Source organism: Meleagris gallopavo, chromosome 13 (assembly GCF_905368555.1).
Source record: "Meleagris gallopavo chromosome 13, MGAL_WU_HG_1.1, whole genome shotgun sequence".
In the NCBI taxonomy this organism is placed as follows: Eukaryota; Metazoa; Chordata; class Aves; order Galliformes; family Phasianidae; genus Meleagris; species Meleagris gallopavo.
The window spans coordinates 3000406-3144584 of NC_139416.1; the positions used below are offsets into that span (position 1 = coordinate 3000406).

At 39.5% G+C, this 144179-nt stretch overlaps 3 protein-coding genes across 3 annotated transcripts; all 3 read right to left on the reverse strand.

Annotated features, from left to right (window-relative positions):
* Window positions 1-12788: 12788 nt before the first annotated feature.
* SLC6A2 (solute carrier family 6 member 2) lies at window positions 12789-72650 on the reverse strand. The gene is made up of 14 exons (XM_085234873.1): window positions 72027-72650; window positions 53075-53206; window positions 49509-49746; window positions 39052-39190; window positions 38258-38392; window positions 34075-34178; window positions 31915-32039; window positions 31072-31184; window positions 28104-28232; window positions 25486-25585; window positions 20765-20865; window positions 17707-17874; window positions 16224-16295; window positions 12789-14615 (listed from the first exon to the last, which is right to left on the reverse strand). Exons 1-14 carry the CDS (start codon window positions 72331-72333, stop codon window positions 14592-14594), a joined length of 1887 nt encoding a protein of 628 aa, XP_085090999.1. The 5' UTR covers window positions 72334-72650; the 3' UTR covers window positions 12789-14591.
* A 20793-nt stretch (window positions 72651-93443) lies between these two features.
* LPCAT2 (lysophosphatidylcholine acyltransferase 2) lies at window positions 93444-122048 on the reverse strand. Its single transcript, XM_085234850.1, has 14 exons — window positions 121747-122048; window positions 117466-117605; window positions 116252-116469; window positions 114873-114985; window positions 112481-112541; window positions 111700-111758; window positions 110373-110407; window positions 108267-108321; window positions 105042-105124; window positions 104357-104482; window positions 103613-103766; window positions 97162-97260; window positions 95319-95460; window positions 93444-95065 (listed from the first exon to the last, which is right to left on the reverse strand). The coding sequence occupies exons 1-14, from the start codon at window positions 121897-121899 to the stop codon at window positions 94815-94817; spliced, it is 1689 nt and encodes a 562-aa protein (XP_085090976.1). The 5' UTR covers window positions 121900-122048; the 3' UTR covers window positions 93444-94814.
* Window positions 100667-102490, reverse strand: CAPNS2 (calpain small subunit 2). The gene has a single exon (XM_010717810.4). The coding sequence runs from the start codon at window positions 101829-101831 to the stop codon at window positions 101085-101087; it is 747 nt and encodes a 248-aa protein (XP_010716112.1). The 5' UTR covers window positions 101832-102490; the 3' UTR covers window positions 100667-101084.
* Window positions 122049-144179: the final 22131 nt, after the last annotated feature.

Genomic DNA, 144179 nt, shown 5'->3' on the forward strand with positions numbered 1-144179 from the left:
GTGTTCTGGAAAGAAGTCAGGAAATTGTTTGGATACGCGTGTATATTAGGTTGCTAGCAAATTGCCTGTACTTACTTTAAGCTCTGATTTAAGGCAAACTTATTTTATTGGGAAGGTGAGAATTAGTTGTAGTTAAGTGCTGAAGAGAGATCCTTATTTCACTGCTTATTGTGCACTTTAAGAAAGAACATGAGCTTTCTGTGTAGTTCAACCACACATATTCAGAATCACCTTTGATCCAGGCGTTCCTAGAGATCTACCTCCAGACTTGCTCTCTTTCCTGACCCCGTAAAACAATGAGAACTTTTGTACTGGGATGAACGCACACTCAGTGGTTAATAGTCATGATGAGATCTTTCATCATTTTAAGGTAAATTCATCACTATCATTTTAAGATAAATATAAGAATGAAGCATTGCTATTTTGAAGCAGTGTTTGGAAATCTTGATCTTTGCTACTAGATAAACCTGCTGGGCTGTTAGTGTTTTGTGACCCTTATTGCCTGCCTTTGAGGTAACAGCAGCATTGGGGAGTGAAGCTTGCTCTACTGTGGGCTGAGTTAGTTACATGCCCACTTTAGAAGGAAGCTGATATTCTTTCTCACTGCTGTATTCTAGTTTGTAGGCTTCAGCGCTTACCCATGTGTAGCAGCTTTGCCAATGCTGTGGTTTTATTTCCATGTCAGTTGTCTGCTCTTGGGGTGAGATGATGAGATGAATGTTTCTGTTGAACTCCTTAGTTAACAGTTGATTTAAGTGATTAACAGTCCTAAGGTCATTCCAGAACCTCTTGACCTTGCAAAGGTTTTCTAACATTTCATTCTTTCTGTACACGTCTTTCTCCCTATGTTTCTATATGATGGACAATGGATGTAGTTGACTGGATAGACACTTCCAGTATTTCTCACTGTATCTTTGACTTGAAACATCTTTTGCAAAACACGCTTTCTTGTCTCTTTTTCCATCTTTCTATTAAAAAAAAAAATGCCACATTATAGCAAAAAGTATTGATTTTTTAGAAAGAAAAAAATATCCTTAAACTCTACTACTTTTATACCTAGGCATCTGCTATTTGAACTTCAATTGTAAAAGGTCAGAAGTAAAATAGCTAAGGAGTTATTGCCAGGCTTAGAATAGTGTGTAGGGAAGCTTCCTTAGTTGTGAAGTTTTACTGATGTGGAGCTGGATGTGTTCATGTTTTTAAGATGGCCTTTTGTTCATAAACAGTTACTCAGCTGCAAGAACTAAATGGTTATAAGATGTTTGGCAATGGCAAAACTGTTGACACATTATATGATATCTGTGAATTAGGAGCTTCAGCTGTTCTTGCATAGATTTAATATGCAGATAATTGCATGATATATTTCTGTGATTTTTACCATCTATAGTGGCTTTATGTCTAATGTAGATGTCTAGAAAGATTTTCGTAAAATAAAAATTAAAAACCAAATTCAATAAAAACCAATAAACAAATACCAAACCAACAACGAATAAAGGAAAAAAAACAAACACAAAAACACACACAACTTGGTGGAATTAATGTAGGTGAAGCTTTCTAAGGAATTGAATTTCCACTCCAAGTTCCAGGCAAATTATTGATAACCTAAACTGCATAGCCACTCTTCCAGCTTTGTAACAGTATCAGGAACAGATCCTGGTAATATTTGGGTGGAAAGCTAACCTGTGGTGCTGAAAAACAGTCATGCTCTGTAGCTAGATGGACAAACAAGTTCATCAAGAGATAAAAACGTGTCTGCTTAAATTAGAACAGAACATGAGTCTAGATCGATGCATTCTGCATGGGTATCTATCTAGCTGGATACAGGAAGAAAGCATGCTCTCTTTAAGTGTGGACATGAATGAAAAGCATTTTCTATAAGCAGTAATGACTAACACTAACTTCACAGTCCTGTCTCAGTGTTTACTTAATATATTGTTTTCATGTCCCCTGATCTCCTAAACTTTATTTTAATGTACTTGGAAATGTCCGTGGGAAGCAGCTTATTAACTTTTGTAGCTAACAGTTCTGCTCTCAAAATGTTTCTAACAGCGCTGCCTTAATGTTCTTTTTAAGTAGCTGCTACAAGGTTATTGTAGTACAGAGACAACAGTAATGCTCTTATCTCCTAGCCTGTTGTTTTCAGAGATCAAAACAATATCTTTCCAGTCAACTAACCACTGTGGACAGATTGACAGAACACTGTGGTTTTGAGAAATACTTACTAAATCACTGTGTATACCTGAATATGAACTGTCATTTGTGTCAGTGTCTAACTTCTCACTTCCATATAGAGATTGCTCTTACAGTTGTCTAACCATAGATACACTAATGAATGCTACTCTAATTGTAGGCACACAAGCAAATATTTCCTGTTTCCCTGTTTTTTCATCATCTCTTGATATTATCCTGTGGATTTTACTTAAATTTTTCAGTTACCATTTCTTTCCCATGTTGGATACTACTGTTATTGTTTAGACTATACCAAAATGCATTCTTCCACTTAGATGCTAACCTTATTCCATAGATTGCATTATGGTCGTGTCTTGTGCGCATGGCAGGTCTTTCAGCAAATCACCAGATGCTCTCCAGTAAATAGAATGTGAGCAGTTCCGGGATGTGTTTATAACAGTCTCTGCTTGTCAAACTTACCTTGAGCAAGCTATTCCTTTGGAAATCAAATTTATGGAACAGTAAGGATCGCAATCATGTTGGATCAAATATCTGACTCCTAGAAATGTAAAGTTACCGTTGAGCTTCTAACACAACAGCATCACTGAATTCTGATTGCAGAGTTCAGAATTTTTCCATCTCATTGACTCAGAAAAGACAGAAGCTGATTTCCCCTGTCCTGTCTCCTTTGGGCTAAGATGAGTTGTCAGTAAGATAAGTAGCCTCGCACTTTAACAAAGTGGTCACTAAATAGCTTAGTGCTGCCTTTAGACTGTACTTTTTGATTTTTGTCTTCAAATGAATTTGGTAAACAAAATCTTGAAGATGGGAAGTAAGATGTTTTCCTTCAAAACTTATTTCATATTTCATGTTCTTTCCTCTTGTTCAGTGTATCTGCACTTTACTATGAAGGACAAAGTGTAATGAGGAAACAACAAGTCAGACTCTGAAAAGTGGAGGTATGAGATGCCTGTTTATTTCCTCTGTTCAGAATTCAGGATTCCATATTCAGTGCAAGAGGAAGAGAACTTTTGAGGTCCAGAAGAGCTGCTATCCAGGTGGAAATGCTTGGCAGAGTTCTATGTCCAAATGGTAGCTCTTCAAACTTGGAAGTCCAGACACATCTTGTGGTTCATTGTTCAAAGTCAGTCTCTTTCCTATAGAAAAGTGAATAGGGCTCAAATATCAGTAATAAGTGAGAGGTACTACTTGTACCAACAATACGTAATGATTAGAGCGTCATCTGGGATATAAGACTTGAGTTCCTGCCCCTCTGCATCTCAAAATTTTTCTTTTTCAAGAGATTTGTCTACTTTACAGGAAATAATTTTTGGATAAAAACAAAAATATTAGTGATGGTGGTTTTATGTATTAACGGAGAAATGAAATCGCTGGTCTGAAACCTCATTGATATTTGGCAGGAAGAATTGCTGCTTTTTTAGATTCTGGTGCTTTTCCTGAACATCTGCTGCAGCATAATACAGCTATTAGCTTTGTAAGCAATCTGTTGCCATCAGATTATTGCACATGGTTTATATCCACCGAGATCTCAAAATTGGCTATTGCAGCTTCAGAGGATTGCTTGATGAAAAGCTACTTATTGCTGGCATCTGTATGATGAACTGTTGCTAGTGGCTGAGAAATTGTATGATTTTCTTATGCTTAACGATGGCACCGTAGTGAATATGCTGATGTTGTGCATCTTTCATGATCTGCACAAGTATCTCCTTACTGAATATCTGAATAATCATCTTCTGAAAGCAGAAGCAAGCAGTTACAAACATCTCTTTAGATGTGCTCTTTCTAATTTGTGTAGTTCACACAATATACAGAGCAGTAACGTTAATTGGATTTATTCTCTGGAGTTGAGCAGCCAGGTTCTTTTTCAAGCCTATTTTTCTATGCAAATCCATCTTTTAAAGTACAAATATTACCAAAGCAAATACTTGCATGAACTTGTCTGGAATTGCTGAGTAGAAGCATTTATCATATGAATGTTTCTTCCTTTTGACTTAAACTCAGCCATAGATCGTTTCTTCTCATTGGTGAAATAATTACACTAAGAAGGCAACAATTTAAACAGGTTATCGCTGTCCTTAAATTTTCAAGCTGAAAAATTGGAAGCTAGTAGGCCAAATGGTGCCTTAATTTCTACCCACCTTATGTTCACTGAAACTGAACACAGTAGAAACAAAGGAGGTGTAAGCAGTCTCCAAGGACTCTAATGAATGATGTATGGGAATTTTCACAGGAATTAGGCTCACTATAACAAGCCTAGAGAATACATGAAGAGTAATGAGGTGTCACTAGCAGTATTACTGGGGAAATCTTAGTCCTTGTTGGATTTCATGAAACTAAGACTCTGTGTGAACATAGACTTGAAGAAGAGTTCTTCCATGTTGCTCAGTTACCCAGAATCACTGGATCTCAGAAGTGGCTTTACAGCTGAAGAGGTTTAGCTCTGCATATTTGGTTTGTCAGGAGTAGGATACCAATCATTAAGTCTCTTAATAAAAAGTATTATGTATGTTAGAATAAAGAACATATTGAACTTGATTTCAGGAGTGTTTTTATGCGCTAATGTATGAAATGTAGAATCTCTTGAGGGACTACAGAAACCCCTACAGCACTGGCAAATGCAGTACCAAGAGTGCATGCAGTCATGAGAACCAAAAACCAAAGTTGGAAATGGAGTAGTCTAGTGCCATATTCCAAGTTATGTGAATTACAGGGGCACAGCTGAGCAAATATTTCTCCAAACTGTTTGTGAATAATAACTGCTTGGACCAAAATGTCAATTTTAGTTTTGCTTTGTTTGCAAACTGTTATTTCACATTTGTTTATATTATAGCAAGCAATGCTTGCAGAAATATCTGTAGAAGCAATATATTTCATGTTAGTGTTTGTGGAAAGCAAATGCTTCATCTAAAATAGCTGAGAATGCTATTCTGAGCATTAATCTTATGAATTTTTAAGAACTGGAGTTCTGTGTCAATTTGCTGAGAACTGGAAAACCAAGTGTTTTATAGGCCAATCTGTGGGCAGTTTGATTAGGAATTTAGGATGGAAAAAAAGTACCGGCCAACAGTAATTCCTTACTTGATTTTCTGATGGTAGCAAACAGGAGGAAAACCACATAAGATGAATTTTCATTCTTAAAATGCTTTGCTATTTATATCTGTATCTAAAATTGTTTTGCTTTTTTTCAGTCTCAGTGACCACAAATAATAAAACACCAACACTGTTAGCTTCTGAAAATGTATGCAGGGTTATATTTTTGTTAAAATTGATGTTATCTCTATGTAGTCTGAGAACTAAATAATTTCTGCAAAGGGTTCAATGGCTTGACCATATGTTTTTGCCTGAAAAGAAGGACTTTATAATTTGATTCATTCTGAAGCAAAATTGGGAAAGAAAACTAGTACTTTGTAAGTGAGCAGTATCAGTGTATAGCTAGTATTTGCATCAAAGACTTACATGCTCATTCAAATGAATTAAGAGCAAGTTCTAATGTCAAAAAGATGAGCAGAGATTTGTCCTTGACCTTAACTCATATTTGAATCGAGGACTGTAGAAAATGCTGTATGGATGAAATAATACAAAATATAAAACCGAGAAGGAAATTCCAGTGTAAAAACTCCTTTTCTCATCTTGGAATCCAGATGTTCCTTTTTGCTAGCCTTTGTATTTTGTAGGCTTCTTCCAGATAGGTTTATGCTTGCAACGAAGATTCAGATCTTCCATCAACAGATGTGTGAAACAGTCCAGACTTTTGCCATTTGAAAAAAGATACATGCAAATACTTTCCAAACTAGAAATTCCCTGAAGAAGGTATGCAAAATTCTTATTTTCCCAAGGATATCTGCATGTAATTCATCTTCCTTAATTTGAACAGCAGACATTATGCATTAAAATGTGTGAATATTGCCATAGGATATCTGTCAGGAAAATGAGTGAAATTTGAAGCACTGAGCTCTTCTACTCTCAAACGTGAAATGCAATCGGAGATCTGTAAAGGATCACTTTAACTTTTCAAAAATGTTAAGAAACCTGTTGTTTAAAATATTTGTAAGATTCTATAAGAACAACAACAAAAAAAAAAAAGGGGGGGAAAAAAAAGCAGCTAAATCTGCAAGGAAAAAAAAAGCAGGCATTCTTGAAGACTAAAGGGGTATGTAATTTTCTGATCTTCCTCAGTGCAGTTGTCTTTTTTTCCTGTTGGCTGAGTTCTGAATGCCAAGTGCACTTTGGATCTATAGGCCTGAACTCCTGCCCAAATCAGAGTGAATTGGTATTATGTAAGAGTAGTGATCCGATTAAGACCAACCAGTATTATGAAAATCTGAATGCATGCAGTAAGGATGATACTGAATTCATGAGCATTTTTCTTCTACTGGTTTTAAGATACTTCATAAGATTGACCTACCCTAATTGACCATTCTGTTGAAACGTGGATCAGTCAAATATAGTCAGAAGAATTCATTACTTTTGATTCCTTATATTCCTCTGCTGTCTCTTGTTCTCTCAATTCTTTACATGCTTTGAAAACATACCTGCTACTAATGTTTAATTTACAAGATGTAAGCTTCTGATGTGCTGAGATACTTGACAAGAAGCTGTCTTTACTTCTTCCTATTTTCTCTGCATTTTAAAGACACTTAAAACATAATGTTTAAGTCAGAAGAAATTCACTCATTACTGACCAGCAAAAGTAATCTGAAAATAATGAAGCACAGTTTATGTAGTCATGACACGAGCTGTGTATATTTTCTCATCTCATCATATTCTGTCTGCCCACAGCTGATACATTCCAGTGAAAAGCAGCCATGCAAATTCTGCCTGGATTTAGTGTAAATATTTTTTTCTGGGGTAGATATCAACTTCATACAGCTCTAGAATGTGTCAACTTGTTTCGAACCTGCAAGTGAAAGATGTGATGGTCGGTTCCCTTCAGCAGGCTTTTGTGCATATTTTTCTAAATGACGTTGCTCCCTTAACTGGGTCTGTGCTGCTTCAATTGCTGGCTGAGCTGGCTACTTATATCCAGTGATCTCTGTTGGAACTTTGAGAACTGTCCTTTAGAATGCTCATATTATAAACACAGTCAGCCTAGTCAGCTAGAATAACTTTCAGTAGTCAGTATTTGAATATACATGCTAACTTTTTATGCATTTATATATTCTTACAGTATGGACTTAGAGCATGCTGGTACTCATACTCTGAAGGAACATAGTGGGCAGTGACCTACAGTGTTTTTCTTGAAGGCAGCAGAGTTAAATAATCAATTGAAGGCTGTGCCTTAACAACACAGATGCTGAAAGAAAGCAGATCTGTCAGTAAGACTTTCATTTGCCCTCCTATAAATTACGTTCCTGAAAGGAGTTCACGTGGGGAATGTTTCTTGTTCAATAGTCTCCTGGGCACTAAAAGGATGTGAACTACCTCACAGAGGCTGAGGGCTACATTGAGCACAGAGGCTTTTGGGCTTCTAGTTCTAGATTACTGCTGGTCTGTAGTGGCAGCTCAGGGCTGGCTTGTGGAAGCCCTTGGCACAGGGATACTGGGCTCCTGGGAGGGCAGCCTCCCATTGCCAGGGGAGTCACTGCAGAACTGAGGTCCAGCTGCCAGCAGGGAGCTTTGGCTGGAGCAGCACAGCAGGGCCTGCCAGGTATAATGCTGGGAATAGTAGTGACAACGAGCACAGTTTTCATTTCAGCTTTTAATTGACTGCTATAAGTAAATTCTTAGTACATAAGACTTTTCTTTATATTCTTTATGTGCATATTTGTCAGATATTTTTTACTTAATTCTATACACAATATTGGAATAATCTGTTACATTAATGCACAGCTTAAAACAGGTCTTATTTACACTGACCACAGAAAGACAGAAGAATGAGGACAAATATTTAACATTCACCATCTTTGTCAGCATTTTAAGTATAGTTAACCAGCATACAACACGCACATCCATATTCATATTTATAAGAAATGTAGGTATTTCTAGTTACACACAAGGACATGTGTCTCCCTTAAAAAAATAAAGTAGAATGCCATTTCCCCCAAATAATCAAAGATTAAAACAAACAAAAAAACCCACAACAAAGGAGAGGGGGAGGGGTGAGGGGGAAAATGGACCTGCAGATTGCACTGAATCAGACATGGAAACATTATGGCTGTTATGACACTTTTGGTCACTGGGGCACTTTGGAGAATATTTTTACAAGTGGCAAGTTCTGAACTCCGATGAGAATTTATTCCTAAAAACTGCATTGTAATCTCTTGCTTTGGAAGTAGATCTATTTGATACTCGTTTAATGTTACGTCTTCTAACAAAACAAAATTGCAGCTAAAGGTTGCCTTTTTTGTTTTTTAAGAATATAAATTAAAAACTATATAAATCTCTCTTATGAAAGTAAGGCAACAGTGGAGAATATTGTGCTACAATGTGCATTAGCTGTAGATAATTTTTTTTATTCTTTTACCACATGTTAACATTTATACTCAAAGGCCAAGGTGCTGTTAAACTAGACTGCTTAATTACAAAACCTTATAATGGAGAGAGAGGTCCTGTGTGATAACCTCGTCACACTAATGCTGAATTTCTTGCCTTACAATGTATGTTTATATTTTATTAAAATTAAAAAAAAAAACTTGTAAAAATATTAAAATATTTCCTATACAGAGGTACTCTTATCCAAGGTAAAGTCTAGTCACTGCTATAAAAAGGCATTAAAAATTAAGAAAAAACATTGGTGTAAACGAAGTAAATGCTTACTATAAAGCTTTTATCTGTAAGGCAAATCTTCACTAGGCCTATTAGAAGTTATTTTCAAAATATACTTTTTGGAGATACTCCCTTAACAACTAATATTACCCATAGCACATACAAGTTAAGTCCTGCAGATAGGTTCAGAGAGTGCAATGTAACTGATTACAAATACAGGTCACTCTGACAGTGACCAAGAAACAACATGACACCTTTAGGAGAGCCAGCTTAAGGCTTAGTGATTTTCTTAGCTTGCTGAAATTATTCTGCTACCCTCATTAAAGAAATTAAGCAACTGTTGTCCAACATGTCATTAAAAAAAAAAAAAACACAAAAAAACAAAAAAAAACACTTAGAAAGGAGGAAAGCATAACACACAGGTGGCTCAATCTTCCTGTCAGTGCTTAGGCACAGAAACACCCACTGCCCTCAACATACAACTGGCAGTACAAGAATGGTTCCTCTGAATGAAGGCTAGGCTCTGACTTCAGCCTTCCTGCTTGTTCTCCGACTCCATCTGTCTCCAACCATTGCTCAGCACTTACATCAAGGTGTCTAGACATCCTTCAAAGAACAGTTCTGCTGAGTAGTGATTTTTTTGTTACTTCAATTTCTGTGTGCTTTTGCTAGGGGAGCTGTAGAGTGGATGAATATATTCAGGTTTTAGATGGCAAAGGAAAAGTGATCAAATTCTGCCATAAAAAGCAGCTGGTGATATTTATCTGCTGGTTGACACATCTGTCTTGATAGTGGTCAATATCTGATATATGTAGATGTCTAAATTTGTTCTCAGGCAGCGTACAGTACTGCTGCACAAATCACCAGCTCCTGGACTTCTGTAATTTTTGTTATGAGCAATGTGAAAACATGAAATATTTTGTCTAAGTAGCAACATGTGACGTGGCGTACAGGTCTTGTCGTTCCCTGGGTAAACTTAAGCAGTCAAAACCAAGCAATTGTATTTTTAATCACAAATAAAGAACATGTGCATGCTTACTTGGTCATTTTGAGCACCCTTGTCTGATGGCTGGCAAAAATCAAGAACATAGAGTAGAGGGAAGCAAGTGCTTGGTGTTTTCTCCGATTCCAGTCTGTCAGAAGGACTGAAATGGTTGAACAAAAGGAAACCTTTTCCATAGAGCAGAAACATTTGAAATAAATCTTTAAGATGCAACCTTTTCCTTCTCTGAGCCTCTCTGAAACTTGGTGACACATTTTCTTTCTGAAGAAAGCATCTGCAAGTGTTTCTAAAATAACTGTATGCTGATACCTCAGCCAAATGTGTTTTTCATGGTATGAACCTGAAACATCGTGGTTTAATGCAGGGAGATCAAGTTCTGGCACATCAGCTAACCCGTGGACATTGAATATTCTTAGCCCATGAGAAAATAAAATGTATTAGAATAGATATATTTTACTGTTCTGAGGGGTTCAAAATGCAGACATAATTCATTCAGATAGACTATATGCTGTTATTGGAGCTGTGATAGCTGTTTATGTCTGGGTACCTTAACTGGACAAAGCAAATAAGACATTTGTAAGTCTCATCTCTTTTAAAGTCCCTGATTTATGGTTTAAATTTGGATGTTAGGAAAGAGATTGTTTGCCAATGCCTCATGAAACTTAGCAGAATCAATCCAGGACAAGAATAAAAGCTACCAGCTCCAAAAAAAGCAAGCATCTTAATGACTATTGTATTAATCGTAAGAACTGTAAAATAGGCATTAAAAGAAAAATGACTTTCTACGTGCCCTCCTCTTACAACCTAACAGTCCAAAGTAAACTTAATTCATGTCAAAACAATAGACTAGGAGAGTGTGTATATACACAAGATGTTTGAGCTTGACTTATTTAATAATAGCGTTTAAAAGTTATTTTGCTAGGAAGAAATGGCCGATTATAGGGAACTTCCTCTGGGAAAATTACATACAACATATGTTGCACGTGCAGTTAGGGAACATGTACAATAGTAATAGCCAAGTATTTCTCCTCCTATGTTCTATATTTAAAATATTATGTTTGATCCTGGATTTCCTGCAAAACCCCTCAGTATGGTAAGATATCTTTCAAGTGTTGCCAGAGTGTATGCATCAGCACATGAGAGAACACAAAAAAGACTGACTAAAAAAGCTTTGGTTCAAAGACCAAACACAAAATACAACTATTGCTTTATGTTGCCCATGAAGGACCTACCATCTTTCTACTAGAATCTAAAACCCTGGAGTTTTAGTATTTTAACTACAGAAAAGTAACAACTGCATGAGAGATTATCCTGCTGGATGACAGCAGAAGTACAAGGTAAAATGGAGGAACTTCCTTTGGCATTAGTTAACTTTAAGACTTGGTAAAACAATGTGAGTTTCAGGCAGGTCTTTTTCAGTGACAGGGAGGAAAGCAGGGTTGGTCAGAAATGAGATGCTGATGTATGACAGCTGCCGCCTTTATTGGATTAAAACAAAGCTTTCAAGACTATGTTTTTCTAGAACTGTTGAACTATCTATTCATGTGCTTCACTCAATTTTCCCTATGGGCTTGCTACCAAAACAGCCAACTGTTGATGACATTGCATTTTGAATGAGCTTGCAACCAAAACTTTATTTTTTGGAAGTGGGCTGTTTACTTCATCTGTGTAACTTGTCATTGAATGGGGATATTTGGGAGAGAACCAGTCCCCAGAGTGGGTCTGCTCCCACAGTAGATGGGGAAATGGTGAGCTACTGCTTGGCTGGAAATCCAGGACTTCCTTGGTGGAAGACTTGCAGGTGAATAACTACCTGGTTAATAAGAACCCAACTGGGGGATCTTACTGATAGTGGCTGAACTAAATGAAAATGAGTATCTTAGTGGCATTTGATATTTTCAGTATAGAAAATGTATTAGGGAGCTCAAAGCTGGAGTCTGAAAGAAGCTGAGTACCAGAGCTTTGCCTGTTTTTATATACCCAGTCTTCTTAAAGCTTTTTTGTTACTTGAAGAGATATTAGTTTGTTTCTAATGGCATCATTTATCATCAAGGAAGCATGAGGTAGTTGAGCATCTTATTCTATGGGAATCAAGAACGTTGTTCTCCATCTCTAGGACAGAAGCTGTCATTTTGGAGAGACTTTCTCTGGACAAAATCTTGAACTTGATGCCGAGCTGTGCAATGCATCATGAACTATCTTTTTCATTAGTGCTATTCCGGGTAATAGATTTCTTACTCTCTGTGATTTCCCTGTTTTTTGTTTAGATGATAAGCTTTGTCTGTCAAACTTCAGAATGAGGTGGCAATGGTACAATGGAGTCCTCTAAGTGCTCTAAGTATTACAGTAAACTTAAGAAGTTCAACAATAGCAGCAATAAAAATAACGAAGTGGATCATTACCTTGGAAGTTGATATTTAAAATGCAGTCAAACCCTGAAATACTGGATGCAGCTAATTTCACTCTCTGTTAAATAAATTTGACCTATTTCAGAGCTGAGTGGTGATGAAACAACATTTTATGTGTGAGTGACTTACAAGTGAGCATTGGTGCAGGTTGTTAGCATTCACAGACATGAACAAAACCATAAATAATGTGACTAGCTGTTAAAGCTCCACATTAAAGAGTCCTCCAGGAGTTTCAAAACTTGGTAACTTTGTTAGAAGATTTCTGACCCTTGCAGATCTAATAACTGAAGCAGCTGTATTGAAAAGTAAGCTTTATAACAATTAAAAGATCTCCCTGTAGTTTCACAAACAATAAAAAAGGGATTACCTGTAAAGCTGGTGAAGTGGTGGGTTGTATTTTTTTTTTCCTTTTCCCCTGTTTTTTTGGAGCAATCAACACTTTCATTGTATAGACTTTCAGGTAATTACAGAACTAGAACAGCAACCTTTTGAAACTCCTTTATTACTGAAATATATTTAATAACATGGTTTAAGCCACTATTGGCCATCAGCTGGGCCAGAAAATGTCTGCCTTTATACGTAGTAGACAGTATCCTTTGGATTCAAAGCCATATTTAAATAAAACCTCTGCTTTGTCACACAATCTCTTTAAGAAAAAGAGATCATGCTCGATTCTTTCCAAAGTATCGATTCTGTTGGAGGAAAAGGATGAATAAGGAAAGAAGTTTTCTTACTGTTATTTTGAAGAAAAATCAAAGCTAAATAAAAAAAGCTAAAATCGCTTGGGGCTTTTAAATTGGAATATTTTAAAAATAGGTAAGGAAAAAATACACAGAAACCCCCAGCAATTGCTTTATAAATTTAAAAAAAAAAAAAAAAAAAAAGCTCCATCCTTTAAAGCAATCTCTTTAAAATGAAGAACTACATACATTTAAAGAAAAGAAGCTGAACTGAATATACAGAGGGGGGGGAAAAAAAAAAAAAAAAAAAAAGAGAGGTAAGGTCCAGAGGTAAACTCCAGGCTGGATTCAGTTGAGAAGCTACAGCTTCTGAAAAAGCTTATCGAGTAATAAATAACTGCAGGAAGTAACTGAGCAACCACATCTACTGATCACTGGGAAAATGCTACAGTGGTATGTGCCACAGAATGAGAACAGCACCCAAACGCAGAGTTTATTCTGTATCTTTTAGGTTGCATAATGCTACCAGAGAAGAGCAGGAATAGACTTATCCTTCTAAGTTGTTCAGTACAATCTTGCTATGTTTTGGTAGGTGAACACAGTAAGAGTATAACAATAATAATACTTGGCTTACAATAGAAGAATAAAACTGAAGTTTGGTATTTTGGTGCTTCTGGGTAGATTCAAATAATTCTAAAACTCATTATCTCTTTCTATGTATTTTATATGTGGTACTTTATTTGACACAAAGTAAAACAAAAAGTTGAATGTATGACTATTTGTATGAAATGTTTTACAATTAACTGAAAAAGTCAGTAAAGTATGGATCATATGATAAAGCCATTTAATTGTTGTCATAATATATTTTCACTAAGTGTGGTATTAAACTGGATTCTGTACTTAGTAGCTTCAACAAGGGTTCTGTTCCTGCTACTTCTCAGCCTGTAGGATTAAATGGATAGAAAATGGCACAGACATACACAGTAAAGACAACCTTCTTCACCAAGAGAAGAAATTAATAACAAACCACTGAAAATGAAGTACTGAGTCTTCATTTCAGAAGGATGCAAACTCATATCCCAAAGGATAGCATGGCAAGAAAGCTAATGACATTAATACATAGGTAAAGTTGCTCTTTCCTCACAATTGAGATGTACCCTTTCTTAGATCTAAAAACATTCAGTTCTTGGTTTAAATCAGGTCGTGGCATGAGTATCTGAAGTAATTATTACTGTCAGAAAAGTTGAATTTGCTTCTTCATGATAATAGAGCATTTAATGTACGGTGATTGCTTTTTTTCCTCTACTTCCCCCTCCTCCACTTCTGCTAATAGTGAAACTCACAAGTTTTGGTCACGTAGGGATCTCATGGCACCAAAAGATACAAGAAAAAATAAACGGAGTCTTTAAAGATCATTTGAAGCCAAGTAATAGAAGGGAGGCATTGAGAACAGAGAGCAGATGTCTTCCCTCAAAGAGTCAGTAGGTAAGCTCTGAGCCAGCCTGGTCCAAGCATCATTGAGGGAGCTTTGAACTTGACTTTTCTGTATTCCCAGTTTAGCTTTAACATATTGTTTTGGTTTTTTTCCCCTCAACCTGTTGGTTGTCATATTGTTAGCCAGTGTTGAAGCTGCAAGGGAACATAAGTGATTGTTTAATAACATTGATTCAAGTGATGCTAGTCAAAGATATTTTAAGTAAGTTGTTGACAAATATAGAATCACAAAGAAATCTTAAATCTACTGATAGGTTTCTGTGGATTCCTGTCAGCACTAAGAAACGTGCTGAATTTAAGAACTGTTAAATTGGGATAAATGGGATAAGCTTTCAGCTTGCTTTGAAAATTCAGACCTGCTGAATGCTGATGTGAAGAAAACTTTTGTACTTTTTGGTTGGTCGGTGTTATGCAAACGACAAGGCTAACACTTCAGCAACAAAACATATTCCTAGCTGTATAGTGAAGGTGCCAACAAGTTAATATAACATGCCCTGGTCTTTGACATACTTTGAGGGATAACTAAGGATTTGCTTCAAAATATATTTTTCTAATTTAAGCAAAACCTGTTTGCTTCCTTTTTGCCATTACAGACTTAGTAATTAGAGTCAGAAGCATAGTGTAGCAATCACTACCTATATCCCTATTCATATAGGAACATCTGACTGTATAAAAATGATGTTATTACAGCTGAAATGTAAAAAATCTTTGAATAACTGAGGGCAGGAATGGAGGAATGAGAAGGAATGAAGAGGTGCTGTGTTACTGCAAATCTTGGCCACATCATATACACAGTGCTCACAAAACAGGAAATTTAGGGCTTTTTTTTTTTTTTTTTGCTTTTTCTGTACTCTGTGAATCTACACTTGGGTTCTTTTTTTTTTCTGAAATTAAAAAATAGACTTCAAACAGTATTTTTTTTTTTCAATTTTTTTCAGAGCAGGCAAAAAGCAGATTTCTTTTTTCAGTATCAGTGTACAAACCCCACTATAATATCTGGGTCATGTTTTGAGGTAGTGTGCATAATTGTAGTTGCTTTCAACTTTGAAGCCAGAAAGTGGTCCAACGTGAATGCTGGTAACAGTAACAAGTTTCATATTTGCATCCTTTTTATCTTCTATGAAAAGAACTATATTTCAATAAGGTCATTTTATTTACTAAAAGGAAAGCAGTATTTGGAAATATAGGATGTATTTCATGACTGCTTAAGAAGTGTCCAGCAGTGTTTTCAATCAAACGTAGACCTGTGGGCAATCCATTCCATGTAGTTTAGACCATTATTTTGTTGTGGCTGTTAGGTCTGTGTACTGATAGTGGACGTTGATTGCTTTTTTACCCTATTCTCTGATAATCTCTGATGGAGATTAGAAAATCTGATTTTAGATTGCAGGGAAGAGAATGTGACCTATTCAATTATATGTTATAGTCTGATAATATATTCATCTTCTGGTGAGATCTTGCTGTACTCAGATATGACCTAGAATACTGGATTGAAGTGATCTGTAACATTATCAATTCTGCTTAGCTATTTCCTTATGGAGTGGAAGGAGGATGCTAAAAACCTCCAAACAGCAATAGGTGCACAGAGAACTGAGCCTCCTGCATCTCATCATGCTGGCAGAAATAAAAGACCGCAGATCTGAGGACATTTGCTATGAGGAGGCTGATGCAGACCTGTAGTTGCTGCTTAAGGCATGAAGGAGTTGGTATCAGTAGACAAAGCACACTGAAAGGAGTACAAACCTTAAACTGCCTGACATTTCCTTGGGCCACGAGCTGGTGTTCATTTTCAGGTGTGATGCAGTAAGCTAGTCTCTAAACCAGAGAGAAAAGAAGAGAAAAAAGTCAGCCATATGAAGTGGGATTATGTCTGTAAACCCCAACCTATAATGGGAAAGTATGAACTTTATTTAAAGCCGTAACTTAAATGTTTAATATCACTGCATCATGTGTCTTTAACTTAGTCACTGAGAGATCAAGCTTCCTGTAAGCCCCCTGATATTAGCATTTAATATAAGACAGAGTAGAAAGTTTATGCAAATACTGAGTCCAAATATTTAGCAAGTGCATATGGAAAAGAACACCAGGAACAAGCTGGTACCACAGGATTTATGTCCCTGGAACTCACACTATTAAGGCTGCATTTTGTTAAACTTTGTACTGTTAGGAAAAACATTAAAATTAGTATTTCTTTAATTAAGTGTCTTTCTATTATACCACTGCTTTTAATAAGATGGTCACAAATTTTTACTCCTTCAGCTTTTGCTCTATTCAGTTCATGCAGCATAGATGTTATGGCTTAAGTGGGTTTACACAGTGGAAGATCCTGCTGCCGAGTACCCTGGCTCATTTACTGAAGTACAGAAGAGGCTAGATAATGATACAATAAGCAATGCCTTTTAGTATAGGATTTAGAAGTGCTTCTTCATTTCTGGGTCTGTTTCAGCACCTTGGTCTGGATATAGTTTTTTGTTTTTTTTTTTTTCCCCTCCAAGCATTCTGGTATCAACGTTGAAAACAATAAAAAGATCAAGATGAGTTCAATCCCTGGCAAAAGATAGAAGCAACTCCAATAAAGAGAGGATAAGGGAACATATGTGACAGAAATTAGAATACTAAGTGGCTGCTGTTAAAGACAAAATTCTGGGCAAAGTGGAATCTATTGCTCTGATCCAGTAAAGCATTATTACTGTTATTGCTGGATGCTTATTACGTGATCAGTGGCAATCCTGAACGTGCAGCTATTTTGAGGATGCATCTTGCCTTCCCAGCATGTAGATTTGTGTTTAGGGACTGATGTAGAGTCTATGATAGGAGAGGTCCGAGTTAACTATATTTGCATACAATGGTTTATAACACTACCACAGCATAAAGAGATACCTTGGACATGGTTTAGTTTGTAACTATGTGAAGACTATAACTTAGAACAAAAATAGTAGTTTGTACATTTTTTTTGTTAATGAGGAATACTTTTTCTCATCAATCAGGTTAATTACATTATAAAAAATCAGTTTAAAAAAATTATGCTTTCTATAAAGAAAATTTCTATCTAGAAACAGGGAAAAGATGCAGTAATCCTCAAAACCCCCAGTGCATCAGAAACTGAATCCAAAAGGTCACTCGTAACTAATAAGTTTGGGGAACAAGAGAAACAAACTGTCACATTAGATCCAGCCATTTCATTTCAGAGCAACATTTAATGACATTTTATTAGCATTTCACTTACTTCTTTAAAGGTCCCACGCACATTCATAAATTTATAGATAATATAGGCAGGCACAAGTATCATTGAAGATAAAGCTATTCCCCAGCCAATGCGATTTGCCCAGAGAGGGAAGGTGTAGTCATCATAGGTCAGAGGTTTGAAGTTTATTATGCTGACTATTACAACAAACTAGGGGAGAAAAAATAAAATCAACCATTGCTTTGAGACATGAAGAAACTTGGTGGAAAACAGATTTTTGTGTGTTTGATTAGGCAAGCGCCCTAAGGAGTATTTAAACTTGGCTTCAACATTTACCTTCATCCTATTTATTTTGTGCCTCTAACTGCTTACGCTGCTGAAGTTCTCGCTGTGTTTGCTGGGATTAACAGTTCGTTTCAGCTACTTTGGACACTGACTACTGGATCTTTTAGGGGGAGGATCAGGTTGTTGTCTACTATGGCCTCACTTAAACTAGTGTTAAAGGAATAAACCCAAAAATCTTTAATTAAGAAAAACCTCTTCAGGATTTCTCGTTTTTCCTGTTTCCCAGAGGTTTCATTTTCTTAAGAGTTTTTATACCTGTTTTCCAGTGAGAATCATGATGTAAATTCCAGCACAATTCATTTAGTGAGGGAAATGTCGTACAGCCTTAAGGCCTCGAAGGCAAAGCTGTTTGATTTTTATGTTTTTGTTTGTTTGCTTTTTTTTTTTTTTTAATTCTCATTTGTTTTTTGTTTTTTTTTTTTTTCTTTCTTCATGCTGCTACCCCATCCAATACCAGGGCTGGGAAGGAAAGACTAAGATACCACCCTATTTCCTTCATTTTATTTTCTTGTTAAATCCATATGGATTGTGTAATACACAGAGTTCCTTGATTTGGTTTATTGGGCCTGCACGTTCTCTTCCATCTCCAGTTTCAAACTGTAGAATTTTGAACCTAAGATTTAAAAGGCTATGCAAGGAGTATAAGAGTTAAACCACCAGTATAAAGTTATTGGACAAATGCTCATTTCCTTATGAGATTTCCTTGCTATGATGTACGCAGTAGCAGTTTTTATGAAGAAAATGCTTTGAGGAGACGTTTCCACACACCAGTTATCTGGATGACCCCAACTTGCCTTTATTAGGGAGAACTGTATTTATTGTTAGAAACTGTTGTAGCACATTACCTGTCACAAACAAGGACAAGTTGTGGTAGGCAAATGTGGAATTGTTAAAGGAATAATTATACTGCAGTTTTACGATTTTATAGTCTTCTCCAATTTATTATGAACTGTATATATTGTTTTTGGTTTTTTTTTTTTTGTAAACTTGTATAACAGTGCTCTAAGAATACAAAGCTTTTATGCAATTAATAGTCTCCTAAAATCATAGCAAGGTCAAATTTCCATGCTATTCACCCTGAAGTTTTGATTTACAAATACATGTGGCAGATGATCGCAACACAAAACTGGTTATGTTCTGAATCTAAACTTTACACAGAGCAAAGAAATGATATAATGACACTTTAGGATATTTTTTTTCCTAAATGAAAAGCACAACTGTTTCATTACAGATCAAGTGGTTTACAAGGTATAATTAATACATCTGCTCAACATAATTAATGAGTATAATTGCATATAACTTATTCTAAGGTCTTATCCCCCCATGTGGGAATCTTGATGCCCTCCAATAAAATAAATTACCAGTGGAAGATGTGCTCTAATAGATGTATTACAAACGCAGAGATTTTTAATCAGTGTTTCTGAGCATGTTGCTCTGATCTGTCTTAAGAAGTGGTATATGTAATATACACTTGAGAAAAGAGAGAAGTGAAATCTAGTAGTAAAAACTTCTGATATGTTTTCATCTTCCTGAACTGCTATACCTAATCACTAGTAGATGGCTTTAAGCTGTTGGTATGATACTTCATTTCTGGAGGACTGAAAGATTTGCAGTAGCCAGGTGTCAAGATGGGAAAATGAGTATATACAGTCATGTCTATGGTGATTCAACACATGGAGGCAAAGGCTGCGTTATCTGTCTTTAAGAAAAAGATCTGCAATCCTGGTCAACCTGAGTGTCTGGAAAGAAACTTGCTGCCCAGTGCATCTCTTTTTGGAAAGACAGAGAGTTTAATTTAAAAGTTAGATTTGACATATCTAATAAAATCAGAATGAGTGAGCCTTGGCACTGAAGATCAAATGCACAGTAATAAGCAACAGAGCCAGATTATGGAAAAGCAGATTGAACGTGGTTTCAGTAACCACAGAACCCCAGGGAGAGTCTGCAAAACATCTTATTACTGGAATTAAGGAAGGCTGACAATAGTTGCTTTAATTATGTCTGAATTTGTTTTAATATTTTCCTTAACATTTTAAAATTGGTGCCTTCCAAAAAACAGTCTGATTTGATTTGGTGTAAAACAGTGTCACTTCACTAAGGTTTTATTTTTGTATTTCACTAAAAATTTTATACAGTTTTGAGGCCTTCTGCATTGAACTTTCTTGAGATTACCCTATTAATCCTGCTTCAAAGATGAGGTCAGCTACAGGAGGTTGCAGTTTTAAACTGAAATCCATAGTCGCTGAAATGAGAATGGGGTGGGGTGATGAACCTGAACATTCTAATGCACTTTGCTATCATTAGGAAATAAAATTATGCGAAGCTTTAGTAGTAAGGGAAGTTCAACATTGTTGACTTCAGCTACATTGCATATGCTCAGTCTTTTGCCCTAGTAAAATCTCTTATCCCTGGCTAGTTTATTTTTGCAACAGAGAAATATTTTTATTGTCCATAGATGCTGGGAGCACACTGCTTCTACTGTGTTTTTAGTATTCTATAAGAAAACCTGCTTAATCTTGAAGAAGTGAGGGAGCAGATGACCATAGCCACAATTAGCTTCTCCTTAACAAGCAAAGTGTTATGTACAAAATACAACCTATGCCATTGAGGGGAAGAAGTAATTAAATTGGAACAACTTGTATTCACCCTGAGAATGTCAGGCATAAAAGAACCACCTTGGATTGAATAACTATTGGATATTCTAAGAAAGGCATGCTGGCAGTTATTTGATAATGAAATAACGATCAACACTTACCAACAGAAAAGCAGGGCTAACAAACTTCCAGCACAGTCTCCAGTAGAGGCCTGGCTTGAAGCCCATCATTTGTTGGATATCTTCACTGAATCTATCTACACCTAGAAGGAATGTGGACATCAGAGTGACATTAATCTAAACTGATGAGATGCTGGCCTATCCCAAAATACCAATCTTATTTTAGAAAGACTTCCAAATAAAAGAAAAGTACAAGACTAAATTGATCTATTTTCAATGAATAGATGCATCCTTGATATTATTATGAGGACTGCTCTGAAACTAATGCCCCCTAGTTTATTATGTTGGCCCATAACATCACAGCAGATGATGGTGGTATGGCAGAAGAGGTTGAACCTTCCTGCCAGTATTCTGTTACTTCTTGTTGCTGTGTGACAGATGGCAGCAGAGGGACACTCTGACAGAATGGCGTCTGGAAGGAAATGAAAGTGTGTCATTGAATTCTTCTGTGTAGAAAAAATGGTCCCCATTGACATTCATCAACACTTGCTGAAGGTTTATGGAGAACAACCAGTGGATGGTGTGCATTTCAGCAGTGATGACTGCAACATAAAGGATAAGCCATTTTCTGGGTGGCCATGTATAGCTTTACCACCATAAAATGAAGATTGTCTTGATCAGCTCAACCATGCAAACTGGCTACGGTGGTGACTATATTGAAAAATAGTGTTTCTTAGCTGAGAACTTGCTCTATCAAGTAACGCTATTGTGCTTTTTGTATCTGTTGTAGTTTCTATGGAAATAAATAGGAGGCATTACTTTCAGAGCGGCCTACTTTTATCCAAGAATTAAGTACCTGTGAGCACTTAGTCTGCTACAAATAGCATTACCATTGGAAAGATAAGCTTAACAAACATCTGGCCTTGATTTATGGACTTCATATATTTTTTGTAATAGTGGTGGACTGTTGTAACCTAATTATTCAGTATTGTGAGTATACATATTACACAAACTGCTTTCTGATATTGAAGTAGATTTGTATGATTCATAATTTTTCAAAGGAAGTTGTATTAATTCTGGTTAGTGGCATGCTTTACTAACTTTTCAGTGTTTCATTAAATACCACAGAATTTTAATTATGTAATGACAAATGTCATTTCATTTTTATCACCTTTCCAAGGAAGTGGACAGGTGCTTCTTCTATTCAGTGTAAATCTGTACAAAATAAACCAGCAGCTCTTGATATTATCTCTGTGTAGGACTCAGTATATTTAGCATTTATGAAATAGTGTACAAGACTTGCCAGCAAAAATCTGTAATACCTCTCCATTCACAACTGTGTATTTACCTGTAGTGGGATTCACTGCATCACAAATGTAGGGAAACAGAGTCACCAAAATAACATTTTCAGCAACTGTGATGTACTGGCCAGAGGGGAGAAGAGCTGCCAAGTGCAGCTTTTCAGTCTTTATTTTTTCTTGAATCCATATAGTCTGAGAATTCTGATGTCTGCTGGTATATATGTGTGTACTTAGTACTTCTGACAGTCTGAGCATTAACAGCTGTAACAATGGTAAAGGGAAGCCCTTTTTTGAACAAATATGAGTACAATGTACATAGCTGCAGTAGAAAATCTCCTGCAGCCAACACAGAAAGGAAGATCACATGACCTTGTAGAGTCATTCAGAAACACCATCTAGACAGGCAATTCACATTGAAGTAGTTCATTCTACTCAGGACAAAGTAAAAAACAAGTTTGCTACCCTAAGTTACTTACTGTTGTGGAACTGATGTGTCCTCAGGAAGGAAGTAAAGACATTTCACTCAGAGCTTCCTAATTCCTTTACAGATTTACATTAAGTGTTATAAATTATATGTATAAACACTTTAGCACTGTAGAAATAGAACAGGCTTTTTGTGAGTGGCTCTTCATTTGATAATGTGTTGTTTGCTGTAATAATAGTTTCTCTTTGTGTGGACCAGTTTAGTAGTGTTTCTTAAATAATGAGGGCAGCTCAAGTATTCCCTTCACTTGGAGCCAGGGATATTTATTTGTAAGGTCTGGACTCTTGAACTTCTGTCTCATTGTGAACCTCCTCCTCCACTGCCTCCCAGTATTACATACAGGTGAAGCAAAGTAGTCAAATTTAAGAAAGGATCTACAAATGCTTTTTGAACTCAATCTGATTCTATTTGCAGTGCCTTCTGTGAACTTTAAAGTGACTGAATTTCAACTGCTCCAGATACTAAGAGTTGAAATTTATTGTTGAATAGAAGGTCAAGTACTAGGACTAGATAACCTATGAATAATTTTTTTTTAGATTCCAGACAGATGTACTCACAGTTCAAACAGTATTTTCTGTCCAATGTTTACTGAATGTGGGGTATAAGTAGGCCCTATTCTCAGGCTGCTTTTTCAACAGTGTGCTTTTTCAATATCATAGGTCTTCAAATGATTCTAAGAACCAACCTGTGAGGTGGAAAATAGCTTTATCTATCTATAGGGCTTGCTCATTTCCAGTTGTTTTGTGATTTCGTAGGATAACTCAGAAGGATAAACTATGAGTGACTCCTTCAGCCACAAGAGGAAACTGATACTGCAAACAAAACTCCAGATTAGTTGCCAGAGAACTGGTGTGAGGTATGAAAATAATCTCCTTGATTTTTCCAGTGAAAAACAAGAAAGATATACATATAGTCTATGACCAGCCCCATGACTAAATACACTAAATCCAAAGGGAATGTAAGTGTTATTTTTGAACTAATAAACTTTGCAGTTGCTTGGAATGTCTCTACTGCAACCTTCTGTTAAACAGTACAGAAAATTTGACCTGCTCTCTATGTATGTCATATTGTATTGCCAATGGAATCAACATGGAAAAAGAACGATGAGCAAGAAGGTGGGAAACAGATTTGGCTATAAATGCAAATTATCCTCCTAGAATGGGACAGCATTCTTTTTTTCTCATTGATGATGTGGAGATCAGAGTACAGAGAGAATGAAAGTCGACACATTGCCAATGCCTTCTGCAGTGGCCACGACAGACCTCTGTAAGTCATTTTGCTGTACAAGCAAAGGAAGGTGAATTGCACAGAAGCTCTTGAGCAGGTCCTTGGCTCTGAGGTGAAATTTTTCAGTGGCCAGAGCTGAAATATTTTATTGGCATGTTTCCAGAAAGTGGTGAAATACTTTCGACAGCTGATCAGAGCCTTACAAGCATTTATTCTATGTTGCATTTACTGCTTCTGTCTTGTTGTATTCCTATGTAGTTTTCTTTCATAAGCCTGGGTTATTATTTTTCATTTGAAAGGTAAATATTAGTAATAATGCCTTGAACATCATGTATTTGATTTAAATGAATTAAAAAAATCAAGTGAACTTACACTGGAATAAGAAAGTAGTAAGAAAAAAGGAATTTTGAATTAGTTTAGAATCTATTCAGGATCAGGATATCAGGATTGCACAAGAGGAAAAATGGTAACAGTTACAACTAACACATTCATTATATTAAAACAAACTTGCTTTCCCTTCTCACTAATGCATTCAGGTGTATTTTGCAAGAAATTTCACAGGAAGTGAGCATAGTAATAATTTGAACTTAATGTAAGATTTTCCACGTTTTTATCTCTGCCAAAATGTCAGTGCTTGCCTTCAGGCTGGCTTAATGTTCTGCTGGGTCATTAAGGCAACTGGGGTCTATCAGGAAAAAGAGGTGGATGAGGCCATGCCAGATTTAATCAGTCGAAGTCTTTCAAACAGGACCTGGGGCTGCAAAGAGTTCTTTGTTATAAAGCAACAGGTCATATTGTGTCAGTAAAAGTATCTGTCAGCTGCTTAAGACAAAGGAATAGATGCTTTCTTGATTATAGGGGAGGCAGGAGGGAGAAGGGAAAAGATGATGAAGGGCAGAAGTTGCAATGTTTACACAAGCCTGGCTAAGCTTGGTTTAGCCTGGGAATCACATCCAAAGCCTAGCTATTGTAAAACACAATAAATCCTAGTTTGAGAGTGGCAGATAATAACTTGCTTTTACTAATCTAACAATATTGTCATGTGTCTTCTTCCAAGCTAAGTTAACTCTTCTGCATTCAGCTCTTTTTATACGGACAAAAACAGTGGCTTGTGTCCTCGTGTATTTTGAGAGAACAGTATAAGAACTGCTAGCTCCACAGTGATACTGGGTGACAAAGTCAGTACTTTCACTGAAGAAAAAGCTTTTAAGCTTTAGTTGAACAGCTTTAGACATGAATGCTTAATACACACGTCAACAGCTTTTAATTGTAAGACAATGACTAGAAGAATATGGTGGTGTAGTATAGGTGGGATAGATCAGTAGCTGAGGGAGGTAAATGGCAGTAAGGATGATCATGCTGAGATCTGAGTCATATTAACTATAAGCATTGTCTCTGAGTAGAAATAAGTATGACTTTCAGGTCTAGAACAACCTTACTAGGAATCAGGGCAGCTAGTTCAATAGAGACTTCACTGAGTAGAAAAAAGGAGGAAAAATAACAGTTTAGGAAACTCAATCTAGCAGCAAGAAATTTTATCTATAGCTGATAGTTTGGACTGCTGAAATAAGTTGACTTAGGTATGATACAAGATTTTCAGTCTTAGATGGATTATTAAGCTCATGACAAGTCTGTGATTAATACTGCATTACTGAATGTATTTCTCTTACCCGTCCAAAGAAGGAGGGGCTCCTCTACATGACATTTCCAAAATATTTACAGTGCTGCTGACAGTAAAATTAATTTCTTACCATAAAACCAGGAAACTCCAATCGCCTCCATTAAAACAGCAAACAATATTGAAGTCCCAGCTGCAAATGTATCCAGAAGTGTGAGCACATAAATTCCACCCTAGCATGGGGGAGTTAAAAGATGCAATAAACCAAAGTTACAAGTGGAGTCATTTCAGTACTTCAGTAACAAGTTAACAGAAATCTGCTCTACTTAAAATCTCTTAGCCCAAGCATTTGAGTACAGACATGGGTGCATATGTACATACAGCATAGTGAAATCAGACTTGAAACCCTCTTAATGAACTGCCCTTTCGCCTGTGTTCTTGTTGAAAGAGAAGCCTCGTACAGCATGATTACAGCATGAGTGTGTGCTCAACGCTGCATTTCTTGTGGCATTTGAGTGGAATTCGAGGGAATGCTCAGCAGTTTGTAAGACCGGGACTATCTAAGCCCCTAATGAAAAGCTTCCAAAACTATGGGCAGGAATGGAATGCTGCAAGAGTTTCCACAAGGTATTATTGCTCACTTTGTTCCCAAGGGCTGTCGTCCAGTGAATCTACTGTGTTAGATTGATATCTCTTTTCCAGAATACCTGTGAAGGGAGCAGTTGCATGCTAAGCCTGTGGGAGCAGCTTTGAGCCCTGTGATTTCCTTGCAATTCCATTGGCAAGCTTCCTCCCAAGTGGGGAGAGCAGCCTAGCTCATCTTCCTGTATGCAGAATGTTTTGGATCTTCAGTGGCTTGTGGCCAAGAACTGCAATGGCAGTTACTGAACTCTTATTCCATTGATTTTATTTTTAATTTTGAAGCTGCAATTTGACAACTTTTTCTCTTGATCTACAAACTGGTACAAATTTGTGCAAATTACAGCTCATTTTATGGAAGTTGAGCTAAAGAGGAATGGGAAAGCATGGTATGTTTACTTGTTTCAACAGGATTCAGTATTCAACTGAATATACTTTGTCAAATATAAACTACTGAAAATTTTCATTTCACGGTATATTTTTGTTAAAGTCCTTCTTTCACAATCAAATTTAACTTGCCTACACCTGTTCAGAATTGAGAAGAACAAAAGTATAATTCTCTGTTTTTCCCAATGGTATAAATTTTGTACTATGGAGATCTCTGGATCTTTAATCTGTGCTTTCAATCAGTTTTATTTTTTCATGGTTTTCCAGAACAGCTGTGCATATTTGCAATAGAGAAAACAGTACTTAGGCCTTGTCTAGGTTTTTAATTTTGTGGGGATATCGGGAAACTGAACGAACTTTGATTGTTGTATTAGAAAATGTTTATTCAGTGGCATTTCAATTTGACCTCTTGTTTTTGTTCTACGCTTGCTCTAAATGAATGCCTTTGCTATCAAAGCTTAGCAAAGTGAATAATAGTTTTGTTAGAAACCTGTTTTGAAGATACAGCCTCAAATTTTCGGAGGATGAAATCAAACAATGTGATGTTATCACAAGGGTTTTTCTCAGTAGCTTGTACACATCAGAAATAGTCTTCAGTTATGCACACCACTGCATTTGGACAAGCCTGGGCAGCTTAGTGCATTCCATCTGGTGGAGAGATCTTAATTCCAAGTAGATGTCATAATTTGACAGCTAGAGCCAGATTGTCATCTTGAGCTGCTTTAGCCTGCTTGAAGGCAGTGGGATTGCACCTGTTGGCACCTGTCTGTGTTTTCAGCCTCTGAGTTTATACTGAAAAGAAGTTTCTTCTCAGTTGCAATTTAGGATGCAATCAAGTAACAATAATAGCACAATAGTAAAAGGACAGATATAATAAGGTTGGAAATATTGGGGTATTTTTTAGTGTAAATAGATCTTTGTTATGCATTAATGCCATCTCAATAGTTCTAACGATTGATCTGGAGACTGTTTCCAGGAAGGGAGAGAGGTTCAGCATATCTGTTTTCATTGTAGCCCTCACATCTCACTTGTTTTCCGGTAGTCTTGACATCTTGCTTACTGAATGTTTTTCTTTTTTTTTTTTTTTTTTTTGCAAAAATCAGAAGGTTCTCTCACTGAAGGACATCCAACCTAGTACATTATCAAAAGCCTAGTGAAGCAAAGCAATCAAGAGAAATAAAAACTCAGAGTAATGGTGGTGAAAACCATAGCTTATCCTGATCATCCAGTAAACTATCTGTATGATTTGTATGGTGTTAAACAAAAGAGTTTAGATTGAGAAACATTAAGAAACACTTGAGGCTAAGGAGATCATTGCTCCAAACTCGCCTGATGTGAAGTAAATGCTTCTGATTTGCTTAAAAAAAAAAAAAAAAAAAATCCAATAAAATATCTGATGGACTGGTCACTTGAAATCCTTAATTCCTCAGATTGACACTAATTGCTCAATGTAATTCCATTTAAAACCCCACATAACACTAGGAACACAAATGTTTCCCTGGAAGAGAGGCTTGTAGGTCTAGTTGATAGTTAATAATCTTATCTAAAAAGAGCAGAGAATTATCATGTAGGTAAGGCTAATAATAATACTCCGGCCATGAGGTTGTTTAAGAATTAAAATTTGTCTATAACCAGATTACAGTCACCTGAACCTCTCTATTTCCATATGGTGAGGTTAACCCTATTTTTGAGGTAGCTTGTGATGGAAACTGTTGTTGTACTTACATTAGTGATGCAAAAAAGCGCAAGAAGGAAAGTGCCAAATGAAACACCAAAGGTGAAGAGCTTTCTATGCTGCTTCAGAATATGGAAATCATCCGCCAGGCCAGTGATGACAGCCTCCATTCCACCCATCTAGGAAGGGAAGGCAGAAGCTCTAGTTAAACAGTACCAATGAGTTCTATGCACAGATCAAAGACTGTAAATAGCTTGTGTAATGAATTCCCAACCACTGTATGATTTCTGACATTTCAGATGTACATCACTGGTGTTCTGAGGTAGAATCTATTGTCTATAGGTAGAGAACTGAGTGAGGGAATTGAACATCCAGTGCCATGCTTGCTGGCTTGATTTCCCATACTCTCTGTTGACGATTTGCTCTCTTCGCCAGGATAATAAGATAGCAAGATGCTACTTTGCGAAAAATAGTATCCATATAACAGTGTTCAGGAAGAAGTTTTATCTTGAGAAGTTAAATTACTTGAGACTTTTTGTATAGAGAGAAAGATAACAGTTCACAAGCACCCAGGAGAAAGGCACTCAACACAGACTGAGTTTAGCCATTGATTAATCAAATCCAGTTAGACAGAAATGTTTACAGGCCTGGAAGGCTCACTATATAAGAAGCTTGATCTTATTTTTCTGTTGATAATACAAAATTATTTTGTTTCCTAGAAGTCAATTCTGAACATTAGCTTTTTTTTTTTTTTAAATGTTGGAAATATCTTTCCAAGTTTTCATTGCAATTGCTGCGTTATATAGGTAGCTGTGAATTTTCTTTCCACTAAGAAAAGAATTCTGCCCCTTCTATGAAGCTATGGGGAAATTAATTCCTGTTTCCTGTCATGATGCACTTATTTAATACTTCATTTTTTGAGGAGGCTGGATGCTGTGTGTTTTCTGATGTCAAAAGATCATGGCAAACCCTGGAGTGCTTTGTGCAATATAGGAGTTACGATGTATTGACACAATCCGTTGCCTTCCTTAAGATTCTTTTGGTAATAAAGTGGTGAAATCAGCATCTCTGGTTCAAATAGTAACAGAGCTGTCTCTCTAGCATACAGATGATTTCAGTCAGCCAAGTTGCTGGGGACAGTGAAGCTTTTTTTCAAAAATAATTAATGTCCACAAAAAGTGTTGCAAAACTTAGTGTGGGTATGTGCTTCTTAATCTCTGGGGGCATCAGTGAGTGTTTGTGCAGTTAAGAGGAGGTATTATTTGATGTGCTAAGAAATTGTTACTGTGTTGATGCTATAATGACAGTGGAAAAGTTGAAGTGGAAAAAGACTGTTTGTATTATTTTGGCCAAGGACCAATTCTTAATGTGTCACTGTTTATTCCATTTGTTAATCTCCCGTGTCCAAGCTAGATACATACTCCAAAAAGTGTTTGCAAACATTTGTTCCATTTCTTCTCCTTTCATTGTTGCTTGCTAAAACCTGCAAGATCAAATTTCTCTTTGCTTAAACATTTTGACAGTTCCATTTTTGTACAGATGGTTGTATATTTCTGTGCCAGTGCAGGTTTATATGCCTATAAAAGTGTATATAATTATTCAACTACAGCTTTTGGATTCTTTGATTCTTATCTTCCAAATTTTTAATTTTCCCCTGAAGGTACTTGATCAGGGAGGGAGTTCAAAAGACCGTGATAAAGGATACAGCACAATCTGAGTTTTCTTCAGTAATGGTGATTAAAAAAAACTCCTGAACAAATCATTAACAAGTGCATCCTTGGTCCTTGTTTCCTCCTCCAGTTATATATTAGAAAGAAAGAGTAAAATCTGACCACAGTTTAACAGCACATAGTGTTTTATTTAACTTCACAAGAAAGAGCTTTATGTGATTGCAGGAAAAGCGTGTTCTACAATCTAAAGCCTTATCTTTGTCACTCAAATGTTTCCAGATATTGTCTTAAATTTATCACTGTTGCACAATTAACTATTTTAGATCTAAACGTGGATCTTTTTCTTCTCTCAGTTCTGCGCTGGTCATTCATGTCTTTCCATTGACCTGAATTTTTTCTTTCCATCCTTCACGCTTGATTCTACACAAAAAATGACTAAGCTACACAACTAGATATAATCTGGGCTGAAATTTCTGAGTCAGAATATAGATTTCAGGCCTTTGGGGTAATTTTTGTAAGGCTGAAGTTTCTGTGATTGTGAGTATCATGGTACAGTATAAGCCATCATATTGTAGAAAGGTTAAATGTACTCCTTCAGTGTTGAGCAACAGCTGGGAAGTCGAGCTCAATACTGAATTTATCTGCAAAGTGAAGCATACTTTGTCATTCCTAGTTACTGATTCTTATTTCCTCTGTGATTCCTTATTTTTCACTGTGAAAACAGGTGTTTCAGTATTTCTCAGTCTTCATTATATATTAGTTAGAATTTATATAGTAAGATAATAAAATCAAACTGCCACGGAAATATTCTGACACAATTATTCTAATTAAATTTACAGGAAATTCTGTATTACTGCTTTTAGGAAAAAATAAATAAAACAGACCAGCATCAGACACTGCTTTTAGCAGATGAGTGCAATTCAGCACATGTGAAAATCTCTTCTAGAAACTCCTCAGTGCCCTACTGCAACTTGTATCTTACAAGCAGAGTCCAAAATCCCATTGCAGGTTCGTAGTAGTAGTTGTTCATAGCAGTGATGTTGGGTCATACCTTGGAATAGTAATAAATGTTGATGAACAGCCCTTCTCAAAGGTCATAAAGAAATGATGAGTTTTCTGGCTTGTAAGTTACTTATATCTCTTCCTAAACCTTTTCAATATTGTGAGTCTTTAATTAAATATACTGCAAGGAATAATGCCATTGGTATGTTGGCTGTGACTGAAAGCAGATTCAAGGAGGGTACACAGTGATTATTTGAAAAGCAACTAAATGGTTGTTTAAGGTAGATACTTTTCCTGTTATAACTGTAAAGGAGAATGGTCAAGGGTAGAAGGAAAAAATACTCACAGAACTATCAATTCCAAGAGTAAGGAGCATGATGAAGAATACCACAGCCCAAAATGTAGATCCCGAGAGAGTTGAAATTGCCTCTGGATAGAGGATGAAAACTAAACCAGCTCCTGAAATGGAAAGGAAAAAGAGAAGTAATACAAAAATATGCCTCTTAGCTTCATAATAGTGTGCATTTTAATGAGATAAGGTATGACTAAGTTGACTCCTACATCAGTCCACGTCAAATTCTGAGTAGCTGTAAAAACAAAAACTTGAATTATGCAAGAAATATGTCCAAAGAACATTAGTATTTTACTCATCACAGTTTTGTAGATAAAATCCATTACATTCTGTTTGCATTTTTAATGATCTTCTATGGCATTCACAGTCTCACTGGATATTTTTCAGTTATATATTAGAAAAAGATCTTTGTGGATGCAGATTATGCTTTTGACAAGAGAATTCTTGGATGTGTTAAGTGAGATGTAGGAAATGAAACCATGGGTGACCTGTTACAAGTGAAAAGACTACAGCAAACCTCACCAGAACTACTCGAAACATTTACATATAGCATTAAAGAGCAACATTCCTCTGTGATTCTATACAGTGGTAAATCTGTTTGCTGAACTTGTGAGGGGCAAGGTGCTAGGAAACCTCAATGCAGCAGAGCTGAGATGAATCAACACAATTTACAGTTCACATTTCATCAAGGCACCTACATATAGTTTTAGTTCCAAGTAATTTCACACAGATCACTTTCATGAGATTTAACACTGGTTTGAAACAAGTATAAGCATATTTGCAAGGAAATGGTAGGTGAAAAGGAGGATTAAAAGTAGTGTAAAATTCACTTCTTACCTTCAGTGGCTACATCCTCAATTTTAACTTTGTGCTCATGAGCCATGTAGCCCAGTATAGAGAAAATTGCAAATCCTGAGATGAAGCTTGTGACACAGTTAATGGTACTAGTCAGCAAAGCATCCCTAATGATGGAAAGAAAAATAGCCCAGTAGAAATGAAAACAATATTAAGGTGGGGATTGTTACAAAGCAGTTTCACAAGACTCTTCCCAATTATGCAATTGTTATGAACATCAAAAGCTCATATCAGCATACTACGCTACGAAATGACCTACTTCTGGTTCCTAATTTGTTTTAACGCTGACTTCTGCTCAAAAGGAAAATCAGTAAAGCTATATTATGATATCAAGGAGTAAATTCATCATCCTGGTAGCCATACCATAGGAAAAGAATAGCCTGAGAGAGCCTCACTAGGGAATGCTTGAAATAGTCAGAAGCAATTCATGTGAGCAGATATGCAGGAACATTTTCAGATAACTCCAGTGCAGTTTTAGCAAGCTGTGCTACCATTCAGATTAATGATAGTTGTCTGTTGTAATGAGATCCCTTCATCTATGAAGCTGGCTAGGCATTTAAAAAACAAGCCCACAAACCACTTTTTAAATCAATTTGTACAATATTTAACCTTTAAACCAAATTGGCTCTTGTAGCAAAGCTGTCATTTTTTCAATCTGCCACAGTGTTATGATAGACACACGTGTTTTCCTTTGTATTAACAGCCCCTATCTCCAAACACAGCTTGAGGAAAGTCTGGCCATGGTCTCTAATGTAGGTGCCTCCCTAACCTGCAGGATGGCAGTCAAGCAACTGCCTGCTGCACGTGACCTTTAGAATAAAGGGAATATCTCTGTGAACATTAGTGATGCCAAATGGTGCTTCAATAAGCAGAAAGTAAATATTTCCTTTCACCAGTTATGCTACCTGTAAACATAGGTGGCAAATGCCAAACTTTGTTCTCCTCTGGATATTAGTATGCTTTGACAACACTAGACAATTTGTCTTACAGTGAAAGCCAGTCTTATCAAGTAACACTGGACAAATATAGCAAGCTAAGAACTAAATAATATGATTTCACATATAGTCTCTGGTATTTTCATAGTTTCAGGTGTATTTCTTCCATTTCAGAGCAAAATCCCTGAGAACATAAAAGGAAAAAAAACTATTATACAGGAAGCTACTTGTGAGGTTATTGCAAAATCAATTGCAGAATACGATAAATGATATTTGGATGATTGTTGTGGCTAGCCTTCCAGGTGAAGGGTTCTCAAACCTGCTAGTATCACCTACTGTAAACAATAAGGGGATCTAAAGTCACTCCTGGTTTAAGTATATAGTTCTTTGAAGTCAGTGAAAATATTCCATGCTTTTAGGTTTCAATCCATTTATATTTGTTCAAATCTATATGTTCTCTTGTATCCTTGGTCTTATGGTTGGCAAACCTGCCCACAGCAGAGGGGGGGCAGGGGAAACTAGGTGATCTTTAAGGTGCTTTTCAACCCAGACCATTCCATGATTCTATGATCCTTTCACTGAAAAATTTTTGCTATCTGTCAGTTCACAATGTATTTATAATAAGTGTTCTTTCTGCATTTATATTGCACGGGATTTTTTTTTTAAAGATGCTTGTTTTCATTCCAAGATGGAATGTTAACAAAACTAAATGTGGGGAGTTCTCAGGAGGTGCAGAATAGCTTTGGTTGGATTTCTATGGCGGTGATTCAGCAAAACACTTAAAAGCCAACTTGATTTAAAGTACATTCCTAAATTGGAGCACAATATAAAATATCAAAACAATCACACAACACTAAAACAACTCTAGAAATTGGAGTCCTTCTGCTTTTAGTGCTTGGACCAGTAAGCTTTAATCCTCTGTTCGCTGTTGCTCTTAATGGTACGTTTGAAAGGCAAACACAAGCACAGTTTACACAGCTGTCCAAAGTCTTAACTCTAATCCCATTCTGTTTTGCAGTGCTGCAGATATCTTGGCAGGTTTCTGTTGCTAAAATTTCAGTAAGACTGTTTCAAGTTTTGAGTTGGTTGCTACGTCTACACAAGTCCGACCATCATTGATGACTGAAGATTAGCATTTATTCCTGATGCATTTAATGAATAAAAGAATATTACTCTGAAGCAGTAAAGAAAGAATAGCTTGTCTTACCTGTAACAGTTGTTGTCAAACTTATTGTAACTGGCAAATGCAATCAAAACACCAAACCCAGCTCCTAAGGAGTAAAATATCTGAGTAGCTGCATCAATCCATACCTGCATAACGACACCAACATTGTCAGAGCGTCAGTTCAGTCTAAAAGATGCATCAGGCAAATGAAAGGATGATAAAAAGCAACCAGTATTGAACATAAATGATAAATTCTCATGCTCATAGGAATGATAAGCACTGCTGAGCACCATGAACTCAGCCCCAGCGTGTAGCACAGGCAGGGTCTGAAATCCCTTAGCATGAAATGGTAAAGGCTAACGCAGTGGACAAGCCTGCAGAGCATGCATGCTACTGCTTCTGTGGGGAGTCCACTTCGTTCTGTACTTCTGAGCTTTTGATGAGTACTGAACTGATTACATGAATTCTTCTCCTGGCTGGCAGGGATGCATTTCCACTAGTTCTTGTTCCAAGTTAGTTTGGAATGCACAACCAAACACCTAAAATAGTTACTGGGTCAGGAATTACAGGTCATTTTCTTTCCCATAAGAGAGCTTTATTCATGGCATGTAATTATGCCTTAGATGATCCTTGCTTTCTTCAGATGCTGGAGAGTGAAATGCTGTGAACAGAACCATCCAAGTTTTTTTTTCTGCTTTCTTTCCCATCTGTTTGGAGAAGGAGTTCCTCCTGTGATACTCATTAAATGTCAGGTTAGACACAGCTCAGACATTTTAAAAATTGTCCACTAGAGAAAACTTTTTAAAATACTCTAGCATTTTCTGAAATGATTCTCCAGCATGCTATCCACACATGATATGCAGACAGCTGTCTGTTGTCAGGAACAACGCCACAGTGCTGGTCTCCTGGATCAGAAACCTGGAAATAGTCTCCACTGATTAAATGAGGGTTTCATTTATACAGTTGTTGAAGAGAGATATTTATTTAAATAAACACCTTCTAGCTAAATTCCTCAAGGGCAACAGTCAATGGAGTGAATAATTCCCAGCATTTCTAAAAACGAGATCTCTTCATCTTTGGCTAAATCTGCCAAGTGCTTGAGACGACAAAAAAGCATCAGATTTTATTTTCATCCCTCTCTATGAGATCAGACCCAATTCATCTATTTAGTAGGGAGACTAATAAATCTAGGATGCTTATGAACTCCATCCAGTCCATCTGGATGTTAATGCTAACCCTTCATATTTGACCCAAGCTAAAGAAAAGGAGCTTTATCCAATCCCAACATGATGCACGGGGGAGCATTTATGCTAGTGATCTATGTTTTCCCACTGTAGATGCTTTTAACTACTGCTTGCTGATGACTGAAAACTGCTCATTGAACTCTTGGTTTGGAGACAGCTATTGAGAGTTGATGATTACTTTGAAGAGCAATCCATGATGTTTACTGTGAACCAGGGGAAAGGTAGTTGTGGTTGCATTTCATATAGGGATTAAGATCATGGATTTTTTACTAAATAGGAATGTAATCCTGTAAAATGAATTCCTTGCTCATTCCTCTTATACCCAGCTATACCTTAATGTTCTGCCTCCACACAAACATGGCGATCAAATAGGATTGCACTCTTCAAAGAGCGTTTTTGTGGATGAGAAAGCAGAAGAAATGTAAAAATTCCTGTATTTTTTTCTTCTTCTTTTTTTTTTTTCCAGAAAGCACTTTCCATAAATTGTATGCCTGAATTTTTTTAAATATTTTTTTTTCCTAAGTTATATTTATATCTGTGTGCTACCATCACAAGGCATTTGTTACTAGTGGCTCCTCTGTGTCTTGCCAATGAAGTTGTACTCATCTTACTTCCCCTCTCTTACTATTCAAGCACTGTTAAGTCTCTGTGTAAGTCCTGTTGATGCAAGTAAGAGATCAGCAGGTGTCTATCAAAGGAGTTTCACAGTTTAGTTGCCCAGTAAAAGTCTTCGCTCGTAATTTCCTGTTTCCTAATCACCTACTAGGAAGATCAACCTAAATGGAAAAAAGAACAGAAACTAGAAATTCTATTAGGACTAAGACTAAATGCAAAGCATCTTTGTTGTAATGAAGTGAGATAGAAGCTGATCACTGGGACTGGTTCTTCTGCAGTTTATGTCCATAGTCTGTGCTGAATGTCTTCTGATTGATTAATATTAAAACATTTTACAGCAAGATACTGTTCATATATGCTCTGGAAATGAAAATATATATCAAACATTTTACAGTTGACTGTCGTCAGTCTTCCCAGCTTTCTTTGTGTTTATACTAGTCTATATTTAAATGCACATTATTTTCTTGTGTACGTGGATTTAAAGAATTACTGTAGCTAAGAAGCAATTTGTGCACCTCCAGATGCATTATATTCTTCAGAAGACTTGTTAAGGTTTATGAAAGAGAGAGTACTTGCTTCTCAATGTCTGATTTCACTCCATACTTAACCCTGATTCCTTTAGCAGAACAGAAATGTAGCTGCCCTTCTACACAAACGTTTATTGTATCCTTTCATGCACTGCGGATGATTACTGGGATTTTTACAGCTCTCAGAGTTTCAGCCAGGAATGTTATTAAGCATTGGTCTAACAAAGAGGTCCTCAGGGGAATATCTTTTTCTCTTTATAAGAGACCATTTGTGGGTTCAATATCACTGAGAACTCAGGTGTCTTAGGGCATTCTCACTGCTGTTCAGTACGTGGTCTTGGAAAATGAGAGGGCCTTGACATGGATCATTTGCAGGATGCTTTAGTGCCTTGTGCAGGAGCATTGGCAAAGACTGCTGCAGGTCGTCACTATGACTTTTTTTTGGGGGGGGGGGTTTGTCATTTGGTAGAAAGAAATCATAAATGAGAATCAGGGAAATACTGACACGGAACCAAAGCAAGTGCCTGTTCTTTGGGGCTGAGCACAAAGATCAAACATGCAAATCCAGTACTGCAGCAGATGGCTCTGTGGGCCAGCAGGGGAGGCTGACATGATAAGCAGTTTTGGAAACTTCTCTTATAACTGATCTTCAGTCTCTTATTCTAGAGCAATTTTTTTTTTTTTTTTAAGCTATCTGAAAACATCATAGCAACAAATACGTTTCAGGTCAGCCAAACAGCAGCTGCAAAAACGTTAAGACAAGAAACAGCAGTGCACAGAAGTATCCTTCCAAACACAGAAGACAGCTGTAAGTATGGAGGCCTAGATTCAGAGCTGATGCTCCATGGACATTCAGAATGTGTGATGTTTTTCTCAGCAGTACTTAAAATATAAAAAAATCAAGATAGAATGTATAGGAAACATACAGTTAAACTATGCATAGACTACATAGACATCTCTTAAGAGCTTTTCAATTTTCAAGACAGTTCATTTCCTACTAGTAGAACCACATTCTTGTTTTTCAGTTTTGTATCTGTTTGAATGGTCTTATCCACAGAGATATTGAGTTGTTTCTCAGACACAGTGTTATTTTTAGAATAGGACTGTGGGAAGATCTACCTGTACTCACCAGATCATCGTTCTCTGTTAGTCTGAAATGCTGACAATTTCATCTGTTAATGACTATACTTGGGTCTTGCCTTACAATGGATGAAATAATTTGTACTTTCAAGGTACTCCACAAATTGAGTTGGTTTGGGTGGATTTCATGAGAATGACACAGTATTAAGTGATACAGTGAAATGTACAGTACTTTCTATAGAAAGATGAGAACACCATGCTATTGAATGTGTCCTTTATAAGAATGATAATGATTAGGTGAGTTAATACCCTGACTTAGTATATTTATTATAGTGCTTATAGGCCTGGATTTTTGTTTGCCAGGTTAATGTTTTGCAAAGTGATTCAAAAAGCAAATTTTCTTTTTGAAGTAATTCTCAGTCTTTAGAGAGCTGATTTTTTTGTAATTCAATTTTCACGTGCAATACATTTTTGAGTTATTTACAGGGTGCACAGTCAAAGAGTGGACTTCTCAAGGGACAAGTGCAGCTGAAACTGCCCTTGTGCAGGTTCTTAGTGATCATCACAGTTTGAATTCAGGCTAAGGTACTTCTGTCATGGAGGATGCTGTGAATTCAGACTACTGGAAATAGTGGGGATGCTTATTCAAAAGCAGAAATGAAGCTGTATTATTTCCAGAATTTAGATCTAATAATTTCAGTTTAGTAACAGCGGTAACAAGTTTCATAATATAGAATGAGAGCAGAAGAGTACACTTACTGTGGCTTCTTTTAATCTTCTGAAATCTATATGTAGATATGCATTTATTCCATTGTATGCGCCAGGCAGGGTTATTCCATGTATTAACAAGACAAATAATACAACGTAAGGCAAAGTGGCTGTTATCCATACAACCTGCAGACAACAGAGATCCTAAAGGTTAATAAGCTGTTACAGAAGATTTAAGAACGTGTGAAAAATACAGCTGGTGCTTTCTTGGTTTTGTCCATTCAGTTCTATGGAGAAGCTCTTTATAGTATGCCCTGGAGGAAACACGTAAAGAATAATGAAGGGTCTGCCGTCACTGCCTGATGCTATTGGGTGATACTTTAATGAAAATCTAACCCCAGGATTTCTGGTGAGGTGTTTTCTGAAGAGATATCAGAAAAGCTTCAAATTCCTTTTATTAGGCATTTATTTTTCTTCTCATGGCATTTTATGTGACAACAAAGCATGAAAACATCAGCACATCTGGCTAAGAATGGGACGTACATCAGACAATTTAAAGCATCTGTGTCTTTCAAGGTATTTTCTGGATTGAGACCACCAGTGCAGAATTGAAAATATGCTAGTAAAATTTCCAGTCAAAACATCATGCAAGTAGAATCTGTAGATAAAATAAAGGCTGAATCTGGATTGTGTACTTCCACTGCACACATATGAAGGCCTCTTGCACGGTTTAGTCCCTGAGGACCCCTCAGATGCAGTGATTTAGTCTTTTGTTCCTAAAATAAGGACACTTCTTAAAGGAGACAAAGAATGTAGTTGAGATAGAAGGACAATATTATCTCTACCTTTCCTGAAGTCTTCACTCCTTTCCACAGACTAAAGAAAAGAATGATTACCACCACCAAGAGGCAGAGGGAAAGTTGCCAGCGAGGCAAGCCAAGGTCGTGGATTCCACGGCTTTCATGCAGGTGCAGAACTCCTCGCCTGCATACCAGATACACAGAAACAAAGCCAAGTCACTGGGGGAAAAGGGCTTATCTATCCCATCCTGTGGGCAGTGGAAATGGATGCTGCACTGTGCTAGGAGCTGCCCTTCAGATACTGCTAGCAGTTAATGATTTTTTTTGTGAAGCCATACGTTGTGCTGCTTCTCACTTTTTGGAAGTGTCATTCATTATCTTCTAGTTTCCTTGAGCACTGAGCAGATGCCCAGAGAGGCTGTAGAATTTCTGTCCTTGGAAATTTTAAAACTTGGCCAGTAAAGAGCCTGAATAGGCTGATTTACTTTTGAAGTTGTATTAGATATCCCTCAGACATCTCTTTCAACTTAAATTGTTCTGTGACTCTAGATAAGCAAGCAGCTAGCTTACTTGCACCATGGGCAATGAGTTTCTGATGGAATGAGTTTCTGTGAGGCTGCAAATGGGAAAAGTGGTTGGATAGGAAAAGCAACAATTGGTGAATTCAAAATGGATATAGAACTCTTTGTTGTTCGTTGAGATAGTGGGAAAATATCAGAAGAAATTCTGTTGCTTAGCAGAGTAGAGTAATTCTTTTGAGATCAACAAAAAGTTGTGTAGGAAAGAGTATTTCTCCCAAGGACTGGTGACGTCTACCATTAGAATTGTCGAAACACACTGTGTGCACAAGACAGAGGGATGTGGGCGAATGTTGCCATGAATCTCCCTTCCTCCCATCTGTTCTGTGCTGCTGAGGGGTCGTGTTGCTTGTTCAGATCTACATAGAAATATTTCACTTAAGGCTGAAATTTGCGAGGAGGAATGGCATTGTGTTTGGAGTCCTGTACCAGGGAGAAACTGCAAAGCCAACTCCTGGTTCTGGAACAGTTCTATGGGATGTTGGCTTGGGGATGCAATTTCTTAGTCTTTTAGTGTCCATTCAGAACAAATAATTGTGATCTTTCTATCTTTCTCCTCCTCTTTCTCTATTGCCTTTATTTGCTATGTACTGCTTGAATAAAATAGTTGACCTCAATCGACACTGTGATAAAAGACTGAACTTGATGAATCCCCTACCAGTGAAGGAGCTTGATACATACAAGATAAGTGCATTTTGGAGAAACTGAAATACTGAGTGATTTGCCCTGTGTGACTGTAGACATGTGGATAGTAAAGCCTGACGAGTCAATTCCTGCCCCGCTATCAGTGCATACATTCTCTTACTAGCTAGCTGGTACATCAGAGTTATCTTCAGCACTTGTCTTATCAGGCCAGAGATGAGTCAGATAGAACTCTGAGGCAGAGCCAATCTGTGTCAACTTAAGTGAGGGAAAACTGAATAAGTCTATACTAATTTAACTGTAGAAACATGCCGGGAAAATAAAGGCCCACTGATACAACCCATTTAGTAATCTACAAGTGCAGCATATAATTCCATTTTCATACCAAAGGTATCTAGATGTAATCAGCCAAGAACTTAACAGTTTCTGCTTCTGTAGCTCTGTTCTGTAGGAAATACTGTATTCTTGGACTGTTGCTATTCTACATCCTCAATTGAATAAAAGATTCTTTTTAAAAGCATCCTTCTAAAGTAAGCAGCTGCTTGATTCCTGTGGCACTATAAGGATAATTACATGTCAGGCGTTAAAAGGGTAATGACTGTCTGTGACATATATTCAAAGAACCTTCCTATTTAGAAAGAATGTATGAGATGAGTTTAACTCTTATTATATAAACTGAATAGCTAAGTCCTCAGCTGTTATCTGTGGAAACTGCAAAATGATCAGAGCTAGATTTTTTGATATCTCATTAAAAAAAAATCATTAAACGTAAACTGGTAGGTGGATCTAATTCAGCTTTTCCTTAGAGGGAGAATGGAAGCTATTCACATTTCTGCTAGTAGAGTGTGTTTTCATGGGAATCCAGAGGTGTGAATGGATTCTGGATAGAAATGCTTGATTCTGTTCTAAACTTACCAGTTTGAGCAGTGTTAAAAATACAGTTGGGAAGAGCATCACAGATTCAGATAAGAAAATTTGTCCAGAGACTGGGAGAAATTGTGCAGTCTGTGCTGTCACAGTTATACTATTACCATTATTATAGTTGGATGCTATAAAGAAAGTCCTTTGGATTACAAAGTGCAGATGAACCTTTAGAAAACAGAACCTGAACTTGCATTCTTTGTGTCCACTTAACCTTTTATTCTTCCCGCCTAAACATTTTTCTGAATTTTAAAAGAAGACTGCTTCCTTCTATTTGCTTTCCAAGGAGCAGCTAGCAATGTCTTGCTGTTAAGAACACTTGACAGAACTGCCACTTCAACTGTGGGATTCCCAGGATTTTCAGGAGCGTCTCCAAACCAGGAGTTCTGCTCCCTTAATCAGGGTAAGGGATCTTAAAATAGGAAGAGAAAAAATATTATGTAGCCAATTAAAACAGCTGTGTAACTGAGCAGCTAACCAAGGAAATCTTCATAGACTACTGCTGTTTCTGAGATGGAATCCTGGTGGATTTTGCTTCCTCTTCCTTTACATTTTTTTTTTCTTTCTGACCTCTTAAGTCCTACAAACTTTCGGAAAAATGCCATTTCTGAAGGTTGCTGGGAAGCAATTCATGAGTGTTTACCAATTAGAGGCTACATTTGGGTTCCAGCTGCAGCAAAAAGCAAGAGATCTAGTAGCTAGACTGTGATTTGGAATCAGATGTGCTGACATCTGATGGAGAGGAGAAACAGCAGTCAAACTATTAGACTAGACTTTCTTGGCTTGAAGGATAGCTTTGGAATGTACTTTGAAAAACAGTCATTTTTTGAACAAGGGCAAACCTGAAAAGAGTTTAGCATTCATCGTGTTCATAAAGTTACCATACATCAGCAATGCTATCAAAAATCCAGTTAGCAGCTCAATTATGCCTCAATTAATCCTGTTTCCCATTAAGTAGTACTCTATTTCAGGAGCAGCTGAGGCTGCTTTTACTCTGTTTCTCCTAAAGCATGTGGAATGATAGATTCCTGCCTGGCTCCTTTAGATTATACTCAGTCACTTCCCTTTCAATGGCCACAAAGAAGAAAATGGGAAGCAAGCGGTACTGCAAGATTCTCCATTCATAAAGCTTTGAGCTTGAAACATCCAAGTTCAACCTGTTGATATTACAGCAGCATAATGCAAGATGCCACATCCATTCCTATACTGAAGTTGTCGTACTGCAGAATTATCCCATTTCCCTGTGCTGTAAAGATGTGTACATGTCACAGGCAAAGTAGCATAAAGGGATCTCTTAAATCCCTGCATCAGGGAACCAGGAGAGATGCAGCACTTGGTATCAGTTTTCTGTCATTTGCTTTAAATTGTGCTCAAAACTACTGAGAATGATTCTTGTTTTCTAAGTATAGAGATTTTGTCCACATCTAATAAAATAAACTCAAAAGTCATGGCTCTGAGTCAGAGAGAAGGCAACAATTAGAGGCAATAAAATATAGATAATTAATATTTTGTCTGGAGATCTTTATTATTGAAAAAAAAAGTGAAAATAGGTGAGAAAAATATGCAAAAAGGATGACAAAATATTATGAGGAGGGATGGAGAATAGACACTAAGAGATGAACTGATTGAAAGTAGAACAGGAACATATTGTGCTGAGCTAAATAAAAGAGGAGCTAATAAGAAATTAATTTTATCAGCCATTTGTGCACAGGAGCCTGATTTATGCCAAGACTACTTTCCATGTAAGGGACTGTAAATTACATTTGCAATGACTTTGAGACTGTAAATATAGGTCCCAAGAGTCTGTCTGCCTAATTGCAAGAGGAGCAGGAATATAAAGTCATTTCAGTTTGAAGCTGCATTCAGAGATTCCGATTTCTCTCTCCAGAAGATTTATGCTGGTCCTTCCTTTCCCAGTGCTCCCTGCTGGGAAGATTCCGCAAGTCAGTCCATAACTCTGGCACCAGTTCTTGCCCTCCTTCCTTCCCACAATCAGCCAAAGGGAACAAGTTCACCTCTACTGAAATCAGCAAATGACAAATTGTTTGCTGGATCACTGTTTTTCGTTATGTCTCTGTGTAGCACTTGGTTCCTCTTTAATGTGGTGTTAGAGAGCCAACAGGAAGCCCATCTGTTGGGTGCTCACATATAAAAACTACATAAGAGAGGTTATAGGGGAGGCAAGGGCAGCTGCTCAGACTCAGTAACTGGAGGAGTCACAACTCTAGTAACAGCTTGTGACACAAACCTGTGTCCTAGTGTTCCCGTTACTATAGCCCTTTCCTTTGTCTCCACAGTGAGAACTTACTCTTTAGGGATATGGTCAAAGATGTGTATAGGGAAGGAATGACATAAAAGAAAAAGAAATGCTAAGGGTCTTGGTCTGAAAATTCTTCATTTTTTTTCACTTCAAAACATTAACCCATACCCAGAAAAGAGATGGTAAGAGCTCTAGGTGTTGAATTCTCCCAGATTTTGTCAGATTGGTTCTTTCTAAAAATTTTCTAAGGAAACATTTTTGTAACTCATCCCTGGGGAGATTTCAATGGCTGTTTTAGAAATTTAGTACATTTTTATCCAAAAAGGTGAAGTTAAAGATCTTGGAGTAAGCCTTGCTTTTCCAATCTCAAATCAATTATAATTTTATTTTTCCAATACTAATATGACCACACAACTCTATGGGCTCAGACAGTCTTTTTTTAAAAATGTAATGTAAAAGTAATTTACTCAAATTTGATGTGATCTATCGAAGGGTCATTCATCCAAACAATTTCTAGATGGTTTGTATCAGATTTTAGATGGAAAAATGTAATCAATTTATCTAACTAATTATTTAACTAACAGATTTACAATCCAACAAACTGAAATTTTTCCAACAGAAAGCTTTTATTAGAAACAAATCTGTTTGATTTTAGTGTTTGTAAACATCACTTCTGAGTGCAGAGTTGTCTCTGAGAAATGACTGTTAATCCTCAGTTTTGGAGGAGACGGTAAGTGAATGCAAAACAAATGTACTGTGGCTTTCAAAAATAAGATTTAGGGAGTTAGCCAAGTACTTCTTCAAGTTAGTATTCACTTATGGGGGGATCAAGCTCAACTGGTTCTCATAGAATGAATACTGAGGAAATTGATAAAGAAAAATAAATAGATACAGAACTGATCTTCTGAGTTCTGTTCCCTATCTGGGCAGTTAGACTAACTTTTATGATTTAAAATTTAATGCAAATTGTAGACTGAAGATGTTAAAGCACTGACAGTGTATACAGAGAGCAATCTATAGAAATTAAATTACATACTCAATTTAGAAAGCAATTTGAGGCATGATAATTGTACTCATTTAGAAGGCTCTCTTATATGCATTTCTTGCATTTATACATTTGTGCAACCACGGTTCAGTTGTCCTCACTGCTAGTTTCCTTCAGGGTATAAAATACAGTTGTTTCTTTTCCCTGGATAAAGTAGCATTGGATGGGGTATTTTGCACAGTTTGCCAGGCTCCTGGTGCAGATGCAGCATGCTTTTACTGCCATGCTGTTTCCACAGCAGTTGCACACAAGCTGTACGTGCACAGCTGTGTGGGGCAGGGGACTGGAGCTGGTTACCTGTGGGTTGGGATCCCTGTGCTGTACCTGTGGGGCAAAAAGCCATGTGTGGCACTTCTGCTGGCTTTGCCTTGAGCACAAGACGTGTTGCCTTGACTTGCCAGGATTTCAAATGCAAGGTAGCCCAGGAGAGGTGCTGTAGCAGTGCCCCCGGCCTCTGTAATGATTGCTCAGAGCCTGGTAATGCTACCAAACTACAAAGAATTCTGTGTAGAGATAAGCAGTTAAATTATTCCTGCAAGTTAGCACAAAGCAGGCTGTTATGCCTGCAGTGTAATTTGCTGCTCCTGATGTGTGTGCTCATGAAAACTCTGGAAAAGTTAGCTTGGCAAAGTTGTTATTTCTCCAGTCTTCTGAACTTGTTATAAGATGGCTTGTTGTGGGTTAGGAATCATTTCCATAAAGCTGTCCAAAACCTAAGAACATGTGTACCCATGTGGATTTTCACTGCACTCACATTTCATTTCTTTTCTCTTTGTGTAAGTAAATGGCCAGCAAACGTGGAGATGTGAGCATACATGAAAAGCAAATTTCAAAGCTGCACATGTAAATATTTTTGGAATAGCTGAGTGCATAAATACTTTCAACCAAAAATTTCTGTATACTGAGCCAAAAAGAAAAAGATTATTAATTTACTTAGTTGAGTTCAAAAACATTCTGCAGTCAAAAAGTCAATAATACATGATGTGCAGGCATGCACATATGGAAATCTCAAACTATGAAACTGCAAACAAGACATTCAAACATTTCCTAAATATCTCCTCTTATTAAGTCATCTTGTCTGATTCAGTTTTTATTTGCAAACACAATTCCCTATGCTTACAGTTGAGCTGGTGTTTTCTCTCTTTTGGGCAGGTTCACAGTTGTTTGCATGGGGAAGGTTGGTGTCACTCTGTTTGCTATGTCATAGAACCATGTGGAGCTTCAGTCAGTCTGTGGTGGTATTTGCTGTGAAGGCTTGTACCCCACAGCACAAGCCTCTTACAAAAAAGTGGCCTTTACTTTATAAAGTGAGGATTTTTGGAGGGTATTGTTGGTTCATATCCTCCTCATAAATTACTGTGTATAGATATGATAGATGTGGACTGCTGCAACTCAATGCTCTGCTCATTCCTTGTTCACAGATAGCCTTTTTGCAAGTAAACTCTGCTGGGCAGACTTCTGAGTTCTGCTGATTTCCTTTACTGAATCTGGTGGGAAAATGTCCCTATTAAAATGTGTTTTATTTCTTATACAGAAAGAATGGGTTACAGCTCTGGGAAAAGCAGTATCAGAAGGAAATAGCTGTAGCTCAATGGATTTGTTGATAATTTTACTATTTTGTTTAAAAAACTGTCGAGATTCGTTCCTAGAGGTACAAATTTTTTTTTTACAGGCACAGGGCCTTATGAGAAGAGCAGTGCTTTTGTTCCTCCAAACTGGTGTTTTTTGATTTTCAGCATAAATGAAAGCAAGATGGAAACCAACTCTTTCCAGGCACAAAGATGGAGAGAACAAAAATAAAGTATTCCCAAATTCAGATTAAATATTTAAAGGGAGTGCTATGGAATAGATAGAGGAGCTTTTTCCTTTTTTGAGAGATGGACTTCTGTTCTTCCAAATAAATGTTTTTAATGAACCATTTTAACATATGTTGAATGGATAGAATGTCCTCTGCATTGTGTTTAATTCCAAGCCACAAAAGGGAAGTAATCAGCACATCTCCAAAGAAATGTGGAACTGACTTTTTGTTCCTGGACTTATGACTAAATATGAGCAGAAGGGCACTGCCAGATTTTGGAGTGTTTGCTTAGTTAATTTTGCAGTGTGCATGTGCCTTATAATTCACTTTAACCATCACTAATGAGGTATTGTAGAGGTCCCATTCCCTCCTGTATTCCTGCTTTAAGCAAGCGACCCATTGACGTCAATGACAACTTGGCCTGAATTGAGCCTGAATAACTGAAACCAGACAGTGAAATGAAATACTCTCTAGAAAGCATAAGGGTAGGACCACTTCAGCCCAAGTTATTGCCCAACTCCTGAGGCTTGAAAACAAAAATCAAGTTTGCCAGAGTGCCTGTGTCATGCCTTGACATGGGAATTACGATTTGAAGTGATTTCTTCCAAGTCTGCGGCTTAGTGATTTCTTCCTGCTCTCCCTCCCTGCCAAGCACTGGACAGCTGAAAGATTTGGCCTAGATCCTTAGTAAGTTTTCCCTTCTCTGTCTCGGTACAAGCAGTGAGGATTAGCATATTTCTGTGGAGCTTAGTGGCGCCTTTCTAGAAGTACCACAGTAATGTCACAGCACAGCACTCCCACTTCTTCCTACAGTTTTTTCTGTGCAGTGGAGGTAGAGATAGGAGAGTCAGCTCTATCAGCTGGGTGGTTTTAGGAATTTTTTGCCAGCTTTGCACTGTGAAGGACTTATGTCCTGAATAGAGAACAAGTATCTGCTTCTCTCTAAGTGAAACCACATCAGCTGTATGCTTGTGGCTTGTTTTGGAAATACCTCTTTTCAGTCATTCTCCCACCGCAAAAGAGATGTTTGGTGTTTCAGGTCTCCCTGTTTACATAAGTTTGTATATATTCTTGATGTAACCTAAACCTAGAAGGAGAATTAAGAAGTGTCTTATGGCTATCTAGCAAGGAAAACCAGGTGTAATTCCTATGTAAACAATTGGGTCAAGTTCAGAAGCAGTTCAAGCAGTAGTGCAAGAGAGTGTAAGGGCACTTCATATTTTTAAGGGAATATTTGAACTTTACTTAAAGGGGTTTTCAGAGGGAATATAACCAGTCAGACCTCTACTTGAGCTCTACATCCAACAGCAGTGCATTATTTTGTAAATGTGCTAAATTGATGCAAATTTAACATTACATCATTACTCCTATTTCCTAACTCCATTGCATTCAACATGAAACTTTGCAGTCAGAAGATCTGCTCTGGCTGCTGCAAAAGGACTGCAAGGGCAGTTATTGGATATAAGATGAAACACTGTTTTCTGAACTGGGTTGTCTTTTCATAGTTGGATCTGAACACACTGAAGCTGCGCAAGCATGGGTCCACACCTGAGCTTTACAGCTGGACTTAATGAGCTAATCCAAATACTGGATAATAACATAATGCCCCTTGTGATTCCCTGTTTTTACAGATGGGAAAGCAGCTGTCACAGATTGCGTTACATGAATTTTTCATTTTTGCAATATAATCTAGTTACTAAAGAATACAAGGCCTAAGGAATTAAGAACTGTCTCAAAATTCAGGAGCCAAATCACAATGAAATGTCAAATTCCCTTTTTATTCTTACGTTTTAAAAACTGTAACTCGACTCTGCTTCATGGCAAGGAAAGAACCCTAATATGTCAAGTTTCAGTATGCACACAGAACTGCAAACAGCTGTTTCATGGATTGGTAGAACGTAAAGCATGGTGCACAGATTCCATCAGCACCCAGTACAAAGACAAAATCACCCCCAACCATGATGTGATAACTGAAATTGCAGAGATGCTCTTTAAGTCGTGAGAAAAGCAAGAATGTGAGGATTGCATTTTGCTTTAAAAAAGCTTAAGCCCAAGACAACTATAAAGAAAACCTTTCTTTAAATGCTGGTCACGTGAAGTTCTGTAATAATAAGTTCTTGATTTGAAGATGCTGATATAATTTCTCATAGTTATTTTAAAGTCATGTTCTTGGCATTCATATTGCCTTTTGCTGAAAATGATCAATTTATAACAAAGTTCTGAACACACTGCATACTGTCTTTGTAAGGGCAGTAGATTTCCTGGCTGTCAATATTTGTCATTGTAGTGAGTTCCTTTAAACTCAAATCCCCTTACTGTTTTCAAAGCATCAACACCCTTGCCCACAGTGTTTCTCTACTGATTATTGTGCTGTCTTCAATAAAGAACAAGCAGCCACAAATGTTTCAGACCTGCAGACCTACTGTTAGCCAAGTTCTGTAACACACACTAGGTTAATTTTGCTAACAGTGGTGTCCATCTGTTTCAACAGCTCAGCAGATATGTGCCTTGAGATTTGTTCATTTCCAACATAAAAATATTGACTGATTATTGGGATTGATTCAACAGCTGATTCAATCAGCATGATGCTCACCCTCTTTTCTTTCTCCTAATCAGATAACATTTTCCTCTGGGGATCCACAATGTAATTATTTATACACAGATTTACATCATTGTTTTACAGATATATGCATACCTTTTTGATTTCAAGTGTTTGATTTGAGTGTGTCTTTGCCTGTCTTGGCCCATGTTGCAGAACGCCCCTTCACTCAGGGATTAGAAAACGTCCATCTTTTTACAGCTGTGTAAAACTCCCCTCCCTGCTCAGTGCTTTGTCTCACTTCATTGAACTGCTGAGCTCTGCTCTGAGACATTTTGCAAGTGGAGAACCAATGATTGCTTTGAAGGCTTCGAGTCAGTTTGGTTTGGCTTGCAGTGGTCTTTTTCATAACACTGCTCTGTTTCCTTGCTCTGGCATAGTTGATGTGAGCAGAAATGGAATAATAAGAAAGATTTGTAACTTCTGTTGAATTCCATGTTGCTCTGTGGCAAATACTGCATTTGTACTGGAGAAACTGAAGCCTGCAGAGGCAAGGGTTTTAGTCGTACAGGAATATAAATCAAACTTTACCATTGCATTTTAACCTTAGTCTTCTGATGCTTATTTTAGAGGCTGGATCCTAACCTATTTTATCTTCCAGTGGAAACACTCTTAGACATACAATTTTGAATAAATAGTAAAGTTAAGTCAACACTTACTCATAAAATTCAGCAGCAGGAGTGAGCTTATACTTGGAGTATTTGGTGCCATTGCCAAGCACTGACGCGTTGAAGAGTTTGGGATCTGTACAGTTTGGGCTATTCCAACTGTTGTCACAGTTCGTCCAGGGGAGCTCAAATGTGAATGATGAAAATAGATAATACAGAGACCAAGCTATGATAACGTTGTAGTAGAAACCCACGTAAAGAGCTATGAGTATCACTGCATAGCCTACACCTAAAGACAAAGGAAAATGAGATTATACATTGCATTTTATATGCAACAGTATATGCAAACACTGTAGTTTAGTTCTCAGCCATAATTGCAAATTTTTTTTAGATTCTCAGGCATATATATATATATATTTATGTTTACGTGCACGCCATTGATCTTAAAACAAGTAATTACATTAATGAAGTTGGAAAGTGATTGGCCTTTAGGAAATCCAGTTGTCTTGCCAGAGAAAGAAATTAAGCAGCTCAGTGTCAAAATTTGCTTTTGCTCAACTCCACTGGGTTTTTCTTCCAATGCAAAGGACTGCAAGCCCATGTTAGGAGTGAAATTCATTTCATCTTCATATCGGAATCCTTGGCAACTTTTCTTGGAAAAGTAAAGCTGAAGTTTCTCTATGCCTCATGCTGAGCTTGTTTGGATCAGATAGCATTCCCCTCCTGTTTCGTTACCATTGTTCCTCTCTAGATTGCATCTATCAGTTTGTGACTAGATCCAAAACATGCACATAACAGCCTATGCTGTTCCACTGAGTGGAACAGGTGGTTCTGGAGCATACGAGTAAATCTTAGTGTATATCAATCTTGGGGCTAACCTGTGCTAAACTGGAGATATCACTATATCCCCAGGATTACAGAATGGAAGTCACAGAAAATTTAAACCTAAGTCTGGGCAGGGCATTTGGTGAATCCCAGTGTTAAGCATCCTCTAATGCTTCAAACATTTCTTTGGTATTTTTGCATACTGTTGAGGTGTACTTGGAGTGTCTCTTAAGTGGGAGAGCTTTCTCCTCTAAATAATATATGGTTTTTAATAGTTTAGGTGGAAGCTTTGTTACTTAGTGGCAGAGCAGAATAAAAGCTTATTGTCACAATTATTCAGGAAGCTTCTTTTATCTTGGCTAATATTGTTCTTCCGTTAGTCTATGAGCAGGACTGATCTGTGAATCCTATCCCAGGGTTCTCTGTATTTTGTGTGATGGGTAGAGACTTCATCTGCTTTATTACTACCATCACAGCAGTGTCACAAGCACATAAGTGTAAACTTTCATTTTTTATTTTCTCTGGTAAAGTACTGCATTGGAAGCCTAACAGTTGAATATTTTTGAACTATCACATTCCCTGACAAAGCAATGAATTAGCCCACAGCTTTCCTTGGTTCGAAATCTGCATAAGGAACAGATGCAGACTGAAGAAGTTGGCAGCTCAAAGACTGCCGCATACCAAAGTTTCTCTTCCTTGGGAGGTTTTTAGTATATAAACCAGTTTGTTCATCCCTAACACTGGGCATAGATAGCGAAAAGAAAGATGAAACTGTATCCTGAAATCCTTAGTGCTTACATGAACACTCAAACTCCAGTGATACATTACAATAAACACAAAGAAAGAAAAATAAATCACCTAAGAGGGTAATTAATTGTTAATATAAATGGTAAAATACTAAATATGAATAATAAGTTGCACTGAAATTAGATGATCTCTGTTCAGGGGGACAATTACAGACATTTCATATCAAGATTCAGAAATACTCTATCATCTATCATACTATATTATCAATGCCACTTCTTTGCAATTATGAGGATGTTCAGGAATGAATGTGCTCTCCTGTTTCTAGGTCTGACTTTTTAAATGCAGCGCTGTACAACCCACACTCTAAAATAGGCTCTGGAAAATGTACAGATGAAAAGGCTGTGCTGCAAAGGTTACAGGGTATATTTTAAATCACATGCATTATGAGAGCATCACACAAGAAGCAGAGCTCTTGGAGATCATGGCAATAATATTTATAGCTAAAATTAGTACTACAATGCTTTTATTTTAGGAAAGCCATTATAAATTTGGGTTGACTATGTACTTTTCAGTTGAGTTAAATCATAAAAAAAACTCAGAAACGTTATGAATTTAGCAGTAAAATGTGTGCATGCTTTATCAGATTGATCAAAACTTTAACAATTACTACTTTAAACAGTGAGTTTACAGTAGTGCTGAGATGAAATAAAATCCAATATTTATTACAAGAATCATATAACTCAGTTCATCTGCATCCTAGTAATAAGAACATTAAAAAATCACAGTAGTGTATCTTTAGCCCACCTTGAATATGTAAGCAGAAAAAAAAGCAGCTGGAATTTCAACAAGCCTGTACATGAAAAAAGTTCTACTTTCCTTTCTCTTTGTATTTCAGTCCTGAAGTCAACAAACAGACTGCTTCAGAGAACTGTGCTGTTTGGCTCAAACACTCAGATCCTTGCGGTCTAGTTCTTATAGTCAAATTTTCAAAATCCTCTTTGTCATCCAAAGTCATTAACCAAGGCCAGCTGGAATTTTGACTGAGCAAGGGCTGCAGGTTCCTGGGTGCTGGGATGAATTTTGCCTCCATGAAAGAATTACAGAAGGCTTAGGCAAACCTGTGTGACCTCATTTTTAAATTTAGGGACATCTTTTTTATTAGCTCACCTATTTATCTTTTATTACATCTCTAATTTTACTATGAGTTTTGGGTTTGACTGATATGAAAAAATAACCAACCTCTGCAGTTCTCCCATTCTGTGATTCTAGCCTCCTGGAAGGGGAGAGCTTTATTTTGAGAAAGAAGTTTAACATTTACTCAGTGTAACCTATATCCAAGTACCGGATATGCTGAGTTTGGATTGCCAGTGTTAAGCTCTTCAGCTTTTGTCATGGGATGAACACGATCTGAATTTTAAGCTTTTAGGATCAGTCAGGCTTGAGTGGTTTCATTTCAGTGATTTCTGATAGCTCTGTGTCAAAAAGATTTTACGTTGGGTAGCTCACGATTTTTGCTGGTAAGCAACGGTTAAGAAAATTCTTGAGGCTCCTTAAGACATGTTTCATGTACAGAAGCCACATGGTTTCTTTCATCCAGAAACACCACCTTAGACAGCCCCTCAGTGCCCCCAGCAGCTAACCCCAGCTATTTCTTGCTTGCGTGTCGCAGAGGGGGACAGGGCTGAACTGACATGGATAAGGTTTGATATTTCTAATCTTTTGCATCTTCAGCCCTCCTTCCACCCAGAAAAACTCAACTCCCCCCATCCCCGGTGTACAGGCAAAAGGGAGACAGGGCTGAACTGCTCCTTCTGCTTATTGCTCTCTGCTGCACTCCTCAGCTAAAGCCTGCAAGATGATTACTGTGTGTGGCTTTTATCATTTTCTGCTTCACCCATGATAACAAAAAGGCTTCTGACTTCAAGGGTTAGAGAAAGGTCAGCAAATATCATGCTGTCTGTGGAAAGACAAGACCTTTCTTTTGTTTGTAGTTGCAGGTGTTGGCACCCTCACTGTGCTTTCCAAGCCAGCAGAGGGACGCTTACCTTTGAACACTGGGCAGATCTTCCACACAGTGGCAGCTCCTTCTCGGTTGTACTGTCCCAGTGCTAATTCCATATAGAACAGGGGCATTCCAGCAATGATTAGGAAGAGGATGTAGGGAATAAGAAAAGCACCTGAAAATAAAATAATTAGACATTGTAGTCTATATTTTGATTACATTTTACTTTATTGCTAGCTAACTGGCTAAAGACAAAGCTACTGCTTTTGGGAACTAGAAAGGAAAAAAGATTCTTCCTAGAAAGAAGAATCTTTGTTCTCTTGTCTGTCTGAAAATTTCTTAGTTGTTTTATATGATCCAAGTCAAAGAAAGAAGACTCCCCCAAAAGGAATGGCTATATGTGACGGTATGAATTATCAGTTATAGTTGGTGTTGTGCTTAATAGCTGGATACTCAGTCAGCTTTCTGCTTTGTGGTGGCTCTAAAGTGCAGTTTTCATTTCATTGCATAGCTTGCTTGGTTCTGAAGAGTTAAATTAATGTAAAATATCTGCATTAAAAAAATGACTGGATTGTTGTGATAAAAACTGAGAGAATCGCTAAGTATCCAGAATGATGGCCTGGTCTCCTTAGGAGTTACTGACTTAAAAGAAAATAGATTGCGACAAACCTGCTTAAAATTGTTCAGCAACAGAAAAAGTAATGAAACAGCAACTTCTGTCTTTCCCAACAGCAAGGAGTAGGAGTCTGTGCAAACCTTTAAGGCCTGTTGTACTGGCTTAGTCACTTGAAAGCTTTCCTTGCAAAAGAAAATAAGTGCTCTGCTTCTAAATACATAAACTTTCAGAAGGCACGTGCAGTCTATAAAAGCTAAAGGTATTACTGAAGCTATCTACAGCAGGCCAGTAAGCAGCATGAATTTTGTACATTAAAAGTATCTGAATAGTTGTTGTTCCTTTATGTTTTGTGTCTGCTTTTCGTGGCTATTCCTAGAGTGAGCTGGCTACCATAACTGCTCAGAGAGAGAAATTATAGGACACAGTGCAGAATAATGCAAAGCCAAGACCTGTTCCCTTACTCTTACCACAGTCTACCTCTAGGAAGTAATGTGCTATAATGTAATGGCAAGGGCAATGTATTCAGCATTCAGTCTGAAATTCGGGGATTCTAATACTGAAATTTGGTAGTGAAACAGAGCCAAGGTGTAGCAACAGAAATAAAAAATAGCTAAAAGCATTGCAAGTTTATCTGAACAGCTGAAATACAAGAACTGCTCCGAAAGTAATGACCCCTATTTTATTATGATGACCCACAACATCAGAGGTGGCATGGCTGTAGAGGCTGAACCTTCTCATCAATATTCTGTTATATTTTGTTGCCCTGAAACAGATGGCAGCAGAGGGGCAGTCTGACCAAATGGCATGGAAGCGCATAGAAAGAAAAGGTGTGTTGTTGAATTCCTCCATGGACAAAAAATGGCACCCACTGACATTTATTGACACTTGCTGAATTTTGATCAACCAGTAGATGTGAACACAGTGAGGCAAGGGGTGGTTTGTTTCAGCAGTGATGATAATGGTCATCTCCACTGGTGCAGATTTTTATGGGTGCAGCATGTAGGCTTTTGTTCATTGCTGGCAAAAATGCACAGCTAATGGTGGTGACTGTGTTGAAAAACAGTGTTTTGTAGCTGAGAATGTGCTCTATTACATAGTGTTACAGTGCTCTTTGCATCTGTTGTAGTTTCTATGGAAATGAACAGGAGGCATTACTTTTGGAGCAATCTAAATACATTGGTTTTCTCATATTAGGAGGCATGATTCTTCTCTTTCATGTTTCTAAAGAGGGTTGTGCAACTTGCAGCCTATATTCACAGGAGCTACTCAGTACAAATGATGCATACTTTAATAACATTTCAGTGGAATTCATAAGCCTTCCAGTGCTGTACTGTTTGAGCTACAATGTGTTAATATATTCTAGAGGAAAAATATTGGTGTTTTTACACATTTGAGATCCTGTTGTTCAGAGTTATGTTCAGTGTTGAAGCATGCTCAACTAATTCGATTTGGGAAAGTTCATATTGTTTTCATTAGTAGCAATATCTACAGAAATCATTTTAGGTGGATTTACGTTCATAGGTCTTGGAAATGACAGCTTTTCAACTGCCACGCTTGTCTTGCTTCAACACTACTACAGCATACAGATCTGACTCACAAACCTAGCATGCTGCCTTCGGCAGGTATTGGAGTTTGTATGAGTGTGATTTGATTAACTATGTCAAGAGGCATGGAAAAAATTATGCCACAAATTGAATAGGGAAATATGCGTGTGAGACAGTTCTCTTGGAGATGTGTAGTAGACATAAATATTAAATGGTAGTTTAAAATACGTGTTTTCTAAATATGATTAATACTTTGATGAACTGTGAAGTGTACCATACTTATGCACACTTGCTTAAGCATCATATATTTGGCTGCAAATCATTCCAGGCTTTAGATAAATGAAGTTTTTCTTTTATTCCTTTCCTTCCCAACCCTCATTCCCAAGGGATTAATAAAATGTGATGTCATTTTCTGCCAAAAGCAATTACATGGCATAGTAGAGTTTCATAGCTGGGGTTACTTTTCAGGTAACAAAGATGGTGAGTGAAGCATTTTGAAATAAATTAGAGATTAATAAGCACACAAAGTAAGGATGCTTTCACATTAAGTTGTCTCAAATATTTTTGGAGACTTCTGGGCATTTCTTGTTAGGACTTTCCGATTAGGCAAAACAGCACCAAAAGTCACATACTTTTGTCAGTATCTTGATATCTGGTCTTCTTACCCTAGGAAGAAAAGGCTCCACAGTGGGACTGGTTTGTGCACAGTAGCTTGTGAAAAGCAGGGCCTTTTTGGAAAGGAGACCTTATAGCATCCTGTGAGCTTGTTGCTAACGCCCTATAGATGAGGCAGGGGGCAAATTGCATCCTACTGAGCCTCTTGCTGTGGGTCTGCTGCTGTGAACTTGGGCACAGCAACATGTTTCTCTGCAGGAGTAGCAAATGCCTACCTGGTCTATGAAGACAAACCATTAGGAAGGGTGACACAATGCCAACTGTGTCCCTCCTGCCTGTGCCATGCAAACTACTGTGCTCCAATTGCATGAATGCAAAAGGCCAGCACATTACTATAGCTCTGACAGCTGAATTCCAGGGAGCACACGGTTTGGCTAACATTTCAGACTGGATGAGCAGCTAGCCAAGATCTACCTACCTCAGAGCTGAGGGAATGTAAGTGTGGGATTGCTGCATTGGCAGCAACATCCTGATAGTGCTCAAGGGATTCCACTCCCTCACTGTGTGAGGGCATGAGGCTGAGCACACAGCTGCAGCCCAGAAAGCATTACTGGTTTCAGCAATCCCTAACGGTTCCTACTTTCCCCTCCTAGCCAAAAATCTGGAGTAATTAACATTTGTAACCTAGACTTGGCTTGACTTGCTACTGAGTCACGTGTAGCTCAAAGGCCACACGTTGCCCTTGGGCTGTTGCACATGCTGCTTTTCAGTGCTTATGGATTTCATGAGATTTGCGTACTTCATTCCCTTATGGTACCATAGTGCACACAGAGTAAAGGAAGCCTTATGTGTTTATGTGAAATAAGATGAGGTCAAACTCTACTTCTACATGAACCACCTATGTGAAACTTCAAGTGGAAAGTCGCACAGTGGTTTTTGTTGTTTTTGTTTTTAAAGAACTACAATGTCTGATTAATGCAGGGCAAATGACAGGACAGGTTTTGCATTCCTGAGTTGAGTGCCAAAACAACCTTTTCATTTTAGTCTAGCGGTGTTTACTCTGAATTTCTCCTCCCTCTGTTGTCCAACATTCACAGCATCCTTAGTGGGGAAGCAGAGAGGAAAACAGCCTCAAATAGTTCTCTCAATCCTACAAGAAGGACTTATTTCACTCTTGAATACCAGAAAGAATGCAGCACTGAATTACTAATGCTTGAAAATGATCATTTAAACAATGACTGTTGTCCTAGAAGAATTTGCTGAAGCGTGTACAAGAAGCTGGCCAGGACAGGGTTAGCTGAAATGATTTTGTAGTACTCCTGCTGGTCCATTATTAGCCTTCTGCCTTTGTTACCATGGATATTCTAGTCAAAACTTTAACTGGCAGGGGTGTCTGCTAAGCTAACAAACTTTGGGCAAGCATAGCAGTATGTTTTCAGATAGAAGTGTTGCCAGTATTTGTTCAAGAATAGAGTCTAAAAACAAAGATCTTCCAAAAGATGAATTGAAATACAAGCTAATCTCTGTACCTGATCTGTGCCTGATCAAACTGTGAGTAAAGAGTACTTGAAAGAATATCAGCAACCAATTGACAATTTCCCTGGGTAACAAGGAAAATGGGTGGAAACTCTACTAGTGTAAGACTCTTGTGAATAAAAAAAGGAAATCCCCAATGCAGAGATTCTGAAATCTAGGTTGTGTGAGATCAGCACAGATAGAAAAACTAAGTGGCTGGAAAGGGAGGTATTTCTCAGTACAGAAATCCTAATTCTGGGTCTTCAAGCTTGTTACTGGCTTGCCAGCACAGACACAGAGTATCTCTGGGGAGGTCAGCTTGCAGCAAGCTGTGTTTGTTGGAGTCTAAGTAGAAAGAAGCAGGTGGGTAGACCCAATCTTTACTGCCCAGGGAGTAAAAGCAGTACGGGTTTGCATGGTACAGCAAAGAGAAGTCAGAGATGCAGAGGAGCATGATGTAGCCTCAGTGCCAAAGTCAAGATGATTTTAACAGCAGCTAGATGATGATGTTGAACAGAGGTAGATTATGGTAGTCAAAAATAACATTTTTCTGCGAAACAGATTGAACGGCATACTATAAAAACTTCACAGCACTTTGCTTATATAAAATCTTCCAAGTAGGCAGCCTTTTTTATGGAAACTATTTCTGAACCATAAAAGCAGTGGAGCAGTGGAGCTATACCATCTTGACTTACATGTTTCTTTTGAAACCCTTGTATTTAGCTGCTCTAACAAATTGCTAGATTTGAACCTATTTATGTTCCAACTCTCACTCTGGGCAAGAGCCTTCAGTTTTTTTGTCCAGAATTCCAATTTTAACAGTGTTCCTTTTGCTCAAAGAAAATTAAAACAAATAGTTTCCAGAAATGGTTCAATGCTGTACACGGGCTGATGTCCAACTGAAGCCTTTGTTTATGTATTTATGTATGTATTTATTTATTTATTCTACCTATTTATTTATGTACTTGCTATCTTGAGCTGTTAACCTGCTGCTTAGAAATCATTTGAAGAGACTTGAAGTGTAGTCTGTTTATAAGCTTGTTACTGGTATGTAAAAGAATGGGTTACTCTTCCGTGCAAACCCAATAATCTCTTCAGCTTTCTGCTATGAGAATAATGAACTAAAGAAACTCGTTAGTAGCTACTTTGAACAAATTAATGAGAGTTAAATACACCCAGCTGCTCAGAGCAGCATGATTCATTCATAAATAACACCCAAGTCATTGGCTAAGGTCCCCTTTGTATAAATTAATGAAATGGTCATATTTACAGCAGTGTGCAGTTTAAAGATAATCGTTGAACCACATAAGAACAGAACTCTGACCTGTGTTCTTTGGAAAGAAACTAAAGAATAAAGAAACATGGTGGGTTTTAGACAATACAGGTAAGGTTAGTCTAAGACGCCCAGTATGGCAGTGGGAATTCTGGAGCTATGTCAGCATGTCTGCTGCTGACCTTCACTGCTGCAAGCTTACGAAATGAATTAAGCCATTCCCATCTTCTGCCATGATTGTGACTGCATGAAGTCTAACAAACTGAGGTGAGATGGCAGTGAAAGCATTTGTTTCACCATTATCCAACCTTGTACCAGGTTTGCTATTGTAGTTGACCCCTTTGTTTATAAATGAATGAATTGGCATCCACTTGGGTTTTGACAGTTTGGTAAGTAAATGACCTGGAGACTGTATGAACATGAAGGTCTAGTGGCTGACATTCCTGCCCGAATCCATCCTGTTCATTTTGTGCTTTTTTCTTTTTTAACTCACTGGGAGAAGAAGAGAGCTGGAATCTGGAGACAGCTTGTAGACTGTTATGAGACTTATGAAATCTCTATTACCAGTGTGCAACAAGACAGGGTTTGTGAGGTGTGATGGTGTCCTTTACAGAGCGGCTGACCCTGTTGAGAACAAAGCAGCAGGCTTTGCAGTTAGCAAGCTGTTCTGGAGGTGCTGGGTGGGAGAAGTGAGCACTACTGAGCCACTGGGTCAGGGTGCAAAAGCTCATCTGGGGAAGGATGCTACTTTACAACAGACATGCTTGGAAGCTTAAGAGTTGATAAATTAAGAAGGAAAAAATCTTTCTATTGTTTCATTAGTTTTCCACTGTTAGCAGTTTTTTTTTTCCCCCCACCTTGCAATCATTAGATGTGACGCATGGATATATTCACCTGCAATTGAATCATATCAAAAAAACCACCCATGTAAGGTGTAGGCTGTACTTGAGATGTACGAAATCAAAGTGTTTGTCAAAATGTGCTCTGATTTACCAGTAGTAGAGCACCCTTGGCTGACTATTTTTCAGCAAAGACATCAGAAGCTATTTACTGTGGATCGAGATCAGCAAGTTTTGCTGGATTCCAGCACTGGAAAATCTTCAATAAACTAACTTCATCTGATAGCATGCTCTGAAATACGGTGTTTTAAAAATCATTTTCTGTAATGTACAGAATATAGTCATGTACATGAAAGAAGATATTACTTCATCACATTCTCTTTTAAGCATAGGGAAGTCCTTGCTTGGTGCCAGTGGGATTTTGGCAACTACTGTTTTACTTCAGATACAGACTGTTAGTCATAGTTTTCTCTCCCTTCTCAATGAACTTGTATGTTCATTGTTATTGGTTTTGTTTCAGCCAGTTATAAACTAAAATGAATATTTTCAGGGTTCGTGATCCTGATTTTGATGCCAGAAGAGATTGTTAGATACACAGGTTGCTCCAAAAGTAATGCCTCATATTTATTTCCACAGAAACCGCAACAGATGCAAAGAGCACAACAGCACTGTGTGACAGGGAACATTCTCAGCTACAAAACACTATTTTTTTTTCAACACAGTCCCTTCTGCATTTTTGCCAGTGATGAACAGGAGCCTGCATGCATACTTGTAGAAATCTGCACCAGTGGAGGTGACCAGCGTCACCACTGCTGAAATGCACCACTCACTACCTCACTGCGCTCACGTCCACTGGTTGGTCTCCATCTGTTCAGCAAGCACTGATGAATGTCAATGAGTGCTATTTTTCTGTACAGAGGAATTCAATGTCATTGCCTTTTCTTCCTACACACTTCCATGTCAGGCACAATTCTGCCAGAGTGCCCCTCTGCTGCCATCTCTCTCATGGCAACAAAACGTAATGGGATATTAATGAGAAGGTTCAAGCTCTAGTGCTCATTAGAGCTCTAGTAGTAACCCAGGTGCACAGTGAAACAAGAAGTCTGAAATGCACTTTGTTCTGCATGTGTAACAGTACAGTTAGGAGTTCCCAGCACAACCTCAAATGAAGGGTGTTTCCTCTCAGACTGCTTGTCTTTTGCAAGTTGTCTTTAGTTGTTAAACTTAAAAACAACCCACAAGTTGAGCACTCTCTGGAGAGGCCACAATACCCGTTTTAGGCATCATGAGATTTGTAACTGTGCCAAGGTGAAACGAAGCGCTTATGACATCTTAAATCAGCTCTAGACAAGTGCCAGGCAGCTTTCAAGAGGATTAGTGTACAAACCAATAGGAGGTAAATGCCTTGAAATTCAGCTACAGAAGAGTCAAGTATAAACATCCTGAGGTACTCTTAAAATTTGCTGTACGTTTAGTGATTAATCCAATCTTAAATTATAAGTCTAATATTTTGGACACAGTGACCAAAGCAAAACATTCCTTTTCCTTCCAGGCTTCATTAGAGATTTATTCGTAATACTTTAATACTTTCTGTGCTATCTAAACTTTTACTAACTCTTGTACAGCAAACTCCTCTAAATTCTTCTTGTCAATAAAGGGTTGTGTTCTGTCACAGAAGCATGGGGCAGTTGTACATTCCTACCTGTATGAAATCTGGTCAATCAGAGCTTTACTCTCAGTCATTATAAATGAAGCCTTTGGGATCAGTGGTCTTTCTCATGCCTCTACAGGAAGCAGAATATAATCCTACTGTAAACTATTTATAATGCATATTTATACAAGGCTTGAAAGTAGAAAATGAACACAGTTCCATAAAGAATGAAGTAATTCTCCATGGGTTATTTTCCTAATTTGCAACAAGCAGCAAAGCAAATGCTTTCCCTAATCAAAGCAGTCCAGCATATGCTCCATCACTGCCACTGTGTGTGGGACCTCCAAGCTGAAATGCTGGAAGAGATTGTGAGCCTTTCCCATTGCAGCTTGCAATTGGGTAGTTTTGTTCACCACAAACACAACTTACAGGAGGTTAGTTAGTGTGGCAAAACTTGGTGACTCCTGATGCATCGCACAGCTGTAGTTTTTCCTAGCTAAACAGCTTTTGAGGACATAACACCTCACGATTGTAAAATCTAGGAGGAAAAATGTAGGTGATCTTGAAGATGTCCAAGTTCCTTAAGTTAGAATTAAAGATAGTGATTTTGTCAGTAGCCTGCATATGAGTAGCGAAGGATTACATTGCAATTTAGGAATAGTCTGATCACTGTTTTCAGTTGCTTTACTTTAGGAATGAGTGAAGGAAGAGAGCAACTGGTGACAGCTCTATTCCTAAAGTTGGCAATTCAGAAATTTACAAACCATGTATTAATCCCCAGAATAATTGAAAGTGTCTTAAAATGTAAGGTCTTCTAGTCCAGTCCTTTTATTTGCCTCCTGGTTTTGAAGTCCTGTTCTTGCTTTGTGTTTTCCCAGCTCTTCTCTTTAGCCCTGACAGCCAGAAAAAGATTCTTGCCTAATCATTTGTCTCTATGAAACAGAATAGAACGCACTTCTTAAAATAGTACATTTTTATAGCTTGAGCCCTACATAGGAGAATGTTGAGGTCATTATCTAACTCTCACAGAATAAATTCATTTTGTGTAATAATGAACATCATCTATGTAAGTCCTGGCATTTTGTTTATTGGCTGAAGTACTGAACAGTTGCACCTAGTGCAGATCAGTTACTAGTCAGTGGAAGTCTTCTATCAGTTTAGTCTGAATAGTTTTTTATTACTTTCCTCTGTTTTTCTTCTCGCAAATTCTTAGTCTGGAAATTCTGTCTACTTAGGAGCCCTTAAGAGAGAGACGTCTGTTATTTGGGTTGAAATCCTGGCTCTGGTGACGTCAATGGAAAAAAAACACCCATTGACTTCAGCTGGGTCAGGATTTTTCCCTTGTGGTTTATGAATCTATTGATTTTAACTAAGGCTTTGTAGAACTATTAGAAAATGAAGGACGAATTACAGAAAGGGAGCAAATGATCAAACTCTTCTCCCAGATAAAATCCCAGAATATCACCAGTCTTGCCAAAACCTGCCTCATGATCTCACAGACACATCTGCACACCCCAATAAGCTATTCCTTTATTTTGTTATAAAGCTAATATATAAGATGCCACTTACATATTTAAGCCCTTCTAAATAAGGGGACACAAACATTTGAGCTTTAGAGGCAGACAAGGATACCTCTTGGTGCAAATTACACATCACTGAAAGCTGCTGCCCCTATTAGCTTTCTGCTAAAGGGAAATCAAAGAAGGGTCTGCCTGGGAGCAGTCATTGCTGATACTGGCAGCTCCGTATGTGAAAGTCATGAGCCGTTCTGTTAGGTCCTTCAGTCATTTTTCCTCCAATACACATACTAGATAGCTTTTTGATTATCAGATTGGGATCTACTAAGATCTATAAGGATCTACTGCTCCATCTTGTGGTCCAGAGAAAGTTTGTCTGTTACACTGCTATGTAGAGCAGTGTGTCAGAATAAGTACAGCCTTTCCTCTTTTTTTTTTTTTTTTTTAAATTAATTAATTTTCTTTTTCTTTTTTAAAATAAACTGGAATTTGACATCAGTTTCATACTTTTCCTCAAGAAAATCTTGAGGGAGCAGATCTTAAGGGAAAGTACTGTGTTGACATCCTTGGCATGCTTCAGGACGGACATTGCAAAGGGAGTTTGACTACTGAAAAGGGAGGAGAAACAAAAGTTAAAGCAGTGAAGAGTGCTACCCGGTACACGTGGAGCAAAAAACTAGATACATAGTGCTTGGCTGCTTTTTTCAGTGCATACATTAGACCCCTGGGAGCAGCCTGTTTGTAAGGTCAGGGAAGCAATAAGGGTGTATTCTTGCATGCTGCTGAGGAGCCAGAAAACCCCCTGCTTGCTTCCCACCATTCTGCAGCCTTCAGTAAAGAGGAATGCCATGCAGTCACCCGGCTACAATCCTTCCTGTACATAACACCGCAGAAGCTGTTTCTCAAACTAGCAGGAGGGCTGTAGCAAGGCATGGCTTGTTGCTCACTCTGTCACTAATTGCAGTGCTTGGAACTTGTGCAATAGTTTTCTCAAGCTCTGGAAGAGTAATATTCTTTCACTGCTGAAATCACAACTCCTGTGTGCCTCAGTGGGATGGGATCAAACCATCTGTGCTCTTCTGATCCTGCACGTTTATGCTAGCGTAACTCGCATTTTCTAGGGAAGCAGTTAATAACAAAGCAAATCAAGAAAGGCTTCATGTTTGAGTACTCTAGCACCAGTTTGATAGGGCTGGAGAGTATTTTAGACACTTAAATTTGCATATATTCTTAGACAATAGTAATAGCCAAATAATAGCAACCAGTTAATGTCTATGTAAATAGTGCACCTTCTGCAGTTATTTGTGCTTTTGGAAGCGCGTGGTTGTCCTCAAAGCCTTAAACAAAGAGCAGGAGCACTGGAAAAATTACCATCTTCTATAAAAAGTCTTACGATATAATAAGGGCAGCCTGTTTTACTGCGTGCCAGCAATCAGAACACTAGTCACAGAAATCATTTATGGACTGGCAAAAGATAACTGCCTGCCCAATTCCTGTCCTGTGTTTTATTTATGAACTTGTTATCATGGAGCTCTGTGCGCTGGAAACTTGCTGGTGTGCTTTGGATGAATATGGGTGTAAAGAAATATGTGGCTTACAGGGACAGTTCTCCCCACTGGTGGTTTCTGTTGCTATATGACAGACCCTAGTTCTCAACCTTTGTCATGCTTCAGAGAGAGATTGCACAATGTGTTTAAATGCAGAGTGGGGGAAAGGAGCAAGAGTGAGAATAAAACAAAAGATTCCCTTGATTAGTAGTTAGAGTTTTTTCTGTGGTCTTCACAAAGAATGTCACAATGCAGGCAACTTAACTGTCTCCTCTCCTTTGCTCCTACCTCCTTTCTCCTTGTTTATGAAATAAAAGTTTCAAACTCTTATAAGGCTGAAATGAAGTGCACTGAATCTATACAGAAGCTGAGATGCTGAACTGTACTGCAGTTCTCTCTCCTGGGCTTCCATGAAATCAGGGCTGTTTCAGCATTACTTGGGATGTGGGCACTTCTGCTGCTGGTTTCCCAGAGGACTCAGATGTTTATCTCTGGGAAGTCAAGTTCTGAGGGGCAATAAAGCCTTTCCTTGGAAACTATTCTCACTCAGGCACCAGTGCATAAGATCTACACAATTAAGCTTAAATCCTGCCATGGCAGATCCAAGATGTCACAGAGGCAGTGAAAAGGGAAGGGAAGATTAAGGAGTTGTAATTGGAAGAGAGAATAATAGGTTGTCAAGATATGGGTCAAATGGCTTGAGGAAGAGAAATTGAAGGTTTATGATCAGTGAGATAATCCTGGAATCTTTACATCGACTTCACTGAAAGCAGATCGGGGTGAGGGAGTTGGCCCAAATACAAGTTATTTCAACTTTAATAATAACATTTTCTTGTTGTCACATTAGGAGGCAAGAAGTGAAGAGTTAGTTGCAAATTAATCATAACTGATCCTTTTTTCAGTGCAAGATTCCCAGAAACCCAGTAGCATGGTTTTGTATATTCTATGGAAAGAATATATACAGTGCCAATGGGAAGTTCAAAGAGAGAGGTAGGAATAAAAGAGCTCGAACTGTTACTACAAAGACTTCATATAAACTTGTCTCCTGCCTCCTAAATTACAGTGTTTTAATATAAATATCTCTAAGTATGGAATGTATTTAGTTGTGCTTTATTATATTTTATATTATTATATATATATTTTTTTGTAACATAGCTGAGAGCAATTAGCTACAATATCACCTAGTAATTACAGTATATGAAAATGCTATAGAGTTTACAGTACAAACATATACTAGAGAGCCACACTTAACTGTTTAATCAGTTGGTGAATGCAGGACAAAGGCTTTAGAACTGAGCACAGCTGATGAGACTCCCACTGTACACAGCAGAAATTTAGGCAGCGAGCTTTGATGTTGCTGCTTAAGCTGCTCTGAATTCTGTAAACCATTTGTTTCCATTTTAATTCACAGCAAGAGGCTCAGTAATTTGTGGACTGCTTTTAATCATAACTTCCCTCATAGCAAATTTAAACACTTGCCAGAACTGTATGCTCCCTCTCATCTTACATTTAAGTAGCTCTATTAGTTTTCTATTTCACATTGGTTTAAGTATGGAAATGAAAGTATTCATTTTTTGAAAAATCCACTTTTAGGCTGCTGAATTCACATATGCACTGAACTGACAGAGAGGTTTGTGCTATTTTCCCAAAAGGATGAAAGAGAAATTCTGCCCCTAAATCATCCATGCCACATCTCAGCCTCCTTACAGATTCTTTATTTCTTTAATAAAGAAAGGCTGTTGGCTGCTATAATCCTGAAATGGCCTTTCTGTTTTCCTTTGCTTCTAGCAAATTTAATAAAGAGCTTAAAAAGATGTCAGGGAGAAAACAGACTAGAAAAAGATGAAGATTAGATACCCGCTGTGTTAGCTTCAATGAGTGTCCTAAAGCTGAGATCCCTGGCCAAATTAAGAAACTCCTGGATCTGTTGATATGAATGTAGTAAAGCATCCTAACTCAACTTTCATTACTAACTTGTAGAGGAGGAATGCCTGTCCTGTGGGAAGGGCTTTCTAGGGCTATGCATGGCTTCTTCACATAACTTAGAAGGGCATAAAGAAATGGACAGGGAAAAACTTTAAGCAGAGATTTTATGTTTCCAAACAGTGGAACTAAGATAGCACTTTACTACTCAATGTCTTCCCTTCCTCTTAGTTTAGAATAAAATGCTTCTGAGCAGTAATAAAAAAATATGTTTGTTCTTTGCAGTGAGAAAGAGGCATGCTTGCTTTTGTTGGAAAAACAGCTCATTTGGGGTCACACCAGCTTCTTTATTGGAGGAGCAAAGGTGGAACACCACTTTGATCAGAGCATCTTGAGTCAGTTCTGAATGCTCGTCCTGCACTGAATACAGGATGGTCCTCTTAAGGTGCAACCTCTATCTAGATACCATGAATCTTCTCTAGAACCTTTGTAAAATTGTCATGCTAAGGGTCGTTAGAATTGTTCAGGGTCAGGTAACTTCTCTGTTTCATAAGGTATTTAGCTGGGAGCTCATATATAGTACTACTTCATGGTATTCTGAGTCTGACAGAAACTACAATTTCAGAATTGATGAAAGATTTGTGTCAGAAATATTCAGTTTGTCCTTGTCAAGTATTCAGGATGTTTCATATATAGTAGGTATAAAATACAGTAGTTTATAACCCTGGAGAAATTACAGTTTTCTGAAGAGTTATTTTGTGGAGCCAGCAAGACTGATGAGGAGAACGGAGAATTTCAAAGGAGTAGCTGGCATGTGAACTACAGTGCTGGTGAGCCTCGCTGAAGCTACGCTACATATAAACCAGCTGATTAATAGCTGTCAAAGAGAAGAAAGAGGAGTGATGAAGTCATGTGGGAAAAGGAGGAGAGCAGCTGTGAGCTGGCCATTTAATCCAGGAAGAAGGGGATGTCAACAAGGCATAGCTGAGATTGCCCCAAATTTCATGTGAAGCCCTGGAGCACAAAGCTCATGGCCACTGTAGGGATGTCAGTGTAACAGCTTGACCTGTCTGAGGTCACTGGTTTGATAGTGGGAGTTGAAAGCCTGTATTAGGAAACTAAAATCACTTGCTTTGCATCCATGCTTTGATTGATTAATGAGTCAAACTCTTGGCATAGTCTTTGTAATGAGATTGCTTCAAAGTTGATTTATCATCATCATCAGTGCTATTTTGGAATGTAAACACTGATATTAAAAGACAAAGGTCAACCACCTTTGGAAGTTAAAGTGCCAGATTGTATTCTTACTCATATTAATGATTAAATTTGCTGGCAAACACTTGGGTGCAGTGCCTGGTAGAAAAGCAAGCTTGCAGGTCAGCATCAGATCTTGTTTTTTGCGATATGATGCACTAGCCCTATTTATAATAGAGAACATTTGGTTGCATATTGTCTTTGGTACCTGCACTGTGGATTGCAAAATCCTGCATAAGAGCTTGTGGAAGTATGAATAAGAAATGAAGCATTATGATAAGCTGTAAGATTCTTCTGTTCTAAAAGGTATTGACTGCTGGTGAGCTGTACTGTGAAGCAAATGATTTATTATGTGCTCTATGAACACTTAAGAAAATAACATCTCGAAGGAGATTAAAAGTGTATATTATGATAGCTAAAGAGCTGTTAAAATATTTATCTGCTGCTGTTTGTAAATTCATGAAAAGCTCAATCTGATTGTTATGATACAGTAAGTCTCATGTGACTAATCCAACAATTAGTAGCCCAAGCGTAACTGACCATGCAAATACTTTGACTCACAAAAAGGAGTGTTTTATGTTGGTAAATCCTTTTTCCACAAATTTCACTGGGAAATAGTAATTTTTCCAAAGATTATGCAGGAAAATTAAATAAAAATGCTAATATTAAGTGTATCTGGTACAGAGTCGACAATAGCTTCGTTACCTAAGGCTGAGCATCACCTTCCCCCACAGGGAGCACATCTGTTAATCATGCTAGGCATTACTCAACTTCAGTTGGCATCAGCAACATTTTAGGTGTAATCGAAATTATCATGACAAATCTTTCCCTAAATTGACGAGGCTCTACTTTTGACACTACTTATTACTTCAGCGCAGCCTCTTACTGGTCTGGGGAATGCTTAAGAGGTTAGACATGCTAGGGAGTCTTTTTAGAAACAAACACACACCACCACCACCAAAGGGGCTCTTCCAGACATGAGTTATAATGCGCTCAGAGCACTTGTGAGAACAGCCAGTAGGAACAGCCATAGTTGATGATTTCTCCGGTGACATACTGTGCTGATTTTGGACTCTTGGACAGCACAAAAAGCATTTGCCTTGTTGCAAACAGTACTACTCCTTTGTGTTGTGATGAGTAGCTGAACAGTACTTATTGATCAGCCAAGCTGACAAGGCTTTTTTTGTTTGAGAATTCTGCCCTTTCTGGAGTGTCACCTTATCTGCATAATGACAGCTTGCTGAGGTACCATCCCTGTCATTTTATAAAGTAGTTTAGCACACAGAGTGGGCACTCCTGCTTCCGAGTAGTCAGTGAGGACAAGATCTCATCCAAACTGTTCAGAGTAAACTGTCCGGAAAGTTTTCTGACACCAGATTCATGTTATAACACAGCCACTGGGTCTGCCCAAACGAGCATGCAGCTCGTATGGAAGCAGGTAACTGACAAATATTCCAGCTGTTTAAATCTTACTTAACATGTGGGATTATTTTGTTTAATAGCTGAAGACTGTTTCCAAAAGCCACAGTCATCAGAAAGGTTACATTCTGCCGTCTATCTTTGTACTGAAGTCCCATTGGGGTGTCTCAGCAGGCTACTCCCAAAACACAGATGTTTCTGGCTATTCATTCAGCATTTTAGTGCTGCTGGATACCTCTTGCTCTCTAGCTTTTTATTATTGGGAGCTTCTTAAAATATAAATAGTTGTGTTTTTTTTTCTTTCTGAAATCACCAGTGCTGTCTCCAAAGTAACATAACATTAGAAATGACTACATAGGTACCTCTGGGTGGTGCGTGCTCTGTGTCAGAACTCACTGAAAATTAACAGGACTTTTGTCTGCGTGGAACTTCAACCTGAAAGCCTCTATGTGTACTTTTTAATCAGGAAACTTCCCTGGAGTTCACCAAAGAAAGAAACTCGAGGATTTGGCTAGTAAGAAGTGGATATATGTGTATATGTGTCTCCCTCCTTGAAAATTCAACTTTGAGAGAATACGGTGTGTATTTATACTTTTCAAGGTCCTGGAAGTTCTCAGGCTTTATGAAGAACAACCTATTTTTACAAGCATGGAAAGGCCCGTAAGTGTGTCCACTGGCATCTTAAATTAGTCATAGCTGGTCTTAGGAACATCATAGTCCATGTCACCCATGTCATTTTTGTCAAATGTGGAGGGAAATGCCATTTTCTACCACTTCCATGTCCTTAAACATTCCCATTTAACATTTATGAGGTGCTGTAGAACTTTTGTGGGTGTAGATTTTGAAAGGATAGCAATTTTTTTCCCATCTAGATGGCACAAGATACGCTAAAAACAAAGGTGTTAAAATATCTTAGTGGCTTAGGGCTTGTGGTAATGAAAGATACTTCCTTTTCACTGTCTTTTTTGCATCAGTCTGAAGATACTCAAGTTTGTAACCACTCAGTTCACTCAGCAGCCTAGCAAAAATACTAAGGCAGTGTAATTAGTGCCTTTGTTTTTATTACATCTTCTTTATGGATACGTAACCCACTGGATTCTTTTTGAGGTAGCTAAGCTTGCTGCGGTGCTAACAGGGTTCCCTCCTGCAGCAGCAGTGTGGGAAAAAACACATTTAAAAATATCAACGAATGTAGGACTGGGAGGATAGAAGTGAAACCCAACAATATCTCAGATCACTGCCCCCTGCCTCTTGTTCTCCTTTGCTCTTGTAGGAAAATTTACCCATAGAGCTAACAAAGAAGGATGAGATGGAGCCATTCACAAGTCACAGCCTGTATCTGTGATCCCTACTGCTCAGCTCAAGGTCTGTGCTGGAAACTGTCATCATTGAGTACTATTAGCTGATACAATGGTAGCCACGGGCTATCAAACAGCATAGAAAAAGAAAAAAAAACAATCTCAGGATGATTAAACTTCATTAAACCAAACACAATCAAACCATAAAGTACTAGTTTGTCCTCACATCAGCCAAAGCTGACGTGTCTTCATGCATCTTTCCTTCTGAATTGTTGATGATTTTTGATCATGATGACTATCTCATCTTTCATTTTATGGTAAAATAAGTCTTTTCAAGTGCCAGTAAAGAGTGTTGTGATAAACATATGTTCAAGAATGACACCCTACATATTGATTGACATGCTTCCTACGGCTGTTTGTGTTTATGATATCAGCAACCAGTTTTCAGTTGTTCCATAGACTTTGATAGCAGAGGGCCCCTTTACCTTTGCTTGTAAAGGTCCTGATTCTGCTTTGACAGAAAGGAAGAATGGGTTCAAACTTTTCGCTGCCTCTTGTGACTGTGAAATAGTTGGCTTTCTGTTTGCTCCAGTTTGCAAGTTTTTAAATCAAAAGATGCTAAAGAAGATGCAGGTGTCTCTGACTGAACTGACATAAGATAATGCATAAACACTAATCCAAATGCAAGGAGGTTGCAGGATGTTACTTCCCGTGCCTGAACTAGCTGCAAACTATAAAGGAAGCAGACTAAGAATGTGATAAAAGGTGACCCAAAGGGTGATAGAATTCAAACACTGTGGGTGTCGCTGTGTGCAATGTGAGATAGGAAAACATATCTCTTTCCCTAAACTTTGTAAGATTGAGATATGGGACAGGTGAGTATGTATGGAGCCACCTGAGTGATGCTTCCACTACACCTGCAGCCTGCTGCTATCACAAGGCATTGTACTGCTGTGGTGTGAACTGTCGGAATTAGTTGTGGACAATAATGAAATAGGGATAAAGTTTGTTTTCCAGTATTGACCATTTTCTGGGTAGTGAGCTGAGAGATCCTGTGACCCTCTTCTGAAGTTCTGGAGGTACCAGATGGGAGGAAGTATTTCAGTACCAGCCCTTCACTAGCCTGTTAAATTCTGAGGATCAGTGTAACTCTGTGCCAGCTGATGGGGATTCTCCCATCCTGGATTCTTCCTTTCGTGGGCAACAAATATTTTATGCTACAAGTGAGAACCCTTAGCCTTTATCACCAGGCAACCACATTAACAAGACATCCCTAACTATCTTACAGAGCGTGCTTTCATTCTAGCAGTTCTTCCATCTGTGTCATTCACCATTCACACACACTCCTCCATCTGCTAGGCAGGGTCTGTTCTCCCTATGTGAGATTTCTAAGCACCCAGGCACCTGCCTGGCTCGCAGATGGTGTTACTCCATCACAACGTGGAGGCATCACTGCCAACGCAGCCGCTTTCGGGGAGATGAAAGGGGATGATGGAGTTAAGGGCTTTCTGAAGATGTGCCAGGCACTCTGAGCTAACAGTAACTATTGTGTGTGATCTGTTTGTTGCTGTCAAACTATGCAGGAGGTGAGGCTTTGTTTGTAACAAGTCTCCTACCTACTTTGGGAAAAAGAACCTCTCAACTGCAGCACGAGGGCAGAAATCCACTCTCCCATTAAAACCACCCCAAAGAAACCTTTTTCTGATCCAGCGCTAACTTTTCTAGATGCTACTTCATACCACTCGAGTTTTTTTTTTCTCCCCTCGATACTACTTGCTGCCAACGAAGGAAGGCTGGCGCGGCAGCAGAAGGCAGCTACGCCCGTGCCCAAAACTAAGTTCAACTCCGAGGGAGGCGAGCGGTCCGTGCCCCGACGGAGAAGGGAGGAGCGGCGGCCCCTCTGCGGGCACCTTACGGCAAATCCCCCGGGTTTGGGGTTTTGGGGCCTGGGGGCCGGGGAGCTAGACCTCGCGAAGTGCCTTACCCCCTCCATTTTTGTAGCAGAGGTAGGGGAACCTCCAGACGTTGGCCAGGTCCACGGCGAAGCCGATGACAGAGAGAAGGAAGTCGATCTTCTTGCCCCACGTCTCCCTGTCCTGGGAGCCGTAGCGGGGCGCGGGGGCGGCGGGCAGGAGGTTGCTGCTGGTGTATTGCACGCCGTTGTGCTCCTTCACCAGGATCAGCTCCACGTCCTTCCGCGGGGGAGGCGGCCCCGGGCGCTCCGGCAAAGGGGCCACCACCGACACTTTGCGGTCGGGCTGGATCTGTTTGTTCATCCTCGCCTTAAACATCCAGAGAGAGCGAGCTTGAGGCGGGGGAGCGGGCGAGGCGGGGCGGGGAAGGGAAGGGAAGGAGGGAAGCGCGCTGCCCGCTGCAGGCGGCTCCGCTCTCCAGCCCGCCGGTGTCAGCGCGGCAGGAGCGAGGCACGGCCGTAATAAGAGCCATGCAAATGAGGCGGGAGAAGGGGGGACCGGGGTGCCCCCAGGGAGCGGGGCTTCCCGCGCCCTTCCTCCGCAGGGGAGCGGCCGGCAGCCGGCGCACCTGGGGCCGCCCTGCTTTGCCCGGCCCGTCGGGCACCGAGCGCAGCCCGCCCCGCGCTGCCCAGCGGGGCTATCGGGGATCACACTCGGACGCTGCCCTGCGCTGCCCGCGCGTCCCCGGCCGGGCGGTCCGAAGGGGCTGTCGGCGGGCGGCAGGTGGAGCTGAACCGCACCGCTTTCTGGCTGAGATGCGGGACGGAGGCAGCTCGCCCTGCGTGCCTTGGGTTACATGCTAGAATTTGGCTTTTGTGATCGGAATCCGAGGGGGTGTAGCATGAACGGCGGAGCTGGACGCTGCTCTTAGTCCCACGCCAAAACCGATCGATGCCCGACTTTTGCTTTCCTGGAAAGCACGGGTAGGGCTTGGTTATCAGGCTGCAGTATTTGTATAACGTTATTTACTGTTCTTCTAAGTGGGACCCAGATCTTTTAGATGTAAAACGAGCAAACAATTAGCTAGCAGGCGGCTGCTGCCACAAGTGGTCTAAATAAGTTGGCAAACAGGGCTTTTCGGGCCCTCCTCCTATTGTAGCCACGAGCTGTAGCTGTCCCTTCTGTGTCTGCTGGGCAACAAAATTTGAGTACAAAAGCAGAAGAAGCAAACTGCTTCCCACCAGTGAGGTTAAATAACTTTCCTTCTGCCTCAAATCAATGAGAATAGGTCAGAGGCAGGACTGTCTGTGGTGCTACAGCTTACCATCTTTACTTGCTTTGCTAGGACTGATAATGTGTGTAAAGGTACTATTCAGTGAGTTCACAAATAATCTCAGGTTCTTAGAGTGTGAAAAAAAGAGTCTCAATTGAGGGAGTTAAAGCCTGTGAGTTGGCATCTTCCCCTCATCTCTTTAGGCCGCTGACTGTGAAGATACTGCTGAGGCAGCTATTGACAATTTAGGGATTTTATGCCTTACAAAAGCTCTTGGCATTACAAAAGGCATCATACTGGGTTTCTCATGATCCTTAGCTGTGACTTGGTTCCCAAAGTCCTTGTCTGGACTTTATTACCAGAGCAGCATCTAGACTGTTACAGAGCAAATGCATGCTTAGAACACGTGGCAGTTTTCTATCCTCTTCTTCTCCAAATACATCTCATGAAACTTTTCTCTCTGATCCTTTTGACACTTCACGCTACGCACGCCTGAAGCGTGCAGTCACTGCATGGTGCTCTGTGAGCTCTCAGGCTTTGTCCATGCCATGCTCCCACATCTTTACACCCGCGCACTGCACAGCTGCCTGCTCCTCACACTGCCGATCACTCACAGCCACCGTATGCACTACATAAGCACCCGTATTTCCAGTTACATGCAGTGCTATTACATGTGCCCACTGTTCCCTGCGTTTCCTTGAGCCTGTGCACCCATCTCATGCGGCAAATGAAGGATGAGCTGTTTCTGGGCATGAGGAGAGCGCCCGCTCCCAGCCGAGAGCCCCCAAGCCATCCTGCTGACACTCACCAGGTAGCACTGGGGATGTCTCTGGCCCATTCCTTGGTACCTGTGTGCAGGGGCAGATGATGGAAGGGGAATTCCTTCTTCTGGCTTCTGCCACTCCGGGTCTGCAGCCTCGCTGGAAGCCAAAGCTGTAGCCTGGCCAGTAAGGAGCTTTTTAAATCTTGTTCCTCTCTCTCCACGTGACTAATCTGCACAGACTTCCTACACTAGGCAGCAGCACTCACATATTGCTTCTGGAAAAATAGGGCCTTACTAAGGAACACCCTCTTCCCCACTAATTGAGTGGTCTCAATTAGCTGAGCTTGATTATGATATCTATGGTGGGAGGAATCTAGAAAGCCCCCGCTTATTTCCCAGGAGAACTAAATCACTGTGTGCATGCATTTATATATATATATATATATATATATATCTGCCTTTAGTTTTTGCATGGAAAGTGTGTGCAATCTGCTTAATGTAATATTTGCTGCACCCTCAAGGTAAGAAAGTCCTCAATTGGATTTTATAAAAAAGTTGCTTAATCTTGAATCTGTCTGGATCTTGTTATGCCTAATGGAGCCTGACAGCAGGTAGAGTGGCAGTCAGGGAAGGGAATATTGTATTTAGAAACCTCAATGGAGACAGGCAAGATGGCAGGCTGTTAGCGATGTTCCACTTTTGACTGGAAAATAGGTGATATCTTACTTTAAAAAAGAGTCAGGCATTGCTGGATTAGTCATTAATTATTTAAATTCATGTCTGTCATTCTCTTGGTAAGGTATAGGAGAATACGCTCTGTGTTGTAATAGTAAGCTGGGACTGTCACTGTCGTACCTTCATGTCTATGTAGAAAAAAACCCCAATGAACACTTCAGTGCGTGCCCCTAGACCTCAGTTTGCTGTGGATGTGAAGGCTCGTTGGCAGCAGGGCTTGCATCCACAGGCTCCAGCAGCACAGCACAGCCCTCTGCCACTGATCTGACAGAACTGCAGGAGCTGGCTGCTGTCCTTCCTGTGAACTAGCACTGGAGAGGGGCTCTGTCAAACCGTGTGTCTTAGAACAGCTGGTGCATTCAGAAGGGTCTTGCATCGTGCAAAGTTTGCTGTACTTGAGAGAGCTTGGCACGCATGCCAAACAAAGCAGTGATTGAAAAGGGATAGGAATGCCTTACTAAGCATCACCGAGAAAGCAAGTAACAGCAGCAGCATTGAAACCAGAGGATAAAAGAGTAATGATAAAGGTAGTTGGATAAAGAGAAGAGTTCTAAGTATCAGAGCAGTGAGTATAGAGGGTTGTAGGATTTTGTTTTATGGACAGGGTTGCATGACGATGTTGCTTGTGAGAGCTGGGGTTTGGGTTAGGAGGCCCAGGACATCACTTTCTTGTTGTAATCCAATATATCATGAAAAGATTAAAAAAGGACAGGGGATGTATGAACCACCTCTTTGATTTCACGTCCTGATATATCCACAGAAACCCTGAGCTCACTCTGGCTGTTGGGCTTATCAGCACTGAAAGACTAAACATTTTTCAAATGAACTGCGTAAGCTGAATGCAGTTAGGTTTGGTTATTCTGTGATAAAAGAAACTCGGGCAATAGCCAATTGCTGTAGGAACTGGGAGCAAAGTAGAGAGCAGCTTTCTTACTAAATCAATGTTAAATCAATTTCTAGCGATAGGAACATGGCAGTGGCAGGGGTGTGCCCATCTTTCTAGGTTATCAGGTAGAGGACACCATGCTGCTGACTGTATCAGACACCTTTTGATGACAGCAGATATATCAGCTCCAGTTCGTTGGTTGTTGTATGCAGGTGGGGAAGTTTTACTTTTCTGTATCTCTAAGATCACGTTGCCATTCCAAATGTTGAGTTTACTTAGCATTTAAAAGCTTTGCGTTGTGTTTTTAGGAGGCTGTTGTCATAGCATCTCTTCCCTACAACCAAAGAAATGCATCTCCCTCACCCAGTGGGCCCATCCGTGTTGGTCCAAGTCTCCATATTGACAGCTGTTCTGTCATACTACAAACTGCCTTCAGGCTGAAGGCAGATATTACAAAAGTTCTCCTTGATGTGCTGATATTGCATTTACACAAGAAAATCAGGTTAAAAGGGAAGACAAGGTTTCCTCTCAGGCTTATTTCCTGGGACCCACTACCTCAGCACTGGGTTACCTTCTGCAAGGGAGCCATCAGGGTTACCCAGGCAGATATCCCATGGCACCTTATTCATTTTAGATGTTTTGGATCACTCCAGCTGGGACTCTGTGGCTGGGTGTTGCTCTGTGTAAAATGGCTGAGGTAACCAGGAAATATACAATCAGTGTGGAGAAAATCTTGTTTCAGTCTGACTGCATGAAGTGCATTTCGTCCTCCTCTTTTCACCTTGGTTTGTGCAGGGGCCAGGAAAGGGTGAGAAGACTCACCAACCTAGGGTCTGCTTTGAGCAGTAAGGGAACCAGAACACTTGGGTCTGCTGTGATCCTTCTTTTCAGTCCATCTTGTTCTATCTACATGCAATCTCTATTTACTAGTTAAAAGAAACCTCCTTGAACAAAAATGACCTAGATTTCAGATGAAGTCTTCTCAGCATTTTGTGAATTACAAATAATTCCAACCTGGAACAGGTTGCCCAGAGAGGTGGTGGCTACCCCATCCCTGCAGACTGTCAAGGCCAGGCTGGATCAGGCCCTGGGCAGCCTGATGGAGCTGTGGTGTCCCTGTGCCCTGCTGAGAGTTGGACTAGATGGCTTTTAAAGGTCCCTTCCAACTCTAAGGATTCTGATTTTATGATTATCAGCTATGACTTTCATCTTAAGGGGATCTTGCTTGCTTTTTTCCCACCTGTATTTAAAGTTTGTTCAGAAGCAGTTATGAACACTCATTCTACTCTGTCATTTCCAGGTGATAGTCCTGTAGTTTATGGAAGATATTCTTGTTTCTAATCCTTGAAGACCAGGTTCAACATTTTATTCTGTTCATTTCCATCTTGTCTCCATTTTTCTAGTTCCAGGGCTTAAGAACACCAATTTTTCCTGTGTGAGCCCCATTCTTCTCACCTTTGCTGTTGCCTGCCAACTTCACCACCTCCAAATTTAATTAGCAAGCACAAACTTTTATGTGTGTGTATTATTAATGCAAATATTAAATAAGCTCATTCCCAATAACAGATCTTTTGGGATGCATAACCTCATTCCAAGCCTATAATTATCCTTACAATACAACATACTATTATTTTGTCAGCTTCATTCCTGTCTTAACAGTTCTTTTACTTATTCTCACCTCCTCTGCTCAGGTTAACAGTTAAAACTGTCGTTGTAACAACTGCTTTTCTGAATTATTGATAGGTTAATATCTACTTCATTTTCCTTGTTTTTATAAAAGGCAGTTATCAAAATAAGATACCAGATTAATCTGGCTTCATTTGGAAATCTGGGTTTTGTGAAGTGTTTTAACAGCCTAATTATTAAATGGGAATAGGATAATGGGAACTCCACATGGTCATAGGATCACGTGCATTTCCCTAATCGAGGATTTCACAAAAATATTTTGTAATTTCTGTTGCCTGCAAACCCTGACGTAGACACCTAGATGTCTACATCTCCATGTCCAAAGCTAGATGGAGAGATGTCCCAAAACATATGCTGATATGAAAACTTGAATTTCACATGACTGGATTTTTTTACTTCACTGCTAATAGCAAGGTGCTGGGTGTTATTTTTCTCCTGTTGAAAAGACTAAACAAAAAAAAACAGAAGCAATCTGTCCTTGCTTGCTGGGAGAACCTGTCCTTCCTCTTCGTGGCAGTCTCTCGCTGATATCTCTGCTTGTACAGCAAGTAAAATATGTCCAATTGTGCAGGCTGCAAAAAAGACTGAGAATGAGTCCTGGTATCTTCCTTAACTAGAAATAGCCCCTTTAATGTGGCTTTCTGACCTTAAATTTGTTGTGTACCACATTGGTTATTGGACAAATTGAAAGCCAATCTTTATGTAGACTCATTCATTTTAAGAAGCATTGTGCACGTGTATCTGAAGATAATAAAACAGACAGGTCATTCTTTTTCCAAATGCATAACATCTGATTTCACTGATTACTCTTAAAGCCCAAGCATTGAGAATGTTTGTTATTCAGTGACAGTGCTTTCTGCTAGGCTTAATGTTAACATTTGGGACTAAATTATTTTCTTTGGTGTAGAACCAGAACTCCCTTTTTCGATCAGTAGCAGTGATAAGCACGCGCTTGGAGAGGAGATGTAGAAATGAAAGCCTCACCTATCCAAATTCTCTCATTTCTCTTTTATTCTAAGAGCACTTGTAAACAAGCCACTGATTTTCTTAAACATTCTTTAAGATGTTGTGGTTCCAGCTCTTTGAGACAGAGAGAGAAAGAACAGCAGGGAATTGAAGGTAGTCTCCTCCAAAACACTGAACAAGGCCAGTTCTTTATTTCTTTTAAAAAGAGGGAATCCGTATAAATATACACACTTGAAAGGATCCAAGTTTTATCACAAGTATTAGTAGAAGTGCCAAAACTGACTTCTCAAAGTTTAAGAACTTTTGTATGTGTTTTGCCTGTGTGAGTTTACACATTTGTCTCACAGGGGTGTTCACATGGTCACATCATGAGCAGGGTTGAATAGATTTTACTTATTTTTACAGTTGAAAGCCTTCAGTTCTATAGCAGCAGATCCAAGTACTGTGAGCTGCTACAGTGCTCGGAAACCTCCAGTTGCCCTCAGTGGTAGCATTTACCCAAGTGCAGCACAAAGTAGCAGATTAGCTTCCCATCTAACATTGACTAGTTTGGACAGTTACAAGTAAATTGTTTCTGTTGAGCTGATTGTTTTAAAATTAAGCCTTCGAGCCCTGAAAGAATCAGCAGTGCCAAAGGAGACTCAGAGCCTGCCTTTGAAGTTATGACAAGTCAGGCACTTGGCAGTTTTCACAATGACCTACATTTTAATATGGGCTATTGGATTATTTCTAAAGAGGCTTCTTAGCCATAAAAGAATTATGCTCATTGGCTGGGCTGTGGCAAAAATACAATTGAATTAAGGATCGAAATAATTTAGGATCCAGCTGGACAAGTTGTCCCTGCGGCTGAGCAGTAACAGACATATTAAGCATTGGAAATTGCACAGAAAAGAAGGTATAATTGATCTAAGGTAACCTCACTACTTTATATTAAATAAATCAATGCTGATAAGCTGGAAGGTTAGAAGCAAGAAGCTGAATTCAAGGAAGGTGAACCTGGGAAATAGCGAATCTAGGTAAAACAAGCTGATATTAGGGTCCTAGAAGTGGGAGGGACTGCGGTGCCTTGTGCTCTGTAAGTACACTGGCTATGAGTTTCCAAAGCAGTGGGAATTCTGGGGAGCGTGGGGTGTGAGCAGAGCTCGTGGTGCCAAATTGCACAGCCCTGCAGAAGGGGCATGCAAAGCAAAGACAGACAGAAAACCCCACCACCAATAGAAAAAAGATATCAGCTTTTGCATCTGAAATCCTTAGCCATTGAAAACCGTGGAGAAGACACAGTTCTCACTCTCACTCATGCATGTGCCCATGTGCATCACTGTTTTTCAATGAGGTTAAACCAAAGGCTGTATTGTGACCACAGCACTGCATGGGGCAGCTGATGCTTTAAGAATGCGTGTGTGTCAAAAGCTGGTAAAACCAAAATGTTGGCCAGTAATGCGGGTACAGTGAATTCCTTCTGAAGACACGTGGTGCCTAGATACAAATAAATGGAGCAGTACTGGAGTGGGAGGCTATAGAACAGAGTGAAGTATTTTTCTAGCTGGTTCTGTTCTTTGAAAAGCCAGAGACAAACTTCACGCAGTGAGAGTAACTCCAGATAAACTCATGTGTACGCATTTAATGTGTGAGGGGAGTGGGATCCTGGCTTACCTGCCTCTTCTCTTCCTCCTATGAACATTAGGTCTCCAGAAATGGCAGGAGTTCAGCAGTTTTCTGGAGAATTTGAAGACATCTGCTTTTAAAACTAATGTTGCAACAACTATGTTGATTTAGAGCACACATTTGAGCTATGAACTACAGTGCTAAAAGCCAGTCCCTGTTGCGAAGTCAAGTATCTAGAATTTAAGAAATGCTGCCAAGATTGTTGTAGCATTTTAGTTAAGACTTTGCTCTAGGTCAAGTGGGTGGCAGAAGTGATGCTGGATCTCAGCACATGCCAGTGCTGTTTGCCACTTCCAGAAGCTAGAACATTTTTGATGACCAGTTCCACACAGCTTCTTTAAAACTAGAACCAAAGTTTGTCTGATTGTTCTGTGCCCTGAGCAGACAAGAACACAAATTTTGAAGTGGTAATTACTGCCTTTTCTGTGAACTGAGGAGGCATCTGCAGACTGTACTGTCTGTTCTACTTGAAATCCATCTCCTGTGTAGCTTAGTATAAGGATAATTGCTCTTCTGGTACATGCTAGAGTGCAAAGTTTTAATCATTCCCAGAAGGGATCACAGTGTGAGTATGGTAGCACTGGGATCCCACAAAACTAGAGCCTCTTTCCTCTTCATGAGGTATAAGGAGAATTTACCCTGTCAAGAAGAGCTTACAGCTCTGCTCCTTTCTTGGTCAACACCTGTATTTTCAATCTTCCCATTCTCTATCCCACAGGTGATCTTTTATATCCCTTCACAGATCATTATTACTGGGATTAGCCCATGTAATCTCAGCTGAAGTATTTTCTGCTTACTTCCCCAGTGACTACAATTTAGATTTTTCAAAATTAGGCATAGAGAATGTGACTGTGCTTTGGAAAAGTAAAGTATGATAAGGACAGTGCAGTAGGAATGAAATTGGACCTGGGCTTGCCATTGCAATGTAAGAGGGGGAACTGGGATGCAACAACTGTAGTTACTCTTCTGGTCATGCAGAGGAACCCAGGAGAGTGAACACAGGATGGGACAGTCATGCATGGTCTGAGAAGGGCCTTCTGCAGAAGGGAATCTCTTTTAAAAAGGGAAAATGAGGGAATACCAGTCCCAGCGTGCACCTAGCAATGGGGCTGGGGATGTTGGGGTGCAGGGGGGCTGTTCTGCTGCACCCCCCAGAGACCCTCCTCTGTGGGCATCGTTGCTGAGACCTCACAGCTTTTAGACTATTTTCATAAAGTCACAGCTTCTGAATCAAGTGATTCCATTAAAAATGCAGTTTCTGTTCAAGAATGAAAAGACGTTTCTAGCTCTTGGGCTTGAAAATGCCAACCATAAGGACTCAAAAACAGAAGGCTAATAAAAATAAACGGTTTGCTATTTTTTGGAAGAAAAACAAACATGATTTAGGAAGGCTTTTTTTAGTGTGTTTTTGAATATTTTCAGGACAGAGAACAACTTTCTGTGCATTTGGGTAGACATCACAGGACTTTTCTAAGATACTGCACTTTCTGTAGGATTGCCATGATACAGACATACAGGTGGGGAAGCAAAGGGCATCAGACCCTAATTGCACGATGCTCTGCTCCACAGTGCTCTCCTGCAGCTGCACAGTACAGGTATTTCCTGCACAAAGGAGCACATGGAAGTTTTAAGTGTTTAAAGAAGTGGAAAATAGAGTGAGATGGGGAGAGCAAGCTGTATAGAAGGATGTCAGGCCAAAAGTGGAATGATGCACACCGAGCACTGTTACAGAAAGTCAGGATGCACTGGCATGCATGGTGTGACTACTGAACAGCACAGAACAATTAATTTCCAATTCCTTGACAAGTTTTTGCTCTTGGTGGCAGGGTGTTGTGAGTTATTAGCCTGCACGTTAATGTAAGTGATTCTGTTTGTTAATGCATTTTTGCAATCGCAGTATTTTCTAGTTTTGTTTCTATTTAGTTGTTTCCAAGGACAAGGATCTGCCTGAGCTTCCATGCATAGTGCGAAAGGAAATCAAGGAGCCGGAATCATCCCTGGTGTCTGCATCTTGTTAGCAGTTTGCAGCATTTCTGGGCAGGCAATGCAGAATGCATTCAGTGCCTCTTTATGAGGGGCACAGACTCGCTGGGCCACCCAGCAGTGTGATTTCCTTGGGTGGAACACCATCCCCTCCAGAGGAGGCTCTGGGCCGAGGCAGTCTCCACCAGATGAGTTGAGTTGGTTAGACTCGACGTTTTTGGAGGAAGTTGGGAAATTTGATTTCCTTTCTTCTTTTTCTCTTTATGAGAAATAGAGAAAATGAGGTAGGTACTGCTTGTTAGCACTGGCAGCTAAGAGCCTGCCTGTTTATTTAGGTTACAAGAGGAGCTGACTGAAGTTTTTGTTGGACTGTGATCTCTGGTTAGCACAGGAGCCCGTTCAGTAAAGAACTACAGAGGAAATTCTGGGGTCTGTGAGGATGGGAGGATGGAGTTTCTTACATCTTCTATTTGATTAGGCCTGTGCTCTAGGGAGCCTAGGTAAGATTGGGATTTCTTATTTGGAGAAGTATTGTGTATTCACTTTTGTCTGTACATGCTGACTTGACAGGAGTGGGAAGACTGAGTTGAATTAAACTAATCTGGTTGGTAGCTTCGTAAGGCTGAAGGCTACTGAATGCAACACTCCCTGTATTTCCCTCTATCCAGGCCAGCTGGTAGTTCATCTGCTTCTTTCAGTCTAGAATTGCTGCAGTTTTCTTCAGCAGCTCCATTTGCTAAGGGAAGGTGGTCCAGCCCCTGCAGCTCCTGATCTGTGTCTGCAGGGAGCCATAAGCAGGGTTTGATGTAGCAGTGGCACTTCAGTGTTCTCATTCTCAATAAATTAACCCTTAATATGGACCACTCACTCCAGTATTATTTATCTGATGCTTTTCCCTGCTTTCAATTACTCTCATTCTCTTTTCCCCCCCAGGTGTGTCTCAGCACACACGTTGCTCCATGCCCCGCTACCAAACAGATTTCTGCAGGGATCCCAGAGGGGAAACTGGGGCAGCAGGAGCAGCAGAGCACGGCTGGGTTACTGGAACGGGCAGGAGGGCAGGAACAGGGCAGTGCTGGAAGCTCAGTGCTCTTCTTCCATGGTATAATAGCACAGCTCTGACTGCACACTAATTCAGTTTCTTACCATTAGGAACCACTAAGGCAGTACTGATGCTTCTTTAACTGTGCCAGTTCATTGTCATCAATGTAATGATTTGGTTCTGGTATGGTTTGCAGTCATAGACCTACGTTCTGGGGCCTGTTTCTTGACAGGTATCTCTGACAACAACCTCAAAAACTGTACATGAAAGGGTCAGATTGCTGTGCTGAATAAATTACTGTTTGAATTTTGGTGGGGTTTGGTGTCCTGCTATGACAGGCTCTGTAAAATGGCTAATGTAAAGCCAGTCCAAGCCCTGCAGACCTCCAGTTTAAAAAAACAAAACAAAACAAAACCAAAAAAACAGATAAGAGAATGTAATAGGCTCAAGTCAAAATCCCAAGCTTTTTGAAGAAGTCTGGATGTAAATTGAAACTTGGCAGGTCTGGAGGGTTTGTAGTTAAAATGCCAAATAAAACTGGTAGAAGAGCCTTATCATGTCATGGCTAACATGAACTTTAGGTTGCTTTACTGGGATTGATTGAGGCTTTCTTCTTGTTTAATGCTGTATTTCCTGTTGGAGGAAAACTGTGGTGGTAAAACTGAGCAAAGCCAACAATGTGTCTCGTAAACAAATTCATTTCCTTTTTCAAACATTGTTTCATTCAAGAGTAATACCTTCACAATTCCTTTTGGCACCAAGTCATTAATTGGTTCCTTTGGCAGGAATATTCTCCTGCCGTTCTCAAAATCTTCCCTGAAACTTGCTAAATTTGTTAAAATCCCCTTTATTGCCTCCTGTTAGGAATGCATTCTTTACTGATTTGCAACCTTGTTGGCATACTTGATGTTTGATTTTATTTGGAGTTAATAGTGAAAAAGTGGAAAAAAAATCCCACACATTTGTTTTAATGATGAGCATTTTTCTGTAATAAAAGGGTGTAAAAAAATATCACCCTTACAGTGTCTCTGGAAGAATGTGGTTGAGTTTCAGGTCTGCATAATGGCTCTTAAACCAAACGAGTGAGACCTGTTCCTGGAGGAGGACATCCCATTGCATCTGTCTGAGCAACCCTCAGCCCACTTGCTTCTGACAGAAACTCCTTTAGTACTGCCCAAAGAAGGGATGATAGGGCACTTCTAGACATTTAACACTAGGCATCACCTTTGCTGCATTTCTGGATTCAGTTGTTTTTTTTTTTTTTTTTTTTCATGTATTACTGTGAAGTACAGCTGAAAGCAGTTCTTTCTTATTGAAACTAAGTGTCCCTTTGCTTCCAGTTACCAAATGCAGTTTTTGAAATGCAAACATGTCTGTGTAACTTCCAGTGTTTAATGTTCTGCACAGGGAAGAGAGAGAAATGGAAAGTGTGAAGGTAAAGGGGAAGAGATACAATTTTGTGGCTTCAGACCGAGAGCTGGCTAAATCTGTGAGTAACAAACACTGGTCTGGGAAGTGTTTCTCATCAATTAAAAGAACTGAGCTCAGTTTATTACACCGTGTAGGAACGTATGAGATTCAGGTTGCTAGTTGTGTGACATTCATTGATGCAACTAAAGTTACCTGGATTTTAGCATTAATATTGTTTGGAAGAGCATTACATTTCCTGGAAAGCCGTTGTTTCTCCTGGTGGTTTGTACTCCCTCCTCTTTTGCGATGGTCTGTGTATTTTAAAATAATTTAATCTGGTCAAGGAGTAGCTGACAGAATTAGGACCATGTGGTAGGAGTGGTAAACCTGGCCAAAGGTGTGGAGGAAGGTCTGTGGCTTAACTGGGGTTGAGTGTATTTCATTAAAACTGTTTGTTAGACACCCTGTAATAATAGGTGGATTTGGAGAAAATAAGCACTGCCTTTTGAACTACTTATAAATAAATGAGAGACCAAGATTGTAGTGAATATGATGAAAACACTGGCCAGTTATAGTAGAAGCCCATAAGCAGAGAGAGGCCAGAGCAAAATATGACACTATGGCTGCATTCCCTCACCCAGAACTGAGTAATAAAGGAATCAAAGAGAAATTGCCATTGCTGGAAACATGCCTACATACACAGACCTGCCTTTCTAGCAGGCACCAGCTTGCAGTGGCAATAACTAAGTCAGTGTGCTGCTGAGCTAGAAATGAGATGAGCTTCATCATGAATAAATGAGGCTTTCAGTGTGGAAAATACACTGGCTTTGTTGCACTGGCTGGCAAACACCTTCCATTATTCCCATGTCAAGGCTGACTGGAAATTACATAGCAGCTGGCAAGAGGAGGTACCTGCAAGCCAGAAAAGGCTGTGTCACGCTGCTGCTGTGCCTGATTGCCAGTTTTAGTTTTGCTCTTCCACCAATGCTGTGGATGCTACCTGGCTTCTCTGAGATCTTTGCTACAGAAGAGCAGTGGGAAAGAGTGGCTTGTTCTATTCTGCCAGCTCAGTGCTTGGATCCTCTGGAGAGCTGATTTTTTGCAATGAAAATTGAGTTAATAGGGATTTCCCTTTTCCATCTCACCCTCCTTGTGCCCTGCACTTTATTGGACTGTGTTTTCTGTAAAGAAAGCAGCAGCAACAAGAACAAAGTAAAAATACATTTTAACAACGCTTGGTCTTCTAAGCTAAAGGTGGCTTTTGGAAAATGGTGCTTTATGCACAGAGGTACCTTTGTGCTTTACAAAAATGACCTTCTGTTTCTGCTGACTTCCATGCTGTGTTTATCTTCTGATCCAGGTAAATCTTTACCTATCTGAGATGCGTCCTCTGAAAGAACAACTTCTGAAGAAACAAAAAAAGATCTTGTCTTTTTTTTAATCATTCCCCACTGTCTAAAAGTGGATGCTACCAAAGAGTCACAGGCGTCTTCTAACCCAAGTGAATATTCTCTTTTGATGCTTTAATGCACCCCCAAAGATGTGAGGTACACTGAGGCCCAGTAGCTGAAGGCTCCACATCTAGATGTGTTTTATTCCTTAGAGTTTGTTTGGATGAGCTGATTGCATTTGTACTGCATTTCTGGGAGAGAAGAGATGCTAAACTTACCACCTTGCCTTTATTATAGAAAAGATTGCATCTAAGACACAAATGTCAAGGTGGTTTCTTTACTTTTTTTTTTAATTAAGAAGCATCACCAAAACAAATTGGGTTCAATTTTGCTACATCAGTATTGTGTGTAATGGAGAGCATTGTGAGCTAAAACGTATATAGATGGTTAACAACTTAATGGCATGTGTGGAAAGATGAAAGATGTTGTTTCCAGCAAGCCAGCCAGTTCAGCCAGAGCAGAGGCAGCTAGAGAGTGCTGGCAGCAGGCAGCATTGGCTTTCTTCTCAGTAACCAGGTACTGGTCTAAGTCTCCTCTGCAGCCTGTTGGTCCCATCTCCTTCCTCCTTCATATCTGCATGTTACTACAAAAGTGTGATTTGTCATGTTGTGCAACTTAACTGATGCATCTCTGGCAATACCTTCCCCATATGCCTTTTGATGTTACTTTAGATTCTGAATGTCTCAATATATTCAGTTTGTGCTCTTTATTTGTTTGAATTGGGCCTTGCTGTAATTTTGTTTTGGGTTTCTGCACTGCAGGGCCTGGCCAGCTCTTTATCTTCGAGCTGGGCTCCTCAGAGCAAGCAAGGCAGCAATTAAAGATAGAGCAGACCCAGCACTCTGGTCATGCAATGACAGAAGCAAAGAGTCCCACAGCCTGTGTATGTGTGCCAAGCAGTCTGCCCAGGGCTGGCGATTGAGGCAGCAGTGCCTTTCTCCTCGCAGCCCTGGCCTTACACTATTATGGACTGAAAGACACTTCTATCTGGCTTTGTTCTGTATGGCTGCTGTGACATTGTCCCAGGAGACTGAAGCACTTTCTAAGGAGGGAATACATTGTCCTCTCAGCATTAACAATCCTTCCTTGGGTACACTGTGACATCCTTTTTCAGAGATGTGCTGTGCCGTACGGGAGACGTGTGCGTAATGAACCTAGTAGAAATAAACACTGCTTCTCCCCCTCATTAATATTTGATCTATGATTTATTTATCTGCCCAGACTTGGACTAATAGCATGTCAAATGCTGCCTGTTTGTTTTCCTGTTGACATATTTCTATCAGCAGTGTCTTCTGTCTTATGGACAGGAAAAATATTAACAGACTTATAAAACAATGGTTTAACGAGAGCAATTCTTTGATGTAACCTAGATGGACTCCACTTGGAAAATAATAAGAGATTAGGTGGAGGGGAGGGGTTTTTTTGTCTGCTGTGAAATTATTCACATCAGGCTGGAAGAAGAGTAAATCGAGACTGACTGACTCCAGCAGAAGGTCAGACACTGTCGGGTGCTGGCTGGCCTGTGTCTGCTGCTTGCCTCCACACCCACGATAACCCTACGGAGACCTGAAAGCTTTCTATTGAATATGAGTGTGCACCACAGTGATGGAAGAAGGAATCAAGCTTGATATCACTCAAAATACGTAGTGATAACAAGCAAGTCAGAGTGCTGCAGGTAAGAAGTACAAGTATTTCAATATAGAGAAAGATGCTGAAGGAGTCTAAACGCACCATCTGAATCCACACTCCCATGGAGGGGGTGGAAGGGCTGTCCCTGGGGGTTTTCAAGTAGGGAGTAGATGTGGCACTGAAAGGCATGGTTAGTGGGCATGGTGGAGAAGGATCGGGATTGGACTAAACAACCAGAGTGGTCTTTTCCATCCTTAATGATTCTGTAATTCTGCAATCTTGCCATAAATAATCAAATTTGTTTAATCTGTTCTTCTATGATTAGATGCTGAATTGACATTTTTTGCATCTGAAAAGAAAAAAAACCAACACAACAACAAACAAAAAAGCCAAATCAGTGGAAGTGTTAAAGCAAAGAACATCACATTACGTGACCAGGTTTGGGACACCATGAGCTCTCGCGTGTTTTTTATCAGGATTCAGAGCACTGGGATTTCTGTCTGTGCCCCACCTGTCCTCTTGTGTAGCATTAGGCAAGGCAGTCTCTTTCCTTTTGCTTTCTATTTATAAACTGTTAAATATTAAGGAAAAGTCAAAATTCCTATTATGTGTTTTACACAATACTTAGTTCATTGGCTGTTTCATCTGCTAAACCCCACTGTAATAAGATGAATAATAAAAGAGAGCTTTGTCAAAGGCATTTTCAGAAGGGCTGGTTTGATTTGTTCCGCAGGGCAACTTTTCTACTAAAAGAAATATTTCCACTACACGAAGCATCAAATTTTGTCTTTAAAATTGGCAGTAGTGAAGGTAGAAGAAGCAGCTCCCACTTGTGTTGATTTCCAGGGTGTAGGATTAACCTCGTTTTGAGTTTGTAGTGGTCCAAACTTGCATTCAGCTTGGGTGGGTGAAAGTGCTCCATTTTATCTCTCTTCTATGCCTATTGACAATATACTTTTTCTGCTTCCAAGAGACAGGCTGTCAAAGAAACGTAATTAAACAGTATAGAGGTTGGCATGCTTTCATTCAAAAGAGCAGCGTACAGAATCTAAACATTGAAATGATTTCTGCTTTGAATAGCTGCTGTGGTTGATGGCTGGTTATCTCCAAATTCACAAAGACTTCCGGCGCTGGGGGAAAAACAACTCTCCTAAAAGCTGCTGGCAGTTCTGCTGTGACTCCTTCTGGTCTCCTGTACCTTTTCCTGTTCATTTCTTTTTTACGTTTTAAGAAAACATGTTGAATTTTCCTGCAATCTTTGATATTAGGAGATACGAGCAGAAACACAGATTTGTGTATCTAAATGTGTACTTGGCCTTATCTTTGTCTGCAAGGCTGCTGTTTACCTTGGAAAAGGAAATTATTCTTTTTGAACAATTATATACTCAAAGCTTTCATCATGTCTTTCTAATTCGTAGTGCTTTTCTTCTAGTGCACTGTCAGATGCTTCGTGAAGTTTTAAGAAGATAATGTCTTTAACAAAAGGAATTTGTTTGTTCATTAGGAAAAACGCCCTCATTTTATCAATAATCTGAGCTGATCAGAATGTTCTCGTGATGCTGATCTTTATGTTTGTAAAGGACAAAGCTAAGAGATGGCAGTTAAGCAGGAACGAGGAGTTGTAGGAAGAAAGAGAGGGGAAGCCCATTAAGTAGCAGCTCCTTCAGAGGGCAGCTGGGGCCCACAGGCTGTGAGAGCTGTGTATGTGTGGGTAATGCCATGGGGCTTGAAAAAGCCAAACCTGACACTGGATGTGCAGAGGCACAAATGTTGGCTACAAACTATGTACAGAAATCCTTCCAGTCTGCTCGGAAGTGCTAGGGCTGAGGCAGAAGTGCTGCCTCCACAGAGCCTAAATGCAAAGAACCATGAGTCCAGAAAGTGCAAGCCCTGAGGAAGGAGTGGAAGACCTTCTACTTCGTGGGCCTAAGAAGAGAAGGCTGGGAGAGGCAGGAGTGAAAGGCATGCTAATATCTTGGCACATGGATGTACAGGTAGAAATGAAGATGCTCTGCAAATAAATAGATAGCAGTTTCTTTGAGCGAGGCATGAACAAGATGTAGCGGCTTCAGACACGTACATGTTCGTATCAGATCTTGAGAAAAGGTTTCTGACAGCTGGAATAGTTAAGCAATGGGTGCATGGTGTGACAAGGCAGTCATCCCCTGCAGTGGCCTTTAGGTTTAATCCAGTGAATTCTCACTTTGCAGAAGAGTTCTCTTTGCTGGTTGTAAGAAGGGAATGATTTTTTCATGGGCATTCTTAACTATTCTAAGTTCATTGTGAAAAATAAGCCAAGTAACATTCTTAAAATGCCTCAGTTTTGCTAGTAATTCTTAGGAAACATGAATTTCCTGAGCTCCCGTATAAACCCCATAACATTTGAAGGGCTCCTAATGTAGCTGCAGAATGGTCCCACTGCTGGAATGGCTGCCGTGCCTCTGTTGTAAGACCTCGTGAGAGAGCAGGCTCAAGGAGAGCAGAGGAGCGTGCTGCTACCTGTGCCTGGTTTAGAACAAAGCAGTGTGTAGGTGGGGGCATAGTTTTAAACATATGTTCATTTAAATCTGATTTTAACATGTCAAAGATTATTTTCAACAGAATCTATATTTTCTATATAGTTTCTATATAATTTTCAACATATAGTTTTATAGATAGATTAATAAAAACCATCTGCTAAACATCAGTTTATATAATTATTTTCAGTTATTTTCAGCATGTAATAATAGTATGAAAGGGTAGAATAATTGTGATGTGAGAACAGAGGAAGGATGTATATTTTCTTTTGACCAGTTGCATATTAAAAAAGAGAATGGTAGGTATTATCAAGCTGAGTAATGAATTATTTCCTCTTGCAAGGCTGTCACTTGTCTCTAAGTTTCTCCAGTCAGGATGTGGTTGTCACAGACTATCTCAAACTAAGATGATAGCACAAAGAAAGGAAAACTCATGAAGTTTAATCAACTGTAGTGTTGCTTTCCTTGGTGAGGGGTTGTTATTCTTATTACCACTAACAGTGACTTACTATGGAAATTTTTTATGTTTTCTAGTTATTAATATTATTGTGTGCTTTTAATAAACATAAAGTATCTGACTGATGCCCTCAGGATTAACCATACACGCAGGTGCTTAGCAGAAGTTGAGTCCTTAAATGACCCTTCTGTATTTCCTTTGTCATGGCTCTAAACCTGCTGCACTTCTTGAACTTTATCTGAATAAGTGCTGCATACTGTATTTATATCAGACACATTTTTTGTTTGCTTTTTGGCTTTATGAAATGTCAGAATCAATCTTATACTAATGAAATGTCCAAATTTCATCTCAGCTATGAGCATAGCTGCTAATCCTATAAGATGTTTACTTTCTGCCTCTCTGGCTGTGTATAGTAACAGCCAGTCTGCCAACTTAAGCACTGCTGACAAACGTCTCCCTACTGCTAGTCGGTCTTATAAATGTTATTTCATTGAGCAAAGATTTGAAATTAATTAATTAAATGTCATTAAAATCCCTTACAACCTTTGACAAGTTTGATCTCGCTGCAGACTAGTAGAGGTAGTTCACGAGTGCATTGTACGTGCCTCCAGAATCCCAGACAGTTCAGTACTGTGTATGTTTTAGATTTCTTTGGTCCCTGTGGAACACAGCCTTCAGCAGTGGTGCTTGTATTTTGGGCAGGGGGTATGGGCGAGAAAGTAGAGAGAAAGGCAGGCTACTGCAAGGGATGCAAAACTGATAGGAAAAAGCTAAGCCAAAGGCCACTGTGAACAGAGTCTTCCAAGCAGCTTGTGCAGTGTAACTACAAACCCCCCAAGTCTTTCATAATAATCTTTTTTTTTTTCTTTCTTTTTTTTTTTTTTTCCTGTGGCATTCTGGAAGTGAGAGCTCTGTAGTTCTTAGCATGAAACTGGGGGTTGCTTTGCTTGCTGTGGTCAGACTCTTCATAGGCAGTGCTCACAAAAGGCGTGTTCATACATTTGTCACATTGAGTTTCTAAGCTTCAGGCTCTGATTTTCCAAATCCATTTACCTTGAGTAGCACTCGGCCCCTTTGCAAGCACCACCAGAAGCCTACTCAGGCAGACTGGTGTATTTATTTATATTGGCATAGTGCCTGAGGAATTACCCAGAAATAGGGCTGTGGTGTGTTGACTACCACAGAAAAAATCAACTCAGCAGATGTTTCTCAAACATCTGATACACAGGGAATGCTTTGCTTTAGACGGGAATTGCTAGAGCAGATGACAGATCTGGCCAAGCAGCCTTACCTTTTGCAGTACAACCAGCAGCAGGCTAGGAAAGGTCGTAAGGCCTGTTGAACAACATGATCCTTCACTTTGCATTTTCTCAGACCAGAAAAGCTATCCCTCAGAAATCAGCCACTGGAATGGCCAATGGAGACTATATTGATTCACCTTAAAAAACTGGTCAGGACTTAGGGTGTTAGCATCTTCCCCATTTCCAGGTGAAGAAGGAAGGCCATTTTTCTAGGCTGCCTTTCATGTGTTCAGAAACAGAAACCCAGCTTTTAGAAATGTACGTAAGGTCTGTTCATACTGATTGTATTGCATGTACACTTTTATTGGAAAACATAAAGAACAGCAGCAGCCCGTATGTATCAGTTCTTGAGAATTAGTTGTGTTTTCCTCTTACAATGGACTTTTGTCCTCACCTGATTCTCATCCTTGTTAAGATTGGTAGAGTTTCTGTAGCGTTCCATGTCTTACTTCGGCATCTGAGAAGGTATTATCAAATTCTTTTTACAGCAGGATATAGAAGTACTAATTAAATAACTGATATTTCTAATGGTTACATGACACTGAAAATAGCTTTGTAGCTCTACTGTGTGCTACTCTGAACAGTCCTTAAATAGGGTGGTTTAGGCTTAGGATCCCACACGTCAGGGAGTGTCAGGCAGCGAGGCAACATTCCCTGCAGGAGCTGAAAGGTGTCATCCCTCAATGCCTGACTGAGAATCACTTTCTGTTTAGTTTTTCAGGCTTCTCTTTCTATTTAGTTCCTGCTCTGCCACTTAATGTAATGCCCGTTTGTTGCAGCCTGCTTTTAGTTTGGTCCTTTTAAAAGCTCCCCGAGGCGCAATGATGCCTAGATATTAATGTATTCCCTTCCCGCAAATCAAGCAGATGTGTGTATATTGAGTTAGTGTCCTAACATTTAGCTCATTTCTTTTCAGACCTTAGTTGAATTACTGCTACATGCCAAACCCATGAAACTACTGGGATAGGTAGATCTGTAAATACAGTACTTTGGCTTTAATTGCCAAACATTTGTGTGACTGGCATGTATTTACAAAATCACTGAATATGCTACACTAGTGGGCAGCATAGTGTTCCAGTTGTGAAGCGTGGCTGAATTTAACAGCAATAAGTGTAAGGCACCCTTGGCAGTCAAAGACCTGAAGTAGTTCTTTTTACGATCTTTGTCCTCCCATCTTTTTATTACTGGTTGGAATAGAAGTCTTCTTTGAAAAAGGCTGCTCTTGGTTGGAAAGCTGAGACATTTACATGATAGGCAAAAAGATCCTTGCCAAGGAATTAACATCTATTTCACTTAACTGCACAGCCAGGTTATGGGACACCCTGCTTCTCATTCTTTAATGTTCAAATCACTCAAAGCCAAGATTGTTATACCTCAGCTGTGGTTGGAGTCACTCATTTTAAATGTAAATGGAAGTGCTTTATTTTCTGCCATAAAAGAGAGAGATCTCTCCAGATAACTGCAAGTCCTTTGTATCATGTTCCCTCTTGCTGAGGTAGTGAGCAGAAGTAACTCTTTGGAAGAACATCAGTCCCGTCCTATTTTTCTAGCTATGCCATAAAGAAAAGTGCCATCATACTCAAAATTAAAATACTGAATTCAAGTTGCATGTATTTATTGAGGTAAGGTATCATGAGGAAGATTTTCTGGAATCTCCTGAGCTCCTCATGGTAGACAGAATACCCTTAGGACTATACCGAAAAGACATGCATTATTCTAGTGAAGTCTTTTAAAAATATAGGTTTATTTTAAGCACATGAAACATCAGGATAGGCACAGTTACAAATACAGAAAAGGTTAAACATGGCAATGCACTTACAGCCTGACAACACAAGCAGTAGTTTAGAGGCAAAGGTTAACATTTCAGATACGAAAACCATCTGAAAATTGGTTCTTTTTGGTACTAGACATTCTGGACTTTACTCATCTCAGTTTTATATTAAAAATATTCTGTCATTCCATACTTTCCGAGATTTTATTTAGTAGTTACTTGCATAAATACATGTATACTTAAAGTATTGTATAAAGTGCATTCAAATGAAGGAAAGAAAAAAGGTAAAGGCTCAATTTCCAGTGCACTAGAGAGGACTGAGGCAAAACACACTCAAATTAGCTAGAAAGAACTTGGTTTCAAATCAGAGCCTAAGCCCATAATGAGTAATGGCACAGTAATACATATATGGCTTCTAGGAGACAACTTCAGAGTAAATACAAACTACTTGAACTGTGGTTTGATAGCATATTTATCTTTCAAGTTTTGCAGAGCAAGGTAACATTATTGATAACTATTAGAATAAAAATATGCTGAAGTTCAAAATGCTTCTCCTGAGTGGTCCTGAGCATTTATTACTGTAAGCAACATTCTATTTGTTTTGAAATAGTCCATTTATTCTTAAGTCTTATTGTTTACATTTTCCTGTGGACTGTGAGCTGCTATCTTGGAATTCTGGGCAGTCTTTTGTTACATAGAAATGCAGCCATTTCCATCTTTAATTGATAAGCCTAGAGATGTTTCTGTTAACATCAGTGAATTAGCATGCACTGTTCAGAAGCTTAGGCTTTATAGTTCACACACAGTTAAGGGAAATCTAAGGACACCAGCTTCAGCTTTCAATGTCCTCTAATCAAATTCTGTCTTTCTGAAGCTTCAAAAAGCCTAAAGGATATTTTCAAATTAAAACACTCTGGAATAAATATTTTTTCCTCTTAAGACATGTTAGGGATGCAGAAGAACTGAGGACCACAAAAAATTTCACCTGTTTTTAGACAAGGGGTCTCCTCAGACTCTATATTGAGAGGTCATGTCATTACAGGAGACTCTTAGCACACATCTGTTACTTCTGTGGAAGCACAACCTTGGAAGACAGTGAACAACATTCCCAGTAGTGTGATACTGGCAACAAGGACGGTGATTGTTCCCTTATGTTCAAACAGGAATAACTCCTCCAAATATGAAAATTAAAAAAAACAATAACAAAAAATGAAACAATTTTTTTTTAAACTGTAATTTTCCTCTCTATTTTGTATCAATTGTGCTTATTAATAGGTTGGGAGAATACTCCCACAGAATTCAAGAGATGAATTCTTTGACTGTTCTCAGTCATCCTTTTTGTCTGAGGTACTAGAGTTGTCTTCTTCATAGTCTGCAGGACAGACTTTATTTCTTGCAGTTGGTCTTGTTTCTGAGTCCAGGACTGCGCTCTTTCTAATTGGAGTGTGTTTGGCTTCAGATGGCTGAATGTCATCATCTTCCTCTGCCATACCTACCTGATGTCTCTGTAACTCTAAGTATGTAGTAAACAACTTGGCATATTCTGGATGTTCAAGTGCAAAGTTCTTGAACTCATCTGAAAAATAAAAAAAAAACACAGATAGTACAGTGCAGCAACAGAATCAGAGGAAATGAAGATGATCTCCAGTTATGCTTTTCAAAAGCATCTCAAGCAGTGCATGCAAAGTATCTACGTCTGTGTTACAACAGCTTTCCTCAGAAACAGTGTATGAGAGCCATCAGATGTTTCTGAGGAGAAAAGACACTGGGAACTCTCAGTTGTCAGTATGACTATCAGGAGTATTCCGTTATAAAAGGATGTAACTTACCATAGGACAGCTTCCCAGTTTCATCTGCATCTATTTCTTTAAAGAGGTTAGAAACATCAAGGTCAGGCAGCCCCAGAGCTGACTGAATGATACAAGCAAACTCTTTCTCTGTTATAGTGCCATCATCATCCTGGTCAAAGAGCTGGAAAAGACATATGCACAGAAACATTACTTTGCTTGTGAACCTTCCGTGTGCAGAATAGCCACCATATTAGGTTTCTGGTATTCCAAAGGTGAATTGCAAACAACTGGTATTTGAACAGTGGGGCTCCATCTCAGCTACTTTTTCTTACAAGAGCTTTTACGCACTTTTTCTGCATAAGACTAGACAGAAATTTAGCAGAGTGATGTACATGCTGTAGTCGGGATCAGAATATTCTGTACTAGGAAAAGTATGCAGAAAACCTGCAACAGCAAACAAATCTTATAACATTAGCTAATAAAACCTATACAATGCTTATAAACAAAGGTTAATGTTATTTGTCACCATGAGCTATGCCACTCTATGCAAGCATACCTTAGGTCGTATTTCTTTTCATTAAGTTACAGCATACCTGGCAGCTGATAAATTTGCCATAGTTTATCTTCTGACATAAGATACCTAACTTTTAGTATACGTGACCTGTCACCCACTAAGGAATTACTGTAATTAGAAAAGGAATTTTGGTGACTGGAATGCAGGCAGTAGATGTACACTGATCATGCCATCCTTCCCAGCACAGTGACAGTTAGCAGCTGCTATGAATCACCCCCTTGAGAAATACAAGAAATGGATGACTGTAATTCTTAAGTAATTGCTATGGGCAAAAAGTCCCATTGTGAAGGAGAGTGCATTTAGTACCAAAGAAAACAAGTAGCAAAAGGAAACCCACAGTTCACCAAAATGGACTTTTTACCAGCTGAACTAGTCATTTCCTGCTGAAGTCAGGAACTGTAGCAGATTACACATTTTATAATCAATGCAATGCAATGTTACAGTACTGAAGAGTATCATCTCGAAAGCAAAATAATACAACATCAAAGATACCTGCTAGACTTGCTTCTTCTGAAGAATCTATGGTAATAAAAAAACCCAAAGAAATACAAACTTCTTTGAGCAGCTGTGACACTTAGCTGTAAAGCAGCCAATGACAATGCTGGACTGCCATAAAAATGAATACCAAAACATATCCAGTGTAAAATGAACGTGGTTTGCATCTTAATACATAGTGGGTAAAATATCTGAATCTGTGTCAAATATCCTCTGAAAAAATGTTATCTGGGCATTTGAGTGTTCAGAGATTCAAAATGTGAGCATCCCTGACTGTGTACTGCATGCCTGAACTTGGGATCTGAAAGGAGGTATTGTTCCTTGACAGCTCAAACTATCAGAAAACCATGGAACAAGCAAATGGATGATCTCAGATGCAGCCGAAATTTGAATGTGCCTGTCCCAAATACCCCTTTTTGATTTCCCTCCCTTCTCTTCATTTTTGTAGAAAGTCTATAGAGTGTTTCACTTACAGAGGATATTGCTCCATCTATTGTCTGCATGTGGCATTGAAAATCCCAGCAGAAAAAAACCTCAGGCAAAAACCCACAAGTGCTGCTGAATCATTTTCAGAGTTGGCCTGCCAAGTTACATATTCATTAGTGCCTTCACATGGCTTTTCAAACCCTTTTCTATGAAGCTGATGACTGCAATTCTCCACCTCCCCTTCACAGACTAAATGTCAATTGGTTTAAGAGAATTACTCACATTTGCATATCAGATTGAAGCTATAAACTTATGATTTGAAAACTAACAGATTTACAGTCAGTCTTCATTTGTCAGAGCTGAAGATTTACACTAATTGGAATTTACCTTAAATGCCATGTGAATAGTCTCTTCTGTGTTGGCTGGATTACAAAGGATAGATAAACCGATGACATATTCTCTGAAGTCAATGGTGCCATCTCCATTCTGTAACAAAAAATGTATGGCAGGAGTCACAGTTAATAGTGCTTATCACCTCAGAAGCGGTTGTACAAATCAAATATACAACATGCACTAAGGGAGCATGCAACATTAAATCATTATTTCTTCCTGCAGAAAATACAAACAGCTTTCTAAACTTGTGTATTACTAGGGATGAAGTAGTACATACATATTTCCAACATCTTATAAACACCCAAACAAAAAAAGATTGGTAACAACTTAGGAGACTTTTGTTAGCATATGGCCTCCACAAAGCTTCTGAACAAGAACTGGAATACACCAGCTAAAGGCAAATATAACAGTTCATGGAGCATTGGCACTTAGTGAAACTCAAGAGACAGTGCAACATCCCAGAACAGAGAGGCCAACAATGAGACTGTTGTCTGGAGTTAATTCTTCCTAAGGACATTCAGCAGTGAAACATATGCCAGCAGAAGTACAGCCTGATGATGCACGTGGTCTCTCATAAGCTTTTCTTTGAAGCAAATGCATTGCCCTACATGCTATTTTGAGGCAAATACATTGTCCTACTTTATAAGCCAGAAATGCAATTAATTAATTGTAGCAGCCTGTTTGATAATTGCAGTTTTGATCTGAAAGCACATTTCAATGTGCTCACTACAAAGCTCTTCCAACAAAACACTTGAATTTTACTTTGATGGGATTTGTGATCAATCCTATGTAAACTGCATCATATTTCCAGACAGGAAAAAAATTGTATCCACTGAAATATATGTTTAAGTCAGTAATGTTCCTGTGACCACACTAAAAGTTTCTTGAGGGTTTTAGGAAACATCCAGTCTAGGGAAGAAGCCATATGTAAGTGTTAGGCAATGGGACACAGTTAGTGAAAGCACAGCTGTCATGACTGGTAGCCCATAGTTTGGAATATTCACCAAAAGGACACTCATCAAGAACATTCTAAGATTAAACAAAAACACAAAGCAGATTTCTTTCTCTGGATAATGTGCCTTGCATTTCAAGAATTTCTTTTTTATCAAGAGCGGGTTCCCTAAGCCTGAGAACAGCACAGACAAGACAATTAAAAGATGGGCTGTCTCCTGGGTAAATCTGTCTCCTACAGCCAGATCTTGATCCTATTCCTGGCTCTCCCACCAGCTTCTAATGTCCACTTTAACATATCAGTCTTAACTTTTCTGTTCATAGTTTCCTTCTACTAAATAGTGGAATATGGAGCTCCCCAGTGGAGAAATGCTGAGGCTGTTCTGTAGAGTGCTTTGGAAGTCTTGCGTTCTGTGAAACACGGATTTCTGATATTGAGCTTAGATCTTAGGATAGTCCTTGATCAGCATCATAATGTGTTCAGTACTTTATGAAGCTATACATTTGGCAGGATTTTAAACTGCTAAGATTCGATTTTATTTACCATTCAATAACAATTCAGAACTGGTTTGCAAAGATAACTGGTTTTTTTTTTTACACTGATGCTCTAATCAATCTTTTTCAAGGCCTCTAACATTTGAACATCCTATATTTTGAAGACCTATAATTTTAAGGAAATGTTTTAGCAAAAATAGGAATAGTTCTAAGTTACCTTGAAGGTAGCATGTCAAAGGTATAGTTGCATGTCAAAGGATATATAACTTTTGTCAGCTTTTCATCACTAGAAAAGGGCAACATTCTCTCATAAATGCTGTTTTCATTCAGAAACTACTCCTGAAGTCAGTAAACACAGCTTTGGCTAACCAGAGAAAGATGACAAGAGCTAATAAGGCTCATGTTACTTTTGCTGAAGCATCAAAATCCGATAATCAAAACTGAGTGCAGTCTGACACAGAGAACTCCAGCCATTTGAGAATGAAGTTACTTTACTTATAAGATCATGTTGTGACTACTACTCAGTCCTAAGAGGTTGGCCAATTTACAGATGCTCTGGTGTTTTGGTTAAGGGAAAGTGATAGGGTTGCTGCAAACACATAGGTGTTAAACTGAAAACACTAGAAAATCCTCCATGTTTCTGTAGCATCAATGCAAAGAACACTTGCAATAGTTGTTCTACCTCGCTGTCTTTGCACCCTATGCACCCAAGTGTACGTTGAGGAAACACATTGTGAGCTAAGTTCTAATTCTCTAAATATCAAAAGTTAACATTAACATTCATAAATTTGTATTTATGTTATTAAAACATCCAAAGGATAGTGTATTCTCAACAGACCTTGTTTTCTTCAAGGAAACTAGTTTCCTCTTTCTGTTTTCAGTGTGTTTGTGACTTGTTCCTGTTCTAATTAGCCAAATCACCCTGAGTTACTTACAGGGCTACCACAGAGAAGCTGCAGCTGGAACACTTGGAGAGGAACTGCAGTTGCACATCTCATGTTCCTATCCAGGCTCATCATGTAAGAAGCTACTGCTGTAACTCAAAAATCTCAGCTGCTTGTTGCTACATGCAAGTTGTAACCAGTAACAAAAGGGAAATTCTCATGCAAACCTGGTAGTTTTTTTTTGTTTTAAACCAAAAGATCCAAGCAAAAGTTGTAGGGTTTTTTTTCCAAAATTAAAAGTAAAAGGCTTTTGTAAACATACCAGCAAGGAGGATTCATCAGCTTGGAAAATATTAATTGCTGAGTGTAAGATTTAGAAATCAAAGCTATGGAAATTTAGAAACAAAATCAAATAATCACAGAACCCCATTTTAGTATTCAGTTGCCCTGCAGATATTGTATGGTATTTCTCCATTAGTCACTGATACCTCCGTGAGGAGGGAAGAGGCACATGGGCTCTTACATCTGGAGTCTTTGCACAGGCTGTGCTGCTCCACTCCTCATTTCACATTCCAATCAGCCAGCACACGCCCTAGACAATTTTCTTTTAAAGCAGCAGAGCCCTGCAGAGAAAGCTCCACAGTGAAAGAGCTGCTTGTCATCATCTATGTAATCCTTATTTCAAAAATAGTGTGCCTTTGACAGTTCGTGTTATTTCTTGTTCTATTACTCAAAAATTGACGTCTCAAAACTGCACGTTTAGCTCAAGTGGGACGCTGCACTCTGAACAAAGTTACCTCTGATAGCTACAAGCAGATTTTTGTTGGCTGGCTGCTGTGTGACTACATTGTTACAGCAAGCTTCTCTAAATATAAATGCAATATTTTAAGCTGGTTTTATTTTAACTATATTAAGGCTTCAAGGAGAGAGAAAAGACTAGTAATAGAGTTGCAGGAAGGAGAAGAAGGTTGCTAACGTAGCCTGTTACCTTTAATTTTGTATTTGCCAGCAAGTAGAACTGACAATACCACACAGATTCTATTTCAGCAGAACAGCACGAAAAAGTAGTAGGAAGGAAGCAAAATATTAATTGGTCATTATAGTCACTGCAACTTTAATGTTTATCTCCCTGGTTAGAAATAACCACACCATTTAGGAATCTACTGAACTTTACCAGTGACTGCTTTCAGGCAAGCACAGCTTTATTTCAGCTTAGTGAATGCTGACAAATTGGCACAGTAATACCACAAAATACTACCAAACTTACAGTTTTTTATATAATACTTAAACTCCTTTATAAACCCACATTTCATGAAGAAGTAACTAAGCTTTGATCCTTCAACATATTCCCTCATTTCAGGGCCTAGAGATAATTTTCTTAGCCCGACTTACGCATCTGTACAACTGAAACTTACACAACTTCAGAAAAGCAGGCTAATGCATACATAAGAGGAATCACAGCTAAGCAAAATATCTTTAGCTATATCTGCCTTAGAATCAAGAAACGGCTACAGTTCTATAATACAACAGCATTGCAGTCTTCCATCTATATCTTTCAAATGAAGCTTATTCTCTTCTGCTTTGCTTTCACGAGTACATGGTCAGCTGCAGCCAGTCCTCAATGGTCATTTTGATTTGCCCATTTCCATTGTGGTCCAGCGACTTGAAGGCCCGGAACATGCTGTCCAGTCGCACCAAGCAGCTAATGAAACTGTTAAAATCCATGCTGCCATCCTCGCTGGCATACCTGCGCACGATCACCTGGCAGAGCTGTTCGTTCAGCTGGAACCCTGCAGCCCGCAAGGCTGCCGGCAGCTGAGCTCTCTCAAGAAGGCCTGACTGATTGGTATCGCAGCGCTTGTACGCACACTGCCATTTCTTGATGTTGTTCCACAGATACTTAAACTCTTCAAAGCCCAGTTTGCCGTTCGTGTCGGTATCCATGACAGCTACCATGCTGCGGCACGTGTCTAAGCTGAAGCCATCTGTCTTCAAGTCTTGGTGTCGGGAAAGCACTTTGTTCAGGATATTTCTTAGCTCTGTAGCAGACACTTCCATATCATCTCCAGCCAGCTGGACAAAAAGGCGACGGAACTGTCTAATTTCCTCACTCTCATAAGCTTCCACGTTCGTAAAATGGTTGCGAGGAGGTGGTGGTGGCTCCGGATTATACTGAGCTGCTGCTTCACTTATCAAATTCACAAGACCTCCAACAAGTCCTCCAAGATTTCCTCCATGTCTACCTCCTGTTAGGAGACCTCCTAGGCCACGCACAAGGCTCTCTCCTTGACCACTACCACTTCCTCCGCTCAGCAAAGCCTTAGCAAGGAACATCACAAGTATTTTCGAAGGGAGTTACTCAGAGATCTTGCACTTCTGTAGCTCTCCAAAGCTGTGTTGTGTATGAGCTGGGTGTGGACAAAACACAGCTTAATCTACATGCTTAATCATGTCTGTGCATGACTCCAGAGCCAGAAATACTGCAGATCTCAGTAGTTTCTGTCAGCCACTGACATTCCTGTTTTTCTTCTTCTCTGCATAACTAGCTTTATGACATTTGATAAATCTTTGTTGAAAAAAACAACAACAACAAAAAAAAACACCAAAAAACTTGACGATGCTGAAAGCCACAAAGCAGAAGTTATAATCGAAATAATTAGAAAAGACCCCTGGCACATCAGTGTGACTGCTTCTCAGTAAAGCGGATCTCCCTAGAGATGAACACTAAGAAAGCCTACTAAAGTCTTGACTGATTGCAAACTTTTATGTCTTCAGCTTTCCAATGAATTGCGTATTATATTGCTAATTCTAGTCACTGAAGCAGTTATGCCAGATAGGTGAGTTGAAAGGAGTCTTCACTGCCATGAATTACATTGGCTGCCACACTGTATTTGTCTTGTATTTGTGCTGTTCTTCAGGACTCAGTTTTGAGTTCATAGGAGCAGTGGTCCAAGGTGAGGAGATAGGAACGGGGAAAGGATGAGTACCTTATCTGCTAGAGCTTCTGTGCCTTCAGCAAATACAGGAATATATATCTCTATTTTAGAGTCTGTAAATCCTTTATATTCAGAAAAATCTGGCAAGTTTAAATCAACATGTACAACAAAATGCCCTTCTAGGGCCAAGTGTACTGCTAAAGTTAACTTGATTGGAAGAATGATGCTGTGCTAGGAAAGCTCCCAAGACAAGAAGCAAACTCAACTTTATAAGCACTTCCAGTAAAGCATGCTGCTTGCACTGTAGCACATATTGGATGCATAAAGTAAAATGAATTGTACACTATGCTCTAATCACTGGGGCTGCTGGTGTAGACAGAGGGAGCACATTCATACAGCAATTTTTCCCATCTTTCAAGGAGAAATATAACATGAAACAGATCACTACTGACTATGGAGAAAAGCCTAAATAATCAGATTAGCACCTGTACATTCCTTCTTTATGACTGGAGACAGGCAATAGGAGTCTTTAGAATGTCTAATAGAACCTTTCACAAACACAGCATAAATACTTCTTTACTGCATTGTTAGGTTGAAAGGGTTGTTAAGCACTGGAATAGGCTCCCAAGGAGGTGGTCCTTCACCATCCCTGAACGTGTTTAAAAACAGTTTGGATGTGGTGCTCAAGGATATGATTTAGCGGAGAGTTGTTAGGGTCGGGGTGGTATGGTTGGGTTGCAGTTGGACTTGATGATCTTTAAGGTCTTTTCCAACCTGAGCAATTCTATGATTCTGATTCTATACAGTCTATTTAGCTTCAATCTGCCTTAAGTTATCTACTTACAACTACACTGCTTAATTAAACACTTAGAATGTAAACGAACTCAAAATCTGGGATAGGCAAAAGGAAATATTCAGCCACTAGCAGCATGAAGATGATAATCTTCATGCTGTAGCATTCCAAGAGATAACTGTCATTTCACAAGCTACAAACCAACCAACTTTTCTTTTCACCAGAACTAATAAAGGTAACTGTATGAGTCAACTATCTATCCTACACGAATTGCTAGCCAAGAAGTGTTTACTAAGCTTGACATAACAAAACAAGTATTCTTTTTGTATGTAATTCTTAACAAAACATTGCAGACAAGATTTCTAGTCATTTAACAGACTACTTACTCTGTCAAAGAGTAGAAACAGCTCTCTGAGGACATCTGAAATAGGCAGCTTCAAGTACTCTGCAAATTCCTCAATTCCAATTCTTCCCCCTTTGGAAGCACTTGCAATAGCAGCAAAGGTGTCCAACTGCTCTCTCACATGGTTCCATTTTAGGCTAAGCAAACATGAAAGAGAGGAGGTATTTCTAAATGCTGTACATCCAGGCTGATGTTTTGTATGAAATCAGCAATTAAGGACTGCCCCCCCCATGGTTATTAATATCATAAGCAGACAGTTCTGTGCTTGGGTACATCAGAATTCCTTAGAATAACTTCCTAAATCTATTATCATCAAGTTAGTCCAGTAAAGAGGTTTTCATTGCCATAAATTCAGGTATACTATTATTTTTATGCATCATGTGCAAGTGTGATATTCCATGCTTAGCAGCATAGAATATACATCAGCTCTATTAGCTAACTCTCTGTGCAAACACTATTATTGCTACAACATGCAAAGCATCTGATCTCTGCAGAAATATAGCTTTGCACCTTGGTGGAATAATTAAGATTGCCATGTAACTACTGAAGATTTTTCCAGACAAAGTTGTATAAATGGATGTGTGGCACACATAACAAGTCTAGATGCACTGTGCACAGACTTCAGATTTGACCACAGCAACACCAGGTCACTCGTCAAGTAGTTTGTTTTTTTGCAGATGGCTATCAGCTGCAGCATTTCCTTTATCAACAGCTTAACTTCCCTTACTTGAGCTTCTTGCTGATTTTGGTGAACTCCACCAGCCCTGCTTCCATGGGTAAAGTTAACTGTCCTGCTGAAATCATCAGTCTGCAGTCTTCAAAAGTATGATCAGTGACTGGCACCTTCAAAGCACTGAAACAAAATTAAGGAAATTAAGGAAAAAGACAATCACCGTCTTACACTAAAGTAACTTTTAGTTGACTGTTTCTGTTCTCACCACCTCAACTTGCCTTAATGCTAGTATACAAAACAAGTGATAATCTGTTCTTTTTCTGATGCAGGTAGCATAGAGCAGTGCATTCTGTGAAGTAGTACTGTGAAATGACATTACAGTAATTTTATGATGTTTTCATATTCACAGTTTTGTAAATGCAACCCAGTAGCCTCTGAGAACAAACCACCTCCTTACTCTTGTCAAGCAAGTAAGGGAGCATTTTATTCCAGCATTCCAAGTATAAACATACTATGTTCCAATGTAAGGCAGCCTTCTTTATGCTCCACAGAAGGCCAATCAAAGGGTGTTTCGGTACAAGAATTAGACACCAACATACAGTACCTAGGACCTGACTGAATTGTGGGGTGGGGTACTTGGTGTATGTTATGGCTGGGATGTATATGGACATCTAGAGAAGGACAGGTGGATAGGTATGAAAGAAAAGTTCTCGAAGATTTTATTCATGACATTACATACGTTGCCATGGTTTGTCGGACTCTATTGGCAAAAAGAACGGGATCATTTCTTTCTTCCTCAGTAGGAACATAAACAGGCAGAAACTGAAAGAGATGAGTAATCCAATCAATTCAGTAATCAGAACTTTGTTAACAAAATGGACAACTTCCTGTTAGTCTTTGCAACAAGAAAAACAGGAGAAAAAAATCAGCCGTGCAATGACAGAGCTGGACACCAGAGGTCTCAACAGCCTTAGGAACAATTCAAAGTGCACTAGCCACACAAGTAAGATTTTAGTCCAAACTGCCTCTTAAAGATTGATAGAAGCAGCTATAAAAAATAAAAATCAAAACTCCAAAGAAAGTAAATGCAAACATCAAAGGAGGTTTAAACACTATGTCTGTAAGAACGAGTCTGAAATTCTTTTCAGTTCTTTGTAATTGATGTTATATACTAGAAAAATGTGTGTAAGATTTATAGTGTGTTGTTTGTTTTTTTCACACATGCTGCAGTTACACCTGGTACATGTTAAATGTATCTGTCAGGATGTGACTGGTAAGTTTTCTGTAAGTTTCTTCTAGCCTGTGGTGAAAATGCTGAGGAATCTTAGTTCTAAATTATGAGAATACTAAAATGGTACAGAATTTTACAAGCCTTGCAAACCAAGATATCTACCCCAGCTATCTACATGACACATTTACTGTTAAGGACTTATTCAATGTTGTTTTGTAAGAAGTTGGAGTAGCATTATGCTAGAAATGTACTGTAGATGAATTATTATCTGCCACGACACAAATGGCATCTGTCTGCAAAGTACTGTGTGGATTCTGTGTATTCTGTTGCTACTTCAATTGACAGCGTTTGCCTGCAGATATGTTTCCTATCCCTCTTCTCAGTTAGATTATCAGTTATTTCAATTCTGTTACTTCTCACTCTGCAATCCTGCTCTTAAATCCTAGAATATAGCTATTTTAGAATCATTAAGATGCTGCACACTATTCAGTGGAAGACTATACTATGTGTCAACGTGTTTCTTCAGTTATATTTCAGTTGTTGGTGATGCGTTAATATATTGGTACCTAAGTCCTACGTAAATACAGTCCATCCTGGACAGCCTTTGCCTTTGATTTCAAGGAATGCTGCCTCTTTATGACCAAGTCCAGACATTTATGGAATAAGTTCTCTATCAAATAGCCATGACACTTTTCTATTTATAGCTGGGAGTTTTCTCTCTGGTAAGGACAGCAGGTCACATGAAGTGTTGAGATTTCATTCTTTCTACAAGCTGCTTCTAACACAGATTCTGGCTTATTACAACTTCCCTGCAGAAGTCATGCAGCTCTTAGGTTGAGGAAGCACAGGCACTCTGTACAAATACAGAGAACTGTGTTATCATTGGCTGAGATGAAATCAGAATTCTGAGAAGTTTACGTAAACATGGTTCCTGCTCTTGAAGGTGGTCATTACGTCAGTAGAGGCTGAGGTTTTCCTCAGACCACAATTTAGATTTTTGGTAGCTGAAACATCTCATTCAAGAAACCTGTTTAACATTAATGATTAAATCAGTTTGCCAGAGACTACAGCAGGAGGTGAGGAATTTGGTTTGCTGTCCTCCTGAGGTGGCATGCATGATCTCACACGCACCCAGCTGCTTATCTGCTGATGACTGCTAAGTATACCTTTGCTGTCAAAATGCAGTCCTGTAAGAACGATTCTTCCCAGCACTTTCAGTAGCAGAAACATTTCTCTGACCTGCTTTTGGCTTAGTCTCTCTTCCTGTGGAAGAGAGATTCTGTACCTTTGGCAGACATAAAACTCACTGCCAGTTTTATCAGTTAATCACCAATATACACAACTTTTTAGGCTATGTCTAGAAACACATACAATTCCTTCCTGGACTACAGGAACATCACTGTCCATGCATTGTAGGTAGAGCCAGAGCAACACCAATGGGAAGAGAGGCTGCTTGTTCACAGTATGTGGTAGTAACTGAAGTGTTCACTGCTAAAAAGTGAACTACTTAGTGATCACTAATAGTGTGATTTCCTCCCTCTCTTGGTAAAACTGTCCCTTCAATTTTGGGCTTTTGGAAACCTTCGTATTGATGCTAAGCAGTTACTTCCACTCTGGTGACACATACTGCTGTGAAAGCTGCATCTTTCTTCACGTTTCAGTTTTGCTGTGGGAACACAATTTTCTAACAGACAAGTTTGAGTTCCATTCTGAATCAGGGGGAAATAAAGATTCTAATAGAAGGACTCCATTAATTGTTTCTTGTTCCCACGTGTATGAATGGCATAGATGTATCCTTTCGTACAAAATCATAAAGAGAATCATATCTTTAGTATATTTTGTTAATCTGTCTACTACACATATTATAATATACAAGATGTTCCCCTGAAAAGAATGTCATTGTTTCACAACAAAGACTTTACTGCTAACTGTTAGTAGCAGTAACACAGCTTGTGCTCACAGAGCACAACTTTACTGAACTCTGTGTTTTGCAAATAAACAGCAAAACCTATCTGAATGTCTCCCATTGCTCAGGTCCCTCAACTGACATAATCCATACGGATAATCTTTGTGGTTTGCTAGGGAATGTGAAGTACAACAAACTGATCATACCTCGGTTCTCTCTCTCCTCACTACTGCGTTCTGAATGCTGACTCTGACAGGCAGCAAGCTATTAGAATAAGTGTACTGATATATGAAGTGCATATGTTGTGTCAGTTGTCATGTATCTGTCTTTGCATGGTGCATCTGACTTTAATGATCAAGGAAACTGGTTCATTATACAAGGCTCAGCTTTCTCCCCAGTACAAACACCAGAGTCCCTAAGTAAGCTCTTACTTGCAGCAACCTTTTAGTGTTCAGTCTGGGAAGGTGGTGAGTAAGACAAGGATGCTTTCAAGAGAGCAGGGAAATAAGAAGGTAGGGTAAAAAATGTGAAGTTGCCTTTAATAGAATGTTTTATATTTGTTACAAATTTGTAACCAGTGAGTTGGCAATGATTTTCCAGTGCTTTAAAAATAAAAGTATTTCTGACAGCTTTTATTTAGGAACTCATCAGTTTATGTGATACACAGATATAGCCAACAAATCTCAAAATATTCTATGATTCTCTTCTTGTTGCTGACACAGCTGCTTACTGCTTACTAACAGTGGTTAATAATGTGGATTATGTATTTATGCTAAAGTATAAACTCTGTGGCTGGATCTGAGTAGAAAGATATTTCTGATTCTTACCTCAACCTCCACTTTTGTGAAGAGCTGACACAGTGTCATTATGCACAGCTCTTTTCTGCAGGAGAGGAAAAAAGAAAGGAAGAAATTAAAATTATGTTTTACAAAGTATTTGCACATCAGCAGATGAAACACAGCCAATATCGGACAAGGATTTTAAGAGCATGGAAGTTTTCTGAAATGCTGCACTGGAGGTTTTTTTTCCTATAAGGCTACTGCATATATCTGCTGCTTGCTCACTGGGCAGGCAACTTGTTATCAGCTGTCATGCTTATCAACAATACTGCACAATTTTTTGGTGAGCAAAATATATATGTTACTTAATTTTTAAGGATGTGAACACATAATGGATTTTGAAGATTTAAGGGCTTTGATTCTAAGCAGCAGCTTTAGTTCTGTATCCTGCATTCTCACATCTGCAAAACAACCAGTAACTTCCTTCTGCAGAGCTGAAGCAAGGATTTGTAAATTTTTCCTGGCCATTTTGCAAATTGTAATAACTTTTGCACAAATGTGTTAACAAAGGGTCAGTGTGTCTGAGGTCTGCAGTAAGGTGAAATTTTAATATTAAGAGGTAGGGGGAGGAAGAACCTGCTGGGGAAAAGGGTAAGCACAATCACTTCAATTTCTGGTTTGCTCACTATGATTTTTAAGCAGAAGCACACACTTCATGTAAATTATAGTAGGAAGCTTTCAGGAAGTTTTTTGTTTGTGCATTCGAAAAAAAAAAAAGAGGAGAAAGGGAAAATCTAAGCAATCCTTTCTGGACTTTTTTCCTCTGCTGGAATACCTTACTGCTTGATTTCCTACTCCATAATTTTAGGCATGCCTCTCAGTGTGACACAAAAGTAGGGAAGAAGTAATAAGGGAAAGCAGAAATGGGTCAGGAGGTTTCCATGAGGAGCCTGGTGCTGTCCAGCCTGGGTACAATAGCCAGGAAGTTTTACAAAGACTGTGACAGTTCTGTATTTTCTCTCACAACTAAAGACATAGCTCCTTTTCAGTCTTCCACCATAAATGCTTCATAAGAGTAATCAATACTACGCTACTGAATTTGCAATATGCATTACTATCAGCATGCTGATAAGTGTAACAGCAATAATAATCATTAAAAAAATATCTTAGGGAACTCAGTAAGATGAACATTTTCATGTAGGTCAGCTTTTCAAAATGTCCGAATTTGCAGGTGCTAGCAATAACTACTGATGCCTTACAAAGCATTTATGATCCACCCCACTAGTTGAGATATATCTCAAAATGATATGCCTTAAAATGTTGATCACTTAACAGATCAGTATTAGTGCATTAGATACATTACATATTCCACATGAAAACATGGTGTATGAATCCACATAAATCCACAGTAGGTTTTTATATCCGTAAGCTGAGATGTGTTTTCCAGACAATTTTAATATTTTCTGTGCTGTTTAGAAGAGTTTTTTAAAATAGAGTATTTTAGCATATTTGAAGGCCACCCCTGTTGAGGAAAAAAATGCACAGACACACAGCCTAAATGGTCTATTAAAGCATTATTCTTTGTTTCCATGTCAGATACTGTAAATTTAGCTTCTTCATTGACATTCCAAAACACCAACTGCTTTTGTTGAGTCCAGCAAAAATAAAAATCTGAAGAGTCCTAGGCATCAGAATAGAAAGATGGGGAAATATAATCATTGTTTTGCCCATGGTCACTTGCTATCATTGACTCTTCAAAAAAGGTGGAGGAATGAATAAATTGAGGGTATAAAATGACGTTTATTTTTTCTTCTTTGCATATCATGTAGTAAACTGTTAACATCTGTAGGTTTTGATGACAATTGATTGATTGTTTCCAAAAGAAAAATCATTTCAAATTTTTCATGTTGTGATGTGCAAAACAGAAGAGAAAATTGAACAAAACAGTGGCAGAACTAGAAATAATATTTTCTCATTTGCAAACTCTTTTTCTGTCCATTCAGATATGATACTTACATTACATCAAATATTTTCCCCTCATAAAAAGAGATCTAGAAGATCACATGCCCTGGCTTAGCCCAATCTATCTGGCAGACTGTTTAGTAATGGGGAAAAAATCATCCATGCAATTTTCAGTAGAATTAAGAAACTTACAGTGAATAGCCTTGCCATGTCCAGGTCACAGTATCCTAAGGAAAAAATTAAAACAGAAATGTCTGATGAAACAGATGAGAGTTAAAATGCAGATAGGTTACAGCATAAAACAAGCAAAAGCTTAGTAAAAGCAGATGATGGTTTTATAGTCCTGTAGAGAAAATAAAGGCATAAATACAACTAGGATTCCTTGCCTTAAGAATTTGGAAAAAAAGAATGGCAGACTGTTGATCTATCAACAATTGGGAAGAAAAATTAAGTGGTTATTTAGGCTTCTTACTTCATTCATTCTAATTGAAACAGCAGAGAAGTAGAAGAGGATCTAGTAAGACTTCTTCAAAAAACTGCCAGTCCACTTAGAAAGGCACCCTCAGAAATACTTTGGAAATAGCTTTCAGGGATATCTTTGCATAGGTAATCTATCATGCTTTTTCTTTGGTTTTTTGTTTTGTTTTGTTTTGTTTTGTTTTTTTCTTCTTTTTTCTTGTTCTATGTTTATTGCTTCCTAGATATTGTTTTTACAATGTATACTGCAGATCCTTAAATCCTATTGGTAAAATGCATCGATCCCCTTTAGTGGTTCACTGTTTAGAAACAGAACTGCAAAAAGATTTTACAAGGGAATCAACATGAATAAAAACAATCACTTGTTTTTCATCTTAAAAGACATTAGGAATGAAAACGTTGGTCTTTTTGTTCTTTTGGTCAGGTCTGGGTTTTTTGGATAAAGAAGAAATAAAAAACCAAATAGCAGTCTGCTAGACTCATATCCTGGTATTACACCTGCCAGGGAAATGGAGCCATATGGCTCAACTCCTGTACTTGGCAGAGACTGCAAACATGTATCCAGCAAAACAAGAGAAAGTTGCACAAAGAGAACCATCTGCAAAGCTGCCCTCCTCAGCTGCCTGCAGGAAGGGAGGTGTTGGAAGCATTGCATGGTTCAGCTTTGCTTTTGTTCCAAAAGCCCATTTGCAGTAAGAGTATTTTAAGCTTAACCCAAAAAAGGATGACTGGTAAGGAAGCTGCATGCATTTCAGACTTCAAAGTCCAGGTTCTGTGGCTTTGTAGGAAGTGGCTAACTTCCGCTGCAATACTTCTCTGCACTTCCTCTTAATTTTAATACAGCTGAGAAGCCAAAAGTAAATTGGTATTCTCACAATCAGAATAGCAACTAGTCCATGCTGATTCTTGGGAGGCTTGGAATCCTCCAGTGTTAAAACTCGGATGATAAATTCTTCAGTGCCAAAGCAAAATATTTAGCTTAGATACATTTGAAGTCAATATTTTGACCTCCAGATTAGTGGTACAAAAATGTGCTGCATACCAGCTTGTTGGGATATCGGAGCAAAACAGGTTGCACAGGAACTCCAGGAATGAATGCACCTGCAACCACAAAGTAGTATTGGTTCTTAAGGCTGAGCTTTAACAGATTCACATAAGACATGATATCAGGAAGGAGAAATATTTTAAAAGACCAGAAGAATGGAGTTTTTTTTTCCTTTTTAAAATTTTTTTCTCTTTCCCATAACATCATCACTGCAATTAGCAAGATGTCAAAACAGAAAACAGCTAATCCCCATTTCAAGGAAAAAGCTGCCTCGGATTTCCTGGACTGTTCAAACTGATTTTCTATGCATTTCTGCCCACTGATCATCATTTGTTTAAAAAGATTAGATTCTCACAAGGCTACTGGGTGTTTCCTGGTAAGTGATATGGATCTGAGCATGTAGCACTGGTTTTGTAACTTTGCAAAAGAAACTGTACAACAGTAAGAAAGAGCACTGTGGCTTTAACTGAAGTGCAGCACAGATATCAGTGATGCACAACAGTCAGTGATGCTATCAAGTACCTTTCACTGTTAAGAATGCATCACAGATATTTTGCATCCTATAAGATAGCAAAAGGGAGAAAAGTAAAATGACAGTGCAAAATAGTGGACTTAAGGCCACTGAAATGCAATTACTACAATACTGAAGCTTTAACAATATAAGACATTAGTAAAATGCTGTTGTGGTGTGTATCTGTTGAAGTATAGGCCTTACTAGAGCTACCAGATTAGTATTTCATATAATATTTTCCACCAGAGATACTACAAAATCTCTCACCTTGTTTAAATGTGATCAGACAAGATCGGTTCGTGCAGGTGCCTTCTGGGAAAATCAGTATCTTGGATTTAAAGAGAAAGAAAGTAAATATATACACATCATAAAAGGATTATATTTCAGCATCAGTTATGAGAAGGCTGAATTTTTATGCAAACTCTGTGATATGTTACACTGCATCACAAGATTACCATTACTTTCTCAACAAGAAGAGGAAGAATTAGTGAAGGGTGCCCACAGTAATAACAACCTGATTTATCTTGATTTGGAAACAAATGTCTTTTTTTTTAAAGAGAGAAATTTGGGGGAATGGCCTTTATCAGTTCAGAATTACGGTACAAAAAGCTTCCAGTGTTTGACTTGAAATGTTTAATGTTGCTAATAATGTGAGAACTGTTTATCTGCCAGCAGTTTCTTACCATATAACATCAAGAGTCTGGGCTGACATGAAGCGCAGGAGGTACTCAAGCATTAAAAGATGCTATCAACATGAGTGAGTATGCTAGCTGTGATGAGAAGATCATGGTTTAAAGGGTAGAAGCAAAAGGTGGAGCACAGGTGTATCTCTTAAGCAGAACTATTATAGTATCACACCCTGCACAACCTCTGAATGATTCAGACACACTAAACACCCAGGAGGACTCTGAATTAGATTCTGAAAGGTACTAGATTAAATGTGTACTGAGCTGCAGTGTGACACACTGAATTCAACTCCTTATAGAATACAAAGAAGCTTTATATTTCTTATATCAATACAGGATTGACCAGAAGCAGCATTCTAAAAAATCTCAGCACAATAACTGGTCTGGATCAAAATTGTTCAAGGTCTGTTCCCACTTCAGTATGAAGGAATGGGTCACAGCTAAACGAAAGAGACACTGGCTGTGCTAAGGTACAACAGACACAGCTGCACAATTTGTTTTACAGTTAGTCCTTCACTGCATGTTCCACAATCAGAAATTGTCTGCTACAGACATAAAAACGAGAATGCTTCTGTTCAGCCATGTGTCACAAACCCCAGGAAACAAATTAGTGTCTGAACCATACTCTCCTTCCCCTTTTGTTTTGGGAGGGTTGGGAGAAGCAGTACTCAGGACTTCATGCTATTAATAAGCACAAGTGTTGCCTAGCCTGTTATGTTTTAATTTTAGGAGAAAGGAACTGGGAACTCAGCTACTCCTTTTCTATTGTGCTAAGAGAATGCAGACTCTGAGGAGGATATCACAGACATCATCTTGTGATCAAGTTGCTAAAAAATAAAATAAAATCTTGGATATTGAATCATACGCTATTAGTGCCATAACACAGAGGCAGAATTAGTGTAAAGCCAGCTCCCCTTTCTTTCCCATGCAGCTTTCAGCAGAGATTAGCTATTTTCTGGAATCATTTAATCCATAACAGTTTAGCAAATCATAAACATAAGTGTAGTTTCTAAGAATAGTATTACCAAAAAAGAAAAAAAAAGAGAGAAAAGCCTTGCTAGCTTTCACACACAGAGATTTAAAACCCTCCATACAGCTGACAAACTGAAAAACGTAATGGAGGCAGCATGAGACCACAGTCAATGCAATGGAAGAGCACAGGAAAGCGCTGCTAGACGAGATGTTAGTAAGTTTAGAGTTCTGCCAAGTCTTTCCTCTTGCAATGGATGAAGATCTGCATCCCAGACTTCTGTCTATCAGAGTAGCATTTCTGCCTCAACTGTTTTCTACTTCAGAGCAACCCCTGTCCCAGGAACTCTAAGTCTTCATGATGGAATGGCTAGCCAAGGCCTTAAAGCACAACAGCAGCTTGCTGCTGAGGAATGACCATGGGAAATAGTGTGCAGAACTGGCGCTTCCAGATTTAAATCTTTCCACAATTCAGACCAATCTAAAAGCCTTTGTTTGTACTGCATTATTAACCCAAAGAGTAAATTTACCTTCAGCTCAGCTGTTTATCACATGTGAAACGGGTGTGTTAAGCTTAAGTACTGTTCATAATGGAGCTCGCACAACTGGGTTATTCCTCAACTGTTACAAGCACAGCTCTGTGATATAGCTTCTCACACATGCTGTCCTGAGAATAGTGATTCACATATACCGATGCTACGGTGAAGGCAGTATGTTAAGAATAAAAATTGGGAAAAAAAAATTCAAGAGCATTTGCATTTTAGAACAGAAATTTTTACCGTCTGGATTTAAATCATTCATATGCCATGACAAAACTTCCTGGGCATCAGCCTCTTTTCTTCCTTTCCTAAACCCATCATAGACCTGAGAGCTGATCTGAGATACCAAGATACTATTCAGCTAGGCACTGCCTGACACTATGATGCACAGTGTATATGGATATATTATATATATGGATATATTACAGAAGATATATTACAGAAGAGCAGTGGGATATTTCTTACCTGTGGCCACTGGCCTCTTGATAACGCCCGGTTAGTTATCTCAGAGACTGTATTCTTCCGTGAATCAGGGTCTTGACGAGAAACTGCTACAGGCTGAAGGGAACTTAAAATTGCTGTGAAAGAGATCAAAATTTGTATTTGTTTTGCACATGTTCAAGGCAACCTTGTAATAAAAGCTTGGTATTCTCGTACTAGGAGACAGACTCTGCACAAACAACTTTCAAACTAAACAGATAAAAAAAAGTATTATCTCCTCATTCTGCAAAAGAGTAAGACACAGAAGACATACAGCTGTAAGCTGAGGAACTTGGCAGTAGGTATAAACATACCAAATTCACTCAAGCATGTTCTACTAATAGGGCTGTTAGCCTTCACTGAACATTTCCACACAGTTTTGAGCAATAGAACTGACCAGGCATCTACTCGTGGGCCTCACTTCAGCCTACATCATCCAGACTGCAACGAAGAAGCAACCTGAGCCCACAGCAAAGAAGTAGGAAGTCTCTTTGCAGTTACAAAGCATACTTGTGTGTCCACAGAAAAAAACACACCAACAAACCAACCAGATAAGCACAACTAATTTAATGAGGTCTGTATTGAAGGTGTGGACATACTGAGATGTGATGAGAAAGTTGGGAAAGAATTATCTTGTGTCCCACTCTTGTGCTTTTAAAAAAAGATAAATATACGATCAGTTCATCTCCTACCAGGACACTTGTCTATGTAGCTTACTGAGTTCAGTCTGGGGTTACTGTTGGCTTACTATTTTAAAACCCTTAAAACAGATATAGCAAGCAGAAAGTCTGATGCTGATTCTAGTAATAAAATGCAAACTGGGATTCCTTTGTGTTCCAGAAGGAGGAGAAAATAGCAGAAGCATGACTCAGCTGATCTTTTCCATTCTCTACATTTCCTTTTTCAGTAACTTCTCTTTTGTTCCTTCCTTGTTTGACTATCATTAAAAAACAAACAAATAAAAAAACAAACATAACAGTGTCTGTAAGTTTAAGCTTATGATATTTTCCAGACTGTTGTAGTTCCAGTCTGTTTTGAAACAGTCTTCACCAATCCATACTCTATATTTGTGGGCCATACTGTTAAAAAACAGCAGCCAAACAGATTATTAAAGCTACCTACTGAGAGACTTTCAGAGAAAGTTACTATTCTGAGATGCTATGAAACATGTTTTCAATGTAAAGTAAATTTAACATTCCATGCCTGGAAGGCAACAGCATACTCTGACCAACTCAGAAAGACAAACTGTCCTAGTGATTTCACTGAATATAATCAGTCAGTATCTTTGGAACTTAAGGATTTAAAAAGCCTGCCCCTTAATCAGTTTCAGAGATAAGACATTTTATTTTTTCATAAATACTTACTGCCAAATATTGGAGTTGAAAGGTTCTCTGCTCTAGATACTATTGATGGCATTCCAGTTAAGGCAGAAACAATGGCATCGAAAAAGCTTGAATGAGGAGCTGCAACAAAGATTGGGGCTTCCTGTAGACTCGCCACTTTCCCTTTTACTTTAACTCGGAAACCCATTACAAAGAACAGAGTACGAGTTAGGCGTGAGAGGGTTGCCTGGATCATCCTCCTTGTGAACAGAAACACAAAAACATCATCCATGTTACAGCTGGTACTCTGAACAAATACCTAGCTCTCACCAGCACTATGGCCAGGCACAGGACAGCAATACTACTCGTAAGGAGAGTATTGGAGGTTTTGGTCTTTTTTTTTTTTAATGTTGGCATTTACAATGTTATATTTACAATTTTAAAGATAAGACAATGTAAAGCATCTTCTTCTGTACACTGTTCCCCCCTGCTCCCCAGGTATGCTATTAGTCTTCCTGTATTCTACAGCACTTTAGCATGATGCTGTTGGGAGGGCAGGGTAAGTGCTTAGCAGATTCAGCATCATTTTTTGTAAGAACATATATCACTCCAGTACTGTTCTTTTTCGATCATTTTTAATCTTGTAAGATTAAATAACATAAATGGGACGAATTCCCTCAGTGGGATTATCATTTCTTGGCCTGGTTATTGTTCACTTCATGTGTCTCCTCTTCCTACGTAGCTGCAAAGTATTGCAATGAGAAGAGGCCCAGAAGCTGAGTGACTAAAACCAGAACACATGAAGGCAGCTTTAGAATACTCCTCCTCAGCATCACAGCTAAGAGAGAAGCTGTCAAAGCTAATTTTGTCCCACATGAAAACTCAGCAAAGCTTCATTCAGTTAAGTAACATTACCAAATACTTTTTAAAATAGTTTCCTTTCTCAAATATTCCTACTTGCATCATTACTGAAATAAGTCCTGGCTTACTGAAAGTCTTTTAATAATGTTTTTTATAAAGATGTATCTCAGTCTCAAGGAACTCAAAAATTTACTTATTGAAAAGCTTCGCTATGGTTGTAAAATACTCTCATCAAAAAATTGCTTCCCCTGCAACAGTAAAAATAAGATTTGACAGAGGACTCCTCTTTAATCAAAAGGAGGAAAAGAGTGTGAGGAAAAAAATACTTCAGACACTGACTTTGTGTTATTAAAAAAGCCACAAACAGAGCTCAACAAATATTGGTCACTTGTTACCTTCTCCATCCTTTAAGTGGCACTGATGCTCCTCCAGTGTGACGGAAAGTTGCAGCTGATGCAGACAGCCAGGACAGCAGTAGAAGGATTACCATACATATGGCACGAAGAGGTAGCAAAATAATCCCCAGAAGAACAAGCTGGAAAAAGAGAGAGGAAATTCTGAAGAAATGGCATCAAAACAAATAACCAACATCTATGCAGTTACATTTTATGAATTTTAAAACACTTAAATTGTATGATAGTACTAATGTATGATAGTACTAATGAGTCCAGTTTTCATTCAGGGAACTTCAGTCACTCATAGCATTTCAAAATATATTTTCAGCTGGAAGTGGAACATCTGACTATTTGGGTTTTTGGCTTGGATGTTGTTAGCAGAGAGGGTAATCAGAGTTTGTTTGCCATAGTTTATACTTAGACTTGGTCTGCAGCATACAACAAGGTCAGATGAGTCTGACCAGCTGCTGTGTACCTCCACTACAGAGCTCCTATCACCAACCACCATCTGTCTAAAACCCAAGTGGGATTGCTAAGATGATCACAATGTACTTCAGCCTTTTTAAAATAATCTCGTGTTGAGCCACAGTACTGCTGTGAGTGATTCTCACTGCTACTGCTTGCAGCAGCGCAGAGGCAACGCGACTTCATTTCCCATTAGGCAAAAAGGAGTTCTCTGTAAAACTACACCCTCGTTTTAAGGCATGGGTTCAGATCTTACAGTGCTGTAGGAGCTGCAGCAGCAGTTCTAGGCTGATTGCCTTTGGAAGCAGTTTGCTCGCAGCTTGCACTACACAGACAGTAGAACCCAGCTATTATGAAGACTAACTTCTTGCCTCCTGTCTGCATTAACCATCCTGGCTGTTAACTTCTGCTCTAGCAGAGGTTTTACTATGGTTGCAGCCTGCCAAGCTAGGTACCAAAGCCAGCCTAGAAAGACCCAGGCTCACACTGCTGGTCAGTTCTCCAAATGCAATTATATGGGGAGCTGGAGGCACGACAGCCTGGTTGCAAATAATCCTCAAATATTAGCCCCAGCCCCCAGGAAGGATTTTTTAGCTTGCTTTTTTTTTTTTTTTTTTTCCATGCACAGCTCCAGCAAAAAGGTGTATTGGTGCAAGGTTGTTAACAGCTTGTTGTAGCGCAGGACAGGGCAGGAAGAAATTCTTTATTCTTGTACCCCAGTAAATGACTTTAGAAACCATATCCTGAAGGCTGTCCTTTGTGGCACAACAGCAGCACTACGCAGATTGAGCAAGCACAGCCTGGGTGGAAGGTGAACTGCCTTAGCCTGGGGAAGTCAGTGCAGCATTCCTGGCAGGCTGTGAGCTGCTCTATGTGCATACGTGGCACAAAACAATACATAACCATGCAGAACTGTTGGAGTGGGCATGTTTTTTCATTTGCACAGTGCTCCTCAAAACTTAGTATTTGGTTGTACCAGCAGTCACTGACTGACAGCTCCATCAATTCAAATATGGTAAAGTTATTGAATTAGTATGCAAGTTTCAGCTTTCAGATTCTGATAAGCATTTAGCTTGCAGTTCTGCAGTAACATCCACTGTTCTACAGAACTTCTGATGCTGTAACACACCTTGTGAATTCATCCAATAAGTCTGCATTGCTATTCAACTGTTTTTGGGTGAGGTATCAGCCTGTATAAAACGACAAAAAGAATCTGACTCATGACTTTTAACCTTAAGTTTTACATCAGTTCTATTCAAATAATTACTGAGTGATCTGTTACATTCCCTTTTTAAAATCTGAATGATCTGTAGTCACAAACTGCCAACAGCTGATCAGTGGATTTGAATATGGTGAAGGAACACATGGGTTTCTGCATGTTATTCCAGAGCAGATATTAATTTGTGAGCTTTATCACAACTGAACAACAGTGCTCCTCTTTCAAAATCAGCCTTTTTAGTCAGCTTTTCAGCAACAACTACTTACTGTAAAGGAAAGGCAAGGCTTGGAATAAGTTTTACAAAATCGTTTGCAACTTAAATATTTGAACTATGAGTATTAAATAATACTATGGATCTTACCTCTTTTCTTTCAAAAACAACAAATTATTTTAGTACATTTACAATATAAGCATCTTTGAGTGTTATTAATCCAATTCTTGAATATACTAGCTTGGATCTAGTTTTCCTTTCATCAACACAGTTCTTCCCCACAGTTCTGCCCCTCAATTCCTTTCCAGTTCCATTCTTGTGTCCTCCTACTGTTCTCTTGTCAACATCCAACAAAGGCTCTGGCCTTAGTCTTCTAAACCCAATTGTAATGACGGGGACTAAGAGGAATTTTGGGCCTTTGGAGCCCTCTTACATGTTGCAAAAGGCACAGTGAAAACATATCAAACTTGACAGTGGGTACGCTGTAAATGAGGATAAGGAGAAGGTGTTGCAGCTTAAGATCTGTAAGCGCTGCCACATAAGCTGGGCATGATTATTTCCTTCTTGAAGCATATAGTTATTCTAACATTAAAGTTGTATATAAGTAGTCAAGGAAGTGCATTAGTAACTTTATGGACAATACCAAAAGGACTAGAGTCAGTAGCTGGGCTTGAGAGATTTGGCCATGGGCACTTATTGCTCCTGCCCTCTTTGGTGCCAGACACAGTAAATATGAAGAATTCAGGTAGCAAGTCTCTCAAAATCAGATATTTCCTATCATATGCATCCACTTGTAGTGGGATCTATAAATCCAGTTCAACAGTTCAGTTGTATTCTGTAATATGAAATAGGGGGTGTAAGCATGGATTAGTGTGTTTTCACTAAAACAATCTTTCTTCTTTATGGGAAAAAAAAAAAAAAAAGGACCAAATGTGCACTGACCTACAATGAAAAACAAGGATGCAGTAGCAAAAGCAAAACAGTTCCTCCCTCAAAACTTTAATAAATTCATTAATCTATTTTAGGCAGATGCACAGGTGGTGCTGATGTGCTGATGCAGGCTGTCAGCTTTCTAGGTCACTGTGTAATGAGGCAGAGTTGATTTCTGCTCCATCAGCTGCAGAGGTGGGTAAAAAAAAAAAAAAAAAGGACAGGAAAGGTCAAGGTAGGATAGAAAAGTGCTAGAGAAAAATGTACAGAACACAGGTACAAAGTTCAGTAACTATTAAGTAGGATCTGAGTCACTCACTCACTTCTGTTTGCAGTAGTCACAAAGACAGAACTACCCTGAGTCATCTCAAGAACTATTCCCCAAATGAGGAATCACCTACGTACTTTCTGTGCCAGGTGCCTGTAACCACAGAACCTTTCACTGCTGCAGTCAACAGCGATGACTGCAAGTCTGCATCACAGCTCACTGTTTCCTGTTCCTGCCCCAGCAGAGTGCTGTTCCCTCCTGCACTGTGGAGCTATGTATGGAATGTACTTTGCTTTAAAACATCCCATGTTTTTCATCTCTTCTTCCTGAAGGAAAAGATATATTTGTGGTAGCTAAAATGGCAATCGGAGCCCAAAACTAGTAGGTTGTGCACCCGCTGCAGAGAAGAGCCAGCAAACTGTCCGTGCCTGGAACCTCATTAGGAAACTGCTATCAGTACCTGGGCTTCATGTCTGCAGCCACTGGTTTGGATGCACTTGAGATGTGTCTCAGCCCGCCAGTAAAACACAGGGATAAAGAGATTGGAAACTGTTTTCCAGGTTTCTCAAATTTCCTCTCCCCAGCTTCCTTCAGGGCAAACATTGTTTATAACTTTTCGGAAGAGCTATATGAAACATAAAATATTTATTCATCACAATCAGCAGAAATTGCCTTGAGTGCAAGGCACACCGATGTGCTCATCGTCCTCACCGAGGTGTCACTGAGTACAGCTCTTAAAGCGAAGCTGTTTCAAAATCAGTGCCCAGAAGCAGTTTGCCTTCTGAACCGTACAAGTCCCCTCATAGCCCGCCGTGCAGAGGTACCGACACCACGCACAGCAACCCATTGCGGCCACTCATACAGGGTGCAGGCGTTCTGTTCTCCCTAAGAGCAGCGTGTTATCTGCAGTCACGGTGCAAACCAGCCGCAGTTCGGTCCCACACAGGAGGCTGAAGCTGCAGGCTGCGCACGGTGCGGAGCAGGCTGCCGGCTGTACGACGCGTAACGGACAGCGCGGCTTCCGGACGCCGCGCCGTCCTCGCAACTCGGCCTCCGGCTTTCACCCGCCCCGCCGCTGACGATCCCCGGGCTCCGAGACGCGCCGAGGCCGCCGCGGCGGGAGGCCCCGCCGGTGACAGCCCGCCGGGCGGCCCGGATCCCGACTCCGCGCTACGCTGCCAGCCTTACCCGCAGCTTGTCCCCTGCGCTCGGTCGCCCCGGGTGGACGAAGGGGTTGGGAACGACGGGCGGGGAGAAGGATTGCTGCCGGGGCAGCGGCAGCGTGCGCTGCGCCATGCCCGCGACACCGCCGCGCCGACGCCCCGGGCGATCTTTGCGCATGAGCCGCGGCCGGGGGGGCGCCGCAGCCGTGCCCAGTGCTGCCCGGCGCTGCCCCGCCCGGCGAGCCGCCCGTAACCAACCGCTCGCGCCCGGGGAGCCGCTGGGCTCGCGCACCGTCCCGCGCGCCTTCTGTGGCGAGAGCTGCTGGGCGGGAACCGCGAGCGCACGGCGTTCTGCCGTTTTCTCTTCGCTGCCCCCCAAGCTGTAGCCTGACCCGAGCTGTAGCCCGGCACCTACCCTCCCCCCAGCCCTCATTCTGCATCGCAGCGCTTGGTGCTGAGGCGGCGGTTGCCGCAGGGTGAGCCCCGGCGTTCCCTGTTCGTGAGCGCGAGCGGTGCTCGGCATCCACGAGAGCTGGCATGTGAGAGATAAGAGGCAGACTGGCGTTTCACGGTGTACGACGGAAGCCTTTTTCGAGCGAAGGATGCGCTCGTGTGCTGCGGAGAGCCGTTGTGGAGCCCCAGGTGTGAGACGAGGGCGGTCCGTACAGGAGCTGGGCTCACACACCTGGCTCCGGGTAATGCCGTGCAACGCCTGCAGGGCGGCCCTGGAGCGGGGCTGGGTTAGGCTCAGGAGCTGTGGAAGAGCCCCGCTGCACGGAGCCTTCTTTCCCATCATGTGCCTTTCTTTGCACCCCATGCCACTTCTGCTTTCTCTGCTAAAGGAACTTTCAGCCTGACCGCGGTTAGGAAACACGCGTTTGGGTTCACTCGCTGATCTGCTGCTGCGGGTGAGCCAGCAGGATGGCTGTCTGCAGAGAGCTGCTCCCAGACCTGGCCCTAAAAATGGCATCTGTTCTCTATTCAGATACTGTGTTTTGCTGTAGCGTTCTTTTCTATCTCACGTCTGTTCTTCAGTGAAAATATTGACGCTTCCTCCCATGTCAATCTGTTGTTGAACTATCTATTCGTATTGCTGTAAAAATACCACATAAATCTTATGGTTCAATTCCTGGTTTGGCGTGGCTGCTTCCACCAAATATAGATTTAGTAAATGCTAAAAACTATCCGTGGTTTGAATTGCGTGTGTTGAAGGAGTAGTCCTAATGATATCCTTGGGTTAACTGGAGTCTGCGTGTCACAGAAATGTGGTGAGTGGAGGATTTCCCTTGGCAGGTTTCCAGGGTCACCCAGTGACCACTGGTCCTTGGAACTGGTGCTGTGTGGAAGGTAAGGCTGAGGGAACCCCAGAGAAGGCGGCTCAGTTCTGCCCCCATTAGCAGATTAACGTACGAACTCTTTCTAAAATCCCACAGCTTTCCTAGCCAATCTGTTCCCATATATACAAATATATTTTCTGAGTAGAGCCTTTCTCTCTGCAATTTATATCCATTTTCTTGGTGGATGTGAACTGTTCCCTTTCTTCTTTGCAGTTGCTTTTTGCGTACCCTTACAGTGCTTTCATGATTCTCTCTCAAGCCTTCACTAAACTCAGCAGCTGAGTGCTTTCAGGTTTTCTCTCCCAGGTCATAGTTTCTAAAGATCTGATTATTCCTGGTGCTTCTCTGTGGCTTTTCTCCAGACCTTTCAAGTGCTGGAACACTGGAAGCACTTCTCCCCAGGAGGACTGACCAGTTGCTGGTGGTTGGGCAGGAAGGATTACTTTCTGACAAGTTTATATATCCCCATACAGTATCTGCTTTTATCTCACTACCCTGGCTCTGTGACTCACACTGTGATTCACGATAACACTTAGATGCACTTCTGCACAATTACTTGTCATTTAAAATGTGAAGTTCTAAGAACAAGCAACTGCATTTGTCCCAATCTTACCTCTAGAACCTGGGATACTACAGTATCTGGTTTTGTAAATGTGATGCTTTTATTGTGCAGAAGAATTGTTAAAAGACAATTGTACTGATTATAAATGTTTACTTATCTAAGGCTGATTAGCCATAGTGACACCAAAAAGGCTTAACTTCACAGTTGATGAGGTATGAACAGTGCAACAAAAATGTTCTAATGTTCAGAATGTGTGAAGGTGTGATCCTTTGGTTAAACTGACGTCAGTCACTCTTGCATAATAATTCCTTTCTGGTCTGCCAGTCTATGGTAGAATTAACTTGGTTCACATTCCTCTAATACAAAACAACTAAAACTATTATGAAACTGATTTCTATAATCATTTCAGTACCATTACTTCAACAGAGCATCTGATACTACAGACTGGCAAGATGGGAGCAATAGCATTAGTTTGCTACCAATTAGTTGTTGTTTTTTTCGTGTTTGAACCTACACCCACGTTTTATTTCTGCAGGTCCCTAGGAAGGTAGATGTTCTCTCCAAGGTGCTTTGTCTTGTACTGTAAAATGAGGCTCTAGAGCAGGTGTAGCTTCAGCGTGCACTCTAAATCTTCTGCTACCAATCCCAAATCGAGCAGAAGCTAAAAAGTTTTCCTTTTTAGCATTTTCATATTTAATTCTTCAATTGGGCCTGTTGTTTTAACTTTATAAAACACTCACGAAGGCATTTTTTGACATGGAAATGGAAATCCCGCCTCGTGTTTGAGTTGCTCCCCGCTTGCTCTTGACGAACATTCCCCCTCTTGTGGCCGCAATCTTGTAATGCCGCTGCATTGAGGGCAGAATCTGAACTACATGTGAGGAAAAGCACGACCCCTCATCGAGGAATAGCTACAAAACTTCTTCCTGCAAAGTGTCGTTCTGATTATTGTCTTACTTTCTGTGGTATTAATTGTGAACTACTTTTGCATAATTGGTATGAAATCATAAATTGATTTCTAGTGTGTTTTCATTGTGAGTTTAACTTATCCTTTCTTTCTTTGCAGATCATGATCCACTAATGCCAGTTCATTCTTTGCTCCCCTCCTGGAGCAATGCCTACTGATCCCTTCCAAGAGAAAATCTGGGTGCAGATGGCAGATGTTTTCTCCAGTGTCCAGTGAAGCCAAATAGCATGAATGGCAAGTTGCATCAAATTTGTTTTTCTTCACCTGGGACAGCATTCCAGTGTTATCCTGGTAAGTCATATATCCTCAGAGGTCTTCATACCTTAGCCATATAACACAACCTCTGTAGCGTGCTTATGTTAATAGCACTGTGGCAGGCTGCCACAGGTATTTTAAACTAAAAAGCCACAGGCTTTTTTGATAATTGTATCTGAGAATCAGAAAGCCAGCATGAGTCTCCAAGGAAACCCAAACTCATTGCTAAGCAGTGTGGACATACTTGTCTCCCCAGTGATGTCCACAGGGATAAACATGGCCTGTCATATAAGTAATACCAGCTGCAGTAGTAAACAACATATTTACCATGGAAGAGGAATCAGAATCACTTTTTCAAGTTCTGTACTGATAAAGGACTAATTAAGTGGTATACAGTAGTGAAAATAAGATCTGATTGTAGAAGGGAACTGGAACAAACATTACTTAACTGTCTCTTTAACTAATATCTATTTAACACTCAGTAAAAAATGCCATCCATGGGAATGTTCAATGGGCCAGATAACAGACAGTGTAATTTGTTAGGGCTTCATCAATCGACTTCAGACTGCTGAGAACCTAACTCTGCATGTCTTTCAGTAGAATTTATTGTTTCTGTGTCACTGTAAACAATAGAAGCAGTTCTGGCCTGTTTCTTCACAGTGCTCAAGTGTTTGTGGACCAGAGGATGTAGTGACAGGCATGCATAATCCATCCAAGCAAACACATGCATGCATGTGCATGCATGCATACACAACCACCCCATGCTTTGCTTTTCTCTTTTCAAGTCAGTTGCAGAGATAAATGTATCTTTGGATTTTTGTTTAATGTTAAATGTAACTGAAACACCTCTAAAGCTAAGGTGCCTCCTGGGTACTACTTAACGTATTCTCTCACAGAAATTCCTTTCTCTTCCAGTTCCCCTTGTTCCTTAAATGTTAGACTTTCTGTGCTAGAAGTATGCATGTAGGGTTCATACAATGTTTGTCTGGTAAGTTTTCAAATGATTCATCACATTTGAGAGTTGTTTATAGCTGTTTTTATTAATGGGATGTTGCTGTACCCAGTCTGAAGTATGGGAGTCCAGCCCATTCCCTAATATACATAAAATAATCCAAGAGTATGTCTTGGTGTGCTACATCAGAGAGAGAAGCTTTGTGCTAAGAGTTCCCTGAAGCTGCGTCTACTGAATTCCTTTCTTTTGACATTGCTTAACTGATGGAAGATGAGAAACATGAGAGGCAAGAACCGAGCCACTTCAGTTTGCAAGTTATACTTGATAATGTCCTGCACAAAGGCAGGCACTTGAATAAATGCTTACCTTGCATGTTCATCCTGGTGAAGTAGGACTTGTGTTAGATTTTAGGTCCTAGTCTGGCAGATAGATTGCTGAGCTAGCTCAGCTAACAAGTTAAGGAAAAAATACATTAACATTGTGTCTTGCTGATGCTGTCTGAAAATAAAGGCAGTGTTTATCTCAGGGAATCCACTGGGGCTGTCCCCTTGGAGAATCCTTCTGTAAAATTTCCTCACCTGTGGTGGCTGCAAAACGGGACAACTTGACAAGAATTTCTCTTCTGTTTCTCTGGGTAAGGAAAGCTCTGGACTAATGATGGGGGATTTCCAACTCCCAGCGCTCTCAAACTAGTACCTTCCCTGATTATTGAATTCACTTGAAAACAAAAGAAAAAAGTAGATTTACAAGAAAAAGAGTGACTCCAGTGAATTGCGTGAGAATGAGATATAAAATTAACTGTTTTTTTTCCCTTTGAACTGAACCCAGGAGCCTCAGTAAAGTTTACCCTATTTAAAGCATTAATTAGGGAGCTGACTGTACATAAAGATAAAACAACTCTTAAAGAAGTCTCTGGGGAGTAAAAAAAAAAAAACAACCAGTTTTGTCTACATGAGGCAAAAGAATTTTAATTAGAAGCCAATGAATTGAAGTGAACTGATATGAGCAACAAAAAGAGAATTTATCCCACAATGTATTCAGGGAACATAATTGAATGTTCATTAGCTAAGAATTATATACTGACTGTTAATGAGCAGAAATGAATATGTATTATTTCTTATTAAGCTGGAAATGTATGGAACTAATTGCATTTAAATATAGTAGCTATAAAGCTGTGTTTGTTAAGTGTCAATATGAAGAACACGGAAGTCATAGGTGAATTTGTATTCTTTACTGCAGCATTGCTTTAAATATTTATTATGCTAAGTGGTAGTAATACAGAGCTTTCTGTGGAAGTAGTGAATATGTTGTGTTAGTAGGACTTGGGGTGCCTTTGTTTGATAGGATTTATGCTTTGTTTAATATAAATTAAAGAAGGCAGCACTGCCAAGACAAAAGTTCTTAAATTACTGTAAAACTGTTATTCCTGCTTCTGTATGAAGAGAGACCTCTGTTGTTCATGACTAAATGGCAATCGGCTTGTTGATACTACAGTTTGATAATAATCTCAGGAGAAAATTTTGGTAAGATTTCTTTGTTGAAGAACTACAGGAAAAAGCCATCTTGTTACTATGTGTGGTGATAGAAAAGTGGAATTAATTTGTATTAACGTGGGATGTGCTGTGCATGCACTTAAGAAGGGCCTGTGCCTGCCTGGGAAAGCTTCCAGTTACATTGCAGACCAAGTTTAAGAGGAAGCTGATAGCAGCCTTTTAACTGTTAAAGGTAGGCCCTCTGATCTACTCAAATTTATCTTTAATGTACGAATGTATCTTTATCACAGCGTTCATTAGTACTAAGAACTGCACACGTTTTCTGAAAGACTGCAGCTCTTTTCCTATTCACAAGAGGGCGATAAATCCCCAGTCATCGTTACTCAGCCTCTGTATTGTGTAGTTGCTGCAAAACGTCATCACAAGCATCTTGCTGTCTGATAACTGATATGTAGAGAGACATGTATAAAATATTGTGACACCTTTTCTTTTGTTTTATGGGAAGTCCAGGCTAGGTTCAGATCATTTGACGCCGCTGCAGATCCTATTGGCAGTACAAACTACATGTGGAAAGGTTATTTAGAGGATTGCTCCCACTACAAATGTTTTCTTTGTGGTATACTTACAAGGATTACATTCAGATTCATGTCAAATGCCTCAAATAATGTGATTTTCAGTATACTTTGAGAGTTTCCCGTATCCTAAACTTTGTTGTGTTATTTCTTCCTCATAGTGAAACAGTCCTTGGAAGTCAGAATTTTCAGTTAATTAACTTTCATCCTTTGCCTCAATCAAAGTATCTCTTCTGTTACAACTCATTTAAATGAGTTTAAATGATATTTCACCTAAATGCAAGGACCACGACTTGGAGCCTTAATGTGTTGAAAATACTGGCATGGGAAACTGCTGTAAGCACCGTGATTTCTCTTTTTGTGTAGAGAATTTTATTAACATGTTATTATCCTTTTAAATATGTAGATTTATTCACTTTGTCTCCCTGCAGTAGTTCCTGCTTTATGCTGTACAGTAGAATAGATTTAGGAAGTTCATGTAGAATAAGGAATAATGGGGGGGAAGAAAAAAAAAAAAAGAATTGGTTCAGAACAGTAAATTACTTTGTCTCTGTTGATGTTACTGGAGTGTTTCCTCCAGCTCATTTATTTCAAGGAGCTGGATTTCAGTTCCAACAACCCAGCTCATGCAATTTTTAAGCTGTCAGTATTAGAATGACTCTTAATAATTTACTGTGCAGTATGGCCTCTGAAGAATACTCTCACTGTGTCCTAATATGTGAAATTGTGAAAAATAAAGAGATGTCCAAAGTCTCCAGCAGCACGTGGAGACATTTGCTTGAGGTGTTAGAAGTGTCCAGCTGAGCTTCAGTGCCTCAAATGATGTGATTTCCAATAAATCCTTTAAATGATGAGACAAATCCATGGCTCTTGAGACTATAGTCTGAATGGAATTCTAGGTCTGTCTCAGACAGTTGAAACTAAGACACTTTTATATTGTCTTTCAGCAGCTTTTAGTAGTCTTTGGTTGCAGGAATCTAGAGGCTTTTTGGCCCTTTGCCCAGTCTGATTACTTCAGGACTGTGTTAGAAGGGAGCCACGAGAAAGTGGGGCTAACTCTTAGCATACCTCTTTTGTTATTATCCTGCCTGTAAAAACCTCTGTTGACTGTCTTCCCCATCTCAGTCCTAGTTTCTACAGGGACTGCATGCTGCAAGGAGGAGTTGTCCTTGAGCATAGCACCAATTCTGCACTACTGGTAACTGCAATGCAAAAGGTAAGTACCTAGTCAGCAAGCAGTGCTTGGAAGAGAAGCAGAGAGGAGTTTTGGGGAGAAAATTCTGGCCTCACTTGCTCTGTTTAAGTGAAATCAGTCTTCCCTTTTTCTTTCCTAAGCACCAAAGGATATGGCCTCTTCACTGTATTTTCTCGACTCTAGTGCCAAAGGGTTTTAATGGCTGCCTTGTCACAGACAGAAGTTCATAAATTCCACTTTAAACATGAGCTGCTTAACAGAGATTCTCTCAGTACGGTCAGGTATTTTGGCCATTTTAGTTAAAACCAAAATTATACGACAAAAATATGTGATTGCCTGTTGGTTTACCAGCAGCTTTCCTCCAGAAAGCAGCAGAGTTCTGTGTGCTTCATCACCACACCATAATTTGTTGGCAGATGCAGTCACCATTCTGCTCTGCATCTGAGAAGATGAAAGTCCAAATAAGGCAAATTCAGTTGTAAATATAAAGTGCCTCACAGTAACGTATAGCTTGTGTGTATCCAGCTAAGGAAAACAAACCGCTGTCACCACAACGATACGCCCTGCAGAACTCCATCCACGTGTCAGGAAGATGTATTTCTGTCATGTTTAAAGTTCTGAGTGCACTGTGATCATAGGGGATCAAGTATACACATAGGCCAGTTCTTTTTGTATATTTGACAGAAATTTAGTATTTCAGAGAAGAAGAAGCAAGAGCAAGTATTTCCAATCAACTCACTTGATGTATCTAGAAGAGTAAGATACTGTAACTGTAATAAAGGGGGGAAAGGAAGATATCTTATGTAGGGTCCAGGCTAGAATTTTGCTGTAAAGCACGTAATAAAGGGGTATTGTTAATATTGGGGTACTTCTTTCAAGAAAGAAGGTGTGAAGACTAGAGAAAGAGCTTGACAGAACTTGTTGGTTTTCAGGAACCTGTTGCTAGGTTGACAGCAAGAATCTTGCTGCTTGCTGAGTCTAACTGAAGCTTGTGGCATGCCAAAAGCCAGAGGAAGCTCTAAGGAAAAGTGTGCAGGTGCCAGAGAAATTACAGATGCTGATTGCAGGTGCTTTGCATTGGTGCTTCTTATTTCAAATAAAGCTTCAGCTTGGAAACATGCTTTAGGATTAGAAACACTACTTAAACTCTCTCCAGATGGCTTGGAAAAGCTTTTGGAGGCTGCAAAATGAGGCAGGTTCAACAGCCTGGAATTGTGCCTTGAACAATAAAGCAACAACTTCTTTTTCTCCAGTAGAATCAGATCACAAATGTGGATGTTAACAGAGGATTATGGAGCTGTAGCTCCGTTGTCATAAAGAAAAATGATGATTAGTTACAGAGACTTGTGAGCTTCTTCCCAACAGCAAAGGGGCATGGACCCACAGGGGCTGGGTGTTGGAATTTCACCCATGCTTCAGTGGGTAAATGACAGCATTTCTGTGCTGGCTTTCCAGTATGATGTGGCTATCTTGCAGAAGGGATTCAAAGGCATAATCAATTGTAAAAATGCATTGAAATAGAAAGTGCTATCTCAGTGCAAAGTGGTTTTATCTACTGCTGCACACCCAAAGGATTTAATTTTGAGGTGGAGACACATTTCTTAATGCCTGCGATTTGTACAGAACCATTGAAAATCATAAAGCCTTGGGTTGGTGGTGTTGGAACCTTGTTCTTAGTACAGTCAGAGGCAATTCTGTCACTGATTTCAGCTTGAAGATGATCCAGCCATTTATCAGGAAGCTTTAGGTAAATAAAAGAATTTCCAAAACAAGAGATGTAGGATTTCTGAAAAGCTACATTATGCAGTGCCAGTCCTAGCTCCAGTACTCCAGTGGTGCAGTAGAGCTCAATATGTTAATTACTCAGGGTTTTATTAAGCCCGAATTTGAAGGAGACTGCTATGTTTAGTGCTGTTTCCAAATAAAAACACGCGAAGGGAAAAACACTAGAGCAGCCTATAGAGATTTTGGCAGTAAATGAACAAAAGATAGAAATATGTATGCAGTTAAAATAGATCATATGATCCATGAAAGGAGTTGCAAATACTGTGCATCATTGATGTAGAAATTGGGAGCAATGGTAGATGGGGAGAAACTCAACAGAAAGAAAAGGAGAGGAAATAATAAAAACAACAACAAAACAATCTGTAGGAGTTTATCCCAACGTAAGTGTAGTTTAATATGTATTGATAATTGGGGTATGTCTCTGACAGTTAAGTCAAACAAGAAGCGTGGCTCTTGCTCTGAAGAATTTCAGCGTATGTAGATCTGTGAACAATTTATATATCAAAGCAGTCACCAAATGGGCTGGAGAGGCAGAGCAACAAATCACTTCCAGAAGCTGCCTTTATCATGATTTAAAACTAATGTTAATCTCAGTGTTGCTATGAAAGCGAATATTAATGTAAATACTTAAAATCTGATTTTGATTTTGGTATGGGGGCTTCCGACCCCTCACAATTGGACCTGCAAAACTACACTTTAACAATGTCAGCTGGATTCTTTTGACATACAAATGACTGACAAATCCAGAAAGTTCTTCTAAGCTCCGTGTACTGTCTCGTTAAATCAGGGTGCAATGTCTCATCTGACCATTGAATACCCATAAAACAAGTAGAACTTGGACTGGTGTACAGGTGACTTTCTTATTAAATATCAGATATCCCACGTTTCTGATGTTTTGTAAAGGACTTGTGTTGCCAGATGGTTTTATAGCTTTGCATTCATTTCTTATTTTGGAAAGGAAGATCTTTTAATAATATTTAACATGAACCTCCCCCACCCCTGTGATTTGTGCTGCTCGGGTAAAAGTGGTGTTCTTCTGCAAAAGCTCATAAATTGCTATATGAAATGTCAAAACTGATAAAGCAAAACAAAGAACCTCTCAAGAAAAACATGCTGCTATGGATATCTGCAATCTACAGAACCCCTGCCTTATTACATTTAGATTTCAATGAACGCTTTTCTTAAGAGCTTGTGTTTCAGGAGGCAGGGAATTATGTTTTCTATGTAAATAGCACTGTTTGCCTTTTCTTTAAAAAAATGTATTTTCACCACAATGGTAAATCCCTACAAGCAAACTAAAACACATGGGCCATGAGTTATGGAATTAAATATCTGAAACCTCTCTCTGTGCTTGTTGGATTGCCATTCATGGCCATAGAGCAAAAATGCCATAGAGAATTATATTCACTAAGTTTTTATGTACCTTCAAGGTTTGACAATGAGAGAATGTGGAAGCCAATCACTTCAAAGGACACTAATGAACTCATTTAGCCACCTCCTTTTTTTTTTTTTTTTAACATCTTACTCTAGATTTTATAGCTTCACTTTTAGCAGATGTGGTACGGCACAAGATTTATGTCTGAGTGCTTATCACACCTTAGTAAAAGGCATTTAAGTTTTTCCATTAGAATGCTTTCTATTCACGTTGTCCTTGATAGCGTTTTTACCCACTTAGAACGCTGCTGAGAGGGTGGCAAGGGTTAGGGTAATCATTAATGCAGTCACGTTGGGTGCTGGAGGTGTTAATGCTTTGCTGCCAGTTGTGTTTCAGTGCTAGCTATCTCTGGTGTCAAAGGACTTTTCCAAGTGCAAGGCCAGCATTGTCCTTGTCTGAAATCTCCCTCAATAACTCTACTGAACTTTCTCTGTCACAGCTTTTGTTTTCCCAAGAAATCAGGCTTACGTCCTTGGAACATCTGTAGAACAGTTGCAGATATATTTTAAATGTTTGCAAATATGACTAGTTTTCTCTGGCAGTCATCTCCGTGTGCTTCACTCAGATCTCTTAAGGGTCAACTGAAGGAGCAAGTGGGATGACAAGTAAAGAGGACAGAGTTTAACAGAGTGAATTTGTGATGCCTTTCTTTGCAGAAATATCGCTTGAATAATACTTTCAGATTGAAGGGCACAGTCTCGATTTTAGCTTTATATTCAGCTAGTGCTTTTATACTGCCCTCCTCTGCATGGCATCTGAGAGCTTTTGTGTAATTTTGCAAGTGAGAAAACCTTTATATGTTAAGCCGAGCTCTTTTCTCCTTCTTATTCTTTCCAAAGAAAAACACGAAGCTAGTATAATAATAATAATATTGCTACCTGTGTTGTGTTCAGAGTCGTGTGGATGGCTCAGTTATTCAGGGACTGAAAAAGCCTAGAGTTGTCATTTTCTAAAATCTGATGGTATTTTTTTCAAGGACGTTGGATTGATTCTCAAGCTGGTTTAGCAAATCTGTTCCATTGCAGCAGTGCCTATCCATGAAAGCCAAGTGGCTTGTTTTTCACACAGACCTAAGGCAGATTGCACGTAATTGTAGAAAAATGAAGTTGAGTGAAGGAGGGATGGAAACACTGGAAAAGTCTCAGGTTATTTTTTGAGATTTCAATTTCTTGTCCTCTACCTAAAAGCAAACATTCTGTCTTTGCATGTATAAATTGAAGTGTATGTCAGGATCTCTAAGTATGCCTGGATAGCCTGAACTGCAGAGCTTCTCCCAAGTATAAGGAAAATTCCTCTGTTGTAGCAAAGCTGAGCATTCTGAGATTTCTGGCCAAGTTTAAAATATCAAAGAGGGGAAATTAATCATGTTTAAGGAACTTCTACAAGAAAAGTTGGGGATCTTAGCATGCAGTCATGCAATAACATTCCAGCTTATTGTGCTTCATTTAAAAAAAAGCAATGTGAATGATTGCTGATGTCCTGTGACACAGCAGGCTGATCAAATACTACTAACTATTTCTGTGGTGCTGAAATAAAGAAGCAACTGACTGCTATCTTGAGCTGCACTGTTGCATGCTGGATTGATTGTCATTCACTTGGGAATGTCTTGTGTAATAAGCTAGAACGTACTGCCACAGATGCTGAAGTTCCCATTATTTTCTGGAGAAGTGATGATTATGACCCCTTCCACCATGCTCTGCCCATGGTTTGCCACTCAAGTCTTGAAGATTAGCAGATGTCTCAGCCTCCTCATCTCCACAGCAGACTCCCCAGGTATGCCCTGAGGGTTAATTAGTTCAGTGGTAGTATTGCTAAGTTAGCATAAATTAAATCTGAATAACAGAGAGCACGATGCCATAAAACATAATGCTATGCTGTAGCCTATCTATCTAACATGTACATAATGCACCAAAACACAATTACTTTGTGGTCTGAGAGCACAGCTCAGCTGCCAGAAGTCAAGCTGCACATAAATGGCAGAAAGAAGTGCTTTTAGTTTGGTAATTGTGGTGATGATTTGTAGAAGTGTTCTTTTCTCTTCTTTTTTTTTCATCCCCCCTTTCACTCTCCCCCCCTCCCCCCCCCCCCTTCCATTTCCTGAGCTGAGAATGTGAAGTTGGCTTTGTTCAGTCTGTGGTTCCAGGAAGATGTAGCTTCTGCTTAAGGCACCACTGTGAACCTGAGTTAGCCGATACTCTACAAACAAAGTTGCCAACAACCAACGTGAGGCGTTTTGAAATGCATGTGCTGACAATTATATGGAAGGGTAAAAAGTGTGTAATAAAGGAATTCACTGAAAGCAAAGTCTATACTTAAACTGAAATTCTGTATAAGCAGTATAATTCTTAAGCTGTCGAGATGTGATACAGGGCTTTGGATAGATGCTCAGCTACCAGGGTTTGTATGTTTACACATACTTTGTAAACAGCATGATTTGGAACCCAGTCATGTCCTGTGGTTTCTTCATATCCTTTATGTTGGATAAAAAAATAAGCTGTTGTTCGTGGCATTGTGGAAGCAGAGCTGCTTAAAAGAAAAGTCATGGGATGTGGTAAATTCTTGACATTTTATAGGCTTTAAATCAAGAGTTAACCCTTATCTAAAAGTGACAACAATGTAGTAATCAGTGGCTGAAATTTGAGGAGTCGGTGAAGGAGTTCAGGCTAAATTGTCTCAACATTCCTTCATGAGCAAAAGCTACAAAAGCAATACTCAGCACAAGTACAATTAGAATTTCATGAAGCACGTTTATGTAGAAATGGGTACGTGGTATTCTAAAGGACTTGGTGGGGGGAACACCTTCACTTTTACCCTTCCTTCCCCAAAGTTGTGAAAACTGAGTTCTTTTAAAGTGCCGTGCAAATGGAAAGGAAGGACATTTGACCTTTTTCTGTAACGTAAGGCTGTGGTGTTTAATTCTAAGTCAGTGTGTTTTCCCCTAATAAATAAGAGAACCTTGCACGTTGGTAAACTGTAAGTATGTTTGCAAATAGCCACCAGGACTGAGGTACTGATAAAACATGTTAACAGAATGTACTCATTTCATCTGGGAAATGAAGGAATCTACTGATGTAGATTAGGTCACGATGGATATTAGAAACTGAGAGAGAAGAGATTAATCTGTGTGAGAGGGAACTATTTAGTGGTATTCTTCAGCTCCAAATAATGAAATGCCATAGAGACACAGTTACATTTCTGTTCATTGACAAACATGCTGCAGTAAAGAGCCTACCAGGAGCATGCTTTGAATTGATTTTCTATCATGATAACTTTCCGTTGTAGTGTGAAACATGCCCAAATGCTGGAGCGGAGTTCAGTAGTTCAGTCTACAGAATGTTATCTGTTACCTCATCTGTGATGTTTCTTTGGGTGATTTTCTTTTCTTGCATAAGAAGCAGAAAGATGACCTTTGCATTTCCACCTTAGTGGGGGCTCCATCAAAAGAGAGATGGCCAGCAGGGACAGGGAGGTGATTGTCTCCTTCTACTCTGCTCTTGTGAGGCCCCACATGGAATACTGCGTCCAAGTGTGGAGCCCCCAGTACAAAAAAGACAGAGAGCTGTTGGAGAGGGTCCAGAGGAGGGCCACAAAAATAATCAGGGGACTGGAGCACCTCCCCTGTGAGGACAGGCTGAGGGAGCTGGGCTTGTTCAGCCTGGAGAAAGGAAGGCTGTGGGGTGACCTCATTGCAGCATTTCAATACCTAAAGGGAGCCTACAAAGAGGAGGGGAGTCAACTCTTTGAAAGGGTTGATAACTGCAGGACAAGGGGAAATGGTTTTAAATTAAGGGAGGGGAGATTTAGGTTGGATGTCAGGGGGAAGTTCGTTACAGAGAGAGTGGTGAGGTACTGGAACAGCTGCCCAGAGAGGCTGCGGATGCCTCGTCCCCGGAGGTGTTCAAGGCCAGGTTGGATGGGGTCCTGGGCAGCCTGGGCTGGTATTAAATGTGGAGGTTGGTGGCCCTGCATGTGGCAGGGGGGTTGGAGATTCATGATCCTTGAGGTCCCTTCCAATGCTGTGATTCTGTGAATAAGGTAGTTCATCTTCAAGTTTTGAACTGCTTGAGTATTTACATTATCCTGTCAATAATTCATTAATCTTGGTATTTCTGTGATGCTTCAAATGTTGCAGTCTACTTAAACGCAGGGACAACTGTGTGGTTTCAGAGGAAGAGCTGCTTCCCCATAGGATCCATGGCCGAGTGCTGAGTGATGGACAGGGCAGGGCAACACTGGGAAGACGAGGCCAGTACTGGCTTCCCAAAGATGAAACAGCCATAATATCTATGGAGATCACCACGTGGCTGCTTCTTTAGGGCGCTGATTCACTCTGCCACTTACAGTATCCTCACTTATGGCCTCTGTATGTTTTGGTTAATCCTCTGACATGACTGGTCTGTAGCTCTGGAGTTTTGTTTTTAGTCCAAGACAGTGTTGGCACTGCCTGCCCTCATCTCTTCTCCAAGACGTGTGTAGGGCTTGAGTGAGTGTGCAGCAGCCATCGAGCTGCTCAAGCAAGGCAATCAGCCATTGCTGCAGCTCCATTCCAAGGCACAGCCTGCTAAACTCTCTCTTCTCCAGGCTGAGAATTGGTCACACTAGTCACGTGCCAAAATCTCTAATAAACAAACAAACCAAAACCCGGCAAGCTTTGGAAGGCCAATTCTAGAGTGAATTAATCAGTATCATATGTTGAATTATGCTTGGGTAGATGACCGGTTCACATTAATTTAGGCGGTGTCTGTTTAAAACATAGCTTCACAGCGTGCACGTTTGGAAGAACAACTAGAGATAATGGGTTGGAATACAAATAGCGCAAGGCTGGGACACTGCTGAGACGCAGAGCTTTGCTGGCAGCACGCCGTGCCGCTCCACAGACCCGCTTTGCTCCCCGGGCTGGCGGGCGGTGCTGCGGGCCGTACCTCCCATGAGGAGGAAATGCCTGCAGCCGCTCTCAGCCCCTCCCCGGCCTCTCCTGGCTGGGGGCTGCGCGGCTTTGGATGCCGTTCCTGCATTGGCGTGAGCGGCTGGGCACTGAAATGAGCAGGGGAGGGGAGCGAGCTCGGGGAAACGCTTCCCCTGCGTGGGTAGGGAGTGTTTATGGGGCTGTATGCGAGAGTCGTGGAAGACCGTTTTCCCTCTCTTTAAAGCGATGTCTTTGTAAATGCCTTTTCACACTTACTCCCAACAAAACATGCTTTCCTTTTAATGTTCTGAATACCCTTTATCTTCCTCAGTAGCTTGGTATTACCCCAAAATCACCGTCACAAAGAGGACAAAACCCCGCAGGCCTCCTGCTTGGCAGCCCCTGGCAGTGCAGGAGGTGTCGGAGGGACGCAGCCGTTCCGCGCTGGCCGTGCAGTGAGCCGCTACAGCCTGCGAGCGGCAGCGTTCGCTCGGGTACCGGCCTCGGGGTCCGGCTTAGCTGAAATGTTTAAACATCGCTCTAGTTTTTCCGAATGTTTATATATGACAGCCTGCGTGCTGACTCTGGATATACAATGACGCTAGAAGCGATGCTGTGTCAACTGCAATAGTTCTCCGTCGGTTTGCTCTAAACCCGTCAATTGTTGTAAGGGTGCTTCTCTGCACTGCAAAAGCTTTTCTCTTGTTGAACTTTGGGGACGCTTCCAGTTTACATATACACTTCATAAGTGTCCTTCTGAATGAACTGCCTGCCTTGGGATTATATGTAGGGGTCTAGGACAATGCCAGCTATTTCCAAGCTTAAGAAAAAGTGAGGCTCTTTAAGTTGAATGAACTTCAGTTATATTCTTTCCTCAGTAACTTCTGCAGAAGTTCCTATGGTATTTTCACAGTGGGCTACATTAAGGTCAGCTTGTGCCACAGTTTAAATATGATTCTTGAGAATTTTAGCATTGGCAAGCAAGAGAGCTACGTTATTTGTAAGGATACAGGTATTAGATCACTGTGTCTGTTTCTTGGAGCTACTTCTTTACCCACTGCAGTTATTTTACTGATAGATCTTCTCAAAGAGAAAATTAAGTAGAAGTTTTGAGTAGTTTGCTAACTGTGTATGGTATATAGCACATCCCATGTATACCTGAGAACAGCATTTTTTGTTGGTCTGTTTGGGGTGATTTTCATTTTTGCAATACTAAAATTTATTCACACAAAGAGTGTGAAATTCAGGAGGGTCCTTTTTCTCATAAAATTTTGATTAGGAAACGTGGGAAGGTGGTTTTCCTATGAGGTTGCATTATGCTGAGGAAGGAATATGGAGCTTGCAGTCTGGATTCTTTTACTGCATTGAGACACCTATGCACATAGCTAGTAAAGTATTTAGTCAGGATTCATTGTATACTTATACAGGAGGTATTAATCACTGTCTTTAATTTCTGAAGTAGAGAAATTAGTACCAATTCAACATGTGAGAAGAACTGGTTCATTTCAAAAATGAACAACTAATTTGGTGTTGTATCATGTATGTTCTTAAGCCCTTCAGGTTCTGTAAAGCATAGCCTTTGCCATCAGTGATTAAAGTACTAATGAAGAAGAATTCAGTATTCCAAAGAGAGATGAGGAAGGTGAGTTAGTCCTAGTGTTTACTTGTAAGGTTGAAAAAGGAGGGAAAGGATGCGTTCCCTTGACTCTTGAGCTTCATAAACATAACTTCAGCTTCATAAAAGGAAAGAAAAAATCCCTATGAATTCAGAACATCACTGTGTGTGTGTGCAGCAGCCTTTGAATAGACACAGAGTTTTTTCAGGAACACTAAAAGCTGCCAGTGTGCCCCAGAAACATAATATATTTTAGCAATATTTATTATGATTATAGTTTTAATTTCCAGAGGCCACATCTAGTTTTGCATGGCTGGAATTTATGGAGCAGAACTTTTGAAGGACTAGGATTATTTAAAAAGAAATATTTTCATTTTTCACAAACAGAGGCTCTGTGAGGTTACAAAATCCACAAACCTTTCAATTTGGGGAGTATTCTTTCCTGTGTTTGCAGGAACTTTTCACATTCCTGAATCCAGTTACGGGATTTTCCTCCTAATTGAATCCAGACTTAACTCTGGAGTTACGTATTTTGTCAATTAGTGCAAAGAAGTTCTCCAAAGTTATTTAGTGAGTGCAAATAGTTTTACTTAGCACTGCCTGTAGTGCTGTGTCTCCAGTGTATTTTGTCATATTCAAGCAAAGTGTGCTGGGACTTTCATGCTTCTAAGTTTTCCAAGAAAGTCACACTGGCTGTGTTAATTGCAAAATATCATCAGCAGTTCAGCTTAACTGTTTTTCAGGTTGCTTTTTGAATGGTGGTTTAGCAACAGAATTCATTATGTAACTTCTGTTTCTTGGGTTTCCCCATTGCGTGGCTCCCAGTAGGCAGCACGGTGCTGGTAGAAGCTGTGACTGGACCAAGGCAGTCTTGGGTATTGCATATTCTGTAACCTGGGGCCTGCTCTCCAGAGATGTTGGTAAGGAAGGATGTCTTGGGGACATGTTCTCTTCTGGGATGTTGGGAACAAGTTATATGGAGCCCTTTTCTCCAAAAGGATGTGTTTCTTTCTTTGTAGCACGATAGAATTCTTTTGCATGCGCAAAAGCCTGGGGAAGCCATGGTTGCTTGGGTTGTTTGACATCATCTGGGCCAACTTCGCAGCTACCAGCATGTTGTTTGGTTTTGTTTGTTTGATTTCCCCTGCTTTAAGAAAAGTGGATTTCAAATGTGCAGTCTCAAGCCAGACTTGATAGAAAAACTCTTCTCAAAGAGGGGAAAAAAAAATGGTTTCTTTTATGTGGTGGGAGGTTAGTATTGCACAGCTGTAAAACCACTTGTGCTCAGAACTGTTGGTGTTGCCTTCACTGTAGGGTGTTGGGTAAGGAACTACCAGCTGGAAAAGTAACAGTATAGACAAAGGCACTGAGTGATGTCAGATTTGCCAGGCAAGCTTCCCACTGTGGACGGGAGTTTGCCTGCAGAGTTTTACCCTGCATGTCCAGTTCTGTTCGCTATTTTAATCTGTTGTGAGAACTGATGAAATGCTTTTGCATGGCTTGGTTATTAGCCCTAAATTGCTGAAGCTTTCAACAGGTTAAAATCCACCACATTGTTTATTTCATGGGTGAATAAAGATCTGATAGAATTATCACCAGTCCATGTTTAATAGCTTTCTGGATGTATTGGTGAGTGGGGCTTTCAATAATGTAATGCGAAGGGTTGCTAACACAGTAGAAAAATCAATTGTGTTTATTGTACTGAAGGTAATCTGATAGGGATACAATTTGTAGGTTTCTATGAGACTGGTATGTTGTTATTATCTATGATTGCAGAGATCCCAGATAAAGGATTTATGATGACATGTTCATATTGCTCCAAATTTTTTATTACTTACTAGGAAAAGAAAACTCGCTTTGCACTTCCCTGCTAAAATCAGCTCATGCATACTGTTGTCTTCTTTATGTGGAAGTGTTCACTCCTCTTCAGATCCCAAGCATGAGGAATGGTGAATCCAGCTCCTTACTACGTTCTCACCTCTAAATGTCAGTTGGGATTGCAGTGTGAAGAAGAAATGCAGATTCAGATCTTGAATGGGATATCAGAAGCTCAGAAGTTGTCTGTTCATTGGTGATTTCAGCTGTGATTTCATACGATGATCTTGTAGATTTTTGCTTGAGCTTTTTTTAATGCTTGGTTACGTTTTAGAAAAGCATGCTTGCCTGAAAATCATTTGTATGATATGCTGTATTTATTGCAGATAAAGTGGTGAGTACCTACTGGGAGCATGACTCTATGGTGAAAAGCATCAGTGTATGCTGAAGAGTAAATGGTTTTAAAAAGGATATAAAGTAGAATTGTTTAGAAGTCTTCAGTTTAATATAACCACATCAGTATGTGTGATGATGTATAGAACTAGCCAAAAATAATGTGGCAAAATAGCTAGATACCTGCTGAGCGTTTTATAAAATGCTTTATGGGGTTAAGCAGGAAGTGATTATGTGAGTTAGTTTAGGCTAATCTGCAGGTTTTGGGCTCCTAAATATTTTAGAACATGTGACCTAACTCCTGATGTGCTATTGATTTCCTATGCCTGTAGCAGATTTTCTGTGAGATTTAGATAAAATAAGTATCTAAGCCCTACTATAACTAATTTTTCTGTTTTCTGCAATTTTTCTGTTATTTTAGATAACATTATTTCAGATACACTGATTTCAGACACACTGACATTTCTTGCTGTCTGTTTATCAGGCATTGCATGTCCGCTTAAAATTTTGAACTTCTGCTTAATACAATTACATAATATTTAAATGAATACTGCATATATTAAGTAAGTATTTCTATAAATGCCTATATATATGTTTACTAAGAGAAATATATAATGAATGAAGTTTAGTTAAAATGATTACATGGCTTTCCAGCTCAAACACTTTTAGGTAAACCTTTGTTATACTGAACTATCACTGAAAGGTAGAAGAGACCGTGTAGCATTTATTGATAGCCAAGGGAGTACTGAGATTGAAATGAAAAAGCTCTATTTAATAATGTTCTGCTTTTACATAAGATATAAATACAGCAAATCAAGCATGGACCCTACCAGTCTTCCTACCAATTTCCTATTTTTTTCTATCCATAATACAGAATATCCATGTAAAAATAGTTCTCAAATAGTGGGAAGTCACCCTCTTTCTTTAAAAGATTGAGTTTAAGAGTTCGAGCATTGAGCACAGAAAGAAAGCAGACTGAATTTCTTCCTTCTATACTCAAGGCTTGCCTCTCTATAAATTACTTTGGCTTGGCTTGCCTAATGCAATAGTTAGCTGCCGTCCTGTGGCAGTGGGCTTTACTGTGGTGAGATCCAGTGCAGGACAAATTGAGGGACTTGGAAAGGAGAACAGTGGAGAGAGACAGTGGCCAGAATCGTCTATTATAAATTCAACCACAGGAAAAATAATATCTCCATGACTTAACCGACAGTGATGTGACAATGGGTGGAAAACCTGTGGTTGAATTTCCTAATTCTTTGGCTAGCAGTGATCAGAAACTTGTTGCAATAGAGACAACCACTCTTCATTGTTGTCTAGTCTCCAAATACAGAATGCAGAGCTGCTTTCTAGCTTCAGCCCTTTTGGCACAGTGTTATGGTGGTTGTAACGGGCATGGGGAAGACTGAATAAGGCTGTGAGGCAGTCCATGGTTAAAGCAGTGTTTACAAACCCCCCAAATAAGCCCACTCAGCTAAATATTGTGAATTCCTGTCTGGTAGAATGGGAGACCACCCCCAAATAACTCCAGGAACATGCTGCCAAGCTCCAGGCTAATACAGATTAAAACAATTATCCTCTTAATTTTTTAAGTTTATTTTGGCGGTATTCTGAAGTTTTTGACTGTCCAAGTGAGTTAGTCACTCAGGAGTAATTCTGAGAAGACCTAGAGGAAAGCACTGGGCAATAACAGAGAGCAGAAAGCTCGTGTGATTTGTTTTGTCATCCTCCAGTTCATTGTGCCCACAGTCTGCAGCAGGGTTAGCAAAGGAAACATGGAACTGTAGTGACGTGCAGTCTTTCATTCTTATCTTTTCAGAGTGGTTTGTTGATTGTCTGTTAGTCTGAGCATAAGCAAGTTGGCGGAAGCGTTAGAAGTGTAACAGGAATCTGGGCATTTGCAAAAAGAGGTGAAAGGATGATCCAGAGGTTCTATCAGCAGGCAACGAGGATAAAGCTCTCATAGCGTTTGTTAGGCTGATGCAGAAGCTGCTGTGTCCTGTTGAATGGTTGCACACTCAGCTATTGTGGCTATGGATAAATAAACTCCCAAGTCTTGAAATCTTGAATTCTTGGTTGTTATCTCCAGCAGTGCTCCCAGGGAAGAACACCTTACCGCAGACCACATGCTTTGGATTTCAGGAATACATTTCTTTTGCACAGAATATGGTGTATTTTATAAGGAAGTTTTGCGCTAAGCAGGTTACTGAGGTTGATTGGCATTCAGTTGTTTTCTTTTTCCCACTGTCATATTATTATGCCATTTCTGCTCTCACTTGTGTTTTAAATGGCAGTGCCAGAGGGAGATATATTGTAAGTAACAGCACATGAGGCAAGCTCTGCTATTGCAGAAACTTTCTTGGCAGCTTTTGAGATGCTTCCAGTTCTGCTTGACCCTCCCTTATATTTCTGTCAATCTCAGAGTCACTGTTTTTTGTTGGTTTGGGAGGATTGTTTTAATTCAATATTTCTGTCATTCCTACAGTTTGCTACCTTGAAATACCTTAGTGCTCAGAGCTTTCTATATAACCAGTCTGGAGCAGACTGCTTCTGCAGATAGACATCTCTCCACTTGCAGAGATCCCACAGCACCCAGTGCCTGGTCATTTGTTGGCTTAGCCTCTTCCAAATTCAGAAAGATGTTTTCGATTCTCTATTTGCTGCTAAAAACATGCATGTTTATGTTTGTAAGTAGAACTAATTTGTTTAAAATCAACCCAAAGGATGTACTTTCTTCTGATTTACAGAACAGCACCGTTGCTGTTAATTGCTTACATTTACAGGTAACTATTGCCTTTTTAAGTCATGGCAAATAGCAGGAAAAAAATGCATCTTAAACAAAAATAGTGTTAGTGAGATAGAAAATATTAAGCATGATTCTTAGTTCTGACTGGTGCTTAAACTGTGGCATTTCACTGAAGCATTGGCTGCCTTTTATGTGTTGTGACAGAATGGCTACTAAACCGCTGCCCTTTACTCCACTGGATTGAAGCTGAGTGCACTGAACCTGTCCTGGGAGTAACTGGTAGAAAATTTCCTTCAGCTCAAGGAACAACAGCTGTTGACTGTGGTGCAGGATTAATTGGAAAGGCAGCAACTGCTACAGAGAAGGATTCTCAGGAGACAGCCATCTTTGCTTTTGGCATAGGTGAAAATAGTACTGGTTCATCTGCGTGATA

Coding starts and splice junctions, on each gene's coding strand:
- SLC6A2 (XM_085234873.1), bottom strand. CDS start 72,333: ATGTTTAAGGCGAGGATGAACAAACAGATCCAGCCCGACCGCAAAGTG. Junction 39,191..49,508: donor CCTGCTGCTGAATTTTATGA/GTAAGTGTTGAC, acceptor TCTGGTATGCAG/GCGAGGAGTTCTGCACCTGC. Junction 14,616..16,223: donor GAAATGTCAGGCAGTTTAAG/GTTTGTACTCCT, acceptor GTTCCCTTGCAG/CTTCAACACTGGCTAACAAT.
- CAPNS2 (XM_010717810.4), bottom strand. CDS start 101,831: ATGTTCCTTGCTAAGGCTTTGCTGAGCGGAGGAAGTGGTAGTGGTCAA.
- LPCAT2 (XM_085234850.1), bottom strand. CDS start 121,899: ATGCGCAAAGATCGCCCGGGGCGTCGGCGCGGCGGTGTCGCGGGCATG. Junction 104,483..105,041: donor GTCCGACAAACCATGGCAAC/GTATGTAATGTC, acceptor ATTTTGTTTCAG/TGCTTTGAAGGTGCCAGTCA. Junction 103,767..104,356: donor AAAATCAGCAAGAAGCTCAA/GTAAGGGAAGTT, acceptor ATGTTTGCTTAG/CCTAAAATGGAACCATGTGA.